General features: G+C 41.0%; 1 pseudogene; it reads right to left on the bottom strand.

Annotated features, from left to right (window-relative positions):
• Positions 1-66,708: 66,708 nt before the first annotated feature.
• On the bottom strand, positions 66,709-120,764 carry LOC122213111 (annotated as a pseudogene).
• Between the last annotated feature and the right edge of the window lie 23,415 nt (positions 120,765-144,179).

Genomic DNA, 144,179 nt, shown 5'->3' with positions numbered 1-144,179 from the left:
GGAAGGGGCAGAGAGAGAGAGAGAGAGGGAGACAGAGAATCCCAACCAGGCTCCAGAGAGCCTGATGCGGTGCTTGATCTCACAAACCATGAGATCGTGACCTGAGCCAAAATCAAGAGCTGAATGCTTGACCAACTGAGCTGCCCGGGTGCTCCAGTCTTCAGACTATTTTAAATTCTTGTCAAGGCTGCTATAATATGACTGTCCACAAACCAGATGGCATTTCCCAGTTCAGTTAAAAATCACTTCTAAATGTATAAAAGTCTGAAGGGCAGCTTCTCTGATGGACGGAAGGGTGATTGCCTGCATCTCTACCTATATTCTTTATTTAGTTCTCAACCCTGAGAAGGAGGTATCATTATCACCACTTTACAGATGAGGAAACTGACGCTCAGCAAATTGGAATGAATTGCTAAAGCCATGCAGGTGTGAACATAGCCCGATTGTATTTCTAATCCAAATATGTCCGACTCCAAAGTTTATACTTTTCCTGCAGTAATTGTTCACTACTTTTCTCAGCAACAGCCATGAATAGTTCCTTGCCTTTTGGGGTCCTTGTTACTTGTTCGAAGTGCTTTGTGAAGGAGGTAGGATAATCCTGAATACATCTGAGAGTCTCCACACACAAGCGATCGTTTCATACTAACACCAAGTACAGGTGAGAAAGCAACTCCGTAATAATTGTGTCTGCCACTTCCTATAAACAGCCCCTCTTTTCAAATTGGGATGTCTCACTCTCCATCTCAGCTCAAGGGGGTTGTTTTTAAAACACCCCGAGGAAAATCCTTTCAGTCATTTTGAGTTGAGCAAGTGTAAGACAGGAGACATTCCCCATTCCACAAAGAACTTGTCCAAGGTATCTTGTACTCATGGCACTGTGGAAATCCCAAACCTCACAACAGCTAGCTTAACATGGGCAGAGATTTTGCTGAAATACATCATGCTGTTAGAATTATTTTGTAGTTGTTTTGGAGAGGTTTTATTATTTTCTTTTGAGATTACAAGCATAGTAGTCACGGGCACCTTTTGAATTGATCAATAGGTGTGGGATATTTTGGAGTTTTCCAAGTTAGAGGAATTCCCTATTCAGGAGATTGTCAGAGATGACTGCGTATCCGAGAAAACTGCTTTCCCTGAAATGTAGGTCAAAGTATGCTACGTTACTTGAGAGGATTCCCACCCCATAATTTCTCATTGACATCCTCCATGAAGATGCAGGAAACTTTAAAGCTGAATCTGCTGGGGCGCCTGAGTGGCTCAGTCAGTGAAGTGTCTGACTCTTCATTTTGGCTCAGGTCATGATCTCATGATGGGTGAGATCAAGCCCTGAAATGGGCTTTGTGCTGATAGCGTGGAGCCTGCTTGGGACTTCTCTCTCTACCCCTCCCCTGTTCACTCTCTTGCACTCTCTCTCTCTCAAAATAAATAAACATTAAAAAAAAGCAGAATCTCCTGACTTCAGAATAACTGAAGAACATTCTAGAATGTGTCACCCATCCTGTTAGACTGAGGCCAGGGATCATCTATCCTTTATTCACTTCATTCCTAGAGTTTCCTGGCTGCATGACTGTCCATGACCAGTTCTCCATATGGTGACAGATTTGGCAGAAAGGCTGCTGGGCATGTTGATCCTAATGGTTACCTAGACTGCTTCCTTCCCAACAACCTTTCAGAGGTGGAATGGATTAGACCCTGGGAAGCATGCACATTGATACTGAGATCATCAAAAACACGACATGTATTTCTTTCAAAATGTGTGCGAGGTGATGCAGATACACACACACACACACACACACACACACACACACAAATATAAATAAATAGTCCTCAAAGTTAGAATAGTGAATAGATACAAACATTAACGTACTGTAGATTTCTTTCCCAACTCTGCAACTAACATGAGAGCTAAGTATAAGTGTGGAGTTCTATTCTTTCTTTATTTCAAAGCATCCCATTAAAGTGAAGAAAATGACTTTTTAAAATTTTAGGTTCCCAGGAGGGGCCTGGGTGGCTCAGTTGGTTAAGCATCTGACTTCAGCTCAGGTCACGATCTTGTGGTTCATGAGTTTGAACCCCGCATCAGGTTCTGTGCTGACAGCTCAGAGCCTGGAGCCTGCTTCAGATTCTGTGTGTCTCTCTCTTTCTGCCCCTTCCCCACTCACACTCTACCTCTCTCTCAAAAATAAATAAACATTAAAAAAAATTAAAAAAATTTTGGGTGCCCAGGACATTAGCAGTATGTGTATGCATGTGGCAATTGCTCAGTAAGTAATTGTTAAGTGAAGAAAGAACCACTGAAACAACTGTGTAATTCCTTGTCATTTGGCATTTTCTTCTGGTATTGCTGTCATGTGTAGGAAATGTTTACCATCTGCAGTTTTCTTAGTTCCCTTGGGAGCAGTTCATGCGACAAGCCCTGGAGTTAAGTACCTTGACAGATGATTCCTGGAGATGCCAGTAAAGGAGAGAGGAGTCAAAATAGGGCTGGCCTGGAAGAAAGCTAACAACGGATGCTTTCATAAATAGGTTACCACTGTGGCAACTAGAGCTCAGTGCCTTCAGGGACACTGGGGATACAATGTGGCCTCAGGGGCCTGGAATATTTATTCCTACTCCCTCCTACCCTTTACTAATTGAGGTCTGTTCCTGGAGGTGTTAACTCCCCTGCCCTATGGTCTGTCCCACCTGTAAGCCAGGCATGCTCCTGTGGCCAAAGACAGCTGTCGGGGAGTTGCAGGTTCTTGAGGTAGGATGGCCTCATATGTACTGGAATCCTGTGTGCAATGTATACCAGCAATATATACCATGATGGACAGACTCTGAAATGACCCCAATAGTCTCCCCCACCCCAATATTTATATTCTCATGTAATTCTCTTCCCTTGAGTGTGGGCTGGACCTAACGGTTTGATTCTAAGGAATAGAATATGGTGGAAGTGATATATTGTTACTTCCAGGGTATTAGATCACACACACACACACACACACACACACACACACACACGGTGTTGTGTTCACCCTTGTTTTCTCTCTGTCCTGGGAAAAGCTGGCAGTCTTGTTGTAAGCCGCCCTATGGAAAGGTCCATGAGATATGTCAAAGGACTGAGGCTCTCAGACCAACAGCCAGCAAGGGACTGGAGACCAACCAAGGGACTCAGTCCAACAGCCAACAAGGGACTGGAGCCTGCCAATCATGATGTGAAGTGAACTTGGAAGTGGATCCAGTCTTGAGATGACAGCAGCCCATCTGACAGCCTGATTGCAACCTATGAGGAACTCTGAGCCAAGCCCCCCAGTGAAGTCACACCCAGATCCCTGACCTAGAGAACCTGTGAGATAATAAATTTTTATTGGTCTAGGCTGCTTAGTTTGGCGGCAATTTGTTACACAGTAGTATATAAGTAATACAGCTGCACTATAAAGACCAAAAGCTTTTCTATAACTTTCTAATGGCAAAGTAAGAATTTCGGAAGAGGTATCAATTTGTTTTTACTACCAGGGTGCACTGCCTATAGCTTTCAAAAGAATTTCAGAGAAGGAATTTGGACAGGTCAGTAGAGTACTTGCCCAGCATTTTACATTTTAACAATTAATTCCAGTGGGTCTAACTTACCATCTAGAACAATGACTCACTTATTAGACACAGTAACTGAAGTTATAATCTGAGCAGATACATTTGAATTAAAATGTGTTACAGCCAAACAAGAATCAATTAACTTTACACAATTGATTCCTGACTCTTACATTTATTATGTTTGTCAAAGCTGTCAAGTGAAACTCTGGGCCCTGTAGCTCTTTTTCTTGAAATATCTAAAGCTAGGAAAATAGTCATTCAATGGCACGAAATCTGGGTGCATACAATATTAAAATATAGTTTGAGACCATACAGATATATAAATTTGAGGTCATATGGATTTGTCTCCTAACTTGGGACAGAGCCATTATATAATACCACATCTTCATTTCAACTTTGAACATTTTAGCTTGTTCTAAAAGGTAGTTAGTACGACAAATTCTTTTATTATGGAGTGTACCTGTCTAAAAACAATTATTTTAAATTTTTGAAGCTTATTTATTTTTGGGAGAGAGAGAGTAAGAGAGAGAGAGAGAGTATGAGCAGGGGAGAGGGCAGAGAAAGAGGGAGACACAGAATCCAAAGCAGGATCCAGCCTCTGAGCTGTCAGCCCAGAGCCCATTGTGGGACTCAAACCTATGAACCAGGAGATCATGACCTGAGCCGAAGTCAGATGCTTAACCAACTGAGACACCCAGGCACCCCTGGAATGTACCTGTTTTGATCACCCACTCTTCACCCTAGGGCTACGGGAATGAGCAAACACATGACACCCGACAGCAGACAGGTGAAGGTGACAGCCATTTACTAATCACATATATTCACAATCTGGGGAAAGAGGACACCACATGCTGCACGGCCACATGGGGGTTTTACTTTGTGCTTGGGAACAGAGTGAATAATCAGAGACTGTGAGAAGCAGGCGTTGTATTACCAAGACACTAGGGTGACCCCTGGTTCCAGTGGGAGGGTGTGGTTGGCTTATTTGAGTAATTCCATGGGCTGGCAGGAAACTGAAACCTACCACTTGGGATACACAAACTGTGTTTGGTCTATTGGATAACAAGGCTAGGAGAACTTTTCTAGAGAGAAGAGTCGGAAAGGGGACATACAGTTAGGCCATTCAAGAGCCTTCTGATTTTATGAGATGTCAAGGAATCAGAATTCAATCATCTTTTACAGTGCCAATAGCACATTCCCTTCGGTAGGGCCTTTTGATAGGATTTTAAAAATTCATTCAATGAATAATTATTGCATATCTACTATGCCTACCATGTGTAGATACTGGTCTGGGTGCCAAGAATGTAGCAGTAAACAAAATAAGACAAAACACCCAACCGTCCTTTAGCTTAAATCCCAGTGGACAAGTAGAGAGGCCATAAACAAATGAGGAATTAAATTCTTTTACCTGACAGATGATGGATTGTAAGTGCTACAGTAAAAACTGAAGCAGGGAAAGAAGGCAAGGGGTTCTGTGGGTGCAGGATGTAATTTGAAATACAGGGATCTGAGAAGTCTGCTTGAAGATGTCATTTAAATGAAGACCTGAAGGAGTTAAAAGATCAGAGTATTTCAGTTACAAGCAACAGAAAGTACAAAGGTCTTGGAGCAGAATCAAAACTGCAATGTTGTATTCCAGGTAGAGCAAGCAGGCCAAGGTGGCTGAGGGAAGTGAGTGGAGGAGAAGAATAGAAGACGCCTGAGATGTAAGGCAGGGGCCGATTGTGAGGGTTATGAAGAAGATAGTGGCTCCTACTCCAAATGAGATGGGGGCGTCAGGACACAGGAGTGGCATGGTCTGATGTACGTTTAAAGGATGACTTTAATCAGTTACATTTCTATACTCCAATAATGAAGCAGCAGAAAGAGAAATCAAGGGATCGATTCCACTTACAATTGCACGACAAACCATAAAATACCTAGGAATAAACCTAACCAAAGAGGTGGAAAATCTATACACTGAAAACTATAGAAAGCTTATGAAAGGAACTGAAGACACACACAAATGAAAAAACATTCCATGCTCATGGATTGGAAGAATAAATATTGTTAAAATGTCGATACTACCCAAAGCAATCTACATATTCAATGAAATCCTTATCAAAATAACACCAGCGTTCTTCACAGAGCTAGAAGAAACAATACTAAAATTTGCATGGAACCAGAAAAGACCCCGAATAGCCAAAGCAATCCTGAAAAAGAAAACCAAAGCTGGAGGCATCACAATTTCTGGACTTCAAGCTGTATTATAAACTGTAATCATCAAGACGATATGGTACTGGCACAAAAACAGACATATAGATTAAAGGAACAGCATAGAGAACCCAGAAATGGACCCACAAACATACAGCCATCTCATCTTTGACAAAGCAGGAAATAATATCCAGTGGAATAAAGACAGTCTCTTCAGCAAATGCTGTTAGGAAAACTGGACAGCGGCATGCAAAATAAACCTGGACCACTTTCTTGCACCATACACAAAAATAAACTCAAAATGGATGAAAGACCTAAACATAAGACAGGAAGTCATCAAAATCCTAGAGGAAAAGACAGGCAGAAATTTCTTTGATCTTGGCCACAGCAACTTCTTACCTGATATATCTCCAGAGGCAAGGGAAACAAAAGCAAAAATGAACTATTGGGACCTCATCAAGATAAAAACCTTCTGCACAGTGAAGGAAACAATCAGCAAAACTAAAAGGCAACTGAGGGAATGGGAAAAGATATTTGCAAATGACATATCAGATAAAGGGTTAGTACCCGAAATCTATACAGAACTTATCAAAATCAACACCCAAAAAACAAATAATCCAGAGAAGAAATGGGCAAAAGACATGAATAGACACTTTCCAAAGAAGGCATCTAGATAGCTAACAGACACATGAAAAAATGCTCAACATCACTCATCACCAGGGAAATACAAATCTAAACCACAATGAGGTACCACCTCACACCTGTCAGAATGGCTAATATTAACTACTCAGGCAACAACAGATGTTGGCGAGGATGCAGAGAAAGAGGATGTCTTTTGCAAACTGGTGTAGCCACTCTGGAAAACAGTCTGGAGGTTCCTCAAAAAATTAAAAAGAGAACCACCCTATGACCCAGCAATTGCACTACTAGGAATTTATCCAAAGGATATAGGAGTGCTGTTTTGAAGGGGCACATGCACCCCAATGTTTACAGTAGCACTACTGACAATAACCAAAGTATGGAAAGAGTCCAAATGTCCATCAACTGATGAATGGATACACACACACACACACACACACACACACACACACGTATACACACAATGGAATATTACTTGGTGATGAAAAACAATGAAATTTTGCCACTTACAACAACGTGGATGGAACTAGAGTGTATTATGCTGACCAAAACAAGTCAGCCAGAGAAAGACAAATATCATATGACTTCACTCATATATTGAATTTAAGATTCAAAACAGATGAACATAAGGGAAGGGAAGCAAAAATAATATAAAAACAGAGAGGGAGACAAACCATAAGAGACTCTTAAATACAGAGAACAAACTGAGGGTTACTGGAGGGGTGTTGGGTGGGGGATGGGCTAAACCGGCAAGGGGCTTTGCCCCTGGGAGGAGGGACACTTGTTGGGATGAGCACTGGCTGTTATATGTAAGTGACGAATCACTAAATTGTATTCCTGAAATCATTATTACTCTATATGTAAACTAACTTGGATGTAAATTAAAAAATAATAATAAATTTAAAAAAAATAATAAATAAATTTTAAAAAAATAAAGGAGGACTTTAGTTGCTGGGTTGAGAATAGATTAAGAAATGCAGGAGAAGGACGCCTGGGTGGCTTGGTCGGTTAAGCGTCCGACTTCCGCTCAGGTCATGATCTCACGGTCAGTGAGTTTGAGCCCCGCCTTTGGGCTCTGTGCTGACAGCTCAGAGCCTGGAGCCTGTTTCAGATTCTGTGTTTCCCTCTCTTTCTGCCCCTCCCCTGTTCATGCTCTGTCTCTCTCTGTCTCAAAGATAAATAAACGTTAAAAAAAAAAAAAAAAAAAAAGAAATGTAGGAGAGATAGAGGGAGGACCAGACAGGGGGCTACTCCAGAGCCCGAATGAGAGATAAGTTGGCTTAGTTCACTAGTGAGAAGTATAAAAATTAACAAAGGGAGACCTCACTAAAATAAAGTCGGGAGGCTGGAAGGAGGAGCTCTCAGGCCCAACCACTTCCTGTTAATTGAAAATCAAGCAGGAAGAAATGAACCTTAGTCAGGATATTACTTTAACTATTACTTTACTACTCCCAGCAGGGGGAAGAAAGGCTTTCCTTCTCCCCCCGCAATAGCCCAGCCAATGAGAGGCAGTCATAGCTCAGCCAATGAGAAGCCACCATACTTCCAACTCCCAGTTTACGCCAATGGAGTTTTTGTTTATAAGCGCTTCACAACTTCCTCCTTCCGTCTGCAAAACGGGGTGTTTTCTCTTTGTTCCAGGCACTCACTTGACTGTGGTTTTGCTGCAGCTGGCTTGCTCTGGATTACAATTCTGTTATTCTCTAGTAAACTCTTTTTTTTTGCTGGTAAAATAACTGGCAGTTTTATTTTTTAAGGTTAAAAGAAGTATGTGATTCTGGAAATACTTTAACGGTAAAACCAGTAGGATATACTTGAGATGAGAGAAATAAAGAATTGAGGGTGACCCCAAAGTTTCTGCCTGGAACCACTAGGGGGAAACTGCAGTTAGAAGAGCGAGGAGAGAGTTGCCATGAGGCTGGGATGGGGAGTTAGGAGATTGTGGAGGAATGTGTTAAATTTGAAATGCCTGTTAACCAATCACGTGGAGGTTTTAAGGCGACAGTTGTGTAGGAATCGAGATTGAGGGGAGAGGATCACATAAGACCTTGCGATTTGAAAGCCAGAGCTGGAGGGGGGCGCCCAGATGGCTCAGTTGGTTAGGCGCCTGACTTCGGCTGGGGTCATGATCTCACGGTTTGTGAGTTCGAGTGAGTTCGAGCTCCGCGTGGGGCTCTGTGATGACGGCTTGGAGCCTGAAACCTGCTTTGGATTCTGTGCATCCCTCTCTCTCCCCCTTCCACTCGTGCTCTGTCTCTCTTTCTCTCTCAAAAATAAAGAAACATTTAAAAAAATGAAAAGAGAAAACCAGAGCTGGAGCTCTGGGGCTTCCAATATTCATGAGGGAGAGTTGGAAGAACGAGGGCTTCTTCTTGATGGCCCATCTGAGCTTATATTTTCACCAAAATGTGTTCTCCCCTGAACAGCATTTCCTCGCGGGGGTGAGCAAAGGCCTGGATGGAAAGCCTGGCTGTTGAAGAATGGTTCTTAGAGAGGCCAATTAGCTGGTGCCTATGTTAGTTTTCTGTAGCCTGTGTCCAAGCAGACACTGATTTGCCCTGCACCCCCGCCCCACTTAACTTCAGGCATAGCAGAGGGAAAGGGACTTGCTTATTTGGGACTTGGGGACAAGAAGGAAGCCGCATCAGTCACTCAAGCCCCCACACTCCCACCCCTCTGCTCAGGACTGCTGCTTGGAAGCACCGGGTATTTTTCCACTGGAGAAGTGCTTAGTGGCTGTGGTGATAAAAACTCCTCCTTGAAGATGACTCAGCTGCTCTGGTCTTCTGCCAAAGTCTTGTTCAAGAGGGAGTTGAAGGAGGCTCCAGACGGGGAGGATGGAACACCTACAGCCGGCAAGAAACGTACAGTGGTGAGGACTTCCACCTCTTACCCTTCCTTTCCCCAGGTCACCAGTATAATAGTGGCTTGTGTTTCTCCGATGCACATTGGCTGCCAGACGCACAAAATACCATCTTAGAGATGAGAAAAGAAGGCATGGAGAAGTTAAGTGACACAACCCAGGCCATTCTGAGCCGGTGTTCTTGACCCCTACGTCTTTAGGCTTTCTAAGCAGACCCAGATTCTTCCTGATGCCTCCCCGTCAGGAGTCTTTATATCAGAAGCTGGGAGCGCTCTCTCTCTCATCTCGCTCTCTTCTTCTTCTTCTTCTTTTTTTTTTTTTTTTTTTCTTGCCTTCCTTTCTCCTTAAACCCTGTTAAGGAATAATAGAAGTTACTTACTAATGGCTCAGCTGCTAACTCTTTTGCAAGAAGGCAAGTTCCAGGGGGAAAAGGCACACATACTTCCGGGTAAAGTCCTTTCGCGTTGACTAAGCTACCTTTGATGTATAATACACTTCGAGCCCCAGACTTGCTTGTAGTTTAAACTCAAGACATCGTTAGCATGGCTTTGCTTCCTTTCCTGAAAGAGAAAAATGAGTGTATTATGTGGAAAATCCCTCTGGTTTGATACATAGTTCACCATGTTATCTCAGCTCCCGAATGTATATCGTTGTTGCCAGAAATACATTCTCCCAGGTAAGAGCATCTGCCGTTGGAAGTTGCAGAGAACAAGGAGGCCTCTTGGCTATGACTCCCCACCATCTCTGCCAGCATCAAGGCCCTGAGCTATACTGTTCCCATATCCAGAGTAAAGAATGATTTTTACCCCAAATGGGAACAATGTTTCTGTATTTATAAATCTGAGAAATTCAGACACATCTGCTCATATTTACACCAATTCTGTTGCGGCTGTAAAATTACATATGCTATTTTGATGAAACTTTATCTTAATTTCATTACCAGCCTGAGTAATCATGTGATAATTGCCTTATTTCCAAGTAACTGGGCAAAAATGATATTTAGGTTTTTTTTTTTTTTTAGTTTCTCTTTTTAGACTCACGACTTTAATAAAATATTCTGCTATTTTATCTTCCTCAATGGGAGCCAAAGTAATATATTATCAAGCTAGTCATTTTTCCATTTGAGGGGAAAATGGTTGACCATACCTGAAAGAGGGGATCACTGATGGTCTTGGTGATGATCCAGTTCAGGCGCAGAAAGCTACATTAAAGTGTATTTGAGGTGAGGAAAGATGCTGTAGAAGAAAAGAGCTCAGGATTTGGCTTCAAACAAACCTTGGTTAGAGAGGCAAATTAGCAGATGCCTATGCTGGTTTTTTTTTTTTTTTTGTAGGCTGTGTCCAAGTGGCCACTGACTTGGCCTTTGCTAACTAGTTAGTGTGTTACCTTAGGCAAATAGATCACATGACTTCTCTGAGCCTTATTCTTCTCATCTAGAGAATAGGTTTTGAAAAAGCTACTGACATTCTGTGAGTTTTTGTCTAGCACATAGGTGATGATAAATGATAGCTCTTAGCATTTTTATTACCTTCCAAACCTATGCATATCCTGTTGTATCCAAACTGCTTGAAGTATTGTTGTCAGAGATTTCACTTGGTTTATCTGACTAGGAAAATACTTTGTTTTCCTGATTGCACCACAGTTCCCTGATTGGAATAGGAAACCAGGGCCACCATATTGCCCAATACTACTCCAGGATACGCCGTTCACATTTTCGTCCAAATGAATGGCCTGTCTTAGAGTTAAACTTTGGAAAGCTTGGAGGAACTTACCCTAGAAGTCAACGACTTACATAGCTCTCAATATCCACCCTCTTGCCTTCCAGGTTGACCCTATCCTGATGGCAGGTTTTGGGACCACCTAGAATCATGATGTTATCACTCTATGGCTCCCAAGCAGCCACTATGTAGGAATCTCCATTTGCCACACCCCTCTCATGAAGCTGGGTGTCATTGGATATGACCTTGGTTCACATAAACCTAAGTCTGTTATAACCTATTGGAGATTTTCCTTCAGGCTATCTGTGTGATGACAAGTCCTATACCCTACAGTCTAACTGGCCATCTGTAACCCCAGTTCTGCCAAGCCTGCCCTACTTTTGAGGGCCAAATATCATAGAGAGGCTACATATGCCTAATACTTCTTTTAGTTTCAATTTAGGCAAAAACTTTGATCTGGGAATTGGGCACCTTGAGTTCTAGTCCTAGCTCTTCTATAAATCAAGCATGTGATTTTAGGCAGGTGTTGGAGACAGCCAAATGATCAAAAGAATTCTCATGTCTGTGTACAAACTCATTTGCAGTGTGACTTTGTATCCCATCCTATCAGGAGATGTCCTTTAATTCTCAATCCCCTAAAGCGATGCTTGGCTAAGTGACATGATCAGTCAATGAGACCCTAACAAATACAATGCAAGCAGTGCCTTTAAAAGTGTTTGCACATTGGGCCTTGCTCTGTCTTGCTGCTGAGATCCATGCTGCCATATGTGAGCAAGTTCAGACTAGCCAGCTGGGTGATGCTGTATTTAAGCCTATAGCCAGATTGTGAATGATGTACCACCAGATTAACAAGTCTTCCAAGTGCAAGAAATGTGAGTGAGATTATTCTAGATTATCCAGCCTCAATTACGCCAGACTAGAAAATCCGTCCAGTTAACTCACAAAATTATGAGCAAATACAGGATTGTTTTTTTAAGCCATTGATGTTGGGGAGGGTTTGTAAATAGCTGAAGCGAACAGGTAGTGTAACCCAGTTTCTTTCTCTGATTCTCTTTCCACATTATGAAAATGAAAGTATTGAATCAGATCAGTGCTGTTAAGTACAAAGCACAGGAGCCACCATTTTCCTAACCCAAGACCATATGAAATATTGTTGACTGATCACAGCACACTTTCTCGCTGGACCCAGAAATAGTGATAAAATATTTCTTATTCCAGCCCTCGAGTAGCTACCCCAGTCCCCACTGTGGGCAATGGGATCATACCCATTTGCCAGCTCTGTTCTAGGTTAGTAATTCTCAACCGTAAACAATCACCACAGTCCTCCAGGGAGAGGTATAGACCATCAGATTGTCTGCTCCAACTTTGTTGAAATCGCATTTAGTAGTTTGGGTCAGCCTGGAGAGCTAGAGGTTTCCAGGCAATTCTAATAATGAGACAGGTTTGGGAATAGTAGATGGAATGATTTTTTAGTTGTTCTCCAACCCAATCCTTTGGTTATTCTGACGAAAGCATTTTCCTTAATCTTAGATTTGACAGGGTAATAACAATACCTTCTATTCGTAAGTAATCCCATGCATACATATATGTGAGTCTTCAAGTGAATCACCTATACTGCTTTGAGTAAACCCAAGGTTCTCTTCTAAAATCCTTCTTTCAGTATGCAGTAAGCCAGAGGAGAAGACCCTCTTAGGCATTCAGAAGAAGGAGAAAGAGAGACTCCCAGATTCAGGATAAGGTAATTCAATTGGTTTATTCTCTAGAGGCATAAACCGTGGATCCTGCTCTGAAAGAGTAAGCTCCCAGTATTGTTAAGAAGACCATGAATTAGGGGTGCCCGAGTGGCTTAGTCAGTTCAGCGCCCAACTCTTAGTTTTGGCTTCAGTCATTTTCTCACGGTTGGTGAGATTGGCCCCGCATTGGGCTCTGCGCTGACAGCACGGAGCCAGCTTCGGATTCTCTCTCTTCCTCTCTGTCTGCCCCTTCCTTGCTTGCATGCATGCATTCTCTCTTCTCTCTCTCTCTCTCTCTCTCTCTCTCTCTCTCTCAAAATAAATAAATAAATAAAAAGGCCATGAATCTACACCTGAGCTTCCACACTGTGACCTAGCATGTGACTTACATGAAGTTACCTGCAAACCAAGGTCTCTAGGTTAGAATATTGAAAGATAACCATGAAGTGCCAATAATAATACTGATAGCTAATACTTATTAAGTGACTTCTATGTGCCAAGCAGTGTGCCAAGACTTTGTTTCTTCATCTCACTGGCTCCTCCGAGTAACCGCATAAATGGGTACTTTTTATTCCCATTTAATGGACAAAGAAAGTGAGTTCCGGAGGGAGAAGTAACTTACCTGGAGTCACTTAAGTAGTGGATGGCAGAGGCAGGTAGAATACACGTGGATCTGACTCCAAATCCCCACTCCACACTAGCGTGCCACACAGCCTAGGAAACATGGGAAACATAAACAAACTCCCGAAAGACATTCTTCTAAAACATGCCAACTATGACAGAATGTTAAATCACATTAAAACCGTGAAAGAAAATGAAGGGTTGACTCCTTCTCTTACATTTTCTCGTCAAAACTCACAATCCCATTATGTTTATTGCTCCCATTATTCCAGTTTCTTCTCAAAAAGAAGTTTTGATTGACAGCTTCTTGGAAGTCACTATAATTTAATATGCTTACCTTCTCTTTAATCATTTTACTTTGTTTCTTCTCTACTGTGTCTATACAAAGGGAGAAAAATACACTTTTCTTTTGCTTTTTCTGTATTATTCTATTTGGAAAATCTTGGAAGGCTTTCTGTGTTTTTCTTTACCTTTCCAAATTCTGCCATTTCCAGGAAGCAAGTCATATATTCAAGAGGATGAAAAGCAGGGGAGCTTGGCTGTAATTATTTGTTTTTCAAATGAGAATGGAGAAATCAGTGAAGATGGCAGAATATTCCTGTTCATTTGTGCAACAGACACATATTTATTGAGCACAAAGGGCTTGACCCCTTGATAGGTTTATTGGAACATCCCTTCTACTAGAGGAGAGAGTCCAAAGTTAGGTAATCATATTGAAAAATATACAGTTACATTGAGAATGGTGGAGGAGAGCTATAGGGTCTAACAAAAGCTTGTAACGGGGGAGTTGACATCATCAGGAAGGCCAGGGAAGCTTTTATGAGGAAGAGACACGAGATCTAAGTTAACTAGGAGAAGGAGAGGCTGGGGCAAGAAGTGCTGGGCAGAGAGAACAGCGGTTGCAAGAGCACTATGGGGAAAGGGATTTAAAAGACCATCGTGGTGAGAGCAGAAAATGAGTGTGCTGTGGCTGAAGAAGGAGACAGGAATACCACCATGCTGGGCATGCAGATTAAGATTTGGGATTCTATTTCCAGAGCAATGAACACATTGAAGGGTAATGATCAAGGGGATGGTCCACTCAGATTTGGATTATGAAAAGATCACCCTGGATGTAGGGATTAATAAAACACTTTCCTATAGAAAGACCTTTTTCATCATGGACTTTTGGCATAAAATAAGGAAGTCTTCAGCAATTTTCTTTTTAGCAGGCAGAGGTCATGGCGTAAGTGAAATGATCTCAGGACACTTAGTTTTCAACATCCTTGTTATTGAATTGAGCAGTGAAGTAATCTCCCCAAATGTTACATTACAGAGAAGACAAAGCACCCAGACACCCAAGTGATAAGAAGACCAGCCTGGATTCATTTCTCAATTTCTTGCCGTGATCATGTCCCTTTGGGAATTAGTGTGATCAGCAGTAGCAGCATCTCTACATTTAAATAGCTCTTCTAGAGTTTATAAAACCCTTCTACAAACATTACGGAAGATTAACAAGAATAATCCACACCCGTGAGAGCTAATCAAGTGCTCCAAACTATTGCAATTTACTCCTTGTCATATCTTGTAGATACATAGGGAACAATTATGTTCATTTTAGAGATGACAAAGCTGCAGTGCAGAGAGATGCACTTAATGATTGAACTCACAAGTTCAACTTGCAAGTGACGAGCCTGGGGCTTGACCCCAGGTCTGCTGGTTTCTACGGGGAAACTTTACCACTATACATTGTAGCAGTTTCCAGACTACCTGGACTTAATTCTTGCCTCCACCATTTACTCACTATGTGAGCATGGACAAGTTTTTAACTTTTCTGAGGTTCAGTTTCCTGATCGATAACTGTGGATAATAATAGAACAATGTGAAAGAGTCATATAGAATAAACTAATACACATAATACGCTTAGAACTGCCTCATCCATAGTAAAGGCTCAATCAATGTTTGGTATTATTATTACCATTGTGATTGTATATATTCCACTATAATGTGCTGTTTGGGGTGGGGCAGAGAATCTTTAAAAATAATAAAAAATATTTTTTTAAAGCAGCTAAAGTTGATTAGGCAGGTGTTCTTAGTGTTTAAAGTGTTAGGTAGGTATTACCTACTGTAACAGGAGAGTTGACCTCATCAGGAAAGTCAGGGGAGCTTTTTTTAATTTTATTTTTTTTTAATTTATATTCAAGTTAGTTCATATACAGTGTAATCTTGGCTTCAGGAGTAGAACCCAGTGATTCATCTCTTACATATGACACCCAGCGCTCATCCCATAAAGTGCCCTCCTTAACGCCTGTCACCCACTTAACCCATCCCCCCACTCCAGAAACCCTCAGTTTGTTCTCTGTGTTTAAGAGTCTTATAGTTTGCCTCCCTCTCTGTTGTTATCTTATTTTTCCTTCCCTTCCCCTATGTTCATCTGTTGAGTTTCTCGAATTCCAACATATGTGTGAAATCGTATATCCGGCTTTCTTTGAATGATCTATTTTGCTTAGCATAATACCCTCCAGTTCCATCCACATTGTTGCAGATGGCAAGATTTCATTCTTGTTCACTGCTGAGTAGTATTCCATTGTATATATAAACCACATCTTCTTTATCCAGGAACCAGTCAGTGGACATTTGGGCTCTTTCCATAATTTGTCTACTGTTGTTAGCGCTGCTGTAGAGGAAGAGACACGTGACATAAGTTAACTAGGAGAAGGACAGGCTGGTCAAGAGTGTGCTGAGTAGAGAGAACAGCCAGTACTAGCATGTTATTTTTTACTAATGAGGAAATTAAAGCATAGAGGTTAAAAGTAATTTATTCAGAGTCCCTAAGTGGAAATGTGGCAGGGCCAATATTTAGAGACAGGTAATTCTGACCTCCAAGACAGCAGGCCTGGAAACCTTGCTTGTTTGCCTGAAAGCACTGGGATTTATTGACAGACCCCTGAAATGAGAAGCTACAGGTGGCAAATGCAGCAAGACGACACCGGGAGCTGAGAGTTGAAGGAAAAGAAGCTCGTTGGAAATGGATTTTCCTCCTGACTAGTTGAGTCACCTGGCAGAGTTTTTCAAGCCTGAGAATGTTAAGGATGTACATGTCTGTAGAAGAAGAGGATGTTAATGAAACCATGAATTGTCTTTGTCAGTGAGAGGTTAGCGTTTTTAGATGAAATGTACTGCAAGGTAAAGCTTAGAAACTGTGGTCTATAAGGCTTCCCAGCCAAGAATAAAAAGAGAATATATTTCCAATTGAAGGAATTATCTAATGATTTAACATGAAATTGATTTTGTCCATTTTCAATGCATATTTTTCATGTCTTTCCTTCTTATAACCCTTTCTTGCTACTCATCTTGGTGTACTCTGTGCCCAGGATGGAAGGTTTAATTGCTATTACTCATTCAGTAAGACAGCTTTTATTCCCAAGTATAAGGTGTCCAGCAGTGCTAGTCCCAAACTATTAAATGGGTAGGTAATGTAAAATCTGTTTGAAGAGCAAGTAGCATATTCATTTGACTCAAGAACAAACATTTGAGCTCTCAGGCAGGCTCGTCTGTTCTCTTGGCAATGTGCAGCTGAGATGGTCTTGTGGAATTTCTATCCACCTCCCTTTATTTTAAGCTTATTTCCATTTTGCTCTGGATGTTGCCACTGAAGTGAAGATTCTGTTGCATGGGAATACGAACTGGGGCAGCCACTCTGGCAAATAGTCAGAAGGTTCCTCAAAAAATTAAAAATAGAACTACTCCAAAACCCAGCAATTGCACTACTAGGTATTTATCCAAGGGATACAGGTGTGCTATTTTGAAGGGGCACATGTACCCCAATGTTTATAACAGTACTGTCAACAATAGCCAAAGTATGGAAAGAGCCCAGATGTCCATCGATGGATGAATCGGTAAAGAAGATGTGGTATATATAGACAATGGAGTATTACTTGGCAATCAAAAAGAATGAAATTTTGCCATTCACAGCTACGTGGATGGAACTAGACAGTATTATGCCAAGTGAAATTAGTCAGAGAAAGACATCATATGACTTCACTCATCTGAGGACTTTAAGAGACAAAACAGATGAACATAAGGGAAGGGAAGCAAAAATAATATAAAAACAGGGAGGGGGACAAAACAGAAGAGACTCTTAAATATGGAGAACAAACAGAGGGTTCTGGAGGGGTTGTGGGAGGGGGATGGGCTAAATGGGTAAGGGGCATTAAGGAATCTACTCGTGAAATCATTGTTGCACTATGTGCTAACTAACTTGGATGTAAATTTAGAAACTAAATTAAATTAAAAAAAAAAAAAGATTCTGTTACAGACATGTGAACCTCTCTTTGTGGTAGGAAATGCCCAGAGCCTGTCCTGAGTAAAATAATTAGAATCAAAAGGAGAACAGCTGGCCCTGTTGAAAAAGAGTCTTTATGAATTTTTAATGCAGTTTGCCCATGTGGTCAAGGTTGATTTATTTTAAAGATATGTTGGGATCGGAAGACAAATAAATACCATGTGTTTTCCCATTTAGAGCTTTCATAAAGACAGTAAATACGCTGGCAATATGACTGTGGCCTACACATTTCCTTTATCTGGTGTTCATAATCATTTTGTTGCCTTTAAATGTTACCTTACTGTGAAGGATAAATAAGGAGTATACAAAATGAGGCATTTCATAAAGCACCCTAAATAATTCTAAATTATGCTGTTAATGTAGCAGGATAAGCTTGGCTTTTTCAGAGAGGTGCTATTATGCATGATCATGTCTGAATACATTTACCACCTATTCTGTAATAGGTAGCATGTAAGACCATCTCAGTCTCGCCTAAAATACCTGACACTTTTTATATAAAGATAAAACCGAAGACCCATGAGTATAACCAAACATGTGCATTGAGTTTTCTCCTGCTAGTAATTACAGTGAAGAAAAAAAAAAATTCTTAAATTGTTATGGTACTTTAATCCCTCTAAAAAGGGCTTGAACTGCCATGGTAAAGGGCATGGATTTTGAGGTGGTTAGATTGAGGTTAAGGGGGCAGTGAATGGCCATACAGACTCAGTCTTTTTCCATGTGACCTGTCAAACAAAGTGTCAAAGTCAAGTTTTAATCTCATTAGAATTCATTAACTGAGAAATATAATTCTATAGACAAGGCCCTTCTTGCAATCTAAGAAAAACCCTGGATATCTCTTATCTTATGCAGTAATTACCAGTTACTAAGTTGGGCTGTATGCATGTAAAAATAGGAAAGAGTGAATTTGAGTGAAGCTAAATATAGAAGCCAAGATCCACATTCTATTGTATTAGACGTCTACATGACTCAACCAATTCCATAGGTTGACAACCAGTCTAATTTTAAATCTAGAGACTTTATAGCAGTAAAAAGTATTTCCTAATTAGGTAAGAAATTTGCCTGTCATTCTCTACTCTTGGTATTTATCAGAAGAAAGTCATTTACATTTTGAACTCACCATTCAAATGGAAACTCAGAGATTTCCACTTTTGTTCCAAGTCCCATTTGACTTCCAAGAAATATGCTTAATTGTTTTAGCTGTGGTGCAATCACTAAACCATTGTGGGAACTGAGCTGGAATTCAGTAAGCAGAGTTTTAGCTACAATGACAAGACTTAAGTGTCACTCACACAGACGGAATCTCAAAGGCTTAATAAATGCTAGAACCTCACTTAATTACCATTTGTTCTTTCATGACAGTAAAAATTATTTTAAATTATGCAGATAAGTAATTCTTCATGGGGACTATGCAGGAAAAAATCTGGGTCTGTGATATTAAGTTATATTGACTTGAGACTTGGTGAAAATTAAAATTATAGAGCAAGTGGGTAAACTTTGCCCTACTACTTAGTACAAATGAAGTCTTGTTTGAGTATCTCTAGTCTTGTCTACTCTTCAATCATAGTACAATTGTGCAGTGCACAAACATTTCCTTCAGACCAATTGATTAGGTATTTATTTAGTGCCTGCAGTACACAAAGCCTTGCATTAAGCTCTAGTTCATAGGGCTATTTTGGTCTCACTGGAATTTAAACTTGTGCTGCCAGTCCATTTCTGAGGGTGGTGAGAGTAGTAAATAATAGTTCTTGCCTTATCCCAACAAAATTTCTCCTCTAAATTCTTGATACTTCAGCTTTACAAGTTCAGAAGTGTTTGTTTAAAAATTTTTTTTACCTTGTTGGAAACTAAAGTTCCGGCTTGTGTTTTAGTGAATGAGATGTTTGACTCCAAGTTCAATGAATATTCCCTTATATAAGACAGCCTCTTCTAAAGCTGTACAAATGGAACTGGTAATGAAGGCCAACACAATGGCTGAGCTAGGCATGAGACAAGTGAGTTTTGACAAGGAGTAATGATGTTATGAGAGAGGAGCCTAGGTGAAGCATTATATAGTACAGAGAGTAGGAGAATCAGAAAGAACCACAGGAGCCCTGGAAGTCTTAAGAGCTGGGATACTTCTTCCAGGAAAGTACAACAAAAAAGAAATGAGGGCAGCAAAGACTATTACTACCAACACTTTTGAATGCCTAATGTCCCAGGAATTGTACCAAGCACTTTACACACATTATCTTATTAAATCCTCAAAATAACAGCTGTTCTCTACCGCTCATTTTTCAGTTGAGAGAACTGAGCCATAGAGAAGTCGATACACTTATCCAAGGACACACACAGCAGGGAAATGGCAGATCCAGGATTCAACCCTAGGTTTGCCTCCAGAGTTCAAATTCTTTTTTTTTAAATTAATTTATTTATTTTCAGAGAGAGAGAGCACTGAAAGAGGAGACAGAGAGACAGAGAGAGGGAGAATCATAAGCAGGGTCTGCACCATCAGTGTGGAGCCTGGTGAAGGGCTTGAACTTACGAGCCGTGAGATCATGACCTGGGATGAAATCGAGAGTTGGACACTTAACTGACTGAGCCATCCAGGCGCCCCCAGAGCTCAAATTCTTAATTGCTACATTCCCGTTCCTCACAAATACAGATTTCACAAATCCAGGGATGCCACTGCTTGGATCATGACAGGAAAGAGGTGTGGAGTTAGTGTCCACTCAGTAAATGGCACCTCAGCTGGCCCAAGTCAGAAACCTAGGGGTAATCCTTAAGTGATTGCACCATCCTTTACCGCCAACCTCCAGTCCATTGTGTCAGTTCTACCTCGACAGCGTATCCCAAATCTGGCCACCATTCTCCAGCTCCACCGCATAGTCCTTGACCTCAGGAGTTGTCATCTATTACTGAGACTAAGACATTGGCCTCTAAATGGTCTCCTTGCTTCCGCTGTTAATTCCCTGCTTATTTTGCACTTAGTAGCCAGAGTCATTTTTAAAAAGTAAATCAGATTATGACAGCACCCTGTTTAGAATGTTTTTATGGCTTCCCACTACTTACAGAATGGAATCCAAAATCCTTTCCATAGTTTACAAGGTCCTTCAGCATCTTCTCTGTCTACTTCTTCATATGTACCTCCAATGACCCTTATCCCATCACACTTTGATCCAGTTATATTGGTCTTTCTGTTCCTTGAAGGTACCAAGATAGGCTCCACACTGGAGCTATTGCTCCTGTCTCTGCAGGGAGTGCTTTTCCTCCATATCTGCTCCAGATAGGCTCTTCCTCATCAGGTTCCAGGGTATCATTTCCTCCACGAATACCCCTTTAAACCTCCAGTTTCCTTGCCCCCATTCTCCTAGACAGCTTGTTTTTATTTCTTCATAACACCACTACGTGATAGTATGCCATTTGTTGTGCGTTTGTTATCTGCCCCTCCCAATCTCAAATACAATTTTTATGACAGCAGGATCCTAGTCTGTCTGTATTTTTCCCTCATTTTCCAGCACTAAGAACATTACCTGGAACATATTGGTTGCTCACAAAATGCTGAAGATTGTATGATTGAATGAATTAGCACAAAGTAAGGCTCAGAGAAATTAAGTGAGACTTAATCATGGTTGCTTGGCTAGTACAAGGTCAAGCCGGGCCAGCAAGCTAAGACCCAGAAGTTGCTGACATCTCTAAATGCTAGAGAGCTCAGAGCTCAAAAGGTCAGAGGAGAGCCAGTGTTTGAGTTAAGTCTTAAAGAGAGTAGGATTTTGATATGTAGACATACAGGCCAGGCAATCCAAGCAGAGGGTACAGCGTGGGCTAAGGCAGAGAGGTGGAGAGGTTCAGAGCAAACACGTTCCCCTACAAGAACAAAATATCACATTGGCTGAGATAAGCAAAGAAGAGAAAAGCGTTGACGTATCAGCCTCCCACTCTGCAGCCTTCAAGCTTGTGGAAGAGTTTTTGCAACTGACACTACAGTTAAGAGATTCTTAATTGCACCTTTTTAGCTTTTAGCTCATCTATCGCAATGCCTAGCCTACTTTGATTCTGCCTCCGTTATGAAGCTCTTGCAGAGATCAAGTGTAATTACAAGAAGTTGCTTTAGAATCATAACAGAGTGCCAGCAAAACTTGGTGGTAGGTGGGAAAGAGTGGGAGTCCAGAAATAATGGGTTCTTAACTCATCCTGGGACCTCAGGCAGGTGTTTCCACCCCTTTATATCTCCATTTACCCACCTGGTAAGATCTAGCTGTCCAGTAAATTTCTAAAAGTCCCTGGTTTGATGTAGAGAATTAGTTACCACTCACTGACTCCTCAAGTCATTCACTTATATATCCATCTATGTCTGTTTATTGGTTGTCTTTTTGATGGGGAACATACCAGTTTCTGGGGGCTGCCGTAACACGGCTGCCATAACTCTGGTGGCTTAACATAATAAGAATGTATTCTCTCACATTTCTGAAGGCCTGAAGTCCAAAATGAAGGTATTGATAGGGCTTCCTCCCTCCAGTGTTTCTGAAGGAGTATCTTTCCTTGCCTATTCCAGCTTCCAGTGGCCCCAGACATTCCTCAGCTGTGGTAGCTGAACTCGTCTCTGCCTCTGTCTCCACAAGGTTGCCTGCTTTGTATGTTTCTCTGTATCCTTCTTGGGTTCAAAATCTACTCCGACCATTCCTTCCATGTGTGACCTTGAACATGGCACTACATGTAATCATCTAGTAGGAGTGCCCAGATGATTAAATGAGATTATATACATATTTTACACTTTGGCATATGATTGGCCCACAGCCAGTGTTCCATAAATACCTCCTTGGAACTGCTCTCCTCTTTAGTAAGGCATTTCCAATGATGGGGTGTTCTGTCCATCCGGAAAACAAATTTGTGTCCACCCCAAACCACTACAGAGGAGAGTGGAGGTAGTTAACTGGGAAATTAAAACCCCCAGAAATGTGACCATAGAAAACATGGGCCTGAAATAGGCAGACTGAGTCTCTGCATTGATCGTATTGTCCGATAAATGTTCGGTTGCCACCTTAATGACATCCAAAAAGAGGCTGGATTTAAGGTTTATTCAATATCTTCTTTACTTTCCAATGGGCAGTTTCAGGTGCAGCCAGCATTCTTGGCAAGATGTAGTTAATATCGTCGATTTCTTGGTGTAGGAAATCTATTATGCTTAAAACAAACCATCATTATCATTCCTTGAAATCTTGACAGTAGGAACAAAAATCCCATTGGTAGAGATTTTTGCCCTTAAATGCCCATGGTTTATACACCTTAAAGAAGGCATGCCCCGATTGCATGGCCTGAGGCTTTTTGCCATCTGTGCTGGAGTGGGGTGTAGGCTTGGCCTCTGCTTGCTTCTCCAGTCTCACCATCCACCCATCCACCCATCCACCCATCCATCCATCCATCCATCCATCCATCCATCCACCCATCCATCCATCCATCCACCCATCCATCCATCCATCCATCCATCCATCCACTCAGTAGATATCCTGGCACAACAGGGATCCTCTACCATAACACTCTACTATACACTGAGGACACCTCCAGTAACTCATCAGGGTTATCAGATACAGAGTGTTCTAAGACTTTCGAGTTCTGCCACAGGATCCAAGGAATCTAACCATGGCCTCTTTAGGATATTATAGGACGAGTTATGATCTCTCATGATACAGGGACCACCTGTCAGAAACGGTCTGTGTCTTCTGGAAAATTGCATGGAGAGGAGGGAGAGTGGGGTGGTATCGTGGAGAGTAGGCTGGTGGAGGTTGTCATTCTGGCACTTGTCACTTCTTTTCCCTGCTCTCTCAGGTTTGGTCTGTGTCCCTGTCCATGTTGTATGCCCTAAGATCCTGCCATCTGAGCAAATGACTTCACCTATATTACTCCATGAATCTGGAGACCAAGGTTAGAGCAAGGACCTGGTACTTGTCCATTCCCTTTATTTGATTAAAGCCCCCGTAATGAAAGCAGCACCTATGTCTGTCTTGTTTGTCATTATGGCTACCTCCTGAGATAACAGTTTTAGGAAATGTTTGTGAAAGAAATAGAAGGGAGAAAGGAAGAGAAGAAAGAAGAAAACGAAGGAAGAGGGGAAGGAAGGAAGGCAGGAAGGAAGGAAGGGAAGATAGATCAAAGAAAGGAAAGAAGAAAGAAAGGAAGAGGAAAAGGAAGGAAAAAGGGGATAATATAGCAAATACTTGTGCTGAGCTTTATTCCCTATCCAACTGTGATTTCTAACTTTGTGCCCTGTTGATATGATACTATCTTTATCATATAGCTGGCACTTTCTCGTGGTTGGAGATCCCTCCTAGCCACCGCCTGCCATGGTCTAACCCTGGTAGGGCCTCTCTATTCAGACTTACAGACTTGACTCCTAGTTACCTCCTTCTCTCGCTTTTCCCAGTTCAAACTCCCAAGAGATAGACAATCACAGGGGCTCATTTTATTTTTTCTATTGCTGAATTCTGCTATCTCACAGGTTATTAGTTGTTATGGCTTGACTAACTGTATGCCAGATGCTCACTCTTAGGCCAATCAGCTGTGATTAAATGTACTAGGCAATTTTCAGGAAATTTATTTTATAAATATTTTCCAGAGAAAAATGCAAATCTTCCAAGATGAGCCCATTTGATGGCATACCACTTTTTTTTTTAAGCAGTAGCTCATTACCATACCGGCCAATATATTAAACAAAGACATACTTCTGAGACCAAAATCATCTTATTAAAATGACAGGGAAAGCCAATAAAATGCATCATCCATATAGCTTAGGAGACTAGGCCTGACTCATTCCAAGAAAACTGTCCCAAGGGGAGTGCCTATAAAATCCTTCTGTGTTTCTCCCCTTTCCACTCCACATTATGTCCATGTCAGTGAATTATTTTCACACAATTAAAGCACCCATATAGGAAATATTTACAAATGTAAATGTGCTCACTCCCATCTGAAGACACCCCTTATTTGCTTCGTTATTTCACAGAGTGCAATTCACATCACTTCCCTTGCTCCAGCCATTGGCACTGTGGAGAGAAGCAGGCACGAAATAAATTGTCACTTCCAAAGACATCACTGTCCTTTGCTTGAATAATAAAAAGACCTAATGTGTTGGGACAAAAGAGAAAGAGAATTTTTTCGAATTTTTAGATGTTGAGATATGTGATTAAGTGGAGAATCTGTGGCAATTGAGGGATCAGCAAAGCTGAAACAGCAATGTTTATGGTCCTCTTATAATGATACCAGAGTCTGTACTCAGCATACCGCTGCTTTCAACTCTCCAAGCCTCCCATAAGCTTACAAATGATCTTTCGTTTATTTTAAATCAATCAAGTATCCCTAGAGGAATTTTCCAGAAACCCAAATATAATTACATAAACACACAGGCTTCCTAACTATGCATGTGTTATTCCAACAGAAAAATAGAAGTGCAATACAGAAGGAGTGAAGGTTTATAAAATGCATTTTAATGTCTTATGAATAAGAGCTGGATACAGATACCTTAGCCAAAAATATAAAAATACAAAAGGAATAAGTACAGACGATATGATTAGACCCTTACTGTGGTTGGAATTATCCCCAAAGTCTCCTCTCCTCATTTAAATGAAGTTTACTCTGTTTCATAGTCTTCTTTGCAGTAACATACTTAGTCAAATCCTAGAAAATTGCTAACTTCATCAGCAGTAGGCAATGCGAGGGCCTGAGGATATAGCTGGTCTTTTATTTATTCATTAGATCTATATAACATCTATTTTCCAAAGAGCTCCAGGCCCTGTAGAGAATGTTTAACTGATGTTAGACCAGAGTTTCATGGAAATGAGAACAGAGCTGTGTCTAAGGAGAAGCGGCAGCAGAGGAGGAAGAAGGAAGTGTAAGAGGAAATGGAGATATTTATGGCGGGGAAAAGACATGAGAAGTCTTTAAAATGCCAAAATAAAAATGCAAAGTCCCCAGTGCTGGCTCTCTCTAGTTAGTCCAGTTAGCGATATGATGACAGATGTTCCATTTCTATGAAGGAGAACTCTTGAATCTCTTTCTTAGAATTACACACACAGGGCAAGCTTCCAGCAGGGTCATTTTCAGCAGAGGTGTTAAATTCACAAGCTATATGCTGGTAAAATTTAATATTCAAATCCAGTAATATTTATGTTAACACATTTTAGTATGTCTAATGAAGTTCCCTCCCACTTCTCCTGGGTCTGATGTGCCTTAAGTTTTTCATATTGCATGCCATTTGGAAAATATTGAAAATCAGAAAGAAGAATGGATAGAACGTGGCAGCATCGATATTTATAAGACTGTAATAGTATGTAGTTAACTGGAAACTCTGCTGTAACATGCCCCCCCACTCTTCCATGGCCACACAGAGGTGGGAGCTCCTGGAGTGAGAGTTCTTGGCACATAATTGTTGTTGGACTCCTTCTATGACACGTAATCTCTACACAGCTCATTGAATAGTGGATCCAGCCAGGTTCATGCCAATTTCAACACTAGCAGTAAACAGAAGGTAAGGGAGTGGGTTATGATGAGATCATGGGAAATAGGTGGTTTCAGATTTTTTTCATTTTATGGGAATAACAGGAGACTGAATAGTTCGCATTTTTTACACCCCCATCGGTATGAAACATGACTTGTTAAGGCACTGATGATCACTTGCTTTAAAAATTAAGCGCTAACCTTCCCACAAATTACATGTAAATAATTAAGTCTAGTGCTGATGAAGAGGAATTAGAAGGCATAGAGCCCAGAATTTTTACTTTAACACTGAGACACTTGAGAGTGGAAGATAAAACAGATGGGAGGCTCCCTAGTCCCAGACAAGTACTTCTTCCAGAATGACCTTGTGGACTCATGGAGACACAGGTGCTTTCCTCGAGGACCAGCATTTGGGGTCAATTTAGTTTAGAACAATTCAGTTTTTGTTGGAATGCTATGTTGTACTTGGAGCAGAGGTATGTCCCCGGCTCACCTTGTGTGGAATCCCGTGAGTGGTGTCCCATTATAATAAAAATACGTTTTCATATTTTCTGTACATATTTTTTAAAGTTTATTTATTTTGAGAGAAACAGAAGACAGTGCAAGTGGGGGAGGGGCAGAGACAGAGAATTCCAAGCAGGTTCCTCACTGCCAGCGCAGACTCTGATGTGGGGCCTGGACTCATGAACCGTGAGATCTTGACCTGAGCTGAAACCAAGAGTCGGGTGCTTCACAGACTGAGCCACCCAGGGGCCCCTCTATACATATTTTTGCAGCTTCAAACCGGCTCTTTCATCAGAACACTATAAGAAACCACTGAAATAAGACTCTTTGCCAGCCATGAGGATTTTTTCCCGCGAATGAGTGAAAAAATTTGCATGACAAATTTTTGTTCCCATTCTTTTAGAAAACAATTTATCTTCAGTAGCTCTCTGGAGAAAATGCACATTTTACTTCAAATATCAGTAAATGAACTCCAAATCAGGAGAATTAATTAGTAATGGCTTATTTGTTGTCATTTAATAAACATGTTTCCAATTTATTATCTACATACCCAAAATAAATGTTTAAAGAATGTTGGTGGCAAGTGGAACACAGGTAACTGAAAGTGGGAAAATTTAGCTCTTGCTTATTCTTTAAAAGAGAACTTTGGGGCGCCTGGGTGGCTCAGTCAGTTGGGCGTCCGACTTCGGCCCAGGTTATGATCTTACGGTTTGTGGGTTGGAGCCCCACATCAGGCTCTGTGCTGACAGCTCAGAGCCTGGAGCCTGCTTCGGATTCTGTGTCTCCCTCTCTCTCTCCCCCTTCCCTACTCACGCTCTGTCTCTCTCTGTCTCTCAAAAATAAATAAACATTGAAAAAAAAATTTTTTAATTAAAAAAAAAAGAGAGAACTTAGTACAGTTCTTATAACTCAGAGTTTATTAGAAGGCCGGATTGGGCTGGAAGTGGCAGCCCTATTACCTAAAGTCTGACATTGAGGCTCTCTGTCCTAGGTGTTTGAATCTTGAGGACATGGCAGAAGGAGCAGAGGAAGGGCCAGTGGGACTTCCCCCAGCAAAGGCCCTGTGGCCGCCTGCCCCTTCCCTAGTAATAATGTGTCTGGGGTCACCACTTTTCGAAGTTGCCTTGGAGCCTCTATCATGCGCCTGCACCTTCTCTAGGTTATGGTTCCAGAGTACGCTTTCTCTTGCCTAAGATAAGAAAGAGGTCCAGGGTTGTTCTGTCGCTTAAAACTGAGAAAACTCTAATCAAAAGCTTGTGAAATGGTTACCTGACGCTTTGTTGGTTCCCAAATAAGATGTCTGAAAGAGGGGTACTTTTCTTTTGTCGGTTCCCTAACGTGCTTCTCAGGGGCATGTTTTACCTGGGGTTGTGAGAGTCAGAAGAAAAGAGGAGCTTGTTTATTTACTGCCCAGCGCGCCTCTGGAGAGTGGTCCGTGAAGGAGAGAAGAAAACTTTGGGCGTCCTTTGCCTTGCCAGCCATCCCTCTTCTTGGTGATTCCGGGCAAGCCTGCCGCTTTCAGTCCAAACTACTCAGGAAACTGTAGCAAATGATCAATAATTGAAGAGTTCAAAACTTACTTCTTGTTTTTAAATATAATTTGCTGTCAAGTTGGCTAACATACAGTGTATACAGCGTGCTCTTGGTTTCGGGGGTAGATTCCCATGATTCATCGCTTACGTACAACAGTCAGTGCTCATCCCAACAAGTGCCCTCCTCAATGCCCATCACCTGTTTTCCCCTCTCCCGCACCCTCCCCCCGATCAACCCTCGGTAAAACTTCTCAAAGGCACATACTCAGCAGCGTCCAAATCCAGGTTGTGATGGATAGTTTTAAAACTAAGGAATGGAGGTTCCTGATGCCCATCAAATTTTTAAAAGGGAGAAAGAAGTGACAAAATGGCAGGACTTAAATATAAGTGTGATGCTTCTCTATTTCTTGACAGTTAAAATGGTATCACTTTACGTTCTTGTGATGTGTGGGGAAAAACACCATAATGTCAAATTATATAAGAAATATTTAAATCTAGTAAAATGGTTGGTGTGTCTCTGGAGGATTTCAAGACATTTTACACACTTGTTTTAAAAAAGCAATCCGGAGAGTGTTTTCAGATCTCGCAGTGATGCAAGTGTTTCAACAGGTAATGGATTCTATTTTTAATTTTGAAAGCTTTTATTTTTCCCTGTGGTTTCTTTTTTAATATGTTGGTGGATACTTTTTTCTTACCCAGATTTCCTCCTGGACTTTACTGTCTCTCTGAGCTGAGTCAAATTCAAAGGTGAACACTATTTTCATATTCCTGGCTTGTTCTTCCTTGCCTCTTACCTGCAGTTGATCTCAATAGAGGCTTAATTCGCCATTTAGAAGTCAACATGCTAAGATTTCTAATTAATGGTGCCCTGCCTATCAAGTTAATGTCCTTGCAAATTATCTCCTTCTAGAGATTATTACAATTTGCAAATGCACATCCATTATATATTACATAGGGAGCTTAGCAGACACTGATTTTAAACATACTGCAGAGGTGTGTTTTACCACAAGACGGTAAGCTTCCTAAGTCAGAATGTAAGCTGAAAGATGTGTGCCGTCAAAATTACCATCTTGATAAGCCCTTAAATGGCACTGCATTAGAGATCAACATGCTGTTGTCTGTCACTCTTGCACAGCCATTAAGATCACCGCCCCCCCCCCTTTTTTTGAGCACTAGGTCCTTGGCATTTAGGGGACATGTATAATAAAAAAATATACTTTTAAGCTCTAGAATCACATTAACCATGGCAAGGTACCTGCACTGTGAGGTAAGCCTGGAAATAGTAGATTCCCATCAGATCCCAAGCTCAATCCAAGGAGGACACTGATGGAGTACGGCTTACATTTCCTGCATTATTTACATTGTCCTCTCTCTGTCATCTCCCTTCTACTCACTCTACCTTTCCTTCTCTTTGTCAGGCCTATACAAATGGATTTAAGAAAGTTATATGGGCATAGAATATGATACCACAGTAATATCCTTTTAAGCACCAATATACTGATAGTTTCATGGCCTAATTTTCACCCTTAGATGTTTCTATTTTTTATATTTGTATTGTTTCTTTCATTAATAAAATCCATACTCTAAATTCAAATTTCCTGGCAAGAGCCTACATGTCAACGTTTCAAGAGAAAACAAAGAACTTTACTTGAAATCACCTGGGATGACACCTAATAGATTGTCCAAGATTTGAGTTCTGGTGGGTATTCACTCATGAGAACCCCACAGTTACTTGAGAAAATGATTTTCGAGACTAGTAAGTCACCTGTATCTGGAAGTGTTTCCGTCATTTTTTTTTTTTTGTCCCAGACATCAGCAAGACCCTAACATTCTTGTAGGTCCTCAGAAAACATCTGTTGGATGAAGAAGAAGGTGAGGGAGGGGCACCTGGGTGGCTCAGTCAGTTAAGCATCTGACTTCAGCTCAGGTCATGACCTCTTGGTTTGTGAGTTCGATCCCCATACCGGCTCTCTGCTGTCAGCGTGAAGCCTGCTTCAGATTCTCTGTCTCCTTCTCTCTCTGTCCCTTCCCTACTCGTGTTCTCTCTCTCAAAAATAAATAAACATTAAAAAAAAAAGAAAGGGAGGGGGAATGGGAAGGAAAGAAGAGGTGATAAAGGAAGAAGAAAGGAGAGGGAGTGAAGAAGAGAGGAAGGAAAGAAGGGAAGACAGGAGGGAAAGGGAGAAGGAGAGGAGGGAAAATAATTAATAGACTGGAAGAGCGTGAGTTTAAGAGCTGGCCCCCCATCTTTGGAACTCGATGACTTAGGCAAGTTGCATTTCCTGTTCCATTAATTCCCAGTGTCCTAGGCTCAGTGCGTAGACGATAGTAAAATGTCTGGCACACAGAGATTCAGTAAATAGAAGCTGAATCTGGGCTGCTGGGCATTTATTACTGGGCCACAGTTTTAAAACATCACATAACTGCTATATTCATGAAGAGTAAATATAAAAATGCTTATGTCTGGAGACTAAAGAGCTGGCCAGTAAACAGGTGCATTGCTCTGAACCATCTGCCCGCAAAGACCATCACAAAGCAGGCAAAATTCTGAAAGACCTTCCAAAGACTCTGCTCTCACAAGCAAAAAGCACATAATCAGAAAAACACTGATGTAATAAGACCTGCTGAATCATTACTGGTAACGGCTGCCACTTCCGGCTGTGTGCCATGCCTTTAGTACAGGCACTAGTCAGCCTCACATCACTCGGTTCTGGAAGTGTTCCTAGTCTCATTTTTCACAGAACGGAGTGGAATTCAGAGAAGTCGAGTAACTTTCCTAAGATCACACAGGTCCTTAGGTGCCTGGGTTCAGTTTCCGTCTCACTTCTCCTGACTGTTCCACACCTAGGCTTTGGTCTCCCACACCTCCTCATGCTTGTTATTCCAAGTCAGCAGATTAACTTGACAGAAAATGGCCAGAGTCATGAGACTCTCTCTGTTGGAGTAAGAACACTAGTAAAAAAAGTTGAGTGTAGATATAGATATTGAAAGAGAGAGATCATTAGAATACAAAGTAAATTCACTACCACATGTCCTTGGGTGTGGGGTGGGAGGGATGATTTGTGTTTTAAACAGTATGAAGTCCTGACGACTAATAGTAAAAGGCCCTGCACACATGGGTCCTGGAATATGTATTGTGTGCCAGGCACTGTTTTCAATACTCTTATAGACAGTAATTCATTTCATCCTTATTTATAGGGACTCTTTGGGGCACTTACTGAAGACCAGAGGAGTCATAACCTATGCTGTTACTATACAGATTACTTTTTTAAAGTTTGGGGGTGATGGGCCTGTGAGTAAGAGACGGAGTTGGCATCCAGACGAAAGCAATCTGGGTCCAATGGTTTTGTTCTCACCAACGTCACGGGTTGGTCTGATGTTTGTTTATCCCACGCTAGGTTTGCCTGGAAGGAGTGGTAGGGGGATGGGAGAGCATGGTGCAGGCAGGACAGCTTAGAACACGAGCCAGGAATTACTGACAATGCTAAGATAGGAGTCAGAAAATATGAAACCTGCCCTCCTCCCTTCTCTAAGCCTTGGTTCCATCATTGGCAGAGTATGGCTGATAACACTCAGATACACCACTTCAGGGAGGATGATTGTCCAAATTCAAAACGTGGTGAGACACACAAAATCTGATGGTGAAAGCACAGGTGCCCAAATCAGACTGCCTAGGTTTGAGTCCAGCTCTACAATTTCATAGCTGTGTTACTTGGCGTAAGTTACTTAACTTCTCTGTGCCTCGGTTTCTTTGTCTGTAAAATGGAGGTAATAATAGTACCTGCCCCATAAGGTTGTTGTAGCATTATTCACTTAGTGACTGGGGAATAGGAAGCACACAGCAAGATGGCTTATCATTATTATGCATGGTGATGGTTTTATATATTTAGGAATGGGGCATAATCATTATTTCATCTGTAAGTTAAATTTAGATGAATAATGTAGGCAGTCCCTATTGTTACTCTAAGCTGTGTTGTTCTTTCCAAAAACACTCCTGAATTTGAGAGAACTGAGAGAAATAGGATGAGGAAACATGTAGTATGTGAAAGTCTTGCAAAGGAAGGGTCTTTCTTCTGCTCTGTGACTTGTTGCCTGAAAGAAAACACCTTCAGGAATATACTTTGCTGTTTGCTGTCTAGTCTTTTGAAAGCCAAATGTACATCTTGTCCAGTTTATATTAACATGTCTGCAGTGTTCATCTTGGTACAATGAAGTGACGGCAGCCTCTGGGCCTCCAAATGTACTGAGCTATTAGGAAGTCATTAGTGTAAGAGCAGTAGAGCATTATGGGGAAAGGGGCAGTGGGGGCGGGGCGGAGAAGAAGGCTATATAATCATTCCTTCTTTATTTAGAAACAGCACCCCAAATTTCTTCAATAAATCAGCCCTTCCCCACTCACAGTCAATATTACTTACCACTTCCTCCTTGACCAAGGGGCAGGATTGACCTGGGCTGGCTAATAAGTATGTTCTATCCCCCTGGTGACAGACATGGCTTCAAGGGAAGGCACTTGAGCCAGCTGTTAGCCTCTTGAGAATCAGCGCTGGGACATTTGTTGACAGAATTAGCAAAGAGAAGTTCTTATTTCTGCTGAGGTCACTAGTTGGATGAAACAGAGATTGGAGAGACTGGCAGGCATCATGCCACTGTTTTATGGACAACCTTACCAAAAATGGAGCCAGGCAAGAAGGAGGTGGAAGTTGGAGACAGAAAAAGTGAAATGGCATGAGATGCACCCCTGTATCAAACCATACCTGAGCCAGACCTACCTCCAGACTTCTCAGTTACAGGATCAGTAAATTCTTTCCTCCCCACCAGCCCCCTCTTTTCCTGCCTTTGTTTCCCTCCCTCTCTCAGTCTGGATGGGGCTCTTGTCACAATGATGTGCATTCTCAATTTCACTTCACATTTGGCCCCATCCTTCTCCAAATTATAGAAAGGTTGCATCTCTCTGTAGGCTCTGCAGTTCTATTCACAAAATAGAAGCATAGGACTTCAGAACGACTGAAAGCCTAGCCGACAGCTCAGACAGAATCTCATTCTCCAGGGGGATCAGTTCTCCAAATTAATAAAACTATCCATGTCTACATGGTGGAACACAAACTCATTTTCCCAGGTTTATAAACCTCCAGATAGATACCCAACTCTATTAAAATACTGATGGCTCTTATGAAGCTGGGCTGAAAAGGGGAAAAACAGATGCCTCCTTATGTAATAAACTCATGTGGTCCTGGCGTCCCATTCATCATACTGGAGGTAGCACAAGGAACATTCAGGGTGTCAGAGAAATAAGGGGAACAGTGAGGGATCCTTTTCAAATCCGTGTTCAAACAAAAATAGAAAAACAATAAGGCAAGTCTTCATTGTGTCTTTCTCGCCTTTCAGAGAGAGGATACAAAGCAAATTAGATTTGAAAAATGGTATAATTATCCTACCTTCACTGAGGAGAAAGGAAACTACACGTAGCTTCCTAGGAGTCAGTGTCCCGTTGAGTATTTCTAATGAAATAACCATGGTTTTTGGGTAATATGCCTTATTGCAAGTGGACTTTTATGCAAGCCCAGTGCTATTACTATATAGATTACTTTTAAAGTTCGGGGGTAATTGGCACACAGTTAGAAACTTTTTTTAAAAAGGAAAGGAGAAAGATTTTCCTTGGAAAATGATTGAATTTCGGGTTCCCTCTTTGGCTTCCTATCAGACATTAATTTCACTTGCTCTTTCAGTATATATTTATGGAACATCTCCCGCTTGCCATTCACAGTTCTGGGTGCTGGAGTACAGCAGAGGCCAGTGCAGTCAAGACGAGTGTCCCCATGAAATTCACTTTCTAGTTGGAGGCACATCCAAAACAGGTAAGCCTATATATAGTCGCGACTGGAAGTGTAAGGTAACTGGAGAGAGTAAGTGCTTTGATAAATATGGTGTAAAGGCAGCATCATTGGTGGGGGGTGGCATCTTTGGATAGGTGATTTAGTGAGGCCTCGATGAGGAAGTGAGAGAGGAGAGGGCCAGGCCGAGGAACCACAGGTGTAAGTTTCCAGATTTAGCAAACAAAAATACAGGACACGCCCAGTAAAATTTGAATTCCAGGTAAACAGCAACTGATTTTTTTTTAATCCTCCTGATAGTGAAAGAGCTTTTTAAATCTAGCAACCGCCCCAAAGCATAAATACTCAGAAGTAAGCCCAGGCTCTGTGTAATCAAGGATTGGAGTTTGGGGGTGGGAGGAAGTGAAGGGATGTGAGGTTGAAAATGGAGGCAATCAAGGTAGAAGGCTAGGGTTTGGGTCCTCATGGGATGGAAAGCCACTGAGGGGTTTTATGCGATGAGTGGCCTCACACGACTTGCAGTTTTAAGTGATGGCCCGGTGGGCTGCAGGATGAAGATCACGGTGTGGGGGAACGCAGAGGCAGGAGACTGTGGCTCTGGTCCAGCTGTGAGATGGCGGGCTCTCACTTTCATGTGAGAGCAAAAGACCAGAGGGGTGAACTGCCTCCGTCAGGGGTTGCAGTTGCAAGTGCTGGAAAGTGACTGGCTATCTTTAGCACCAAAGAGAGTTGCGGGGGTGGGAGAGGCATGTATGTGAAGGCTGAAGAAACAACTCTGTGGATGCTAAAGAACTGAAGAAACGTGGGCAACAGGAACCAGCCCAGGCCATGCTGTGAAAATGCAGGAGCCAGCCCCATGCCTCGGCCTTTCAAACCTGCATCCTCTGCCTTGCCACCTCCCTGTGAGTATGTCTGCACTGTTCCTACATCTCCATATCATTCCCTTAAGATTCTCGGGCCCTGCAGCCCCTGGCTGGCTCAGTTGGTTAATCAGCTGACTTTGGCTCAGGTCATGATCTTGCGGTTTGTGGGTTCAAGCCCCGCGTCGGGCTCTGTGCTGACAGCTCGGTGCCTGGAGCCTGCTTCGGATTCTGTGTCTCCCTCTCTCTCTGCGCCTCCCCTGCTCATGCTCTGTCTCTCTCTGTCTCTCAACAATAAATAAATGTTTAAAAAAAAAAAAGATTCTTGGGCCCTGGCAGGATCATCTGAATGGCCAGTCCCAGTCACGGGCTCATGCCCAGGCTGCCAGGGACAGGGAGAGGGACTCTGCCTCCTTTGAGTTCTATAATCAGAGGCTGGGGGATCTGCTTCCCACCATGATTTAGGCTAATAATTCACTCCAAGTAGGAACGATGCTCAAACTGGGCAGTTCAAAAATGGCCAAAATCCATGGATGTTTTGCTGTTGAAGATCAAGAAAATATCAAAACATCATAATTCCTAGAACTGTCTATAATTTATTTAAAAACAAAGATCAGAAAAATTTAGATGAATATTGTTAACAAATCTAAATTCAGCACTTATGTCCAAAAGTTCCTCCAGTGTGACTAGAGAAGGGAAAAAACAAGACTTCTTAGTAGCATGGATTTAAAAAAAAAAAAGGATGGGGATTTTAATGGCTGGTAGGAATACTCTGAGTCAACAGTGAGCTGTGGCTGCCAAAACAGCATAAATCCCCATGGAAATAAAACCAAAGGGGATTAAGAACCTAGGACAGAAAACATATTTAAAGCTCTTGTCCGATTCACGATAGATTCAGGTATTTTTCCAGAGTTTATTTTCATGGCTGAAATGAATGATCTTAATGTTATGACCATTACCAAGTCCCCAGTCATTCTGCAATCATGACACTAAAGAATGAAGTTGAAACCTTGTGAGGATTAACATTTTAGGCAGAAAGATCTGGATGGGGCAAGTGGCTTAACCTAAGTGTTAGGCTAAAAGAAGTTGACAGTAGACTCAAACTGATATAGTTATTGTAAGATTTACAAGAGATAATACATGGAAGTTAGTGCCTAGTGCCTGGCACGTGTAAGTGTTCAATAAATGTCAGTTATCACTTTCCCAAAGAATGTTTCGTAGCCTCCAAGAGTAGCCATTGTGTCTCAGAATGGGACACACATAGGCCAACTGATAGACATTCATGAGTTGAAATATCTGCTTACACTCATCTTGAGGAAAAGGAGACTTGAAAACAAACACATACACAAAGCAAAGAACCTGCATGAACCAATGCAACGCATTTCTCATCTCAGTAGAGGGTCTTTTTTGCATTGACTCAAAATCCCCATTTCTGTGATTTGAACCACAATGGGCAGAAACTCCACAAGCATTCATACTGAGTGTAGGCACTGTGTGGATGTCCTGCAGTGGCATTGACCATGGCTCTGACTCACGCGTCACGTATTTCCACCCAGACTTCATACCTGACCTTTCCAGCCAGCTACCTACAAATCTAAAACCAAATAATCATAAATAAAATTTACAATCCTCTCTTACGTGTTCTACTAACACCCCATTTTATGGGGGTGTTAAAGGACAAGGTGGAAAAATGATAGCTAAAATTTTATGCAACAAGAAATATTTTACAGAGGGGAGCTTCACCCTGTTACATCAAACTAGAATATTGATAGCATAATTTATCATATTTATTGACTGTCATCTGTATCATTTATATATTCTGCTTGATACTTTATAAAAATATTTCAAACCAATCCTTAACATTTTTAAGAGTTGGACAATGCTTGTCTTATTCGTCTCGCATTTCAATTTTTCATAAAAGAGAAAAATTAATCAGTAGACCAACTGGAGAGGAAGGCAGGAGACAAGTTTTTTGAGCTTGGGAGCGGCGGGAATTCACAGGGAATATAAAAACAACGTGCATTAAATTCTAGGCCAGATCTCCATAAAGTATATACATTTTCCTGAAAAAAGAAAGGAATTTTAATAAGCCACAAGCAAGGGCATGCTTGACTTGGCTATATTTTCTGTGGCCTATCATGTAAACCATCTTTAATATCGAGTTTCTTTTTATCTCCTACATTCAGCCAGGGCGTATACTCTTCTCTGCAGGGCACTTTGATGGAGTCAATAAATTGAATTTCCAGCATTAGTAAAGAGCAGTCAGAAATCATATCTAGGAAAGACTATATTCATTCCCATTCAGCTCTAAATCAGAGATTCATCAGGAAGGAGCTGTTTTGTTCTCTTTTATTTAATACTGTTTCCAGTGAGAGGTAAGGCATTTTCATGAGTTCAGTTTATCCCTGAACCACAGATTCCCTCCGTTGTTTTGGTCATTGGCTTCTTAATGATGACCTTTTTGTCCTGACTACAATGATTTCTCTCATAATGGATTCAATTACTCATTCATCCGTTCAGTGCAGATTTCAGAGTAAAATTGTGATAGAGGGGCACCTGGGTGGCTCAGTCATTTGAGCATCTGACTTCAGCTCAGGTCGCTATCACAGCTTATGAGTTCAAGCCCCACATCGGGCTCTGTGCTGACAGCCCAGTGCCTGGAACCTGCTTCAGATTCTGTGCCTCCCTCTCTCTCTGTCCCTCCCCTGCTTGCATTCTGTCTCTCAAAAATAAATAAACATTTAAAAAATAATTCTAAAAAAAGGTTGTGATAGAGACTATGCTGTATTGCTGGAGAGGTTCTCTAGTGGTTCTTAAACAGTGAATTTTTTTTAATTAAAAATTGTAGTTATGATTTCATCCCTGCTTGACCTGAATATTCTCGTTGCTTTAAACAAGAGTAGCTCCATGGACTGGGGTCCTGAAGTTATGTTTCTAGTGTAAACTCTTACATTACTTTCCCCTAGGACCTTAGATAAATCAAGCGGTCTATCTAGACTTGAATACCTTCATCTCTAAAATAAATAAGTGGGATAAAATGTTCTCTAAATGCTCTTATCCTTTAAAACATCAAATCAGTTTGTTTTTGTGATACAAATTCCTTATATTTATAGGACTTGTCCAAGACCTCCCAGCCTAGGGGAGTGAAAAGGAGAAATTAAAATATAAGCCTCCTCATATTCTCTGCCAAGCCAGAGGCAATATCCTGATAGGGAACTGATTAAAAACAACCTACTGACATAAGCTTTTAGTGAGGAAGGTGTTCTGTTCCCTTGTTTGGTTTGTTGAGTTAGGTTGAACTAATTGACACTATATAAATATTGAGAGATTTTATAAAACATATGGGTTCATGGCTTCTCTTGCAAAATAAGAAAATCTAGCAGTACTGACTTACATTCTCCTGTGTCAGTAATTGACTGGAGATAATTAGGAGTTATCCCCTCAAGTGATTGACTTACTCAAGTTTGCTGCAGTCCTCACTCTTGTCTCATATACAGGCTTTTCCTCCTTTATGTTACTTGCCTTGTCTATAAGGTAATGTGTCTACAAACCATATACAAAACCATAAATGTATACGTGAGTTTGTGTGTGGCATGAATGTGTGGGAGTGAAGAGGAAAGGAATATACTTTTCATATAGGATTCACAACCATATCTAAAATAAGAGAACAGGGCAAAAATCATTGATAGATTTAATCCCCATCTCAAAAGCAATTAGTGTTTTCGACTTAACATCTACTTAACATCATTCACTTTAGCAGAACAGAAATGGAAATGCCACTCAGAACTTAGTTATCGCTTCAATTACTCACCAACATTAGCTTTGTGGATATTTCCCCTTTGTTTTGTCCAATCCAGTAGACAATAGGTGTAAAAATACTTAGAGATAAAATGTGCAGTGCAAGCGTAGAAAGCTTGATTGTGAGAAATGATAGACTTCTCATTGTTAGAGACGGTTTTCTTTAGTGCCCATCGTTTTGTGAAAGGATCACACAGTGAAGGTGGATCACGTTCAGTCTCCTGCAACACTTTGAACTCAGAGTATCTTGCTACCAGCTCAGGTTGGTTAATTAAAGAAGGAAATAAGGGAAATGTTCTCATCTCATTGTTGTCTGTATTTCGTTCTTTTTAAGTGTGAGGCATTTTCTTTATAGTTTTACTTAGTATTTCACTCCTGGTTGATTGCAGTATAATTTAGTTTTTATCTCTTTCAGTCTTCTATTTTTCTTTTTCTCAACGGCAGATAAAGTAGTTAATTAAATGTTTATATTACAGATAGAGAATTCGTATAAGAGAAGAAATCACTTTCTTCTCATTTGAAAATTCACATGTTCCCTCTGGACATGTTTCTTCATTGTTCACATTAAAAAGTAATCATTAATTGCACCTTATTCTTCTTTCCTTACATTGTTTGGCTTCTTGCAGAAAAAAAAAAAATATTTCCCCATCACCACTCCTAATATCCCAGTAATGTTTAGTCTTTCCTGTCCTTGAGTTGCCTGAAGGAATTAAGATAAATTGATTAAAATATTATCCTTAACAGACTTTTAAAAAAAATCAGTTAATAGTCTTACAACAATGTGTTTGAAGCAAAGAATCTAAAAAAGGCATAAATTGAGCAGATCTCTTTTCCAATCAAGAAAATTTTTCCTTTAAGGCAGAGAAATACCCTTCCATCCATGTGAAGATCAGTCATTTGAATTCAGTGCAACCTTTCCCAAGATTATGATGTCTACTCCGGTGCTGAGAATTTCTACAAATGTTATGCCAGGTCTTAAAATATCCCTGGTCTTTCCTCTGACAGCTTGTTGTTCTGTACCATTTACTGCTTTCAAACAGTATTTTTTTAAAGAGATGGCAGTTTTTCTGAGGAAACATGACAGTATATATAAGACTTTCTCCCCCTTATCCATAGATAAGAAAAGTATCATTTGGAGATTGAGTTTCTTTCCTCTAGCATCTGAAAGATGAGTTGCTCACAATTTGCAATTATGTGGCTCAAGACAAAAATTTCACAGATATAGCAGTTAAAGCTGACTGGAGAAAAGTCATCGGTGACATTTCATGAGAAGATGCAGAATTCAACATGAAAGCAATATAAGGACACTGGGAAAAATTTTAGAAAGCACCACTATTTCTTTTCAACCTTTGTGGGATAATCCTTTCCTGTATATCAGTTTGTTTGTTCTTCCCTTCATTATCATAAGGAAGAATTTTTTTTCTGGAGCAGATCAGGATTTGCTATCAATGGGGGGGAAAAATGTGTTCTCAAGCTTTTGGTTCGTATGGATTCCTGTCCATCATTCTGGTCTTTAAATTCAGGGGATGCATCTTCTCAAGATAGAAGTAGAAAGAAAAGAAGGCAAATTATCAAAACAATAACAACAAAGTTCATCAAGATAATCAATATAAATAAAATGCATTAGAAAAATAAACAAATAAACAAAATCAATCTGATTTCCAGAATACTAAGTATCTAGAGTTTTGCTTGATGCAAAGGACCTATGTTCAGGCCTAATTTTTATAATATTGTTTCTAGTTATTTAATGACATTAACTTTTTTCTCCTGTATTCAACAAGTTAGATTTTATAAGTGAATTTTTTTAAAGTATGCTTTTTAATATAATTTTGACTATCCCCATTGATTCTATTTCCAAAACCATCAAGTGTTTATCTTTTTTTTTTTTTTTTTAAGTGGCAATGATGGCAAGGTCAGTATGACTGCAAAATATATTCCTTTAACCTCTTCCTTTTGTGATTCTCCAGCTAATTCGTCTTTTTTTCTTCATTTAAAAAATTCAGCTTTATTGAAGTTACTGAATTGAAGTTATTGAATATCTTACAATTACAAAATTGTAAGATATTTAGTGCACATTATGGTGACTGGAGATATATATATATATATATATATATATATATATATACACATACACATAGCCTAAGATTCCCTCCCCCATCTAATTAACATATCCTTCATCTTACATATTTATTTATTTATTTTATTTTTGCGTGAGAACATTTATGTTCTACTCTCATAGCTGATTTCAATGATATAATACAGGGTTACCAGCAAGTCACATGTGTTTTGTTTTTTTTTTTAATATTTATTTATTTTTGAGAGAGAGAAAAACACAGTGTGAGCTGGGGAGGGGCAGAGCAAGAGGGAGACACAGAATCTGAAGCAGGCTCCAGGCTCTGAGTTATCAGCACAGAGCTCGAGGCAGGCCCAAACTTACGAACATTCATGACCTGAACTGAAGTTGGACCCTTAACCGGCTGAGCCACCCAGGGGTCCCAAGTCACCATGTTTTATATTAGGTCCTCAGAGCCTGTTGATCTTAACTGAAAGTTTGTACCTTTGGCCAATTTCTCCCTGTCTCTACCCCTGCCTGTCCAGCCCCTGGCAATTACTTTTCTACTCTCTGTTCCTGTAGTTTGACTTTTTTTTTTCTTTTCAGATTCCGCTTATAAGTAATACCAGGTTTATTTCACAAGACCCATGCATATTGGCACAAATGTGGAATTTTCTTCTTTCTTATGGGTGAATAATCTTTCTCTGTATATATTACTTCTTCTTTATCCATTCATCTGTAAATGTTTATGATCTTAATGGGGACATATTTAGTTTTTTCTTTTTTGATTCAGAAGATAATATTTGGAAATAATCTTTGGAATTTGATTGATACAGACCATCAACCCATATAGCTGAGAACAGACTCTATTTTGGTCTGTGTATGAATCAGATACACTGACTAATAGACAAGCTTCCAGCTCTGTTAGTACCAACTTTTCTGATCCCTCTGAGTTCCTCTATATCTGTCTGCCTTCCTTCTAATTTTCCTTCCTTCTTTTTCTTTTCCTTTCTTTGTTTAACCAATGCTTATTGAGCACCTATTGTGGACCAAGATGTGAACAAAATAAAATGTTTACATCCCTGGAGCTTACTGTCCACTATAGAGGGAGACATAAAATAAGTAAGGTTTTTAAAAATTTATTTTAGAGAGAGAGCGCAGATAGGCGAGAGAGGCAGAGAGACAGAGAGAAAGAATCTTCAGCAGGCTCTACACTCAGTGTGGAGGCCGACCCAGGGCTGGATCCTATGACCCTGGGATCATGACCTGAGCCAAAATCAAGAGTCAGACAGATGCTCAACTGACTAAACCACCCAGGCATGCCATAAATAATATTTTTATGATGACAGGTTAAAAATGTGATTTTTTTTAATTTTATATATTTTTTTTAGTTTTTATTTCTTTATTTGAGAGAAAGAGAGAGAAGGAGCAGCGGTGGGGCGGAGAGGGAGACAGAGGATTGGAAGAGAGCTCTGTGCTGACAGCAGAGAGCCCAGTGCAGGGCTCAAACTCATGAACCACGAGATCATGAACTGAGCTGAAGTCAGATGCTTAACTGTCTGAGCCATCCAGGCACCCCAATGTGATTTTTTTTTTTAAAGTTGGAGCTCAATGTTAATGAATGATAGGGGCTGCTAGTCAAATAACTTATGGAAGACTTCATCTTGTTCATGAAAACAAGCAAGAGAAAAATAGGTATTGATATCATGGTATTAAAAAATATGAAGAAAAAACTTCATCTAAAACTGTACAAATTTTATAATATAAATCATTAATTATATATTACATAAAATTATATATAATTATATATTATATGGATTACATAAAATTATATAAAATGTCAAGATGAGGGAGAACATATTGTAAACAGTGTAGAAAAGTACCTCAAAGCATCTTTTCCATGAATATCAATCCAGACAAAATTATAAATGGTATATGTTCAACAGTTCATCTACCAAACATAGCAGCCTATTTTGCCTCAGGCAGTGTTCAAGGCCCCAGAAATACAGCAAACTAAACTAAGCTCTTTGCTTTGATGCATGGTTACTACATGCAGCTGCTCATGCTGTGCACTGCACAATTCTCAGGGACACATTCACATAGACAATGATGTGCACCCACTGGGGTTGTGCATCACAGCAGCTATGCTCTAATTATAGCATACATTCTAGTAAGCGGGGGGACAAAGCCTAAACAAACAATATCACTGTAAGTGCTCTGAGGAAAAAAATAAAATAAGGGGAAAGAAAATATTTAGGAAAGTTATTTGAGATTTTGTGGTCTGAGCACGCATCCCTTATAGGGTAATACTCAAGAGGAAATCATGAGGCTATCCGAAGGTAGAGGCAGCACTCCGGGGAGAAGGTGCAGATATTCTTGGGGAGAGGGTATATTGAAGGACTGTCCAAGAGTCCAGTGTGGCTCAACCAGAGTGAGGAGAAACAAGGTGGAGGAGAGACAGAGGGAGACATAACAGGAAGCTGCGTCATTCAAGTCCTTGAGGCCAGTGTAATAACTTTGGTTTTTACTTTGAGAAAGTTAGAAAGCCATTCTTAGTCTTTGACCAAAGGAGTGATTTGATCCGATTCATTATTTATCACAGTCATTTTGGCTTCTGTTTTAACAAAACCTTCAGAGGGGCCAAGGGCAGAAACCAGGAGACCATGGCAATAGGAACCCTACGACACATGATCATAGCTTGGGGCACAGGACAAGAGGAGGGATGGTAAGCAGGTGGACTCTCATGTAATTTGAAGGGACAGTAGGATTTGCTAGTGGATTACAGGTGGGACATTAAAAAAGGGAGAGGGGTCAAAAATGCCTTAAGATTTTTATCCTGAGCAACTGAAAGAATGGAATATCATTCGCTGAGAGAAGGAGAGGAAATCACGAGTTCTGATTTCCATGTGTTCTGATTGAGATGCCTGTTAGAAATGCAGGTGGACACACGTCAAGGAAGCAGCTGGACGCGTGAATATGGAATTCAGAGGAGATGTTGGTATTGGAGATAGAATTTGGAAGTTCTTGATAGGTAGTTAATATAAAGCTTTGAAGCTAATCCAGATCTTCTAGAGTAACTGTTCCCACTCCCTGGCTATACCGTTGGGATCACCTTGGGAGTTTTCAGAAAATACTGAGGACTGAGCCACAACCTGACTAATTAAATCAAAACCTCTGGCATGACAACAAGTCATGAATATTTTTAAAAAGCTTTCCAAGTGATTCTTGGGATTAAGAACCATTGACCTAAGAAGTCAGAAGAGATGAAGGGACATGTAGGAACTACTCCTTGGAAGACTCAAGAGCTCATAAGTCAGGAAGATGAAGAGAAGGAAGCAAAGAGAACAGTGACGTTGGTGAGTAAGATGTAGACCAGTGGTTGGAAAACTTTATTTGTAAAGCAAGTGGGGTGGGGGGTGGGCAGATAGCAAGTGTTTTTGGCTTTTGGGCCACAAACACTCAGGTGCTGTTACAAAAGTCTGCTGTTACAGCCTGAAAGAAGCCTTAGTGCATAAAAGAATGAACGTGGCTGTGTTCCAATAAAATCTTATTTACAAAAGCAGCTGGTGGGGCCACACGTAACCCATGGACTGTAGTTTGCCAACCTCTCATGTAGAGCCTCACACGATTAGTCTTGGTGGTCTCCTGGTCAGGCCACGATAGTGGGCCGATGAGGTGAGAATCAGCAAGGAACCCATGAGTTGTGTGTGTCCTGTCTTCAGCGACATTTATGAAAATATCAAAGCCATTGGAGGGCCGGTCGCTGGAGCACGTAGAGTTCCTTGAATAGTTAATTTTTTTTTTTTTTTTATTGAATCACTTGTGCTTAATAGAAAGCTCATAGGTCCAGGTCAGTAATAGGTGTGGGTTTTTATAATTTCACCACTGCCTTTTTAAAGTAGTGTATAAGAAAATGAGAAAATGTACAATCTAAAGCAAATCCATTTAACACCTTGGTTAGTGTATTCCCTTTAATGTTGAGTGTGGTGCTGTTCCAACGGGGGTGAGGGTGCATCATTCTCTCAAGAGCTCCTGTTTGGTGTTACCCTGGAGAAGTTTTATTATTCTTCTCACTGCACTGGTTAAAATGAGGCACAATGTACTTCCTCTTTACGGGCTGCCCCACACACAAAGGGTAAAAGTATATTATGAATGTTAAAACTAGAAACGCCTTGGAAAATTATGAGGCACCTGCTGAAAATACAACTTCCCATACAAGGAAAAAAAATCACAAAAACAGTTCTATGGAGACCCACACTTTTGTTTTCACTGGGCAAGCATCAAGATCATAATGATAATTGTAGCAATTTACAGTTTCATAGGACTGTAATTCACATACCCCAAAGAGTAGCCCCACTCCATCTGGGGCCCCCCTCTTGCAACTAAAAATCTCTGGACTTAACATAATAAACAGTACAGGATGACTTTGAAAAGTACGAAGAAGAGGGCGGGCTGCCCAAGGACCTTGGGAATTGAAGAATAACATATCACTGAGTTCCTTGGACTCCCTTGTTGGCTTCCCTACATCCATATATCAGAGCCTTCAGCTCTGAACTACCAAATATTACAGACAAAAAACTCCAATAAAAGCCTATTCTCCTAACCAAAGGACCAGGAAAAGAGCAGACTAGCAACAGAAAACCTTTGGGTAATGACCACCCTATGCTAACCAAACACCAACAGAGCAAATGCACCCTCTCCAAAGTCACCCCCTTTCAGGGTTTAAAGCAAAGTCAGACAGAGAGCTGAATACCCATCTAAGCAGCAAGCAGCACTCTGATTCACTGGGCCCAAGTTGATGTCCATGGGGCCAAGGAGGAAGCTGATTTTCTGTCCCTTTCCTGGCCTGGTAGAAGCAGGCAGCTCTCAAATTCCCCTGTCAGTGGGTCACATCACCCCATGCAAGGACCTTGGTTCTCACTGCTATCATCACCATGGATTAGTTTTGCCTGGTTTCGAGCTTCGTATAAATGGAACTGTACAGTGAGTGTTCTTTGTGTATGGCTTCTTTTATGTAACAAAACATTAATTTTTTTTAATGTTTATTCATTTTTGAGAGACAGACACAGAGTGTGAATGGGGGAGGGGCAGGGAGAGGAGACACAGAATCTGAAGCGGGCTCCAGGCTCTGAGCTGTCAGCACAGAGCCTTGATGTGGGGCTCAAACTCACGAACCGTGAGATCATGACCTGAGCCAAAGTTGGATGCTTAACCGACTGAGCCACCCAAGCACCCCAACAAAACATTTTTAAGACTTATTCAAGTAGTTGTATGTATCAATAGTTAGCTCCTTTTTTATTAGTGAATAGTGTTCTATCATGTGGATAGACACAATTTGCTTATTCATTCTTCTGTTGACGGATATTTGCGTTGTTTCCTGTTTGGAGCTGTTATTAACAGCTACTATGAACTTTCTTGTACAATCTTTGTATGGGCATAACTGATTTTGATGTGATCATATGGATGACATTCCAGATAAATAGCAATCTCCTGGTGCATTCATCTACTTAAGCCATGTCTTCTAGCTAAATTAACCAGATAATTATTAAATTTTAACTCCATGCTTTTAAAATCAACCTCAGTAGGGAGAAAGAGAATGGGGGAATTGGGTGGTATGAACACAGTGTGATTAAAAGACATTTCAGTTCAGGGGCGCCTGAGTGGCTCAGTCAGTTGAGCATCTGGCTCTTGACTTCAGCTCAGGTCACAATCTCGAAGTTTGTGGGATCAAGCTCCACGTTGGGCTTTGTGCTGACCATGCAGAACCTGCTTGGGATTCTCTGTCCCCCTTTCTCTGCCCCTCTCGCACACTCATGCTCTCTCTCTCTTTCTCAAAATAAATAAATAAACTTAATAGAATACACTTCAGTTCAGAATGACTATATATAGATTTATATTTCATTTATTCAACCCACTTATTGAATCCAATTAAGTAGCAACACTTGGGATGCATTGAGTGCCATCTTTGCTGCTGACGCCCTCACAGCCAAGTCACTTGATAGCATAAAAGTTTTAAAAGATTTAATTTGAAGGAGTTGGGGGATTAGGGGGACATCTTACCGAATGCTTCGTCTTCACATATTATTTTTTCACGAACCTTTTCTAAAACTGGAAGTGATGAAATTTCATACTGCACAAGGAAACTGGTAAGCTTTTAAGATCAACAAACCTAAGGGAATGATAAGAATTTAAATGGTCTCCATTCCTTTTTTTTTTTTTTTAAGTGGTCTCCATTCTTGAGAAAGTGCAAGGTGATGTTATGTGATGGGTAGAATGTCAATTCATCATTTATGGGCAATTCCTAAGATATTCCATTCTTCCCTCCATGAAAGAAACAGAGAAAGAGAGTAATAGGCAAGTCATTTTCCCAACAGATCCGATGACATAGAGAATCTATTCTTCCTAACGATTTAGAAGCCTACCGCGCCTTACCATAATATAACCAATGCCACCCATTGCAGTTAGATGAGAAAATGGGAAAGCAAGATTTTTTTTAAATAATTTTTTTTAAAGTTTTTTATTTATTTTTGAGACAGAGAGAGACAGAGCATGAGTAGGGGAGGGGCAGAGAGAGAGGGAGACACAGAATCTGAAACAGGCTCCAGGCTCTGAGCTGTCAGCCCAGATCCTGATGCGGGGCTTGAACTCACAGACTGTGAGATCATGACCTGAGCTGAAGTCGGATGCTTAACCGACTGAGCCACCCAGGAGCCCCGAAAGCAAGATGTTTTGATTTGTGAATGCCAGTTTATACTTGCAAAACTATATTTCCAAGTAGAAATTGGGATGCCTAGAACCTGTGACCAAGAGAGGGGGAAAGGCTATTAAATAACGTATCAGGAAAGTGAACCCCTTTAATAGCATGATCCCAATTTCTATCTTCATCCATAATTTTTAGTTTCATCCCTGCACCCCTCCCTTTCCTAGGGTCCCATTAAGCTTCAGTATGGCTAATGCCCTAGATTCAGAGTTTACCTGGCATTTCTCTGAAAGCCTTGGTAAACACTCATCTATAATGGTGATGTAGGTCCTGCAGAAGAGACAAAGGGCCTCCTGTTAGATGCTGCTAAGTGCTCATCATTATTATTAAGAGAGACATGGTTCAGCTCTAAGAGTCCTACAGAAAGGAACCTAAGCACATCAGGCAGCATTTGTAAAGCGTTTACACTGATTAGGCTGATTCTCAAGGGAACATTAAAGGCGGAACTTGAATTATCTGTTTCTGAGGAAGTCTGTGGACTCAAGTCCCCAGTTGCTTTCTTCTGACCTTCACGATATGCTTTTCTATTGATATTATGAATCTCCATGTGGTAAGTTCACTTGAAGCACAATAAAGTCTTGATCAACTAAATTAAAAATTGACGTTGCTTCCCTCTCCTGCATTCTGCAAATTGCCTTTTGCCCATTAACCCAGTAATGGTTTCCCTTTCAGTTTCCATGCCTTTGCAGGTTTTGGTATCTCTCTGAGCCCTCTCTGCATTCTACTTGTATGTTCTGCATCTGGACTGTCACCTTCACGGTGGTTTTTGCTTATTTGTTTGGTAGGAAGAAAATTCTCCAATTGTCTCAGCGGAGAAGGTATCCCGTATCAGATAGGTGTATGGATGCCATTCCTTCGCGTGTAAAGCCCTTAGGTACCACTGTGCCACAACATCTTAGAATACCCATGACAATCATTTGAAATCACATAAACATTTTTAATCTTCCCATTGAGGAATTACATGGTAGTGAGTCCTCTGGACACTCATGTTGGTCATAGGTGCTATAACTGATTCTTCCTTTGTTTTTTTTTTTTTCTTTTGTTGTTGTTTTCAAGTTTATTTTGAGAGAGACAGAGGCCACGTGAGTGGGAGAGGGGCAGAGACAGGAAAAAAGAGAGAATCTCAAGCAGGCTCCACGCTGCCAGCTGTATAGAGACTGATGCGGGGCTCGAACTCACAAAACCATGAGATCATGACCTAAGCTGAACCAAGAGTTGGGTGCTTAACTGACTGAGCCACACATGTACCCCACTTGTTCTCCCTTCGAAATCTCGTGTACCAATGATGTTTCCAGTTACTACAATATGATATCTGTTAAACCTCTTTTCTAAGTCAAATGTTGTTTAAAGGTTATTATGCAACCATTCCAGCCTGAAGGAATCTCATTCTTCCTTCTTCTTTATAATCTCTAACAATGGATAGACTGGTGCAAACTTGAACCTGAATCTAGAATGCAGAGAACCCCAAATATTACTGTCCTTTCCCCCCCTAAAGGTAAGCTTGAGACTGGGACCGGCACAGTTCCTGAAGATTAGCTCATGACCATGTGTTTGTTTGATTCCAGGTTTTCTGACCAAGCCTGAACTGGTAACTGGCCCTGTTTTACCTATTGATTCTGTCAGATAGAAATTTTATTTCTACCGGGTCTCAATTACTACTGAGCAATTTACAAAATGAATATGATACATGGCACCATGAGGTTTACATTCTGGTGAAAGAAAAAGATGAGAAAGAAAAAGAATAAATCTATAATATACCACTGGAGAGTGGTATGTGCTATGAGAAAAATAAACAGGGTGACCTGGTGGAAGGTACAGTCCCCTACTGTAGATACAGTCAGAGATGATCATGGGCTGTTTCAAGAAGTAAGTATAAGGGAAAACACTGTACAAATAGGCATTTCATTGTTATTTTATTGACGTCATCTGATTTTAGGGCACGTACCAAACACAGTTATTAGGAAACGGATGGCACACTTAAGCGATGGTACTGAAGAGAGTTTAATGAGGGATTACAAAGCTGTGGGTAGGATTAAAAGAAATTGAAGAGGGCTAGTGATGGTCCTTCTACCACGTTTAGGCATGGAGGCCCAAGGAGAGGGAGGAGTTTTTGGAAGTTGGAATGTGTTGTTATAGTTGTAAGAGAGATGCTCAGCAGAGGCTGTGGTTTAAAAACAACAACACAAACAAACAAACAAACAAACAAAACCCAGCTGGATCATGTCTCATCAGAAATACCCCCAAATCATTCTCTTCCTGTTTTCTAACCTCTCCCATTGCCCCATAATTAGTGGAACCCAATCAGAAGCCAAGGGGCGGGGGATCCTGAATGCTGTATGCACAGGGACCAGCCTCCCAAGGTGCAAAGCCCAGTGAAGAAGGGTGGAAATGTGTACAGAGGGCCAAAGGAAAATAGCCATTATGAGATATAAAGAGCTGGGTTGATGTTGCTGCTGCTGATGATCTGCCATTGTTGAAACATCAATTAAGGGAAATAGTCACATAAAGGATGCAGGAAATCAATACACAACTAATGTCCCACCATAAAACTGTCCTAGGCAGGCAGGAGTTTCATGACGTAGGACCACCAAGACTGTCTGCCTTACAAAAAGATACAATAGTCTTTGTAACTCAACAACCAGCAAATGAAGTGTCATCCTATAGCAAATCCTGTTATAATGAGATCGTACTCCGCAATATTTTTAAAAAATCAAGGCATCTTGACACTTATAACAAGAGGACACCAACTATTTCAGTGACTGTGACATTCAAGATGACCAGCTTTTGGTAGTTTAAGCTCTGGTTTGTCCTGAATAAAACCAAAATTGCCTTTTGGCTGGTCTTGCATAAATTTGGATTTCAGGTAATAAGTGACAAGATGAATTTTCCTTTCTAATCAAGTCACTTGTCATCCTTCCATCCACCTTCCATTACTTGTGCTGTCTTTAGTGTTCAAGATCTATCTCTATTTATATACCAAATTATGGAAAACTATATAAGGGATAGAACGAAATTTTCTTTTCTGGGTGTTTTTCCATATCCTCTCAATTTCAAAGTCATACATGTATGGCTTATTTCACTTCAAACCAACTCCACATATTAGCAAACATTTATTGAATGTCTATTCTGTTTAGACAAAAACCGCATATGCTAAAATTACCTATGAATTCTCCTTACTCACCCAATGTGTACCACACTGTATTGTGACTTTTGTGTTTACAGCCCTATAGCAGTTTACCTATATTCTCTTTACTCAATATTACTCCATGACTAACAATAAGCACTTGATTTTTTTTTCCCTTGAGGATATTGATATTATTATGTCAAGACCTATTTGCCTGGCCACTCCAGCAGGTTTACTTACATCCACCGATTGTTTAAAATAACAAGTGTAGTGGTGACATTGCACACTAGCCTGCAAGTTGGGTTTGCCTGTGTTATGACTCCACTGTGCTGCACCAGGCACCAGGGAGACAGCTGAGATGATCCTAGTGCACTTGCCAAATTCAAGGGCATCCTTGAATGTGGGAGGAAGCCTCATGGGGGAGAAGCGTAATGAAAGCACAAGGGAGAAGGCAGCGAATGTCTTAAGTAGAGCAGAGGAAGGGGTTAAATCTGAGGGCTCTTTGAAGGGCTAATGGGAGCAGAAGGCATTTGAGCAGGGACTGAAGAGAGAGGATTTCAAGGGGACTAGGATTTCAGAGGTATTCAGGGCAAGTGAAGATGTTGGAAGTTGCTACAGCAAGGGTAGAGAAGCAAGCCTGCTGCAGTGGCAAGAGTAAGGCCAAGAGAGTAAAGCAAAGATGGATGTGAAGCCCCGCTCTGCCTCTGTGTGACCTTGGGCATTTCACTCATGAGATGCCATGGCCTCATTCTTTGAACTGGGAAAATAGCACTGTGTCATAGGAGGGTTGTGAGGCTTAGATGAGCTGAGGTGTTCATTGAATACTAATACCCTTCCTCCGTACTTCACTTTTGTTCTGAAATCACCTCCAAAGAAGGCAAAAGAAGAATTTGAGTACTGATTCTCAAAATACATAGTAGGAATTAATATGTACATTGAGTGTTTAATATATGCCAGATGCTGAGTTAAACATTCTGTAGGCATCCTCTCTCTGAGTTGTGTTCTCTCATCCTGCCCATTTTGCAGATGAGGAAGTGGGCTTCAAGAGGGGAGATAAATGCCCCAAGACTAGCAGGCGGTAGAGCATGAATTTTCAGCCAGGTGGTATGGCTCCAAGGCATGTGTTCTTAAATGCTGCACTAAAGTAGGCCCTGTTGAAGTTCACTCATTAATTCAGCACAAACTCGCTGAACATATAGTATGTGTCAGGACTGCCACCAAAACAAAGAGACAAAGTCTTCATGAGGCTCTGGTCTGTAGAGGAAGAAGCCCAATAAACAAGTGAATTGTATAATAATTGGAAGATGGTAAGTGCCACAGAGCAAGAAAAAGCATGACCATCGGTAGGGAGTACGGTGGGAGGTGACAGTGTTTAAACATGGTGGTCCTTCGAGGAGGGCACTTGTTGGGATGAGCACTGGGTGTTGTGTGGAAGCCAATTTGACGATAAGTTATATTGAAACAAACATGGCGGTCTTAGGAAGAGCTACAGAGCAAAGGTGGCATTGAGCAAAGACTTGAAGGAAGTAAAGCAGGGCCCTTAAGGGTTATCTGGGGGTCAACAAATGAAAGTGCCTTGGGGTCGGAGCAAGGCGTGTTACAGAAACAGCAAGGAGGTCAATGTAGCTGGGGTGGACCGAGTGAGGAAGGGAGCAGCTGGCCACAGCTTGTAAGGCCCTGCGGCCCTGTAAGGACTTTGGCTTTTCTAAGAATGAGCTGGGAGCCATGGGTGCATTTGAGGCAGATAAATGGCTTCGTATATTATAACAGTATCCATGTGCCCATGTTTTTGAGGCAGGTGGATGAGCATACAGGCTGCGACAGCCACCCAGGCAAAATGAAGATGGTGTCAATGGCAGAGCAGTAGCAGGAGTGACAGGTGGTCACATCCAGACACACCGTGAAGGTGGAGCTGACAGGGTTTGCTGAGGCATTAAAATTAGGGTATGAGAGAAAAGTGGAGGCTACGAGGAAGCCCGGGCTTCGTTAGCTTCCATAACCAGATGGTTCGATGGCTCCCCGCTCACCACATTTTCTCTCCCACTAACCAGCGCACTACACGAGGAAGAGGATACCACTCTTCTAGGTCTTTCACATTTGGGGTAATAACCCGGTGACTGTGAAAATAAGGCTCAGAGGAACACAGGTGTGCCTGTGCAGAGTGTCCATAGTGCCCATGAAGTTGGGGGTCTTTGCTGCTATTGGCTCAAATACAACAATAGGCTCCTTTTCCAGGCTCCCTAACACACACAAAACTGTTTAGTCTGAGAGGGAATGGGAGTCCCTGGCAGAACGTGGAATATCTATCTCGGGAGTTCTGCTACCTGTTTTGCTCTAATGACTAATTTTTTTTTTTTTTTTTAAGCTGCAGAAAATATAAAGGCATACCAATTCACCACAAGTTTCCCTCTGCATCTGGGAAAAAGCTATTTCCTTGCTCCTAATTTCTCCTTTTCCCTCTCTGCCCAAATACATGTATTTTGTCCTTGAGGAGAAGCCTGGGGTTTTGAATACATGAACATGTGATCCTTAGCAACCACCACAAATCAAACAGGAGTGATGCCATGTTTGGACCAGATATGATTTCATAGAGATCATCAAGTGAGAGTATCTATCTATCTATCTATCTATCGAGACAGAGAGAGAGAGAGAGAGAGAGAGAGAGTCTGGTTCTCCCATTTACCTGCTGTGTGACCTAGGCCACATTAAAGAGAAACTAGGAAAGCTCTTTCGCTTAACTCTGTCATGGGGACATTGACAACACCAACCTCTTAGGGTTTTTATGAAGCGTGAAGTAAAGCATAGAAGTCCCTAACTTAGGGCCTGCCACATAGAAAGGCCTCAATAAATATTGTCTGCTGTTTTATTATGAGTCTGATTATATGTGTAATAAGCTTAATTAAGTGCTTGCAATAAAGTAGATGCCCAATAAATGTTAACCCATGTCCCTTCTCTCTCAGTAAAATCGGGTTCCAAGTCTTCCCAAACTGGAGCAGATTATAATGATACATGGAGGGAGGTGCCCAGTGGTACCAGACAGCTCAAGAAGTTTCAGGGCTGAGTGGCAGTGAGGATGATGAGCAGTGGACGTGTTCCGGGGCATAAGATGAGCACCGCCTGGTGACTGATCAGAACTGAAAGGTGAGTGCACATACCTTCTCCTCTTTCCGCCCAAGAGCCAAGCGCTTCTGCACATTGCAGCAGCTGTTGCCGTCATAATCTGCCTAGTAAACAGCAATGAAACCCTCAATGGCATGTAATAAAAGTTAATTTTTGCTTGTGACTGTACTCAGCTGTCAGGTAGCCCTGCTGGACTGGGCCAGGCCAGGAGAACCTCAGCTAGGCTTGCTCATGCATATGCAGGAAGGGCCTTCTGGGGCCTGGCCAGTCAGGGCTGGCTGGGTGTTGACGGGAACGATGACATGCTAGGGCCCCCATCTCCTCATCCCGCAGACTGGACTTGTTTGCCAGGTGCAGTAGGGTTCCCAAGAGAGAAAAGAGAAGCACACAGGCCCCTCGAGGCCTCGGCACAGAGCTGGCACACTGTCTCTTGTATCACTTTCTATTTGCCAGAGTTCGTTGTTGACAAGCACTGGCCACGCAATGGGCATGAAGACAAGGGAGAGGAGGTATGAAGAACTAAGGACAACTCTGCATTCAATTTGCCACATGCATTAACTTATGTAAGTCAGTGCCTGCATGGAGGAGAAAGGGTGTCCACACTCCAGTCCCCTATTACGCATATCTGGGTCATCTGTTGCAAATTTCCGGAAGATTGACTGTTGACCATAAGAGTTACTTACGTCCTTTCTAAGGATTGAAAAATTAAGTTTCCAGCTACTTGAATGCAGCGTCCCTGTCTCACCTCCACCGTCATCTCCGAGAACCCCACCCTGCAGAGGTAAACTTAAAAAGTTGTATGTAGGTGACATTGTTGTAAATTGATCCTGTTTCCTCAGAGACCTGTTTTTTGTGTTCTCGTCACTGCTGATTGATCGTGGCAGGATCTGTGAGTCTCGGCTATCTTGTAACTCTCAGCTCCCAGATCTCGCCGGTCCAAGCCTCTCTGACAAGCTGATTTATAATGACTTGTAAATAAACACTTCCATTTATTGGAGGTGTTTATTTGTAAAGCAACTCAGTGTCACGTCCTTGCTGAAGTCATTTGTCTGCCTTGGAAAGGAAGATTTAAAAAAAAAAAAAATGGAGACATCCTTGGGTATACTCGTAGGTAGAATCAGGATTGAGAGTCTGAGCAGTGTTTCCACTGAGATTTCACCTAGAATCACAAGTGTCATTCTTAAACCTACAGACTACACTCAGTGATTAAGTGACTGACTGAACAGTCCCTTAAGTGAGTGTGCAGAAACTACCCTCCAAGTAGACCAGCAAGTTTACTCCTTATAAACTATAATTTTAGGGCTTATGGAAAATACATCCATCCATCTGCTCAGTGATCACACAAATTTACAGCACACAAAGGCTCTGATTACATAAGGCTTAAATTGCAAATATCTTTGTTGGGTCTACCACGGGAACTTGCATTCATAGTAATGATACACTATGATGAGATAGGAAAATGATAGATAGACTGATATTTATTTACTTATTTGTTTATTCATCAGCTATACTCTGAGTATGTACTGTGCGATCAGGTTTTTTTTCCCTCTTTGTTTTTTCTTTTGTAAATTCTTCCTTTCTTCCTTGTTGCCTTTCTTCCTTTCTTCTTTCCTTTTCATTTTTTTTTTCTTTTCAGTCCAAAGTGTCATTATGATGTTAGGTCCAAAGCTCAATACAGAACTCTCCTCAGAAAAGACAAAGCAAAGGTGGCCTCCTTGTGAACGCCTTAGGTCTAAGGTTCTAAAGGGCTTTTATTCTGATGCTCTGACATCATGGGACTTTGCTCACTCAGAAGAGATTGTCCCTGCCAAAGTTAGCTAATTCCTTCAGAAAGCAAACAACTTCTTCAAGAGTGTACCTTTCATATGCAAACCAACCAATGCAGAGTCCATATTCCACACTCACCTCCTTTGTCTAGCTTATACTCTAGCCCAATATCCACTAGCCCTAATCACCCCAGAGCTAGAAGCTGGAGGACTAAGTCAGCCTCTTTGCTGCAGAATCCACTGAAATTACTCTAATTGGCCAATCCTAAAGCTGTTTACGTGCCTCACAAGTTCCTTCCTACAGAAACCACAATGGGGGCTCTTGCCATGTTTCCCCCTGGCTCCCTCTACCTCCTGACTAATGCTGCTGTTTCCCCATGTAGCCCTTCACGGAGTGATGTGCTTCCTACTTCTAGGTAACTGTGAGTACCACAAATTCTTCCTTCATGACCATCATTTCCATGGTTGCATGTGTTACCATATTTGATTAAAACAAATCCCAGATGTCTTTTTGAAACACCTGAACACTTGGAATCAAATGGTTGGTGAGAAATGTTCTCTTGTCCATTTCCCAGACCTCTTTCCCAGGCCCACCAGTGAATGAGGTCTGACCACTACTATACAAAAAAAAAGTGAATCCAAAGGATACCTACCAGGGACAAGAAAAGTAGCCAAGCATTTTCCCCAAGAATATATGCAGATGGCCAACAGATGCATGAAAAGATGTTCCATGTCATTAATCATCAGGGAATGCAAATCAAAACCCCGATGAGAGATCACCTCACACCTGTTAGAATGGCTAAACTTGAAAAGATAAGAAACAACAAATGTTGGTGAGGATGTGGAGAAAAAAGAACCCTGATGCACTGTTGGTGGGAAGGTAAACTGCGGCAGCCATGGAAAACTGTATGGAGGTTGCTCAAAAAATTTAAAATAGAAATATCACATGATCCAGTAGTTTCACTATTGGATATTTACCAAGAGAAAAAGAAAACACTAACTCAAAAAGGTATATGCACCTCTATGTTTATTGCAGCATTATTTACAACAGCCAATGTGTGGAAACAGCCCAAGTGTCCATCATTAAACAAATGGCTAAGGGAGATGTGGGGTAAATATACAATGGAATATTACGCAGCCATAATAAAGGATAAGATTGTGCCATTTGAGACCGCATGGATGGACCTAGAGAATATTAGGCTTAGTGAAATAAGTCAGACTGAGAAAAACAAATACCTTATGATTTCATTCATAAATAAAATCTAAAAAAAATGAATAAACAAACAAAAAGCAGAATCAGAACTGCGAATACCAAGATCCGACTGATGGTTCCCGGGGCGGGGGGGGGGGGGGGGCGGGGGGCGGTGGCAGGCTGGACAAAATGGGTGAAGGGAAGAGGGAGATACAGGCCTCCAGTTAGAGAATGAGTGAGACACAGGAATAAAAGGCACAGCATAAGGAATACAGTCAATGATACTGTAATAAGGAGGGAACAGGGCAGATGGCAGCTATACTTGTGGTGAACAGAGCATACAATGCCTAAACTTGCCAAATCACTAAGTTGTACACCTGTTAAAAAAGAGAGAGAGAGAGAGAAAGTGAGACATCCTTAGTGCCTAGCCCCTGAGCTGCCGAAGCTTCCTGACACAGGAGAGGAAGAGAGAGCCCACGCCTCCATGTCAGACGTGAAGCAGACATGAGCTGAGTGTCAGTTCACATTCTCTCTCCACTAAAATGCTCAGAGACAGAAAGTTGAACAAGACAGGTCCCTGTCCTGAAGAGGGTCACCTGCTGGTGTGGGGGGAGATAACTGCTGTAAACATGTAAACAGCTGTTAGTGAAGCTTTGGGGACAGGTGGAATTTGCATGAGGCCTTGAAGGATATGTAGAAGTTTACTAGAAGGTGGTCAGGTTGGGGATCTTAAATAGAGGAATGTTATTTTCTTTGCAAAAATAAAAAGGGTGAGAAAGGGTATGTAGAGTTTGTCTTCAGAATCTCCACAGTGTTTCTGTGGTTTTGCATTTTTCCTTAGTTAGTATTTTCTCCATCAGCCACTCTACCTAGTCAGCAAATCCCAGGAGCAGAATCATGGAGTTGCAGCTTGTCACTCTCAGGAGAGAAATCATCCCAGGGGATTGTGAGTTTGTAGGCACAGACCCGGGGCCTCCTCCTCTTTAGAGCCCAGTCTCTGTCTCCAGAGGCTGGGGGTGGGGGTAGGCAAGGTAGGGGGAGAAGGCAGGGTGGTTTGCATGTGTCTGGCCCTTTAGGAGCCCCTTGAAATAATACCAAGGAGAGAGAAATGAGCTGGTGAGTTGAATTTTTAGCAGCAGATTTACACTCTATCAATACTGCACTTTATTCCTCAGCAAACTATTAGGTACCCAACTCAAAAGCATTGGGAAATGAGGGTGAAGCCAGGGGGTGGCACTCCCAAGGGGCCATCCATTAAGCACAGGGATCATATTTTTCCAGTGACCCAGACCTTTGACATTCACTGAGGCCCACCAGTTCCCAGACTCCAAAGGTTTGCAAAATGTAGCCTTCTAAAAAAACGTAAGGCGCTCCATTACTTTCAAATTGCTCTACTTTGTCCAGACCCAAACTGTATTCATTTCCAAAGGAAATGACTCTTGAGAATCTGAAGAGCCTCAATTATTGTAAATCACTCTGCAAGACAAGCACAAAATTAATCAGGGCTCCTGTGTTTGGCGTCAGTCAGGCATGCAGCAGAGAATGCCATAAATAAAAACACCAAGTTCGACTGTTGCCCAAAACCTCAGGGAAGTCTGTTTTCAATAGGGTAAAATAAAGCCATACCGCATACTCACCACACGCTACTGTGTGAGGGGACAAACCAGAAAATGTCTCAAATATATAAGTAAATAAAGCCCCGATTAGCCAGAAGTAGCTCCTTTACTACTAACCCACCAGCAGAGATACTGATTTTCTTAAAATGTTAAAATAATGTATCTTTATTTCCTATTGGCTATTTCATATATATATATATGAAATATATATATATATATATAAAAATATATCTTTATATATATATATATATATAAATATATCTTTATTTCACTATTGGCTCAGCAGTGTTTCCAGCTAGACAATATTCAGGGTTTAAGGCCTTTTCATAGCCATGACTGCCATAGGGGTCCTTTGATCCTTTTGCAATTTGCTAGCCATTGTTTCCTCGTTTGATGTTGGGGAATCTGAGGTTGTTCTAAGTGAAGAAATCTCAGAGATCTCCTTTGCAGAGGAGAAACACACACACACACACACACACACACACACACACACACACGATAAATCATCATCCTGAGCCTTTACCAAGTATCCAAGTATCCATACCCGGATAAAAGCGTTACATGGCAACTCTTGAATTGTCACACTGAGAGAAGGACTTTTTGTTTCCCCCATTTTATACATGAGAAACCTAGAGAGGCTAAATGAGCTGTTCAGGATGACGTGGTCGTAAGGGGAGGAGCAGGGACTCAGGCCAGGTTCCACTGGCCTGCAGACCTCTCTCCTACGGCCTAACTCCAGCAGGTAGAAGGACTGGGTTACAATGAGCGGTGAGGCAGGATGAGGACCTAGGCTTCCCAACACCCTTTAGTTTCCCTTTTTCATAAGGTTGGCTAATAGGGTCACAGGACAAGAACGTAAGTCCTTTACTTTGAGTTCACCCCAGATTATGAGCTTCTTGGAGAAGACACTACATTCCTTCCAGTTGTATACCCAATGCCTACTATAGTCAGGCCTTAGGTTATTGATCAATTAGTTTTTGTTGAATGAGAGAATAAGGGAATTCAACCAAAAGTTATGTTCCCTTTGGCAGTTTTCAAATTTCAGGGGAACAACACATTGCTGCCAATTTCTAGAGATAAAAGTTGCAGATACACTTTGGTTTCCAGAAACATCTATGTATTCACTTCAAAAGCAGAGTCATTCCAAACTGTCATCACTGGTCCACCCACCCTAACATGTACATTAGACATCAAGTGGGCAAAGGAGCTCAGGGTAATTATAGGGCTGTCCTGACAAGATGCTTGAATGTAGATGAGATTCACCTCCATTAGTGACACCTTCCTGGCCCTTGTCTCAGACACAATTCACTTGAGAGAAAGAGGGGAGAGCTATAGCCAAAAATACTAAAATGGCAAAATGTGTTCGAAGATGTTTCTTATCTCCCAAGGAAAACTACATGTAAAAAATACTTAGATGTTGGGGTGCATGGGTGGCTCAGTCAGTTGAGCTCCTGACTCTTGATTTTGGCTCAGGTCACGGTTGTGGGATTGAGCCCCATATCAGGCTCTGTGCTAAGCATGGAGCCTGCTTAAGATTCTTTCTCTCTCCCTCTGCCCCTTCCTCACTTATGCTCTCTCTTTCTCAAAACAAAAAACAAAAACAAACAAAAACAAACAAATAAAAACTTAGATGCAAAATTGATTGTTCGACAGATAGCTTTCAAAAAATTCTCTGTAATTTCACATACTGTCCATTTTGTTTCTTTTTGAAATCCTAGTCACCCAATCCTCAAACATATGTTTTATCAGACTAGTTAGGTATCATTTCCCTTACTTGGATTTGTAGATATACTTATATAGTAGGGCTATTTTTTGGAAAAAGGTGATCGGGGTGGGGGAGTTAAGAACAGGACAACTGAAATCAGACTGTTGAGGTTCAAATCTCTGCCCTGCCTCCTACCAACTGAGGGACCTAGGCAAATTATTTCATCTTTTGTGCCTCATTTCCCTTAATTGTAGATGAGGCAATAATAAGAGTACCAAAGCACCCAGTCCCGTAGGGATGCTTTAAGAATTAAATGAAAGGGAGAGCTTATAGAACAGTGCCTACCTAGCTCGTGGTGAATACATAAGAAAGGTTAAATATCATTACTGATTTTCTGTTATTATCAATTTACCTTATTTCTTTAGATCTCATTCGGAATAGTGTGAGTTGAGAGCGGTCTACCACTCAAAAGTTTGCTTTGATAGTAAAGCTGTCACCTTATTTGCCAGTTGATGTCTTAAAGTTGCAAGTTCCATTTCCACAGCCCAGGTAAGATGCTATCGCCCCATGCTCCACGTACACGCACCTGAGTTGTTTGGGATTAAACTGAAGACAGCAAGCAAAAATCACCTTCCCTACATATAGAAATAACAAAAGTGACCAATTATGATAGCCTACTGGAACGTTATATAATTTCTAATCTTCACCACCTGAAAAAGCAGACATTAGTATACTATTTTGTAAATGAAAACCTTGAAGCTCCAAGAGGTTCAGTAATCTATACAGCTACAAAGTGACTGGGATGGGTTTTGAATCCTGTGATTTCTGACCAAAGATGACATTATATTGTATATACATTTTTTTCCTTAGACAGAGGTTCTTAGCCCTGACAACACATTAGAATCAACTGGGAAGCCTTTAAAACTAACACCCAGGACCCATTCAGAACATCTCAATCGCAGCCTCAGGGGGTGGAGGGAAAACTCAAGCACCTGCAATTTACAAAGATTTCCAGGTGGTTCTATGTGCAGTTGGGACTGAGGACCATTTATCTAAACTCTGCTAATTTCAGAAATGTGTAAAATAAAGATTAACTTAAAGGAGCAGCTTTTGAATTATTTATTTCATTAATTAGCTTAAATGAAAGACTTGTTTTGCATCATTTATTCAATGAATTCATTTCCCTTCAGACCCTTTAGGATTCCCTAAAGAATCCTACATCACTTTCTTTGTTTCTAGATGAGCTATACAATCGTTTCTGGTGATTTTTCATTCAAAAAGTATTTTTGAAAGCCCCCTTTGTGTTTTACTGTCAGTTATGAGAGACAAAGAAAAATGAGCCAAGGACTTTGTGATCATTATTGCCACAAATACCTAGGGAACATTCTGTTGATACTGAACATTGTAAAAACTTTTGGATATGTAGTAGCAAACAATGAACATGTAATTCCTGTCCTCCTGGAACTTACAGTCTAGAACAGAGACAGGAGCTCGACATGTAAATCAGTAAATAAACATATAATTACAGCTTATGGTTAATGTTACAAAGAAAACAAACTGACAAGGTCCCTTTTAGATTGAGTAGTCAAGGATAGTTTCTAGGAAACAGCTTCAAAATCATGAGGCTCTTAGTTGTCTGGTGTATTCGTAATAGCTAATGAGTACACCCAGGATACACTTTTGATGTCTGACTTCTTTCTCTAGTATAATGATTTTAAGATGCATCCATATTGCCAAGCATATTAATAGTTCATTTCTTATTATCACTAAGTAGAACTTGAGTGTATGAATATACCCTTGGTATTTTTTATGCACATGAGATTTTAGGTATCACTGAGTTAGACTGTTAGTTCCTTAAGGACAGGGCAATGACTAATACATTTATTGTCCTTTCCAAAACTTGACTGATGATATTGGAGTTAGCAGGTATTCAATACACATTAGCTGATTGGATGAATTTTTATGCTCACAGATAATACCCATTGTTCTCTTTCCAACGTCCTTACCCACGACATACATAGACTCTTTTTTTTTTTCAACTTAAGTAGATATGAATTTCAGCTAGTAAAAGACAGGAGCAATTGAATATTTCCATAGAAGGCAAATGACTCATTTGGGGTGAAGGCAAGGAATCCCATCAACGGATTATACCTGTTAATCAAGACTCTTTAAAATCAAGTGTGTCTAACACAAGAAGCTGTTGCCCCATTTCTTTTTTTTTTTTCTTAATTTTTTTAATGTTTATTTTTGAGAGAGACAGAGCATGAGCGGGGGAGGAACAGAGAGAGAGAGAGAGACAGACAGACGGACAGAATATGAAGCAGGCTCCAGGCTCTGAGCTGCCAGCACAGAGCCTGATGCGGGGTTTGAATCCACAAATCATGAGATCATGACCTGAGCTGAAGTTGGATGCTTAACCAACTGAGCCACCCAGGCGCTCCTATTGCCCCATTTCTAAACGTGCCCATGGTTGGTTCTTACACTTTAACAGTAATGTTAATTACACAAAATTCAGATGCATAGAGAGTTGAGGCTACTACTATAAGACCTTAGGAAAACCTGGCTTACCTTTATTTATGTCTGCCTCCATTGTAGCCTGAGTCATGGCATCAAGAATCTAGTAGGTGCTTAATAAATGCTTCTGCAATTGAACTGAATGTAGACAAATTGCTTCAATAGCAAATATGAACATTTAAAATGTGCTTATCCATAATGATTAGCTTGAGAAATGCTAAAAGAAACCTTTACCCAGCCTGCAATTTTTTTTCCAGCCTGCATTTTAATGCAGGGCACATTTCTCAGCTGAGATTGATGTTCTCCTTAATATCTCCCATGAAAGCAGACTAACATTTAAAACAGTTAGTATGCCAGAAGTGGTCTCAGAAATGTCAGTGTGGTGTGTGATTACAAGCTGGTCTAAAGGAAGAAAACAAGCTCCCTTTAATAAACTGAGCTTTACTCAGGCTGCAGAAACCTATTAAGATGAAGGGAAACTGACTTGACGAAACTGAAAGGCTCAGGCATATTATTACCTATTAAAAGTCATTCATTAATTATGGGAAAAAGCCATCAAGAGGAATTCCATTCTGATAAAAGGGAGTTAAAAGATGTTGCACGTTGAGGCTCTGGAATCAGAATGAAGTCTGCCATGTCCTAGCTGAGACCTGGGGCAATGCACCTAACCTCTCTGACCTTTGATTTCCTGACTTCTAAAAAAGATGCTAATACTCACCACCTCACTGGACTGTGCTCTGGATTGTAGAATGCATTGTATGATGCCTTGCTAGGCTACTTGTGGACAGAGGTCCAGCTTGTCAGTATCATTGGAGAGCCCGTTAGAAATGCAGAATCTTGGGAATGCAAGCTGGTGCAGCCACTCTGGAAAACAGTCTGGAGGTTCCTCAAAAAACTAAAAATAGAACTACCCTACAACTCACCAATTGCACTACTAGGCATTTATCCAAGGGATACAGGTGTGTTGCTTCGAAGGGACACATGCACCCCAGTGTTTATAGCAGCACTTTCAACAACAGCCAAAGTATGGAAAGAGCCCAAATGTCCATTGATGGATGAATCGATAAAGAAGATGTGGTATATATATATACAATGGAGTATTACTCAGCAATCAAAAAGAATGAAATCTTGCCATTTGCAACTATGTGGATGGAACTGAAGGGTATTATGCTAAGTGAAATTAGTCAGAGAAAGACAAAAATCATATGACTTCACTAATATGAGGACTTTAAGAGACAAAACAGATGAACATGAGGGAAGGGAAACAAAAATAATATAAAAACAGGGAGGGGGACAAAACAGAAGAGACTCATAAATATGGAGAACAAACTGAGGGTTACGGGAGGGATTGTGGGAGGGGGGAATGGGCTAAATGGGTAAGGGGCACTAAGGAATCTACTCCTGAAATCATTGTTGTACTATATGGTAACTAATTTGGATGTAAATTTAAAAAATAAAAAAATTAAATTAAAAAAAAGAGTGTATTGTAACCCCCCCAAAAAAATAAGGAAATAAAGTCTTTGAAATGCAGAATCTTAAGCCCCACCCCCAACCTACCGAATCAGAAACTACCTTTTAGCAAGATCCCCATGTGACCTGCACCCCATCACTGTTTGAAACTTGGATCTTAAGCATATTACACATGCTAGGCATACAGTAAATGCTCGATAAATATCCACTGCTATTATTCTGTGGAAAATTTTAGACATATGAATAATATTGAGTTCCATCCTCTCCCACACAATGGGTGCACTTCTTTACCATACTGTGCATGTCTTTCGTCTTCTGAAAATTCCTTCATCATTGCAACGATCAACAGTGTTTTCCTATACAGTATTCAGTGTGAACTCTGACTTCCTTAGGTTTGATGATCAGTTATAAGACTAGAATTGAAGAGCAGACATTTATCACTGGGCCAGATCTCATTGTGGACTGTAAACTCACAGCTTCATCCAAGCTGGCAGGCTGACATTAAAACGAAATTATTAATTGACTTTTTTTTCCCTCCCCACAGCCATAAACAAATATATCAGTTTTAAATGGATTCTTCACACTGTGGCAGCTTGATCACCACTTTCCATACCCACAATTGATAGAAAAAGATGAAAGATAAGGGAACAAAGGGTGAAAATGTAACAGGTGATCATGTTTAGTTTCCTTGAGCATATTTTAACAGAGCTTGGAGACAGTATTTGTTGGGCTGGGGATAACAGTGCTTTCTTCGTGGATTTTTTTCTGCTTTGCATCAGAACCTGTATGTGCTGTCTGAAAACCTCTAAGGGAAGTAAGCAGTTCAGCCTGTGGCTTTGAGAATTCTCCATCTCCCCTGAGTAGGAGCTGGGAGTGTAGCAAAGGCAATATATTCCTTAGGACCTTCAAATGGAAAGTACCAATTTCCAATGCTCGGAAATTCTTCAGAGCAGCATGCTGGCCCCAAAGCAAATGGACTGAAGGTGGTGTCAGGCTGTAAAAAGTTAATTTACTAGAGTCTCTTCTAAGAACAGCCGAGTCATTTCGAATTCTAATGCAACATACCTGCCCTTCTTCCACAATCGTAGCTGAACTGACATGGAAGCAATGGGAAACATTTACAATAGGAGCTTTAAAAAAAAGGCAGTTTGTCCTGTTTGTGTGCTGACCTGAGTTGTTATCCCTCTCTGCCTTCATTGAAAATGCCTTCTGGTCTCCTAAGAATTGCACCAGCCTGCTGCCTGGAGATCAGGACTCCCTGCACATCCCTGAACATTGTTTGCACGCTGTCATATTGAGAAAGTACAATTTGTATTCGGCAACTGCTCCCTATACACACACACACACACACACACACATGCACACCCACACACTCCCTTCCACACACACACACACACACACACACACACACACACACATGCACACCCACACACTCCCTTCTTGGGTCCATTTGCCCCACCTTTAACAGATTTACCTTCATGGGGCCCTCAAATTGTCCCCAGCCCTTCTTCTACCAGAGATGATGAATCTAATAAAATAATTAACATTGCCGTGTCTGTGTGTGATAACACCTCTATTTTTAAAAATGTATTAGAAATGTTGAAGGCATATAGAACAGGCACAAAGAATAGGGGCTTTTCTATGAAACATATTCCAAAGGCTTCCTGTCTCATGGAGAACAAAACGCTGGCTTCCCAGCCTTTCGTGAGACACTTCCCCCACCTGCCAACCATTCTCCCCCTTCTCACTGCCCCCTCCCGCTCCTCTTGTTTCCCCGTGTTCACTCCCAGAGCATTAGCACTTAGAGCTTTCTCTGCTTTCGACACTCTTCTCCTAAATATCTATTTGACTCCCTTCCCTGAGTTCTTCAGGTCTCTGCTAATCAGAGAAGCCTTTCCTCACAACCCCTGCATGAAGGAGCCATCTCTGGCCCACCCCAATCTCTACCTTTCATAATCCCATTAACCTGCTTTGTTTTCCTCCATAACACTGACCACATAAAGCATATATTTAGTTGTATATTATTACCCGGTTGCCATAACTAAAATGTTAGTTCCGTGAAGTCAAGGATTTTGTCTGTTTGGGTATTGTCGTTTTTTTGTTCTTTGTTTTGTTTTTTTTTGTTTTTTTTTGTTTTGTTTTTTTTCCTGCAGAGCCTAGAAAAAAAAACCTGAGACAAGGCAGGGCTCAACAAATAACTAACGAATGATTGATGTCAGCTTTATCAGCGCACACGTTCCAGCTTAAGAAAGTTATAAATAATATGACATAAACATAATAAAAATTATGTACGTATGTATGTTGAGTTCACCCAGGTATCCTTCCTGTTTTCAGCCCCCTTTCTCTCTCCTAGGAGTAATCACTATCTTGAATGCGGGGCTTATCATTTTCATGCATTTCTTTATCTTACATATGTATGTGTTTTTAGGCAATACATAGCATTGGGTAGCTGTATACTGTACTGTGGCATGGCATTCCATAGCACAGCATGGCATAGTGTAGTATTATAGTGTAGTAAAGTATGATATAATTTAGTACAGTGACGCTTAAACAACATGGGTTTGAACTGTTTGAACTGCTCAGGTCCACTTATACTTGGATTTTTTTTCTGCAAAAAGCTTTATTGTTTCCATTTGGTCCACAGCTAGAGAGAGCGCTCCAGTGTGGTTAAAAAGCTGCCTAGTGGCTACAGGAAGACACTCAGGCAGCAGCCCCGACACCAGGGTCATGCCAGAGGGGACCCTCCAGGGCTGCCAAGCTCCTGAGGCTGTTACTCATGCTTCAAGGTGAGCCTTTCGAAGAGCTACTTGCCCAACCCAGCCGGGAGCCCAGCCGGCAGAGGTGAGTCAGGTGGTCGCCATCTCCTTGATGAGTTTCACTTCCTCATCCAGAAAGCACTTCTCCCAGAAGCTACAGAACCCGGGGCATGCAGCTCCCAAAGCGCCTGTTTCAGGTTCTCTAGGATCATGGCAACTTTCTTGGCCTCAAGGTTTTACCCCACTCATCTTGAAACAGCTTCTGCAAGTCCTCGAAGAGGGCACTGGTTTCTTCAAAAGATGCTGGGTGCCCTTAAGGTTCTCCTCAGCCAACTCTTGGAATGAGTGTCCCATGCCCTCCAGAGCCACATCCTCGAGGTGAAAAGAGAAGCCCAGAGAAAGGTAAGTGTAGGAGGCCCACAGGTTGACCAAGTGGTTGGCCACAGCTTCCACCTCTGGAATAATTCTGAGAAATCTGGAAGCTCCTGGTTGATGAGCAGTAAGGAGTTAAGCTCAGAAGATGGTGCTGGCTGGTCTCGAAGTCAGGGGATGGCTAAGAAGAAGGAAAAGAGGTTGGAGGGTGGTGGGAGGCACCCCTGAGGCACCTCAGGGAAGGGACATCCCTGAGTCTGTTCTGTGCATACACTTTGAAGCAAGAGACAGATCCAGAGATCACTGGGCACATTGCCTATAGGTGGAGTTTTTATGGTGCAGTACTGTAAATGTATTTTCTCTTCCCTATGATTTTCTTAATACATTTTTTTCCCTAGTTTACCTTATTGTAACAATACGGTATGTAATATATAGAACATACAAAATACGGAACCTCATGGACTGTTATTAGTAAGGCATTTATTTGATCAACAGTAGTAGGCTATTAGTAGTGAAGTTTTGGGGAAGTCAGAAGTGTTAAGTGGATTCTCATCTGGGTGGTGGCAGTCAGTGCCCCAACCCCTGTGTTGTTCAAGGGGCAACTGTATGATCATATAGAAAAGAAGAGTATTTCTCAAACTTTGCTTCATATCAGAATTACCAGAGCAGCTTTAAAAAATCCTAATGGCCAGATCCCACATGGGTTTCATCTGAAAATCCATACAGGTGAGCCCCTTGCATTGTTTGTTTAAAGCTCCCAGGTACTTTCAATTGCAGCCAGGCTGTAGGACCAGGGGCATTGCCCTGAATAAAGTGCTGTGGTCGGGAGTCAGGCTGCCAGGATTGGAACACGGCCTCCAAGTCTCTCCAGAGTTTTTAAAGTTCCTGGACACCACAGTTAGTCACTCGAGGGAGGAAGAGCATACAGCATCCCTTCTTAAAGATACCAGAATCAAATGCCGTTCCTTCAACTAACCTCTCTGACACCATTTTCCTGAGATATTTAACTCTCAGTTATTTTAATAGGGCCTTCCATCTAAGTCATGGGAAATCTCCAAAAACACAATGAATTCCTTGTTTCAGAACACTCATTATGTGTCTGAATTTGAATAACTTTATTTTTTTTTTATTTTTTATTTCTGACAGAGACAGAGCACGAGTGGGGGAGGGGCAGAGAGAGAGGGAGACACAGAATCCGAAGCAGGCTCCAGGCTCGGAGCTGTCAGCACAGAGCCCAATGCAGGGCTCGAACTCACAAACTGTGAGTTCATGGCATGAGCTAAGGTTGGACGCTTTACCGACTGAGCCACCCAGGCACCCCTGTATAACTTTATTGAAGTACAACATATATCAGGAAGAGTACTCTCATCATAATTGTACAGCTAGATGACTGTTCACAAACTGAACACACCCACATGACAAGGACCCTGATCAAGAAACCCACCAGGGTCTACTGTCTAAAGGGCCACTACTCACCTGACACCTAACAGTGGATTAGTTTGGCCTATTTGGCCTTCACATGCATAAAATTATATATACTCTTTCATCCGGTTCTTTCATTTGACATATTACAAAACACATTACTTCTTAATCTCTGTTAGATTTAAAAAGAGAGTTATAAAAGGGAAAACCATGCAGAAAAGTAACCAAAAGACACTAATTATAAATAATATATTTGATTCACTACCTAGAAAAATCAGAGAATCAGTGAAAAGTGTTCTATAATTTATTTTTTAGAAGACAGTTACCCATTTTTCTTCAAAGAATAAAGAAACTTTTAGATTACCTATTTTACCAACTCATTCGTAGACCTGTCAGTGTGCTTTTGCATAATGTATATTACTTAGAAAACAATGTGAATATAGATCATTTTTAAAGGCTTTGCTAGAAAGGCAAACAGGACCCACTCTTTGTGTCCTATTAACAGATTACAATGATCCATAATCCAAAATTCATTTTTATTTCATCTGGGGTCGTATGCTTCAAGAGATAAATGTGAACTCATGGTGATCATTTTTTTTATTATATGAAATTTATTGTCAAATTAGTTTCCATACAACATCCAGTGCTCATCCCAAAAGATGCCCTCTTCAATGCCCATCACCTCCCACCCCCCATCATGGTGATCATTTTAAGCTAGTAACAATCTCATTCTGAAAATACCTCTTGATTGATTTACTTAACGAAATTTTCAGTGCTGCAAATAGAATGTTGAGCAAAAAGAAACTTGGTTCCTGCCCTGATGGATCTTTAAGTCTGGTGAATGTCAGGTGTTAATCACAGAGCCCTGCAAGTCAACTGAAACGTGACATTCAGAGCTGAAGGAGGCAGGCACAGCCCTATGAAGATGTATCAAAAGGGGGAACTGACATGACTGCGAGAGTCACAGACCGTTTCCCCACAGATGTGATTGTGGGGCTGATGTTAAAAATACAGTAACAGAGGGAGTCTGGGTGGCTCAGTCGGTTAAGTGGCTGACTTCAGCTCAGGTCATGATCTCATGGTTTGTGAGTATGAGCCTGGCATCCAGCTCTCTGTTGTCAGCACAGAACCCACTTCAGATCCTCTATCTCCCTCTCTTTCTGCCCCTCCCCTGCTTGCTCACTCTCTCTCTCTCTCTCTCTCTCTCTCTTTCTCTCACAAAAATAAACAAACATTGAAAAAAAAGAACACATACACAAACACGCACACACAATAACAGAGACTCCTGGGTGGCTCAGTGGATTAAGCGTCTGACTCGATCTCAGCTCTGGTCTTGATCTCAGGGTCTCGAATTCAGGGTCATGAGTTCAAGCTCTGCACTGGGTGTGAAGCGTACTGAAAAAAACAGCACAGTAACAAAAGAATGATGCTAGCATGTAAAACACCCTTGAAATTTTACAAACTGCATCCACAGAAACTGAGTGCAACACTTCGAGGCTGTTTGCCCAGAATACTCTCCATCATTCCTGCTAGTAGCCATACACACACACACACACACACACACACACACACACACGCTGCTATTTAGCTCTTATGCAACCTCAGATGTCAGATGAAATTTCTCTTTCTTAAGGAGGAAGTCCCTGGATGTTCTTCATGCACCTAAAGTAGGTCAAGGTCCCCAGTTTTATACTTTTACATTACTCACCAAATTTTTCTAGTATTTATGATAGATTTCCTCCTCCTTTTTTTGTAACAAAAATAACACGAGATGATCTATAACGTACTCATCACATGATGCCTTGGACCTCATGAATATGCAATAGACAGTAGCTCCCTAGTGTATTTAATGTGTATCAACTCTGCAAAAACCCTCCAACCTCTATGAGGCAGGAGCCACATGTCACGTTTTCCCCAGTAACCCCAACACTTGACGTGGTACTTGGCACTAGGAGGCCAGAACAGCACTGCACAGTGTTCAGCAGGAAGGGACTGCACTCGAGACCACCACGGTTTGAATTCAGTGCCAGAAGGATGACCTTGGGCAGTTAGTTTAAATTATTTTGCCTGCATGTCCCTTCAGGAACTAGACCCTGTCCTAAAACTTACCTCATAGGGTTGTGAGTATTTATCAATTGAAGGAACAGTGCCTGGTTCATAGTAAGGGATCCGTGCATTAACTGTTAGTATTATTAGGTAAACTACCACCTTTCCACTCTGCCTCTTTAATGCTACACTAACAGAGTGATAGAATCTGAGAAAAGGAGAACTGGATCCTACAACCCAGTTCACACAGGGCCACTTCATGCATCTTGGGTCCTCCTTAGTTGAGTTAAGTGAACTTGGGCAGAACTGGTTTGGAAAAGACCTATATTGAGAGCCCCATTGAAAGAACTTACATTTTTAAATACTTCACTCGTCTTTCCCTCTTCCCAATTTACCAACTGGGTTTCTTTCCAATGTACATATGACTTCATGCCCTTTAATTTCAGAGGAATTCCAGTATTTTATACCTGAAAGGGAGCGGAGACATCACCATCTCCAACGTCAGTGACTTTTATAAGAAGAAACGGAGACCAGACACAAAAAGTGAGTGGAACAAGGTCACACAGACTATAGCAGATGAGGGACGAACAGGCATATACCTTGACTCTGACAGGCATACCACCTAGTGGTATGTTCTTTCTAACATACCACATGGTTTCCTAAGTGCTTTGGTTAATATTGTTAATATTTTTAGAACAAACAAGAGGAACTTGGTCCCATGTAATGGAAAAATGTAGTAATAACTTTTTGGTATTTTCCTAAATGAAAATAGTAGCATGGATAATAAATATGCAAAGCAATAGTAATTTATACACATTAAATACATTAAGGCTAATCATTATTGCATACTATCATGTGTCATTGTATGAAGCACAAAGTATGCATTAAGTCATGTTTTCCTTAAAAAGATAGGGGATGGGGCGCCTGGGTGGCTCAGTCGGTTAAGCGGCTGACTTCGGCTCAGGTCGTGATCTCGCGGTCCGTGAGTTCGAGCCCCGCGTCGGGCTCTGTGCTGACAGCTCAGAGCCTGGAGCCTGTTTCAGATTCTGTGTCTCCCTCTCTCTGACCCTCCGCCGTTCATGCTCTGTCTCTGTCTCAAAAATAAATAAACATTAAAAAAAAATTTTTTTTAAAAGATAGGGGAGTAAGGGCACCTGGGTGGCTCAGCCAGTTGAGCCTCTGGCTTGATTTCAGCTCACGTCATGGTCTCAGGGTTGTGAGATCAAGCCCTGAGTCCAACTCCATGCTAGGCTGGACTCTGCCCCTCCCCTCCTCGTCTCTCTCTGCCTCCCTCTTTCTCTCTGTCCTTCCCTCCCTCCCTAAAAAAATAGGAAAAGATGAACATCACTAGTAAAGTCTCACTCAGCCAAGAGAGGTTAAACAACATGCCCAAGGTCACACAGCATGTCAGAGCGAAGATTTAAACGATATGAGTTTACCTGGAGCAGTGCTATCCAACAGAAATAGAATGCAAGCCATACAATTTTTAATTTTCAAGTAACTGTATTTAAAAAGAGGTAAAATTAATTTTAGCAGCATTTTCTACTCAGCTCAACATATCCAAAATATTATCATTTCAATGTATAATCAATGTAATGTTTATTAATGAGATATTTAACATTCCTTTTAATTCTACTAAGTTTTGAAATCTAACACGATTTTACACTTAGAGCGCATCTCCGTCGGAATGCTGAATTTTCAGCAGAAATACCTAATCTGTACTTAGATCTCATGCAATGTAGAGTTGAAAAAGAAGACGCACATACCCAAATGGTTCTAAGCGTACTTAAAAGTTTCCTGTAACTGGACGGGGTATCTATCTTTTAATTTAAATTTAATGTAATAGTAAATAAAATAAAAAATGTAACTCTGCAATCCCAGCAGCCACAGCTCAAGGAGTCAGCGGACTACACGTGGCTTGCACCTAGAGCACTGGTGGGCCCAGCTCCTGAGCCAAAGCCCTAACCACTACACTCTGTGTCCTTTATCACGACTCTGACCTTGTCAGAGTGCTGCAAGGCCAGGTCTGTAGACGCCAGGAGAATGAGGATTGAGCTCCACGTTCTGATTCACGCAGGTCACTTGGGGCGTCTTGGCTCCTCCCCAGCTGAGTTAACTGAGGCGTGGGGTAGACCCATAAATTTCATCAGGACTCATGTGAAAAGGGCCTCAGTGAAAAATCCGGTGAAGTCATTAAGAATAGTCTCAGCAGATACCATATGATCGCACTCATACGTGTAATTTAAGAAACAAGACAAATGAACAAAGAAAGAGGGGACAAAATAAAAATCAGACTCTCCCCTGTAGAGAACAAACTGCTGATTACCAGAGAGGAGTTGAGTGGGGGGATGGGTGAGATAGGATACGGGGATTAAGAGCACACTTGCATTGGAGCACCTGGGTGGCTCAGTTCGTTAAGTGTCTAACTTCTGCTCAGGTCATGATCTCATGGTTCGAGCCCCTACATTGGGCTCCCTGCTGTCAGCACAGAGCCTGCTTCGGATCCTCTGTCTCCCTCTCTCTCTGCGCTTCCCTCACTTGTGCACCTGCACTCTCTCTCAAAAATTAATAAACGTTAAAAAAGCACACTTATATTGCTGAGCGCTGAGTAATGTATAGCATTGTTAAGTCACTATATTACACACCTGAAATTAATATAACACTCTGTGTTAACTATACTGGTATTTAAAAAAAAAGAATGGAGTCTCAGTAGCAGCAAAGAATATAATATTAGAATGAACAAAGCTATAAAGACACCTGGGACTTCTGAAGCAAATGACAGTACTTACTAGACAAGAGAAACAGTGATTACCTCTGAGGTTAAGGGAGCCAATAGATCACCTCTCCCCTTTACATTTGAGAGCATGTTTAATTGTTAGAAATTTTACGTCTTGGAAATTTTACGTCTTAGAAATTCATTCCAGTGTAAAAATTCTAACATGGTGGGCAGAAGGTCTGGAAATGTACATATTCCTCAGAAACACTTAACTTACCACATGGGTCATCCTGGATTTCAGACAATTGCTTCCTTAAATAATAATTTGTCAGTCACTTTTTTCCGTTTAATAAATATTTATTGAGAAGGAACCATGCATTAAATAGTTTACACATATTACTATCTCACAGGAACCATTAGGACAACCTATAGGGAACAAGCTGCTATTATCCCCAATTTACAGCTAATGGAATTGAGACTTTCTCTAGGTCCAAGCTGTGCTATGCTGATGCATGCAAAGCACACAGGCTAAAAAAAAATCTGAAGAAATTGGGTATCTCCAGAGGGAAGATGCTGAGTATAAGAGGGGTCAGAACTTGTGCTAAGCTCACGAGTTTGAATTTATCTTGAAGAAAATAAGAAACTACTGGGGGATTTTTAAAGAGGAGACTCACATGATATTTTTGGTATTTTATAGCATATCCATTAAAATCTTTTTGTTGAAGGCAGAAGAAACCCCAGTGCAAACTGGAAACATAAAGAAATATTTATTAGTTCATGTCATTGAAAAGCCCAGCAGGCTTCAGGTAAACTTTGATCCAGGTGCTTAAGATATGTTACTAGGTTTTAGCTTCTGTTTCTGTTTCTTCTCGTTTCTCCTTGTAGAAAATTGTTTTTGGCAGTCTCACTCCCTGTGCTCCAAACACATGCATCAACACTTTTCAGAATATAGAATTCCTCGTTTGTGTCCAGTGGGGCAGAGAGTGCTTGTTCTTCTTGGAGCTTACCAAAAAAAATGCCTCTAGTTGAATCTCTGATTGGGCTGATTAGGTAATGTGTACCCATTTATGAACTAAAAGCACAGGCAAGGGGAACAGTCTTCAGTGGGCAGAGGCCTGGGTCACAAGATCTACCCCTGGAGCTGGGGTGGAATCTGCTTCATTCAGAAGCTCTTGGCTGAGACTGGAGGAGGAGTCCCCAAGAAAGTTCAACATCCCAGCCTAATGAATCATTTTTGCGCCTTTTTTATTTTAATGTTTAGTTTTGACAGAGACACTGCAAGAAGGGAAGGGGCAGAGAGAGAGAAGATCCAAAGCCAGCTCTGTGCTGACAGCAGAGAACCTGATGCGGGGCTCAAACCCACAAACTGTGACACCATGACCTGAACCAAAGTTGGCTGCTTGACAAACTGAGCCAGCCAGGTGCTCACCCCGAGCCACTTTTGCTCTTAGGGAAACCTAAAGATGTTGGCCATTCTGTGCTCCCTGATAACATCAAGTGAGAAGTCAGTCTTTGCCTCTGGATGCCTAATGCCAGGGTCAAATTTTGATATGACTTAATTTCTTCTTTTTTTGTGACAACAGTTACATTCTAAAGAAAAGATAAATTTGTGAGGTGATAAGTGTGTTACTTAACTAGATGGGGGAAATCCTTTCGTAGTATATACATGTATCAAATCACAACAAGGTACACTTAGATATCTAAAAATTGAATAGGTCAGTTATGCCTCAATAAAGCTTAATGAAAAAACTTTTTTTCAGAAGTAGTAAGTGTCCTACATGATACTATGGTTGGTGAGACATTGGTCCAATAAAGGGCAGAAGTAGGGCTCATGTACTACAAAGCAAAGGGAGAATAAGCTGGATGTGCTTGTTATTTATTTATTTATTTATTTATTTATTTATTTATTTATTAAAAAAATTTTTTTTTCAACGTTTATTTATTTTTGAGACAGAGAGAGACAGAGCATGAACGGGGGAGGGTCAGAGAGAGGGAGACACGGAATCTGAAATAGGCTCCAGGCTCTGAGCTGTCAGCACAGAGCCCGACGCGGGGCTCGAACTCACGGACCGTGAGATCATGACCTGAGCCGAAGTCGGCCGCTTAACCGACTGAGCCACCCAGGCGCCCCTGTGCTTGTCATTTATACTGGTCAGAAGAAGGAATTCATCAGTCTTCCCTCAAAATGGTAGCCATGGCCAAAGAAGACATCCCATCGTTTTCCATTATCATAATTTGTTGGCCCTTGTCTCCAGTGACAGTAATAATCTCTGTGGTGGGAACTCACTGCAAAATTTACCATTCTCAGCTCTTATAAGGAGCAGTAAATTTCAGCAGGGAAAAAAAGATTATTTGTGTAAAACAAAACCAGCAAACATCTCCAACTAGCTCTAAAAGAAAAACAGAAATGAAAGTTTGCGTTTCAGGTTGCAAATTACATGCTTTATTTTCTATGATTGATTTTTACCAGTTAATTAGGATTCCTTATTAAATCAAACACTTCCCCCCAAGGGAAGCTGTAAATCTTTATTTACCTTTTTATCTTTCTTGACAAATAAATTGCATTTTTGTGGTATTATTTCTGCTTTTACAACCTAACCTTTTTCATAACAAATGCTTATGGAAACCAGTTGTTAATTAAACACCAAAATGTAATCATGAAAGAATGATTTCCAGTTGGTTCCAAATTCCCTTGAATTGAAATGTTTAAAAGAAAAAAATGAAGCTAAAATGAACTTTTTAACAGTTTTGGTATTATATTTCAGTTTCTGCCCTCATGCAAAGTAAAATAGAAGAATCAAGACACAAGGGCAAAATAACAGATTGCACCAAATTTTATTGTACCTTGATGTTTGGAACATCTGCTTGCTGAGGCTATAAAATCCATATTTAAGTCCCACCATACTAAAACATTAGCTTGGTGAGGACAGGATAGTTCTGCTTATTTTTTGCCCATCATAGAGGTTTAAGAAATTTGTTGAGTGAATAAATTTAAGATGAGGAATCTGATACTCTAAGGGTCAGCTGAGTATGAAAGTCTTAGAGCTACAAGAAGATCAAAATTACAACACAGTTCTGTTAATTTGCCCCAAGCCAATGTTCTAATTTCTAGGTAGGATGATAATAATAAAATACAATATCCCTGGATATAATGCTGTATCTTCAGCATCATTTCCCCTTTTGCTTTCCCATCGGCTCCCAAGTTTCATTGGAGATCCATAGGGTCTTTAAAATCTGACTCCATTCCCAACTCCAGGAGCACATGACCTAAGTTAAGGACCTTCTGGCTGCAGTGATTTGTTCAGGGTAGCATGACCCTGAACAATCCAATCAGATGACTCTGATGAACTTCAACAATAGATGTTCTTGCATATAATTTCTTGTTTCTTAAAGTTTATTTATTTTGAGAGAGACAGAGACAGAATGAATGGGAGAGGAACAGAGAGAGAGAGAGAAAGAGAGAATGAGAAAGAATCCCAAGCAGGCTCCACGCTGCGGGCACAGAGCCTGATGTAGGGCTCAGACTCATGAAACCATGAGATCAGGCCCTGAGCGGAAACCAAGAGTTAGAGACTTAACTGACTGAGCCATGCAGCTCCCCCCCACCCCCAACCTGTTTTCTTTCTGTAGACAGAATGGAATGTCAGTTGAGGCCTAGACCACTTTCAGGAATGTGCAGAATAAGCCCCATAGCAGATGCAGCTTCCTTTGTCATTATGTGGGGAGCTAGTCATGAAAATGTAGATTCACCAGGACATAACTACAAGAATTAAGGGAAATGAGAGCCAGAGTCCCTTGTAAATCTCTAGATCAAACCACACCTGAAAGTTTGACTTACCATAGAACGCTCTGCTATATGAAACAACACAGCTCACTTTGAGTTGAATTTTTTGAGAGAAAAGGAGTTATGACCAACCCAATGACATTTGTAGAGTCCCTATCATGTGCAAGTATGGTTATAATCACTTAACATACATTATTAATATTTACAACATCTTTATGAGGTAGTAACTGTATTATTCCATTTTACAAATGAAGAAACTGAGGTTCCCAAAGGTTAAATGGTGTGCCCAAGATCACAGAGCTATTAAGTGGTAGCATCTGGCTTTAGAGCCCACCCAATTAATCACTGTTGTGTAATCCCTAAAACCATATTGCCTGGTTCAGACACTCTAACAGAATAGGCCCTTTCCCACTCAGGGCCTTTTAATTTGTATTTCCCTCTGCATAAGAAGGTGGTTCTGTCATTTATGCCTCTGGTCTATTAGCCCCTCTGAAATGGCCTCCCCTGACCAGGTTATCTAAAAAAAGGACCTCTCAGTGTTGACCAAGAAAGAATTCACTGAAAATTTAAGCAAACAGGCATTTATTTGGGGCAATTATAATTTCAATTTGGAAGATACCTATTTAGGTAGAAACCTAAACTGTGTTCGAAGGAAGACAAAGTGAGAGCAGGGTTAAATAGGCAAAAGGCTACAAATGTAGTTCTTATGTGGGTCCTCTGTGCAAAACGAATTGAAACCAGGTTAACTGGAATTGATTAGGTCACTACGCAAATGAGGTATCGAAATTTGTTACACTGCACGGGCTCCTTTGGAAGTGATGAATGCAGATGATTCAGGAGTCCTGGTGAGGAGGAACTTTAGTGCAGACTGAGGGCTTGCAGATGGCTGAAAAGTTTTTTAAAAGTTCATGGCTTCTGCAAAGAGGATGTCCATCAATTCCTCCTCTCATATGGCCTCTGGACCCTATTTTAAAAAGAGGCTCTCTTTAAAAAGAGACCCTATTTTTAAAAGAGCTAGGTTTGCTTGCTCCATATTGAAATCTTCTTGTACATTTTCCCCTTTTGATTGAGTTTTGTTTGTTTGTTTTGTTGTTTTTTGTTTGTTTTTTCCTTTTGTTTTTTGACAAGAAGCTTCAATGATGAATCCTTTCTGTTTGGTTCCATTGTGTTGCTAGAATGGTTAGTACCTGCTCTGGGTCCATCATGTCCCTTGTAATGGGGAGTCTCATGTTCTTATATATATTTATGTCTGTCATGTGGGAGTCCTAGGGCCACATTTGAGTAACAAAGAGGCCTTTTAGGGAGAAGGACTTTAGGCTACATCAAGTAAAGTTTCATTTCCTGTTGTCAAAAAGTACGTTGGGTGAATATTTTCAAGTCCTTGAACAACCATTATTTTGGCATTTTGAGTAGCAGAACAACATCAGAAAATCCACATTATAAACAACTTAAACATAAAAATTAAGATCCAGATTAGCTTAATGACTAATAGTATAACTTGTAAATCTGAATGCAAAAGAACCCCAAGTCCTGAAGAGAACCAACTAAAAATACCAGAAAGTACAAAGTTACACCATCCTGAGGGAAAATTTGAAGGTCCCTTAGGGACTTGGCCAATTTAAGTAGCTTAGTAGTTTCTAATTCTATCTGTTGTGAAGTATTTATCCATATGCAGCAAAAGGTACAGACTCCTTGCCCAGCTAAAAGATTATCAGGGGCTATCTTATTACCAAGAACAGCTTTGGCCAGAAACTCGAAGAATCTTTGTTGGGCAGCTACTGCTTTAACAGTGGATTGTGCAACAATTTCAAGAATGAAGAGGTTCTTGATTTTAGCCTCATTTACTTTATCCCTAACCAGGAAAGTAGGAACTTGCCAAAGGAATGGATCCTGAATTATGAAAGCCTCCTGGTAGGTCCTCTCTCTAACTTGATTATGTAAATTCAGGGCAGTTAACCTATAAGATAGTTTGCTCTGCTTATGAAAGTGAGGGTCACAGTTAGTTTCTCCTAACCTGAAATAAAAGGTTGTTTTGTGTTGAATAAAAGTGGTAAGAGTAAACATCCTCATCTTGTTCCTGATCTTAGAGGGAAGGCTCTCAGTTTTTCACCATTGAATATGATGTGGGCAGTGGGTTTTCATATATGGCTTTTATTATGTTGAGGTTTGTTTCCTCTAAACCCACTTTGTTGAGGGTTTTTATCATGAATCTGTGTTGAATTTTGTCAGCTGCTTTTTCTGCATCTGTTGAGTTGATCATATGATTTTTATCCTTTGTTTCGTTGATGTAATATATCATGTTGATTGGCAAATATTGAACCATCCTTCATCTCTGGAATAAATCCCACATAACTGTGGTGAATGATCTTTTAAATGAATTGTTGTATGAGGTTTGCTAATATTTTGTTGAAGATTTTTGCATCTTTATTTATCAGTGATGACCATAGGTTTTTTTGTTTTGTTTTTGTTTTTGTTTTTTTTTTTTTTGGTCCTGTCTTTGGTTTTGGTATCAGGGTAATGCTGACCTCATAGAATGTATTGGAGGCTTTCCTTCCTCTTCTATTTTTTTGGAATAGTTTGAAGAGAATAGGTATTAACTCTTCTTTAAATGTGTGGTAGGGGGCACCAGGGTGGCTCAGTCAGTTAAGCATCCAATTCTTGATTTGGGCTTAGGTAATGATCTCAGAGTTGTGAGATCGAGGCCTGCGTCGGGAGTGGAGCCTGTCTGGGATTCTCTCTCTCCCTCTCTACCCCTCCTGTTCATGCTCGCTCTCTGTCTCAATCAATCAATCAATCAATATCTTAGGCAGAATTCACCCGTGAATCTATCTGGTCCTAGGCTTTTATTTTTTGATTACTAATACAATTTCATTACTTGTAACCATACTGGAAGTCCTAGCCACAGCAATCAGACAAGAAAAAGAAGAGGCATCCATCTTGTTAAAGAAGTTACATTCCTATTATTTGTGGATAACATAATACTATATATATAGAAAACCCTAAAGACTCCACCATTATTACTAGAATTTATTATTACTAGAAGTAATAAATGAATTTAGTAAAGTTGTAGGATACAAAATTAATACCAGAAATCAGTAGCATTTCTATACACTAATAATGAAGTAGCAGAAAGGAAATTAAGAGAACACCATTTGCTATTGCACCAAAAAGAATAAAATACCTAGGAATCAACTTAACCAAAGAGGTAAAAAACCTGTGCTCTGAAAACTATGAGACATCGATGAAAGAAATTAAAGATGACACAAATGGAAAGATATCCATGCTCATGGATTGGAAGAACAAATGCTGCTAAAATGTCCATATTACCAAAAGCAAATCTACAGATTCATCACAGTCCTTATGAAAACACTAGCAGTGTTTTCCACAGAACTAGAACAAATAACTCTATTGTATGGACCACAAAAGACCCAGAATAGCCAAAGTAACCTTGAGAAAGAAAAACAAAGCTGGAAGTGTCACAATTCCAGATTTCAAGATATACTATAAAACTGTAGTCATTAAAACAGCATGGCACACGCACAAAAATAGCCACACAGATCAATAGAACAGAATGGAGAGCACAGAAATAATAAGGTCAATTAATCTATGACAAAGGAGGGAAGAATGTAGAATGGGAAAAAGTCTTTTCAGTAAATGGTGCTGGGAAAACTAGACAGGCACACGTAAAAGAATAAAACTTGACCACTTTTTAACACCACACACAAAAATAAACATAAAATGGATTAGACCTAGATGTGAGATCTGAAACCATAAAAATCCTAGAAGAGAACACAAGAAGTTATTTCTCTGATATTGGCCAAAACGAAATTTTTCTAGATATGTCTCCTAAGGCATGGGAAACAAGAGCAAAAACAAACTATTGGGACTACATAAAAATAAAAAGCTTTTGTACAGCAAAGAAAACCATCAACAAAACAAAAAGGTAACTTACTGAATGGGAGAAGATATTTGCAAATGATATATCTGATAAGGGGTTAACATCCAAAATACATAAAGAACTTACACAACTCAACACCCAAAAAACAGTCCAATTTTAAAATGGGTAGAGGATCTGAATAGACATTTTTCCCAAAAAAAGACATACAGATGGCCAACAGACACGTGAAAAAATGTTCAAAATCACTAATCATCAGGGAAATACAAATTGCCACAATGAGATATCACCTCACACCTGTCAGAATGACTAAAATAAAAGACAAGAAATAACAAGTGTTGGCAAGGTTGTAGAGAAAAAGGAACCCTCATGCACTGTCAGTTGAAATGTAAAGTGGTATAGCCACTGTGGAAAACAGTATGAAGATTCCATAAAAAGTTAAGAAATACCATAGGATTTCTTAATCTCACTATTAGCTATTTACCCAAAGAAAATGAAAACACTAATTTGAAAAGATATATAGACTCCTGTGTTTATTATAGCATTATTTACAATAGCCAAGATATGAAAGCAACTTAAGTGTCCATTGGTAGATAATAGATAAGGGAGATGTGATGTGTGTGTACACACACACACACACACACACACACACACACACACACACATATAATGGAATATTATGCCACCAGAGGAAAGGATGAGATTGTGCCACTTGAGACATGGATGGACCTAGATGGTATTAGGCTAAGTAAAATAAGTCAGACCGAGAAAGACAAATACCATATGATTCCACTCATATGTGAAATCTAAAGGAAAAAAAAAAGAATTAACAAAAAGCAGAATCAGACCTATAAATACAGAAAACAATCTGGTAATTGCCAGAAGGGAGAGAGGTGGTGGGATGGGCAAAATGAGTGAAGGGGAGTGGGAGATACAGACTTTCAGTTATGGAATGAATAAATCCTGGGTATAAAAGTCACACCACTTAAGAAATACAGCAAGTGATATTGTAATAACAATGTAACAGGACAGGTGGTAGCTATACTTACGGTGAACATGACATAATGTGTACATTTGTCAAATCACCATGCTGTACACTTGGAACTAATGTAACATGATGTGTCAACTATACTCAACAAAATGTTCTAAATTCCAAAGGTTACCCCTCTTAGCAGTGGTTTGGGAGTTACAGATGAAGGTGTTATCTTTCCAGGTCAATGCCAGAGTAAAGGAAAGGAAAATAAGGAGAATGATTTTATGTTTAAAGTATTAGGTCTTGATCTGTCATCTTGGGTAGAAGCAGTCCACCTCAATGTCAACTACATCTCTTCCTTGTCAAGTTGATTTGGAGGTCTCCAAAATCTGTACAGGACCAGGTGTCACATGGAGCCTTCTTTAGCTGTGTGTATCCAAGGTTTAATGCCTTCTAGTTTTGCAGCACAGTCAGTGATTAGGAGCACTTGGTAAGGTCCTTTCTAATGGACCTCAAGTGCTGCCATCCTCTGATGACATTTCCAGAATGCCCAATCACCAGGCACTAAACTGTGTCCAACAGGATCCTTTAAATTGGGATGCAGGAAGCCTTTTTCTTTTTTTCTTTTTTAACCTGATGATAAGCTTGAGTATAAGACACTAGAAATTTATAGTGGCTGGTCATACAGGAGACAACAAGAGGTCAGCAGAAGGTTGACTCTAATAGAATTACAAAAAGTTTGCAAAGTTTATGTTAAGGCTCATATGATTTGCTCATGCTCATATGGTAGGTGCCTTGATCACTGGGGATCATGTAAGGTATACCCCAAGTGGGAAACACATTTTCTCACACTTACATTGCTACTGTGAGGGCATCAGCCTTGCAGCAGATGAAGGTTTCAACCCATGTAGAAGACCTATATACAGTAATGTCCAATAAAGTACAATAATACATATTGATAACCTATACTAAGTGGCAACTGAATAAAGTCCAGCTGCAGGACTGATCAAAAGGAGGAGGGCTGAGGTCTTTAGGAACAAAAAAAGCTTTTCCAGGGTTATGAACCTGGTAAGTCAGAAATTGCTGGTAGACTGTGCAATATTGTAGGAGTCTCCCCACCAATGTCTATTCATAATTTAAGTCATCTTAAATGCCTTATGGTGGATGAAGGCATGCAAAAAAAAAAAAATGAGGTTTTCCAGGGAGCCAGGAAGAACCAAGTTTCCCATTGTTCCAACTATAAGTTTAATTTACAGCCATTGTTCACCTACCTTAATTTCTCTGATTCAGGAGCAGACTTGCCATGTTACAAAGACATCAGAATGGCAGAAGTCCGGCAATGAGGGGCCCTTTTTTTCTTTTTCGCAAGAGCAGAATGGACTTTATCCACATGCCACGATCTTTATAGGTTGTCTTACTGCTGCCTTTGCATAAGAGTCAGTTAGATAACATATCAAAGTTTCTTTCCAAAGATTCCTTTTCCATAATCTTTCTACAATATTTTTTACAATCAGATTTGTTCTAACTTTTCCCTTTTTAAATAACCAGCCTCACTTGAGGACAAAATTACTTTCTTTTCCCTCAACAAAAACCTATTTCCATTCCTCATATTTTCTAACCAAGAACACACATCCTACTTTCCTGGCATAAGAAAATATTTCCCTTATTATTTCCAGTGGCTTTAGTTACATATATTAATTAGAATTTTTAACCCTCAAAAACCCAAACCAAGTAAAACTAGTAAGCAATTGTGAACTGTTACACCAGCATTCTTTAGATTAACAAACTTATGAACACATTTCATAATTTCTAGAAACGTGCTTTTTTATGATACAGTCTTCTAGTATTGCACAAAAGCGTGTTTACTAAGAGATCCAGATTTATCTTTAGTTCCTCTGTAATTAGAAAGCTAAAATTAGATAAGCCAATGGTCACTAATTAATGTTTCAGCATTTTGTCTTATTTGGAAATGATCTACATGTTTAATGAATTAACTCATCACTTAAACCAACTCAGTAAAACTTTAAGATTTTAGATCACCAAAGAGATTTGGGAAGCTATTTAAAGTTTTCCTAAAAATTTTATTTGCATCAGTTCAATTTACTTGTTTTTAACAGTTATGCTTAGGTTACTCATTAAAACTTCATGAGACATCAAAGCCAGTCATCAAGATATTTTTAAAAAACACTCTGTGACAGATATCATCAATTTATTTGAATTTTAAGTAAACAGAGGCAGAATAAAAGTTTTAAATTTAGTGCTGATAACTCTAAAAACATGGTTAGTATAATTATACTAATAATTGAATATTTTCATAGATCACATAAACTTGAAACTTATTTGGGTTGGTATTAGGTTTTTGACAATTTTTGTGAATATTAAATCTATTCAAGTGCTTGATTTTTTAAGCCAATTAAACAAAGCTCTTCCACAAATTAATTTCAGCGGTGTCATTCAGAGGTAGAAAACACCACATACTTACAGCATATATGAACATACAGATAAGCAGAAACAGGAATCTTAGTTATTGCTTTAAATTTTTTAGCCATGAGAGAAGTATGTTAATGCAAAACTCACTTATTTATTAAAAAAAATAGAACAGTTGGAGCCAAACTTTTAATGTTTTTTGGCAGGTGCAATAAATTAAAGTTATTTGCTCAGATGGCTAAGGATTTTTCTACTGTTATTTGTGGAGAAGACACTTAAGATTTGCCTTTATCCTTGAAAAGTAACCTTATGGAAACTGTGGGCTAGATTTTGGGCAAGGGTACTTCTATAGCCATTTATATTTTTAAAAATTCCTCTTTTTCCTTTTTTTTTTTTTTAACTCTTGAGAACTAGGGATGATCTAGATAAGAGTTCTCAGAGAGGTTATAATATTATAGAGCTTCCAAGCCTTCTGAGATAACACAAATAGGGGAAGTGTGGGGATTGATGCAAAGGACAGGCAGAAGGACTGAATTGTTTATGGGGTCCCATTTCTAGTTTTGTAAGGATTTATGACATAAGGACACTTGATCCCAATTCCTCAAAGAATTAAATTATAACTTGAATGATACGATGGGTTGAGTCACCCATCCAACTATATTATCCTCAATTGGAGCCTTTCCTTCCAGCTACATAGTCCTAATCTTACTTGAGGGAAGAAGGCATCAAAAGAGCTCCTATCAGGTTATGAAAATCACCTTCCAATCCAACCAACTTTTGACTACACAGCTACCTAAAAAATTCTTGCCAGTTTTCAGCCAGGACAAATAGTAAATATTTCTGGCAGTGTTAAATAACCACCCCTTGGATGTAAGACAGGTCCCCAAAGAAGGAGCAAAAGGTACTACCTTCCTGAGGTCCAGAGCCACTCCTAAAGGTAACCAAAAGAAAGAACTGAACTGTCTGTCCCAGGTAGGCAGACAAAACCAGATGAGTAGGAGGACTATAGCTACTTGATGGTCAGCTCAAAATAGTCCACATGCCAAAGTGGCACATTTGGGGGAAACTTGCTCTGAACCCCTTCAGCACTGCCTTAGAAACTTCAAAGAAGTTGTGTAATCCAGAAGCTAAGTTGAATTTTTTTAATGTGCTGTTCCATTATTTCCAAAAATATATCTTTCTTTTGAAAGAAGGAAATGGGGAAAGAGAGGCTGGTTTAAAGCGATGGTATTGCTCCCATGTCATTCATGAAGCCCCACAGCCTCCTTCATTAGGTTTAACTTTAAAAGGAGCCTGGGGACTATGCAAGAGAACAGTGGTCTTTGGAAGTATCTTTCCTGTGTCCGCAGCAGTGCTGGGGGGTTAGAGTCGGTGGCTCTGGACACATTAAGTGATGACAACCAGAAAAGAATTTACCAAAAAATTTAAGCAAATAAGCATTTATTTGGGCAAATAGAATTGTAATTTGAGGGTCACAAATTTAAGTAGAAACCTAAATTGTGTTCCACAGAAGACAAAGAGGGGGCAAAGTTATATAGGCAAAGACTACAAATGTAGTTATCATTCAGGTCTTCTATGCAAAACATGAACTAGAACTAAATTAACTGTGATTGGTTGAGCTAATATGCAAATGAGGGATTGAAATTTGTTCAATTGCATTGGCTCCTTTGGAAGTGATGAATGCAGATGATTCAGGAGTCATGGTGAGGAGAAAGTTAACTGCAGGCTGAGGGCTTGCAGCTGGCTGAAGGCTTTTTTTAAAAGTTCATGATTTCTGCAGTGAGCATGTGCATAAATTTCTCTTCCCATATGGCCTTCTGACCCTACTTGAAAAAGAGACTGTCCTGGCTATGCTTGCTTGCTCCATTTTGAAATCTCCTTTTTTACACTGGAAACTTTGTCTCCCATCACTCAGTTTCTTTCATTATATTCTTCTCATTCTGTATTCCCCAATAGAAAGTAAATTCCATGAAGGCAGAAATTTTAAACTTTGTTCTCTTCTGTATTCTAGAGCTTGACATGATGCAGGCACTCAAAAACACTTGCTATTTTTTGAATGAATAAATACCTCAATTAATTAGAAATTGTTACAGTTATTCAGACCATAATCTCCTATTACTGTATGTAAATGAAATAAAAAGGGATACGGAGAAAGAGAGAGAAATACTTCAGAGCCCTTGGAGACTGTGCTTATGATAGAATTATTTGGCTGGGGTATGTAAGCAGTTTGATGAGTCAGCAGGTCTGCATTCATCTACGAACAGCCAGGTCATCATTTTAAATGTCCTTTGTACCTAGTCATATGCATGGCTACACAGATGGCTTTTTAAGGGAAGAGGGGAAGGAGTTGATTCCAAGTTCTGTGTGATTCATGGGCACGAGGAGACCAAGTGGAAGGAAAATGGAATGAAAATAAGTGCTAAATAACATCATTTCTTGGCCACGTCAGTGTAAATTCAGGGGACCTCCCTAGTATGCCCCTTCTCTAAACCCACATCTGCTTGAGCATTCTTGGCAAAACTCTCAGCCTCAAGCTGTGCCCTGCAACACATTCCTTTAGCCCATCCAATTTCAGAACCGCTGTGATGGACAGTTCCATGTGCATTGCCCATGTCCCATTTCAAGAGCGAAAGTGGGGAAGTCTGTCCACTTTTCTGCCAAGTGAACAGGCTCTAAAATGTGGGGTAATTAGTGTCCCGGAGACAGTCCTCAACCAATGAGGGATAGAAGTCAGTGAATAACTGTCTTAGTCTTTCATTCTTAGGTTGACAATTTCTCCAAATTTTCCACAGAGGGACCTCAGTGGGGTTGCGCTCTGGTTGCCCAAGTACAAATGAGTTTAATAATGCACTGTAACAGTGCACAAATAATTGACTTCCCCCTTTCCTGTCTCACTCTTTTTTTCTTTTTCACTGTGCTTTCTGGTATCTCCTCCTAAATAAACTATTTGCACCCAGGTCCTTGTTTCAGGATTTGCTTTTAAGGGAAACAGCAAATTATAGAAAGATTCTCCCAGTGTTAATGCAAATAGGAGCCTTCTCTGGTAGAAAATTTATACAAAGGAGAAATATGTTTCTTATAGATGCCTCTCAACAAGCATCACTTGTATTTCAGCCCACCTCCCCACCTCCCCAGGTCCGGTGATCTTGTACACCTCAAAAGTACACAACTGTACATTGTCTTCCTACCCTAGCCTCCTTCTACATTTCCTCATATGTAGCAGAAACATTTCTAAGGTTTGCCAACCTTAGAATTTATCAAATTCCAATGTGACCTTGTCCCCAAGGTCTATTATATGTGAGTGCATATACACCTTTTCTTATAATTACAGTGATGATAGTAAAGGTTATGTGTGTTTAGGTTTTGTTGCCAAATTATACCATCTGTTACCTCACAAGTTCTACACATGTGAATATTATTCCCATTGTATAGATGAGAAAATTGAGACTTGGGATAATTAACTTCCCCAGTGCAAAAACTAGCTAGCTTTGATCAGTGAGCTCTTAGTTCTGATTTTACTAGCTATTATAAACCCTATGTTTAAACCCAGGTCTCCTGATTCCAAATCGTAAAACCTTTCCATCAGCCTAGGCAGCCTCAGCAAGAAGTCTAGATATAGAAAACTAGATATTTTTGGAACCTGAATATTCTTTCTTTTACTCCTCTCAGTTCTGTAAATTTCCTACTGATTTGAACAGTAATTTAGAGGGACAAGTATCGGGCATGTATAACTCAATATATATACTCTTTCACTGAATTGATAAATGGTTAAAAGGATGAGTAAGGAGGAAATAGAATTGCTTCCTTATTGATTCCCTACTATTACAAGTTAAACCCCAAATAATTGACTATGACCAGATCTACCACTATCCTACAGAGACTCAAACACATAAAGAAATGGTGAGTTTGAAGTCAGACCAGGCCTAGAACCTTGCCACTTACTCACTCAGACTTTGAGCAACTTACCTCACAGTGTTGTTTATAGGATTGAATGTCCCAGTGCCATGAGCAATTTCAGGAACATAGTAGGCTTTCAATAATGAGATGTTTTAATTAATTAATACATATAATTATATACAAGTAATTATATATTTATATATGTAATGTATATAAATTACACAATATAAAATTATAATTAATACAGTATATGATTAATAATATTGTTAATATATGTAACATAAATAATACACAATATAAAATTAGAATTAATTAATATATAATTAATATGTTAATTAATTATAATTTGTGTGTATATATTGATGCCTGCCCTACGCCGGCCACTGTGCAAGCCACAGTGGGGAGCCAATGAAAGCCAATTCCTGCCTTCAGTGAACCCACAGCCTTTGGGAACTGGGTTTGTAAATTGGAAGGTAGATTTGAAGTGCTCTCAAGTTCTGAATGTCCCTGGCCATCTGTTACAGTAAATGGGCCCCTCATTGCCTCATCACTATCTAGTGAATTCCAGGAAAATCACTCAGCCACTGCTTTGTTTAGGGTTGCATGTGAATCATACTCTGTGCTGGCTTTCTGCATCCCTTTCTCATTTTAGATCACTCTGTCAAAGCCAACTGATGCTGGAAAGTACTGGAGCACAGAGTCAAATGGCTAGAGAATTCCCCACACTTCTTAGCTGCAGATTCTCAGAAGAGAGGTATGTGCCAAGTGGACAGAGTCATAAGTCCTGAGTTTTAACTAGTTCCTGACCCATGGCTAACTTAGCAAGTATGACTGTCAGTTCAGGAGCTTACCTGTGCAAAACAAACAAAAACCCAACAAAACCCACCAAACCAACATTGAAAAAAACTTCTACTTCTTTATCTCTTGTATTATTATTTTTTTTAATGTTTATTTTTGAGACAGAGAGAGACAGAGCATGAACGGGGGAGGGTCAGAGAGAGAGGGAGACACAGAATCTGAAACAGGCTCCAGGCTCTGAGCAGTCAGCCCAGAGCCCGACGCGGGGCTCGAACTCACGGAGTGCGAGATCGTGACCTGAGCCAAAGTCGGACGCTTAACCGACTGAGCCACCCAGGCGCCCCTTCTTTATCTCTTTTAAAGCCACTCAATTCCAATTCAGAGTCCACATCTCCTGGCTGACTGGTGGTGGATGGGCTATTAGAGAGACTCCTTTCTGAAGATAACAGACATCCTAAAGGCTGTGTAGCATCACAACTTCAGGAAAGCTTCTCTGCTCATCAACTTTAACCTATCGTGGTTACCACTGAGAGTCCACAGTGCCTCCAGCTCGCACCATCCCTTAGTTCTGGTGGGACTCCTGCCTCAGGGCCATACTTGGAGACTGGAACCCTTGGGAAGGCTGGAGTTTCTGGTATCTCCAGGGACCCTAAGCATTTAGTCCCATTGGCAGTCTAGATATCAACCAAGGGCACTTCCAGGACAGCCTCATTCTCTGCTGCTAAGGACACACACACATACACAGACACACACACACCCTTCTGTGTGTGTGGCAAGAGGCAAGAGAGCTTGCCATCTGCATGAGTGAGGGAAGAGAAAAGAAAAAAAATACATGGGAAAAACATGCAAATTAAGATGTCTGTAAATGAGTCTACCACAGGTTTGTGCTACTTACGTCCTTCTTTTAAAGTTTATTTATTTTGAGAGAGAGAGAGAGAAATCATGAGCAGGGGAGGGGCAGAGAGAGAGGGGAGAACAGAGGATATGAAGCAGGCTCTGTGTCGACAGCAGAGTCCGATGCCAGGCTCAAACATACCATGAGATCATGACCTGAGCCGAAGTCGGATGCTTGACTGACTGAGCCACCCAGGTGTCCCTGTGCAACTTGAGTCTTAATGCAGCAAGCTTGCTAGTCACGTAAGGTTTTGACTAGCTAAATGTGTGAAATCATATATCAAAGGATGAGAACCATCTCGTAAAAGCATGTGTTTATAGATAATTAGAAGTTAGACATAAAAGAAAATGCTGCAATTATGCTTGTATTTGAGCAAAATTGATTATGATGAGATGTGAGAAAGACCTCAGACTTCAAGCAAGCCATCCAACACTTTCCCCTAGAGAACCTGAATTGGCATCCAATAACAGAGAGGAAAAGATACAGTTACCATAGCCATCATTCACTGGGCATTTACTATATTCCAGGAATGCTATATTATCATTGTATTGTATTTAAACTTCATGACAAGATGAAATATGAACTCCATGAGGGGAAGTTACTTTGTTTCATTCATTGCTGAGCCCCTCACCCCCACACACAAATAGCGCCTGGCACATGGTAGATGTTCCACACATATTTGTTAAAAGAATGAGAAGATTAAATTATTTCCATCTTATAGACTAAAAAACCAAGGTTTGGGGAGGGGAAATAACATAGTAAATAAAATAGGATTTGGACCTAGATGAGTTTAGTGCCAAAGATGCTACTCTTTCTAATCTAAAAAGATCGTAAAGAAAAATATTTTTTAAAAAACTATCTGCCAACAAATCTGATACCTTAGGTGGAATAGAGGAATCCCTAGAAAGACACAAACTTCTGAAACTCACTCTATAAGAGATGTAAAATATGAATACACCCATAATAAGTAAAGAGATTGAGTTAGTAATTTTAAACTTGTACGAAGAAAGAGCACACAGGAAGAGGACTGTATGGGTGAATCCTTCTAAATATCTTAAGGAAAATGAGTAACATTTCTTCACAAACTCCACCAAAGAACAGAAAAGGAAGAAGCACTCTCCAACTCAGTCTGTGAGACCAGTACAGCCCTGTACAGACCTGTACAGCCCTGACACTAAATTCAGACAAAGACATCACAAGAAAAGAAAATTACAAACCAATACTTCTTATGAAGACAGACATAAAAATCATCAACAAAACACTAGCAGACTGAATCCAGTAACATTAAAAAAAATGATTCACCATGATAAAGTAAGATTTATCTCAGAAATTGAAGGTTGTTTTAACATCCAAAAGTCAGTGTGAAAACACCATATCAAAAGAATAAAAAACAGAAGCCACATGATTATCTCAGTAGCTAAAGAAAAAACATTTTAGAAATCTAATGCCCTTGGGGCACCTTGTTGGCTCAGTCGGTTACGCTTAGTCGGTTACGCTTAGTCGGTTGACTTCCTCAACCTGATAAAACCCACAGCTAACATTATACTTAATAGTAAAAGACTACATGCTTCCCTCTAAGATCATGAATGAGACAAAAGCATCGTTTCTCACCACTTCTACTCAACATCATCTAGAGATTCTAGCCAGTCCAATTGGATAAGAAAATGAAATAAAAAGTATTTATATTGGAAAGGAGTAACTGGGGCACCTGGGGGGCTCAGTGGGTTAAGCGTCCAACTTCGGCTCACGTCGTGATCTCAGTTTGTGAGTTTGATCCCTGCATCCAGCTCTGTGCTGACAGCTCAGAGCCTGGACCCTGCTTCAGATTCTGTCTCCATCTCTCTCTGCCCCTCCCCTGCTCACACTTTCTCTCTCTCTCTCTCTCTCTCTCTCTCTGTCTCTCTATCTCTCTCTCAAATATAAATAAACATTAAAATAATAATAAAATGAATAACTAAGACTGTCTCTGTTGGCCAATGGCATTATCTTTAGAGATAATTCTAAGAAAACCACTACAAAATGATAAGAAAAAATAAGCTCATCAAGTTTGCAATGTACAGGGTTAATATGCAAAATTCAATTCTATTTCTATTTACTAGCATTATCGACTGAATGTTTGTGCTCCCTCCAGATCCATATGTTGAAGCCCAAACCCTCAATATGATTATATTTGGGTTTGGAGATAATTAGATTTAGATAAAGTCAAGAGGGTAAGGGCCTCATGATGGACTTAGTGCCTTTATAAGAAGAAACCAGAGAGTGACTCGCTGTCTCTCCCCAGACTTTCTTTCCCTCTTCCTCTTCCTCTCCCATGTGAGGACATAGCAAGAAAGCAGGCATCCACAAGCCAGGAAGGATCCTCATCAGAGCCTGACCATGATCATGCTAACAACCTAATCTCTAACTTCCCAGCTTCCAGAACTCTGAGAAATAAATGTGTGTTATTTAAGCCACCCAGTCTGTGGTATTTTGTTATAGCAATGCTAGCTGAGACAACCAGCAAGGAATAATAAAAAATGAAATTAGGAAAACAATTCCTATTAAAACAGCATCCAAATGAATAAAATACCCAGCAATAACCTTAACAAAGCAGGGCAAAATAGAGTCTCTGACAACTACAGAATATTATTCTGTAAAGACATTAGAGGAGGCCCAAATAAATAGAAAGATATCTCCACTTCATGAATCAGGAAACAATATTGTTCAGATGGCAATACTCCCCAAATTGATCTATAAATTCCACACAATCCCTATCAAAATCTCAGCTGTCTTCTTTGCAGAGGTTGACAAGCTGATGGTAAAATTTATGTGAAAATTTAAGGAACCCAGAACAGGCAAAGCAATCTTAAAAATGAATGAAGTTGGGAGACTCACACTTTCCAATTTCAAAACTTAGTACAAAGCTACAGTAATAAGATAGTGTGGTACTGGCATGGGATAGACACACAGGTGGGATAGAATTAAGAATACAGAGATAAACCCTTACATGTATAGTCAATTCATTTTTGACAGGGATGCTGAGACAATTCAATGGCAGACAAGAATTGTCTTTTCAAGAAATTGTGCTGGGAGAAGTGGATATCCACATGCAAAAGAATAAAGTTGGACCCCCTTCCCATCCCATCCATAATATTTAACTCAAAACGGGTCATAGACCAAAAAGTAGGAGATAAAACTGTAAGCCTCATATAAGACAATATAGGAGTAAATGTTGGTTACCTTGGTTTTGACAAAGATTTCTTGGATGGAATAATAAATACTGAGGACTCACCGTGGCCCTAAGTGGTGAAGCAGGACTGAAAATATTTCCTCCCAATAAGCATGGACCATGTTGATGTTTCTTAGCCTCCATTTTACATTGTGCTGCTCACGGTTCAGCCCCAGCTCTTCTTGGGACTCTTCCCTTCCTTGTGCCAGGCTAGGAATCCTGCCCCCCAACACCCGCGCGTGCGCGCGTGCACGCGCACACACACACACACACACACACACACACACACACACATATCATTGTTGTATGCTGTATGCCCAACTCCATGAAATCCAAAATAGTTATTAAGACAGCCTCCCCCTGCAAGTTCCAGGAAAAGGAAAACTGAGGTGACGTTGTATGATCTGAATTGCAGATTATTGTGGTGTCTAAATACAGACCGTCCATGCAGACACCTCCTGGCAGTCCAAGAGGATGTAACTAAGACTATGGAAATCTGAATATCAGGACTTGGATGGCAAGCACAACAGATTTTAAGTACCTATCTACCCCACATCCCAGGTGGTCTACGGTGATGTGTAATAAATTGAGCCTCCACAAGATCAGTTATATAGTCCCATAACACCAAACAGCGGTGAAGGCAGAGCGGGTTCCAGAAGATCTAAAAGGCCGTGAAGCCTGAGAATCACATCAAATTTAAATCCTGTAACCCTGGTGATTCACCCTGGAGAATCGTCACAGCCTGTGCTGGGGGCAGAGTACTGAAGGAGGGGGAGGCCGAGAATGTTCAGTGGTGGGGCACCACCAGCTCTCTCTTCAGTGAAGGGCTCGTTCCCAGCTGCCAGCAATGCTGGCAGCAGACCACCTTTGGCTGTCCGCTCTTTGCAGCATGGCCTTGGCCACAGGGATCACTTGTCTGTTCTGGGTCCAATATGAAAGAGATGGTTAGGAGTACAATGGCCTGGTCATCTCAGCCCTGCTGGGAACACCTCAGGAGGGCCTGTCTAGCTGCAGAGCCCCTTGGACAGTTGGCAGAAGCTGTTACTGGGCCTGCATCTCAGCGTGGTTTCTCTCTCTGCTCAATCCTGCTTTGTTCCCCTCCCTTCCACAGGTGTCGGTCCCAAGGATGCTCCTTAGATAAAACCTCCCACATGGTAAACTCTGTCTCAGCAACTATGTCCTGAGAATCCAATCCTTGACGCTCAGTCAAAATTCTTGTCCCTGAAACATGAGCCCTGATCACTCTTGTATCAATTTTTATATCATCTATTGACTATCATCTCTAATGGCTACTATAACCCCAGGTATGGCATTTTACCAAGGAAAACTATATGCTTGGCTTGGAAAAGAGTGAAGAATTAGAACTTCAATTTATTCGTTTCATTAGCTTGTCAGCTTCCTCCCTTTTGTGCCTAGAGCATTGTAGGGGAGGAAAAAGTTTGCATCAACCCTCTGAGGGTCCCTGGCTGGGCCTGACAAAGAGGTTGGCAGGCCAACAGCATACAAATTTATTTCAAATAAGTTTTAGAAGACACAGGAGGCTTCAAAAGGAGAAGTTCTGAAGAAACATTTAAACCTGAGTATTTTTTGTGCTAGGTTTGATAAAAAGTTGTGAAGAAATACGATAGGTCAGAGACTAAAATAAAAGACTAGGCCTTCTAGTTCTGGATCTTCTTGGCGTCCCTTCATCTTTGGAGGTATGGACGCTCCTTTCCTCTGCATGCAGGGAGGGCCCCCCTCACACAAGTGCTTTATGACCTACTAAGGATGGGAGGGGAAATGACCTTCCTGCTTCTCCCCTTTTCTTAAACTCCTTCAGCTCAAACTATTCAATATGCCAAGGTGCCATATTTTGGGGCAGCGTGTCCTGAACCCCATCAAGCACCAAGGTAGCTTTCTTCTTTCTCTTCCCAATCACTATAGCATGAAGCATTCTCTGTCATTCTCTTGCCCACAAGTGATCAAATTCACTTCAGCAGTCTCAACCCTTGGTTCGTATGCAAATTTCTGGACAGTTCGGTTTGTATGTCTAGATTCATCCAGAATAGGGCCCTGCACACTTAGTAAGCACCACATTTGTGCAAACTTCAGGCATGGCAGGCAGAAATAGCTAAGCCATCCAGAGGTTCACAGTGCCCTGTGTGTACCGTCAGGCCTTACCCTCAGTGCCCTCTGGCTGTTTCCAATGGACAGTAGCTGCCTCTTCTTAGATATGCCCGAAAATTAACATACATCACTCCAGGAGCCCTTCAACCAATGATTGAGGGGTGAGAACTGGTATAGAAAATCTCCAGCACTTGCAGCTTTCCGTGGGATAATTCTGATGAGTTTCACCTCATTTCCCAGAGTTCCACAGCAGGATGACACTTCAGGAGCACTGGGAGGCAGGTGGATGTTACCTTCTGAGCAACAACACACCCAGAATTCACTGCCTTCTCTTCATTCACTGCCTTCTCTTCTTGTTTATCCACTGCCTTCTCTTCTTGTTTATCCACTGCCTTACTGGTTTCCTGAACTCCCCCCTCCCCCACCACCCAATAAACTACTTACACTCAGATCTTCGCTTTGAGATCTGCTTCTTAGGAAACAAAATTAAGGGCTACGTCATTCCTGACCATGAAGAATTATAATCTAGTAAAGATTCAGTACATACACAAAATAACATAAACATGAACATGCATGCAGCTTTCCAATGACCCAAAGAGAACTTTTTGGTTCTTCCAACCTTCCTTTGAAAGTGAATAAATAATGAAAATTCACCTCAGCTGATTTTAGCATAGTGGCTGTCTGTGGTTACCATAGGGAGTTGTTAGTTAATCCCATCAAAGGCTGTCTCCCTTGCTGAGAGAGTAAGGCCATCCTGTGTCCTCTCCTCCCTTTCTCACCAGGGGCCATGTCAACATTAGCTCCTCACTGATGGCAGATTAAGCAACTAGTGAAACACAGAAAAGGCTCATTTTAGGAACCAAGAGCACTGTTCCTGCTTTGGTCTCGGAATCAAAACAATGGTTTCGATGACAGGAGCCATGATTGAATTGTGAAATCTTTCTTTTAAAGTTTGAGGAAAAGTCCCCTTCAGCTACAGTTCTTTCTGAACAGCCAGGAAGGAAACACACACACACACACACACACCCAGCAGATATAGGGTTTGCAGTCCATAAAGTCCCTGTCATAACTACTTTGGCTCTGCCATTGCAGTGCATAGCCATAGATAATACATAAGCAAATGGACAATGGGCTGTGTTCCAATAAAACTTTATTTATAAAACTGATAGCCATATTTGACCTACTAGTAGGCTGTAGTTTGCTGACTGCTGCCCTAGGACCTTGCTATTCAAAGAGGGGTCTGTGGACCAGCAGCATAGGCATCACCCAGACTATAAATGCAGAATCTGAGCCCCATCCCAGACCTACTAAATTAGAATCTGAATTATGAAAATAAGGGCCCCAGTGATTCATATGCACAGTAACATTTGTGAAGTACTGTTTTAGGAGATTTGGATTGTGTTGACTGTGAACCAGAATAATTGTATGGGTTTTAAAATAAACTTTTAGGGGCTCCTGGGTGGCTCAGTCGGTTGGGCGTCTGACTTCGGCTCAGGTCATGATCTCGCGGTCCGTGAGTTTGAGCCCCGCGTGGGGCTCTGTGCTGACAGCTCAGAGCCTGGAGCCTGTTTCGGATTCTGTGTCTCCCTCTCTCTCTGACCTTCCCCCATTCATGCTCTGTCTCTCTGTCTCAAAAATAAATATATGTTAAAAAAATTTTTTTTAATAAAATAAACTTTTATTTCCATTTTACACTGCTTGAGCGTGATGATAGCAGAAATTTGCTTGGTTTCATGTGACTAGGTCTACAGCGGTCACTCCTCCTTATTGGTGGAGAGAGGAGGATCAGTTCAAAGCCTACAAAATTGGGACAGACCATGAAGTCTGGACAATCTAACTTAGCACAACTCACAAGTAATCACAGCACTCCATAGAACCACGAAGTTCCCCATGCCTTCTTTTCCTTTTCTCCCACAAAGTGGCAGCAGCTTTGACTGAGCTGGACCAGTCAGCCCTGAATCTGATTGCTCACATGTGTGTACAAATAATTTAGGTGTCTTTGCCATCACAGGTCATTAAATGCCCACAACATGCTGTTCCCAAAAATGTCAGCCTCAGGGACTTGGGGAAAAAAAAATCCTCACTCCAAGGGCTAAAACGCATGCTCGTTAAAGTCATGAATTATTTGATTTCTGTCAAAGATGAATCCACAATGGAAAGGACAGAGGAGGGTGAGTGTGTATTTGAGAGGACTGCCCCAGTCAGAAAATAGTAGGCAACCTCTGTGCCTTACTGACCACATGAGTGGGAGCAAGGTGCTTGACTCCTCAGAACCACGGTGTTCTTGTCTGGGAAAAGGAAGCTCCTAGTTTCTCAGTACCTATAAACATTTTAGTGGCTCATAACCTTTGACTCAATGATTATACCTGTAGGACTACGCTCTATAAAATTTTCACGTAAGCATGCGAAAGTTTATGCCAGTGTGTATTCATCCAGCGCTATCTTAATAGTAAATCAGGAAGCCACTTAAACGTTCAGCGGTATGAGAATGGCTAAATAAATTGTAGGACCACTAACTGTTCTAACGTGAGGCAGTTAAAAAAAAAAGGTGGAACCATTTGCACCGAAGCGGAAATGTATCTTTGCTATACTATAGAGGAAAAGAATAAGATACAGATCATATTTCATTGATTCCAAGGTAGGCATTTTTCAGCTTTCGCATTATTATAAGTAGAGTCTTATAGTTGATGGTGTCTTACAATTGCTATGGATCAGGCAACAGTCTTGGTTGTATACATAAAATAATGACAGATCCTATACTCAGTGGCATCTTAGATTGAATGCAACATGCCGAATGAATCACACACATATGTGAATGAATGTGTTGATATATGTTTCTCTTATACCGTGCATAGCTATACTTAAAAACATATATAGGTGTATATTTCAAAGCATTGAAAAAATGCCTAGAAATATGCACGTCAGATGCACAATAGCCAGTTTTAAGGAAAAAACTTAAGTAAATAGGGCTAGGGAGTGAGATGCAAGAGGCAGTTTTGCCTTCCAGGTTTTTATACTTTTTACACTTTTTGCATTGTATTGACAACAAACATGTTTTACTTTTTAAATCAGAAAATAGTATGGGGTGTCTGGCTGGCTCAGTCAGTAAAGCATGCAACTCCGGGTCTTGCAGTCCTAAGTTTGAGCCATATGCTGGGCATAGAGGTTACTTAAAATCTTTTAAAAAATCAAAAAGTAGTATGATAGTAATGTCTTTATTCTTGTCTCACAAGACTGGAGTGAAAGACGTTACCATACAAAAGTAATTGCTATAGAGCGCGCGGCGGTTCTCCTCTCCTTTGTCAGCTACAGAGACTAGGGGGAAGAGACAGAAATTGGAGACATTTAGGGCTGCCACCTTTTCTATTTTGCCTGGAGTGCAACATTTATTCTGTGAGAAAATGAGATGGGATGGCCCATGGCAACAGGAGAAGCCAATCTTTGGCTCATTGGGATATCACTTCTGATCAGGAATGTGTCATGAGGCGTTCATTCAAGAGGCAAATCAGCAGGGAAATGTCAAAACATCAGCAAATTGTGAGTAAATAGACTCAGACGCTTTGGTGCAAACTTGCTAAGAACAGAGGCTGTGGTTTCCATATGCCCCTACAGACTTTCTGGTAGAAGCCCTCATGAATATTAACCACTTATACATTTCAGGGTGAATGACGGTAGCACAGCCAAGCATGTGAGCCTTGTTCTTGAAGAAGGACCTGGTCCTTGGGTAGGAAGGAGTGAGGGGAGAAGAGTCCAGTTCAGTACTTCAGAGGCTTTCTCTGGGAGCCAGGGAAGTAATACCTGGAACAGGGCAGTTTTTTGCAAAGAGGAAAAGTTCCATCACATATGATGAAACACATGAGGGTGCTTTGCAACTAGGTAGCATCCTATTCCTTCTTATTTTGTAGGTGGATATGTACATTTCGTGTCAGTGTCTACATGTTTGGCCCAGCTGGTGGAACTCAGTACCTTCCCTCCTTTTTGTGCTTCATTGTAATCAAAGCTCAGCCAGCTACAGTAGGCAGGAAGCATGTTTTCTTTCATGGGCAAAATTGACAGAGCAAACTTGCCTCTTTGAAAGTATGAGACTCTTTCAGGTTTATTCTTGAGGATCTGCAGAGAAAGTTATCCTTAAGTGATCTACCCATACAGAAGTTCTCCTGGGAAGCTGGAGCAAAAGGCAGGGAGCACAAGTGGGTAGAGGTTGTGAAACAAACCTGACATGTGTTGGTAATGGTTGAAGTGGGCGATGGAGGCATACAAGCTCAAGATGCTTGTCACTCTACCGTTGTCTAAGTTTGAATTTTCCATATTCCAAGGTTAAGTAAAAGAAAAAGAACTGGAGCGAAGGAGTGCTGAATCTCTCTACCAGCAGGGAGAGGCTACCGTGCCAGGATCATTTCTGTTAGTATATTCTCATTTTCTTTACCTAGAAATGGACACAATACCAACTCACTGGGTTGTGATAATTAAGGCAAGAGATGAATGTAAAATTCCTAGCGTTGTCCCTCAAAGTGTGCTACTATTACTAAAATAAAATAAGATTAAAGTACCTTTGAAATACCAGTGTGTTGACAGCGATTTTATTTCAATGGTGGAAATAGTTTTACTTGCTTTCTTTTCATTGTATTTTCCCCACTTTCTATATTGAACAAATCTATCGCTACAATTAGGAAAAATGGAATAATCTTTATTCGAATTAACTTTTATTTGACTCCTCTCTTACCCATATGTGAAGGGGTTTGAAAAACCTGGACTACTAACCATTCAAAAACATTCTTAACATTATAACTTCAGTTCCTCCCTGTCTGAAGCTGAAAGCCTTTTTGATGCAAGAACTTTGGTTTGAAGTTCCTTAATGAATGATAAAGAAAAAAGCTGAATTACAACACACCCATCTCTTCTACCTCCTGGTTCCAAAAAATGTTTAAATTAGCTTCTGGCTATTTCTGTGTAAAGTTAGTTTGTGATTTTATTGACAAGTGATGGGTTACAGTAATTCACCCTACAGTTCCCCCAGGGATAAACATGAAACATTCTACTACTGTCAAAGAAGCTAGATCCCTGTTGGTTTTTTTTTTTTCTTTTTCTTTCTTTCTTTCTTTCTTTCTTTCTTTCTTTCTTTCTTTCTTTCTTTTTTCTTTCTCTCTTTCTTTCTTTCTTTCTTTTTTCTAAAAAACATGTATCTTGTGCCTGTTGCTGCTGCTTTTATTTGGAGCATCAAATAAATAGAAGACACTGACTTCCAAGAGTTTTTGACATTGATGGTGTTATGCAATGGTCTTTTATACTATATCAGTTGTCAGTTGTCACAGTGATATGACATAACTAGGCAAAACTGACACAGCCATATAACTTTCTTGGGAGTAGAATATTTCATGTCTTTCCTGGGGTAATTGCAGGCTCCGTCACTGTAACCCTCAAACTATCTGTAAGTGGAGGAAATTCAGATAGAAAACTCAGCACCTGCGATGGTAAGCACTGAGTGAGCTCCTGGGTCTGCAGGCTGCGGTTGATGGGGCTGGGCGTGGCTGATCTGAGCCTGACTCACTTTGACTCACAGGGCTCAGCTGACTATGCCCTACTGCAGGGTAGCCTCGTCTGAAACCAAGCTGCCAGGGGCTGTGCTCCACGTGGTTTTCATCCTATAGCACACCATCCTACACATGTTCTCCTGCTGAGGGAGCAAGCACAAGCAAAAGTGCCCAAGTGCTTTTTTGTTTCCTCATTGTTTTTTTCAAAATAGGTCTTAAATCCCTCCCCTGTTTTTTCCCAGGTGTCTTTTTTTTTTTTTTTTTAAGATCTTGTTGTGTCATGTCTGCTAATATCCCTAGGGCTAATGCAAGTAACTAAGCCCAGATTCAAAAATGAGAAAGTAGGAGCTCCTGGGTGGCTCAGTTGGTTAAGCATCCAACTTCAGCTTGGGTCGTGATCTCATGGCGCATGAATTTGAGCCCTGCATTGGGGTCTCTGCTGTCAATGCAGAGCCCGCTTTGGATCCTCTGTCGCCACTCTCTCTCTCTCTCTGTCACCCCTCCCCTCTTTCTCAAAATTAAATAAACGTTAAAAAAATGAGGAAGTAGATTGTGCCTTCTTTACTGAAAGGAATTGCGAAGTCACCTGATGAAAGTTGGGGCTACAGGAGAGCGTAAAGAATGGGGGTCATTAATGCCAAGTAGCCAAAGCAGTCTTGAAAAAGAAAACCAAAGCAGGAGGCCTCACGATCCCAGACTTCAAGCTATACTACAAAGCTGTAATCATCAAGACAGTATGGTACTGGCACAAGAACAGTCAGTCAGATCAATGGAACAGAATAGAGAACCCAGAAATGAACCCACAAACATATGGCCAACTAATCTTTGACAAGGCAAGAAAGAATATCCAATGGAATAAAGACAGTCTCTTCAGCAACCAGTGCTGGGAAAACTGGACAACAGCATGCAGAAAAATGAACCTGGACCACTTTCTTACACCATACCAAAAATAAACCCAAAATGGATGAAAGACCTAAAAGTAAGACAGGAAGCCATCAAAATCCTCAAGGAGAAAGCAGGCAAAAACCTCTTTGGTCTTGCCTGCAGCAACTTCTTACTCAACACATCTCCAGAGGCAAGCAAAACAGAAGCAAAAATGAACTATTGGGACCTCATCAAAATAAAAAGATATTTGCAAACGACATATCAGATAAAGGGTTAGTATCCAAAATCTATAAAGAACTTATCAAACTCAACACCCAAAAAACAATCTGGTGAAGAAATGGGCAAAAGACATGAATAGACACTTCTCCAAGGAAGACATCCAGATGGCCAACCAACACATGAAAAAATGCTCAACATCACTCATCATCAGGGAAATACAAATCAAAACCACAATGAGATACCACCTCACACCTGTCAGAATGGCTAACATTAACAACTCAGGCAATGACAGATGTTGGTGAGGATGCAGAGAAAGATCTCTTTTGCACTGCTGGTGGGAATGCAAACTGGTGCAGCCACTCTGGAAAAGGAGGTTCCTCAAAAAGCTAAAAATAGAACTACCCTATGACCCAGCAATGCCACTACTAGGCATTTATCCATGGGATACAGGTGTGCTGTTTTGAAGGGACACATGCACCCCCATGTTTATAGCAGCACTATCAACAACAGCCAAAGTATGGAAAGAGCCTAAATGTCCATTGATGGATGAATCATTACAGAAGATGTGGTATATATATACAATGGAGTATTACTCGGCAATCAAAAAGAATGAAATCTTGCCATTTGTAACTACATGGATGGAACTGGAGGGTATTATGCTAAGTGAAATTAGTCAGAGAAAGACAAAAATCATATGACTTCATTCATATGAGGACTCTAAGAGACAAAACAGATGAAAATAAGGGAAGGGAAACAAAAATAATATAAAAACAGGGAGGGGGACAAAACAGAAGAGACTCATAAATATGGAGAACAAACTGAGGGTTTCTGGAGGGGTTGTGGGAGCAGGGATGGGCTAAATGGGTAAGGGGCATTAAGGAATCTACTCCTGAAATCATTGTTTCACTCTATGCTAAATAATTTGGATGTAAATTTTTAAAAATAAAAAAGAAATAAAAAAGTAAAAGAATGGGGGTCATTAATGTAATCAATGTGCCATATAAAGTTACATAACAAGAGCTAGCAGTTCTCTGTGACGTTATATGTTTTGCAGTGCACTGTTATATATCTTCATATATATAATTACATCCCTAAGGATGGAAGAGGATTAATTCTTTCAGTAAGGTAGCTATGAGTTGTTTTGATGCTGACATTTATTTTTACCTCTAGCCTCTTGTCCCCTAATTTGTACACATATGCTATGATAATTTGAAGTTAAATTTCAGGGATCAGTGAATAAAATTGCTTTTTTTTTCCTTTTTTGCACATGCAGTTGTGGTTTCCTGATATACCCTTGTGGTTGCCAGATAAACACCCATTTATCTTTCAAAACCCACCTATTGTATCACCTCCTCCAGGAAGCCTCTCTGGCCTCTCCAGATAAAATTAATCATTCCCTCCTCTGATTTACCTTTGTGCCTTGCCTTATCTGTTTAAGCTGTCATCTGCCTCTGTAGAGTCTGAGCCCACTGAGTGGAATAAGGAGAATAGGCTCTGGGATCAGGCTACCAGAGTTCACATCCCAGGTACTACTTCCCTCATGTGGGGCCTTGGACAGGTTATTCAGCTTGGGCTCTATGTGCCTCCCATCTGTACTGTGGGAGTAATAATTGCATTGGCTTAAGAGGGACACTAAGAGAATTAAATGGGCATTAAATATTTGGTAAAAGACCTGAAATAATGTTCTAAATAAAATTAGCTATTAGTGTTTATCATCTTATTACCCATAATGCTAGTTAGATGACCTTATACCACCTTGGAGTCAATTTGTAACACTGGGTCTGGACCACCAAGGTACCCTTAGATCCTTAAGTCCTTACGGGGTCCTTGGTTGAGGTCAAAAATATGAGTGATTTTGCAATCAGGATCTGAAGGAGAAGGAGGTAGGAAATTAATAGCTGAGCGATGGAACAAACCTCCAAAGATCACCCCATTCTGACCCTAACATGTAATTCTGTGATAATAAAGAAAATAAAAAGAGGATCAAAATGTACCCAATTAATATTCATCTTTACATGGAAACCAATTTGACAATAAATTTCATGTTAAAAAAATAGTCATCTTTACAGATCTCATTTCTAAGTATTGTCTTTCTGTTCCTCTGAGCAGAAGTTTCACTTAAGTCATTCAGTAAGCTTTGTTCTCCAAAAACCAAACAGTAAGGTGATGTGGGGACGATGGGAAGTAAAATGAAATGGCACAACCCATCCCTGAGGCTAGAAGAGGCAATGAAACGGAGTTACATAAGCTTCCTCTAAGTCCTCAATTTGAATGATGCATTTACTTTGAGACATCTCATCTTCAAAATAGGTGAGCTGAGGATTAGAGGAATGGAACAGATGGCATCTTGATAAATTAATACTCTGAAAACGAGGGAGGAGACACACATTGTCTACAACATTCAGAAAGTATTTCTACTAGAATAAAGTATATACTGTATTTTGGTGTATCTGAAGATTAGATGTTTATGTCATCGTCATTATTTAGCACATTTGGGGAAAGAAAGAATTTTGATAAATACAAAGGTTATACTTGAGCATTTATTCACTTGCTACAGTGCTACCAACTAGTAAACTCCAAAGGCGAACTTGGTATATAAATAGTAAGTAAATGGTAAATAAAGAGAAATTGTCTTTTGCTAAGTGAAATAAGTCAGACAGAAAAAGGCAAGTACCATATGATTTCACTTATATGTGGAATCTAAAAAACAAAGCAAACAAATGAACCAGAAATAGACTTACAAATACAGAAAGCGAACTGGGGGGTTGCCAAAGGGTAGGGGTGTGGGGGGTGGTCAAAAGGATAGAGTTACAAACTTCCAGTTATAAAATAAATAAGTCATGGGGATGAAAAATACAGTATAGGGAACATAGTCAATAATAGTGTAATAACATTGTATGGTGACAGACGGTAGCTACACTTACCATGGTGAGCATTGTGTAATGTACAGAATTGTTGAATCACTATGTTGCATACCTGAAACTAATATAATATTGTATGTCAACTATACTTCAAAAATTTTTTAATGTTTTATTTATTTATTTTTGAGAGAGAGAGAGAGAGAGAATGAGAGCAGGGGAGAAGCAGAGAGAAAGGGAGACACAGAATCCGAAGCAGGCTCCAGGCTCTGAGCTATCAGCACAGAGCCCAATGTGGGGCTGGAACTTACAAACTGTGAAATCATGACCTGAGCCAAAGTCGTATGCTTTACCAACTGAGCCACCCAGGCACCCCTACTTCAATTAAAGAGAGAGAGAGAGAGAGAGAGACACAAAGAGAAAGAAAGAAAGAAAGAAAGAAAGAAAGAAAGAGAGTTATCTTTGTAGAATCATGTAATTGGGATTTTAGTAGGCAAAATGTACACATAATAAAAATAAAAGACAAATAGTACACAAAGATATACTATGAACTGTCTCCCTCTCAGCTCTAATTCTCCATTCCTCAAAGGAAACACCATTATCACTTTCTTACATATCCTTTCTTTTCTTGTATATGCATATATATTACAGCTTGAGAGAATTAAAGATCTTTGTTTCTAATTTATACCCTTATTTTGCATACACTTATTAAGGCTAAAACTAAACCCTTGCAGTGGACAGGCTTTACATGACTTGGGCAAAATTGTTAAGTCAATCAGGATTAGTTTGGTTTCAAGTGACCAAAAGAAAGGTGGTTTAAGCAAAGAAGAAAAAAAAAAGAAAAGAAAAGAAATCATGGGAATACATCCAGGGGATAGAGATCTGACAGCCTCAAACACAGCTTGAGGTCTTGACCATTCATATTCTCTCTCCCTCTCTCCCTCCCCCTTTCTCCCTCTCCCCCTCCTACTTGCTGTTCCACTCTGTTTCCCAGTTTCCCTCCATTTTTGGAGTCTGTGGAGTGACAAAATCATGGTCAGCAGCTCTAGCCCCACATCCCACCTGGCTTAAAATCTAGCAAAATGAAAAAGAGTGCTTCTCTTCCCCAGCTATTCAAGGAAAGCCTGAAGCTAACTTCTTACTGGTCTATATTGTCTCATACCCATCCCTGAGCCAATCACTGTGCCAAAAGCAATGTCCTTTTGCCCCCAGAACACATGCTTCCCTCTCCCTCACTCCTCCCACGAAACATGTGATCACAGCATGTGATCTAAAAGTGAGGGAAGCTGTATAGCTCAGAGGAAAACTGGGGTGCCATTACCAACAGAAGGGTGAACCGATGGCAGGCAGAGGAAAATCGCAGAAGTTCATAGCCCTTACCCAATTAAGGAAAAGATGGAAATAGTTACCTCTTGCTTCATAGTAGAAAATTGTCAAAGATTAGGGAAACTATATTGTTTATCCTCAAATCTTATTTTTTATTACAGGATAAACCTCAGTTGGACAAATTCAAGATATAAGTTATCTATCTAAAAGCCAGTCCAATGTTCCTACTTCCTACTATACTGATGAATTCAATGGTCCAATAATTCAGGTTTTGTTTGCTTTCCCACTCTTTTCAGAATCATTCCCATCAAGCACACATGGTAATAGCTTTATATTTTCCTTCCTTTCAGTAACCCCATTACTAGAATGCTTCTTAGCCATTAAAACTAGCGGTTGATTTTTTTGTCACTCAAATAACATGAACTTACGTACATATTAAGGCCTATCTGAACTATAAATGGTAAAAGAATATCATTGACTTCTATCAAATTAGGAAAATAACAAGTAAGACTCAAATAGAAGAAGTAAACCAATTGGTAACACAAGACAAAATATGTCTTTTTTAATGCACAGTTCATGGGATTAAAAAAAACTATTCACTAACATTGGAAATACGTTGCTTTTAACCTCAAGACTACAGTACATTCAGGCAGGAATAGAGATCACCTAGTCTAGTGATGTGGATGTGTGATAGGGCCGACCTTTGGGAAGGGAATTCACTCAGGTGCTGGCTTCAAATGCAAATTGTTTGGCATGGCCTTGATCTAATGAGCAAATGGTCTGTAGGTGGGATCTGAGAATTGTATATTAATTAGCTCAGTTGGTGATGCTTATGTGGCTTTAACTTGGGAAAAAAAATGTGGGTGGCTCAGTTGGTTAAGTGTCTGACTTCAGGTCACGATCTCACGATTCTTACGGTTCATGAGTTCAAGCTCTGATGCAGGGCTCAAATTTAAAAAATTAAAAATACGTGCAGACTTGCCATCCAGGATGTCAAGCAAATTAAAAATGTTTAAGTGTCTGTATCTTGACAGCTAATGGGTTCAAGCCCCACATTGGGCTCTGTGCTGACAGCTCAGAGCCTGGAGCCTGCTTCAGATTCTGTGTCTCCCTCTCTCTACCCACTCCCCTGCTTGTGCGCTCGCGCTCTCTCTCTCTCAAAAATAAACATTAAAAAATATTTATTTAAAAAATGTGGATTGTCTAACCTCCTCATTTTATAAACAGGGCTTTTGAGGTGCAGAATAGGGAAGTGATTTGCCCATAAATGGCAGAGCTGGGGCTAAACCCATGTGTCCTGAATGCGGTACTCTTACCTCCTTCCTTGCTTTTCACCTTTCTGTGCATCCATTTCCATGGGGTTGTTGAGAATGAATCTGGCTGACCATATTGTCCATGCTGGTGTGAAATTCTATTAGAAAGATGTCTGGTATGAAAATTACCATAACAATGAGCTTTAACTGTTTCTTACAGGATTCTTTTCCTGACTCTACAAAGCATCTGTCTGGTTAAAGGCTCAGTCGATTCTTAAACACAAGTGTTCCGGATGAGAAAAAAGTTTCCCTTGGTCAAAGGACCATGTATTCAGAAGATGCAAATCAACCGATAGGACTCATTCAAGATACCTGACATTGTACCTGAAATGGGTCCACATCACATTGCAATGGATTCTTTTTGTGTTCTCTATAAGAAAAGTGAGGAGAGACTGACAACATGATTCCACTGAAACCTTTTAGATTACATTTTTCCTGATCACCTTAGGTCTTACTTCACCACACGTACAATTATATCTGGATAACATATTTGAAGAGATGTTTCAAATTGGAATTAAGAGACATCCACAACCTTTCCATTTCCAGTGGGTGAGATTTTCTCTTCCTTACTCTCACTGTGACTGATTCAACTTTGTCTTTTCTGTATCCAGCACAGTGCCTGGTACATAATATGATGGCGTTATGTAGAAGTTATACGCCGCAGCGGTTGAGAGAAAGGGCCACGAAGGTGCCGGTAAATATTTAACAATGGGCTCTCCGAGAGAAAGAAGTCCCGATCTGTAGCATTTGCTGATCTCCATGGTGTAAATAGTTCACTATGGCCAATTTCAAGCTACTAACGTGACTGAATGCAGATTTGTGAAAAATATATGCCATGGCGCATTGTTACATAATATTTCCACTAGAAAGGTTCAATAGAAATCGCTTTAAGAATGAAGATAAAGTAGAATATAGTAAAATAATTAGAAAGCAGAGCTGAGTGTTGATTACCTTTGTTTTAATATCATTTATTTGATTGAAGGTTTATCTAACTTAATCTTTAATAATGGCTGAATTTAACAACCAGTGCTCAAAAGTCCTGAATGTGGAACATTTTGCTCTTTGTGAGCTGATTTGATCTGACTTCAGTTGCCACTGGAAGGGGCTCTTGGGCCTGAGTCATAACTTCTTCAATTATTAGCTCTGAGATTTTGAGCAAGTCGGCTTGATCTTCTAGTGCCTCACTTTCCTTACCTTTATAATGGAATAATAGTGGTAAGTATCTTACAGGCTGTTTGCAAAGAATAAATGAGAAAGTACATGTAAAATTAGAGAAATGTTGTAAGAGCCCAACAAATGTTGGCTCTTGGTGATAATAATACTCAACAAATATTGACTCAGTGGCAGATGGTGGATAGATGGATGGACACATGGATGGACAGATGCTTTTCAAGTGAGAGGGAGAAAAGCTTTTTTTTTTTGATGCTTGTTTATTTATTTTGAGAAAGAGAGAGAAGACGACCGGGGGAGGGGCAGAGAGAGAGGGAGAGAGAATCCCAAGAAGACTCCATGCTATCAGCACAGAGCCCGATGTGGGGCTTGAACTCACAAACCATGAGATCATGACCTGAGCCAAAACCAAGAGTCAGATGCTTAACCAACTGAGCCACTCAGGCGCCCTGGGAAAAGCTTTTTTAATGTAAAAAATATTTAAAAAGTTCATCCATAAAGTGTCTCTAAGGAGGATATGAAATCCTCCAGTTTGTCATGGTGGATGAATCAACTCTTCTTTCCATGGTGCTGCATGATACGCTAAGAGTCCTACATGACTTGCCATTAGTAGCATCAGCAGTCACTGAAAAAAGCAGGAAGAGAAGTACCCTTTCTTCACTCCTACCATCCCTGGGGAGCACAAACGTTAAATCCCCTTTCAGACATCATTGCTGCGTGTCCGTGGCCCCTTCTCTTCCGGAAAGAGCTGAGTCTCTCTTTTTCTGAATCACATGTCTACTAATATCAAGGCGTGGGGTTTTCCCTCCAGACACTGCCTGCTCTTCTAAGACCACCCAAGGAAACATCTCTTTCCTGCTCACAGTGGATTGATCCCAGTATACTTAACAGTGCCCCGTGGGACTGTTTCTCACTCACATGGAGAGTCTGACATATTGGGGACAGTGGTTCCTCTCAAGACTGAGCAGAGCCCTTCTCCTTTGGAATTGTGTCTTCCTCCTTGCTCCAGTTAGGCTTTGGTTCATCTTCCCAGGCCGAGAGAGAGGAGAAGAGTCTCCTGACAGCTGTGGATCCTGCATCTTCTGTGCAATAATGTCTCAGAGAAAAACTAGAAGCGGAAGCCCAGTTGCCACCAAACTCAGCTTTCCACATCATTCAAGTGCCCCAAATGGTGGCCCACATGTAATGAAGGTAGGTGACCTGCAAACAGGCCTTTGACAAAAGTCTGCATCTATGTGTCAAGATGAGAACGTTGGTCTTGTAACTCGAAGCCTAGAACCTTTTTCACTGAATCATGCTACCTTTTGGGAGGTCTGGCAGGGAGCTCTTGACGTGTAAGTAACACCCTTATTTTTGCTTCTTTCAAAAGATAGACATTGAGAGTGTCAATGTCTTGATAATACTTGACTAAAAGCACAAATCTATCTAGTTCATCTATCCTAAACACTTTAAAATGAAGAGGAGATAGTTTTGAGTATCTATAACGAAACTGGTAACTAAAAAGTTAGAGTTACAAAAGTTAGAGTAACTAAAAAGTTACAGTTTGATGAAAAGTTGCATCAAAGGACAATGACAGAGAATGAATGGAGCCTTGGAATATAAAAATGTCTTTAACTTGGTAAAGGTTACCTATCAAAAGTGTGGAGCAAGCCCCATACTTAATGGTGATGCATTCCTCTGAAGATCAAGGAAAACCTAAGGATATTCATTCTAGCTTCTATTTTCCTGGAGGTTTCAGTGAATGCAGTAAGACAAGAAATAGAAATTAAATCTGTAAGGATTAGAAAGGAAGAAATGAAATTTTAAATGACAAAAATTTGAAAAGCTCCAAAGAGGTTTCAAATCATTAGAAGTAATGAGAGAGTTTAAGAAGGGTGGTTGGATATGAAATCAATATGCAAAAATAAATCTACACACCAACATCCGATATTTAGAAAATTCATTTTAAAATTTCCATTTATTACATTTTTTATAATGCTAGTGAGTAAAGCTAAAAGAATTACTACCATGTTAATGAACAGAAAGAAGATTCTATGTTATAAAGTGGTCAGTTCTCTCCAAAATTGTGAATTAAGTGCTATTCCAATCTAAACTCCTGTAGAAATCTACAGGAGTTGTGGTTTTCGGGGTTTTATTTTTTTTGGTTTTTTTGGAAAAAGTAGAAACTGATTCTAAAGTTTATGTAAAAGGGAACAGGGAAAAGCCATGACACTTTTTTTTAATTAAAAAATTTTTTTCAACATTTATTCATTTTTGAGAGTGAGAGAGACAGCATGAACAGGGGAGAGGGGCAGAGAGAGAGGGAGACACAGAATCTGAAGCAAGCTCCAGGCTCCGAGCTGTCAGCACAGAGCCCGACGCGGGGCTTGAACTCATGGAGTGCGAGATCATGACCTGAGCTGAAGTCGGATGCTTAACTGACTGAGCCACCCAAGCGCCTTAAAGCCATGACACTTTTAAAGAAAAACAAGTTTGGGAGAGTGACATGCTTTCTAGATATCAAGGCATCATATAAATCTCTAGTAATTAAGACAGTGCGGTATTGTTTCATTTGTAGACAAATAGAAAACATAACAGAATAATAACAAAGCCAAATAAACTCAGAGACTGTTGCGGGTTGAATTTGGTCTTCCGAAAAAGATACATTCAAGTCCAAAACCCCTGGAACTTATGAATGTGACCCATTTGGACATAGGGTCTCTGCAGATGTAAGCAAGTTAAAATAAACTGGACCTTAATCCAGTTGCTGGTGTTGTTATAAGGAGCAGAGACACAGAGAGAGAGGAAGACGGCCGTATGCCAAGGAATGCACATAAGCACTTGTTGTGTACCTGGCGAAGCACTTTTCATGGTGTATACACTGGGAAACACACGGTGTGCACACGTTTAAGGAATGAAGTGAAAGAGTGAAGGAAGGTAGGCCTGAAGCTGCCGGTGGAAGGAGTAGGTCACCAGAACCTGGAAAGAAGAGAGTCAACAATTGAGAGGGCTCCTTAGAGGTCTTCCTTAGAGGCCACCCAGAAGTGGGGGGCAGCTGGAGAAATCTCACACTCCTCTGCCCTGAGGTCTCCTGCTGGTGTTTCCACCAGTCAAGCAGAACTCAGTGGATGAGAGAGTCCACAGATGTAGTCCATCTTGGTTAGTCTTCCAGGTACAGAATTTGGTAGAATAAGGGTAAAAAGAGGATTTGAGGGGCAGTGGTTTTGTCTTGCACACAAGACATTATATAATCTTTGCAAAAGCCGTAAGGGACCCATGCTACCCTTATCCCATTTTACACAAGCAAACTGGAGTTTGGAGAGGTTAAGTCGCATGCTGACAGTTGGCATGTAGTAGAGTTGGGGTCTAAGCCTAGACAGTGTCAATCATGAGCCAGGTAGCTCACCGCCAAAGTGAAATTCATGGCTCCATCATAGGTACAGACTAAGTCTCAGAGCAGGTGAAAAGCTGGGCCAGTGTCAGCAGAAAGGGCTGGCATTTCCCAGTTCTGTCTGGCTCCAAATGCCATCTTCCACTGTGACACCACATGAGCACCCATGACGTAGCGACCCACGAGAGGCACACGCTTGGGGTTTTCCTTTTAATTACACAGTGGAGAAGTGGCGACACCACAACTGGTTTTTACCTCAAGTGACGGAGTAGCCATCCTCAGAAATGAACAGCCTCCACCATGACATGGGAGCAAGCAAGGAGTATCCGATATTTGCCAGCCTGCATTTTGCATGAGGGTGTCTGTCACTAGAGATGTTCTGAGGGTTTATGTTGTTAGAGATGCTGGGATCTCTGCAATTCATTTTGATTTTGTTTAAAGCCATAAAATAAAGTGATTGGGTGAAATTCTTTTCTGTTAAAACAAAACAGAAGAGTGTGAGGCCTTGCAGCTTTGATCATGGGCACTTTTAAGGTACACGATCACTTTCATTCAGCTAAATGCTATTGACTCAAACCTGGACTCTCTGATTACAGTTTGTTTGGTTTTGATTATTCTTGTTTATGCACATCTTGTTTAGTTTATACTAAACTATTAGACAGGAAAGAGATAGGGAGTATGAGAAAAATAAGACACTAATGATCATGAAAATGATAATCTACAATTTCCCTTCAAACTGATACCTTATAGACTCATATAGTGACTTACCAGAACAGGTAAACCACACATGTCAGGATTTCCATATTATTTTCGCTTCCATTGCTCAATAGAAGAACTTCAGTGGTGATTATAGTTCATTTGGCTTTTGATCTATTGGGGATAATAATAACCATCCATATGATGGGTTATTTGCAGAGAAATGTTACAAGTAGAAGCCCTGAAATTTTTTTATTAACTCGTCATTTGGAAACAAAGCAGAAAAACATTAAAAATAAACCAGTTAACTTTAAGTGAAAAATCTAAGCAGTCCAAACAATCAAGTCATGAAGCCATTTTAAAAAATCTATTCTTGATGCTGTAACACCTGTTAAATCCCAGTCTCTATTTAAATAAGCATTCAATCCTCAATCCTTAAACTAAATAAGATACGATGTCCTTTTAAACTCTATTTTTGTTCCAGAATTATCTCCAAGTAGATTAACTAGTGCCTACCCTTTTTTAAAGGAGTTGGCATTTATTTTCACAGATAAAGTGATTACAGTTGATCATTTTAAATGTTATTTTATTATACAGTATAGACCTAAATATTTGTTAAAATAAAATCACTTCTTTATGACATACCATGAACGAAATAATGGAGTTGCGTAACAAACTGACAAGGAGATTCATGAGGCATTGCCATGTATAGTAGACATTTATCACTTTTGTCCATGCAGCAGGAAACGTCTTTTTTCCAGCAACATTGCCTGGAGCCTGTTTCGGAAGCTACCCTCTCCCAGCCACAGTCCCATATAGGTTAGGTGAAAATGACCTGCCTTGCTGATGGGTACCTGGTCTCAGATCAAGAAAATCAGAATGTGGAACACCCTGGCCAGTGGTTCATTTAGAACGACTATGTCCCAAACTGTGCCAATAAACTTTACTGGAACCAGTAGAATAAAGAAGCTGCCTTTCGGATGGAGCCACTGAAATAGAAAGACCAAAGACCAGAATATTCCCAGCAATGTGCAAGAATACCATATGCCTAAGAAGAAAACAGCAAAGAAAAGCAGAGTCAAACGACCGATAGTGACAGGTTCCCAGTGACATGTTTGAGCTCCTGGTTCCAGCCATTTCATAACTCAGTTGGATTTCACTTTTAGACTTCTCAGTTATATTAAGCAATAACTTGATAGATGACCTTGAATACATCACTTTATTTCTCTGGTCTTCGCTGTCTTCATCTATAAAATAAAGGCATTAGATCAGATGCCTGCCTAACATCTCTTTTAGATTTTACAGATTTGTGATCTTGTGATTGACCATGCATTAGTGACTCCGTAGAATTTTTAAATGGACCCAATTTCAATTGACAAAATAAATGGTGCTGGCCATCCTACTTCTTAATAGATAAAAAAGGTGAATTATACAGTACTTACAATTATAGAGGCCATGAGAAGTCATCTAATCCTTCTCCTGAGTCTCCTATCTAAATTGAGAATATACAAGGATGCTTTTATACTCAGTATCTTCATTTTGATGGAGCTCCAGGGCAAATGTCTGAGCTAACTTAATCAAAGATTTGTTCACAACCTCTATTATGATCCTGAGTATCCCTGCCCCCATTCTGATGAAGAACCCTGGAAATTACCCGTGGTAGTTTCACTTGCACTTAGTGAAAATCTTTTTGTACAATTTCGCAAATGCAAAGAAAAAAAGCCGTTTTATATAATTCCTCCAAGTTTAATAATTCTTTGATAGACAGCATCCATATCCCCTGCTAATTATTTCCCCATAAGGCAGGGTATTATACTTCCCAGAAGATGTTTTACAGGTAGGAAAGCTTTTGAAATTATATAATATTTTGACCTTTGAGATAAGAGATTTGTTGTGAAACTAGTCCTTTTTATTACTAGGTGTCATTCAAAATAAAATAATACGTTTAGACATGTTGTAGCAATTTACTTGCTATTACTCAAATCTTACCCTCTAATTAGAAGGAGAAATATGAAGCTTCATCAGTGCATAATTTAACAAACTCAATGTCATGAAATTACCATATTTTATTCTTGCCTAGCACCAAAATTTGTGGGCCCGGAGGAAAATGTTCACTTCTAAAATGCAAGATATGACTTATAACAAAAGAGTGCTTGAGAGCTGATACTACGGGTTCAGGCTAATCAAAGCCTTTGGACAAGTTCCAAAAGGCAGATTTAAAATATGAGTCAATCTCCAAATCCCATCTGCTTTGGGATGCAGCGGAAAAAGAAATGCAGTCATTTGGGGAGAGCGAAAACTATGAAAATCAGGGCTTTTTAAGCCACTGATGGAAATGATAATGGAGCAGTGGGATTGCCAGAAAGAATTCTCAAAGGAATTAGAATTTTGCCTCCAGGTAGAAGAGCCCCCGCCCCTGAAAATGGCAGAGGTCTCCCTACACTGGGATCAAGTTTCACTTTGTTCCTTCTTCTCTCTCTTCACCCTCTATTTTTATGCCCATAGCAGGGTAGGTTAGAGGCTTCACCCAATAACCTTAAAGTTACAGTAGTGTAACAAAATCAAGGTTATCTCTTATTCATATCACAATCCCGGGTGTTCTTGTTCTGCTGGGTCTTTCCATCTTGTGGCTCCGCCCTCCTCGGAGGCCCTCAGATCCTCTCTCTTCAGCTGGCAGTTGGGAAGAGGACATAGGGAAAGCGCATTCACATCTTCACTACTTTGGCCAGAACTCGGTCATGTGTCTACATGCAGGTGTGAAGGAGGCAGAGAAATATAGTGTAACTGTGTGCCAGGAGGAAAAAGGAAAAGGTTTTAGTGGACATATAGTTTCTGCTACATCTTTCTCTCCTTCCATCCATCACTCTCTCATCTTTGCAAAAGCAATATTTGCATAATAGTTAAGAACGCAGAGTTAAGCACACTTTAGAGTCAGTCTACTGGGATTCAAGTGCAAGTTCTGCTCCTAGTAGCTGTGTAATTTGGGGAAATGATATAAGCTTTCTGTGTTTACTTTTCTGCAAAACAGGAATAATACAAGTAACTGACTCATAACATCATTATGAATATCAAATAAATTAATGGCTAAGTAAAGAAAATTCTAAGTAGAATATGCCTGGGACTCCATTACTTCTCACTTCTATATCAGTCAGACTCCTAGGTTGCAAGGAAATAATCTTGCTGACTTGAGTAAAATAAAATTTATGAAGGGACCAGGAATACTGCAAAAACAGGCTTCGAAAACAAGTCCACAACAAGCAACCTCTGGAGGGCCAGCCATCAGGAACCAGAACAGTTCTTCCAGCAGGAACAGGTCCATTCATGGATCCCCAGGCCACTACTGCTGCTGAGGTGATGATTTCCTCCAAATGCCACCACACCACACCCTACAGCCCTTACTCAAATTCCAAGTGCTACAGGAGACTGCTCAATTGCCTACCCCTGAACTTTCCAGAATGGCAAGAAAGAGAATTTGGACCCATTTGCTTTCTGGTTCCCAAGAATGCACACAGTGGCACATTTCTAAGAGGATAAAAAGTTTTGATAGTCATGGCACCTTGCCATGGTTGACTGCTGAACAATAAAAAAAAAAAAAGATATCCATTGTGTGATCTATCCCCCCAGCCAGCCAGCCAGCCACTCACCCACCCACTCATCCACCTACCCATTGATCCATCCATCTCTCAATCTATTCAGTTAGCCATCTATCCACCCATGCAAAGATACATACATATCTGACAAACACACATCACCACATTTCTCTCACGTTTTTTATATCCAAATACCCATAAAAAATGAGTCTTTCAGAGGAAGCTTTTATGGACCTAATTCACCCCAAAGCTTATGTCTCCCTGAGCAGTAGATGAAAAATATTGCAGCCTGAAAAGAATTGACTTGAAAGAATTAGGGCCCCTGCCTAAATGCCTCACATAGTATAAAAGAGTGACTCCAGCCCCAGGGTGAATGGAGTCTTATGTTTCATAAGGCAAGATAGTTATTATAATAACAGGGCAAAATGGCCGTGGTCAAATCTTAAATCCAGGATGCATCTAAAGCAAGAATGTCACTTTCAAATTCAAATCCAAAATGTACATTAAAGGCAAAGAATGTGTATGAATTCTGTTTAAAAGTCTCTTTACAGAAATGGATTAGGGTTGTCATTGATACCAAGCTTCTCTTCTACCTGAGATCTATTCATGCTTTGAGCAGAGTTTAAGGCTTGCTTCTGGAGCTAATAACCTCATTTAATCTGTAATTTCTATGTGAGAATTGGCGCACTCAAAATAAAAGAACAAATTACTAGATTATTTTTTCAATGAAATTCTAAATCAGCCTTTGGGATTTCCAACTATGAAAGCCCCCACACAATGCTCTGTATTTTCTTGAAGTTAATAGTCTTGGCATTTTAATGCATGTTTTTGAGGAATTAAAATTCAGTCACCAAAATGTACTGTAATGCAGTTATAATAGACACCTTCTTGTGTCTGCCTCCCACTCTTTAACAGTTGGGTACAAGGCACCATGCTAAGATATTTACACAGATCAGTTCATTTAATCTTCCCAATAGCCTGTGATGTAGGCTTTATTGTTTCCATTTTATATATGGGGAAATTGAGACTTGCAACATCAAAGAGCTTTTCCAACTTCACATATATAGAGATGGTGAGAGTAGAAATCAGATTCAGGAGTCCAGTTCTAGAACCCATGTTCAACCGCTAGCCTTGCACATCCATTTACCTGTATCTCTCATTCAGGTTGGCTCATGCTTGGTATATGTGACCCTGCCATCTTGGTTACTATTATTATGGTTAGATACCTTATCCAAGAAGGACTAACAGAGGTTGTTCTGGAAACACAGAATTGAGATTTTAGATACCACTGTTTAGTCTATGTTAACTTCAAAACAATGAAAGAAATATAATCTGAGAAGTATTGGATGGACATATTCTCCATATGATGTGGGACTGAGTAGCAGGAAAAGTGGATGGCAGAGGGAAGAAGAATTAAAAGTACATGCCAAGAGAAGTTTTGCATATTTTTCAAACCATTTTTGAATTTGTTTAAATAACGTTTGGTGAAACAGGGATTTAATGGCAACCTCAATAGTAACAGCAATGTTGGAGACATACATCCCCTCCCACTTCTTTATAAATACAATTATTTCAGTACTTAAGAAAACCTGTAGAATCTGAAAAATAAGACAATACTACTGGAATATGTACCTGTTACTTGCTTCGCCACTGTGCTTGTAATTGACCTTTTTTCGCACTTTATTTCACTCGTGTTAGCAGTCCCAAAGGCATCTTATTTGCAGGTTTTTCTGAATAAAGCACTGGTACTTAACATTGTCTATTCTTAGGGTCCCCTCTTAAAACTAAAGTGCCTTTTGCTTTGTTATAGAACTTTGTAAATATCCTCCTAATCTTTATAAATTATGTTTAAATATTATAAAGATATAAATATATATTGTTATTTATATATTGTTAATTAAATGGATACTATTTATTAATTTATTATTACTATTTTTTTAATGTTTATTTATTTTTGAGAGAGACAGAGCATGAGTGGGGGGGGGGGGTGGTGCAGAGAGAGAGGGAGACACAGAATCCTTCAGGCTCCAGGCTCTGAGCTGTCAGCACAGAGCCCGATGCAGAGCTCAAACTCACCTGTGAGATCATAACTTGAGCCAAAGTCGAGCCACCCAGCACCCCTATTATTACAACTGTTAATGTCAACCAAATACTACTCCTGTTCTTTTTGGCTTTCTGGAAGTTCAAACCCTGATAAGTCCAGTGGCATCTCTTCCCTTGAGCTCAGAGATTTGCTTCTGCATCCATGTATTTCCCAGTGTATTTAAGATAGCTAGAATTGTTTGCTGTTGCTTGCAACCCCAAGTGTCCTAATCTTGCGAGAAATGAGGGAGGAACCCAGCATTCATTGAATGTTTTCTACCTGCTAGAACATTTACATAAGTTTACTCATTTAATTCTCCTGACATCCCCGGGAGTATCAAGTTCAAAGCACTGAAGTGATTTGAAACAGTCAAGGTTTCACCTCCAGTTTCCTGCCTTCCAGAGCCCAAGCTATTTTTCCTCCATCATGCTATAACTCACCTCAGGATTAGGAGGAAAAATGCTGAAATATGTCTCAATTTTTTTCAATGTTTATTTATTTTTGAGAGAGAGAGAGAGAGAGGGATACAGAGCATGAATGGGGGAGGGGCAGAGAGCAGAAATATGTCTCAAAAGCAGAACTTTGACTTCTGTGAATTTAGAGGGTACAAATACCAGGTGATGACAAGTGGCTGGCTTCTAAAATATATCATCACCCCTCTGCAGCAATGAATAGGAAGTGCCTATTTCTTTCTGATCCTGGGTACCCAGGGATCATAAAAGGTGACATGGTGACTGCCATAACTCGTGCAAAGCAGAGCAAAGAACAAGGCCCATCCCTTTGAAAAATGTAGGTAATGAACAAGAAATGAACAAAGAATGAGGAGAGGAGACAGCGTATGCGGAACCCCTGTGTATGTATATTCGCACAGTTCTATGGGCATTTGCCTTACTTTAACTCTTTGGCCACAAGGAAGAGACTCAGACTACATTAAGAAGGGAAGGTTCTCGGTCAGGGAGACAGAGACCTCAAAATAGAAACCCAAGTGTGAATGAGCCTGAGAGGAGGAAGAGGGAGAGTCAGAGCACCTTGCCATCTCAGCGGCGGACTTGTACAGGTGCTCCCACCCATGCTCCCTCCAGAAGCTGACCCCACTACTTTTTGTCCCATCTTTGTGGACTTTTGCCTCTCCTCTCTCCATCAAGCTTCCTTGCCCAATGCTCCCTGTTTCTCTTTACCTCACAGTTTGTTTCTCAGGGTTTCTGCTTTCTTGTGACTTCCCCATGCTCACATCTAGCTTCTTCTATATACTTGGATTCATTGTGACCCCATTCCTCTGCATAGGCTCTTTCAGCTTCACCTGGGGCCATTAGCAACCTGGGGAGGCGGGGGCTCCATGCTTCCCAATCCAATGTTTGGTGATTGGTGCCAAACATTATGATGCCTGAGCTCGTCTTTACTGCCGGAGAAGTGTGTTTGTCTGCTTGTGGGTTCTTTTGCCACCCCCTGTCACACGGAGCCTCCCAGAGTGGATTGGTTGCTGTGCTCATTCCTAGTCCAAACCAATTAGTGGGGGGGGAGGGGAGGGAGGGAGGGAAGGTTGAGGTGAGTGGTAGAGGACGCACAGTAGAGACATCACCATTGCCTAAGGCCTTCCTCTTGTCAGTGGTGGGAACAGATGTGGCAGCCACCAGGATGGATGTGCTTAGTCTGGGTTTTGCCCGAAGTCTCTGTGTGCTAATAAAATAATAACTAATAGGTGCCAGACTCTACCATTGGCTTCGCACCATGCTAAAGGCTTTATGTGCGCAATCTCGCGTACTGCGAATAGCGACTTTATGAGGTAGGCCCCCATTTTGAAGCTCTCTCCCCCTTGTAGCGGTGAAGCAGTTGAGGCACAGACTGCTTGCACTCTTAACTCTTACAGAGTTTAGGCGCTATTAGGTATCATTCAGCAAGCGAAGCAGGGCAAAGTCACTGCCTGTCCTTGGTATTTCTGATCCCTCACAAAAGGAATATTTTCAAGCCCCTAAACAAACAAACAAACAGCCAAGAATAGAGGGTGTTCTAGAGTAAAATTGGCATGGCAGTGCCCTCAGCACTGTATTCAGGATCCAAATAAAGTTCTTGACCCTGAGGATAGTCTGGAGAAAGGTCTTCTTTCCACAAGGAGGTTGGAAAAATGGGCTCAGCAAAGTCATAGAGGTAGAGGTGGACAAGGACACTAAGATCTCTCTCTTCCAACCTGGATCCTTGGTTATAAAAGGCGAAGAAGAAAGGCCAATTCTGATTGGCCTGATCCCACCTGACCTAAAGATGTGATCAATTCTCAGATTATCGCAGAATCTGTCCTGCCTTGGAACTCGCACTTGCCTTATTTTGTAGCTAATGCCAGGATGTACTCTCCACAAAATAGGAAAGGAAGAAGTCACGGTGGGCCCAGGGTCCGGGCCCCTCTCTGCCGGCTTCAGCTGCGGCAGCACCAGGGGCCGCCGCAGCCGCCGGAAACGTAGCATTAGCGATGTGGGCAGATGGCCGAAGCCAAAAGCTGACGCGCTTCTAGATCTCTCTTGAGTCCCTGAGGCCGTGGCTGAGGCATTCTCTTCCTTCAGGAGCTCCGGTCTCTCTTTTGTCTTTGGAGGGCCCGCTCAGGAGCTCCGAGGAGCCCACAGATCTCCGCGGCCTGGTCAAACACCATTCTGTCTGGGTGGGTCCACTGACCCAACAGAGGGAAAGGAAGACAAACACCGCCAGGAAGCAAGCTGCCAAACGAACTGAAAGAAACGGCCGAGCGAGGCCGCCGCGGTCAGTGGGCATTTGGCTAGCTCTTCCTGGAGCAAACCGAAGAGGTAAGGACCTGGCCTCGCTCTCACGCCTCAGCAAACGCCTCCTGTGGTGAATGGTGAGGTCCCCTGTCCTCTTGAACACAGTCTGGGGATGACTTTTGGCTGCACCAAGGCCGCCTTGATAAGGAATATGCAACTATTCTCAAAATCCGTCCCCCATCCTCCTGGCTTCACCTGCCAGCGAATACTTCCTACTCTATTGTCGTCCACGCAACTCTCCTACCAGGGAAGTGCCCGAGAGGCTTTTTCTTTTTTCTCTCTCTCAAACTTCAGAGGATTTTTTAAATGTATTTGTGTGCATATGTTTTTAAGGGACAAATTCCCTGCAGGAGCAGGATCACGCGCCACATCGTGTCTACGTCGAATGCTTTTCTATCTGGCATAGAATCAGAAAATGCAAACGCTTAAATTTGGAGCCACGGTGCGTGTGCGTGAGTGTGTGTTTTGTTAAGACCGGATTCTCCTTCTGAGCTATGGTATGTCTTTTAGAAAGGAGCCGTGGAGATCCAGTAAATTTTGTTGGTTTTGTTTGGTTTTTCATAGGGCAGTGGTATGCGCTTTGGAGGAAAATTATTTCTAATCTTTATTTATTTTGAGAGAGAGAGAGAGAGAGTGTGTGTGTGTGAGCAGGTGAGGAGCAGGAAGACAGGGGAGAGAGAATCCCCAAGGAGACTCCTTACTGTCAGCACGAAGCCCGATGTGGGGTTAGAACTCAGGAACTGTGAGATCATGACTTGAGCCCAAATCAAGAGCTGGATGGTTAACTGACTGCGCCACCCAGGTGCCCCCCAACTTTTTAATTAGAAAAATAGACACCTACATATATTTCTTCGCTTAGTTCAGGGGTTCTCAGCCTCAGCACGCTGACGTTTGGGGCTGGATCACTCTTTGCCGCGAGGGAGTGTCCTGTGCATTGAAGGATATTCAACAGCCTCTGGACTCTATCCACTACATGTCAGTTCAGCTTCCCCCATCCCTGATGTCCCTTCAACCCTGTGACAATCAAAAAATATCACCAGACATCGCCAAATGTTCCCAAGGAGGCAAAGCCCCCTGGTTGAGGACCACCGACCCAAAACAAAGCCACAGCGGGTACTCAGTGTGCAAGTTTAACTGTGAACAAGTAAAAGAGTGTTTCCCACTGCTCTTGAGAAAAAGATGTGATATCTAAACTTGGCCTTTTTGGCTACCACGGTCTGGCCCAGCTTGCCTGTCCATTAGATCTCAGACCCTGTATTCCCTGCTCTCCTTGCTCCAGCCACGCTCCCTTCTGCCACGGATTTAACACAAGCTGATGCCCCTGTGTGCGATGGCCTTCGCTTACCTCGTGGGCACAGTAAGCCCTGTTTATCCTTCGGGGCTCACTCAAGTGGCGCTTTCTCAAAGAAATGACAGTAAGGGGTGCCTGGGTGGCTCAGTTGGTTAAGCGTCCGACTTCGGCTCAGGTCACAATCTCGCAGTCCGTGAGTTCGAGCCCCACGTCGGGCTCTGGGCTGATGGCTCAGAGCCTGGAGCCTGCTTCTGATTCTGTGTCTCCCTCTCTCTCTGCCCCTCCCCCGTTCATGCTCTGTCTCTCTCTGTCTCAAAAATAAATAAAATGTTAAAAAAAAATTTTTTTAAATAGATAAAAATAAATAAATAAAAGAAATGACAGTAAGATCCTCCCTTAACGGATTTCACCCTTGATTGCAGCCACTCTCCCTACTTCATGTCTCTCCGTATCCCTTGTCTTGCTGGACGTTCCCCTTTGTGGATTTTGGAGAAATATCTCTGGCCCCCTAGGCTGGAAGCCCCATGAAGGCAGGGACCAGGACCAAGAGCACAATGCTCTTTGATCCTTGTTTTCACTCCACTGTTACCAGCAGCCCTCACAGTTCCTGGGCCACCTGGAGGTATAAAGTACTTGGATAAATGAATATATCATTAAATTACTCAAAGAACTGTTTCCTGAAAGACTACATCAAATATCCTACTTCCTCATTCCTTTTGGTTAAGAGATTTGAGTTCAAATACATGGTAAAGAGATTTGAATTCAAATAGATGCTGACATTGGAGCACCTGGGTGGCTCACTAGGTTGAGAATCTGACTTCAGCCCAGGTCATGGTCTCGTGGTTCGTGAGTTTGAGCCCCATTTCGCGTTGAGCTCCCTGCTGTCAGTCTGTCCTGTCCGCACAGAGCCCGCTTCGGATCTCTATCCCCTTCCCTCTGCCCTTCCCCCACTTGTGCTAGAAAAAAAATTCAAATAGACGCTGGTATCAAAAAGATGTCCTTTCATTTGAATATCTTGGCTTAGGTTAGTCCATTGAATTGATCCCTCAAAGATGCAGAAAATAGCAAGAATCTGCTCAATGATAATTTGCCAAATCAGAAGGCACCGGAGCGGTGGTTCTCAAACGTCAGTGCATCAGCATCACCAGGAGGGCTTGTGGAAACGGGTCAGATGATGAGGCCCCACCTCCAGAGTTTCCATGACCAGACCTGGGGTGGGGCCTGAGAATGTGCACTTCTAGCAAGTTCTCAGATGATGATGGTAGTGCTGGTCAGAGCATGGCGTTTTGAGAACCACTGTCCCAGAACAAACAGATCCAGGGAAAGCCTGTGGGAATCTGAGCTTCATGTAGTGGCAACTTTTCTAAAAAACAAACAAACAAACAACTATTCTAATCATCATTTTATTGGACGTTGAAGTTCAGAATGGTGGGATGATTAGTCATGACCACATAGCCAGCTGGTAAGCTTAGGAGTCAGGAAACGGATCCTTTTCCGATTGCAAAGCCTGGGCTCTTGACTCCCATTGCCCCTGTGTCTCTAAGTTGCCTAATGGTAAAAAATGTTCAAGGCAGTCTAGCAGGTGAGTCTCCTGATACAGCAGGTTTGGGAAACACTGTGCTGGCTTTATTCCCTGCCTCCCACTCAAGAGACTCAGCTCTGTGCCTGGGACTTCCCCGGCCCATCTTCTTCCGGAGCCACCCCCAGGCTGTTCCCTCTCCCAACTGTGTCACAATCCAACCTACTTGGTATTTCTTCAGCTGGGATCGCTCCAGAGATAAGCAACAGTGTGCGGGAGTTATGCAAAGTTACAAGGTAAAAAGAGCCTTTAAAATTTTTTTAGCATCAATTTGTATTCCTTGGTGAGCAATTGAAGACATTAAAAACAGAGCTGTTATATCCTTGTAAGAGTAATTGTGTGGTGTGTGTGTGTGTGTGTGTGTGTGTGTACACTTGAGGGGAGCTAATTATTCCCTATCACACAGTCCTCCTTTCCTACTGTGGGGGTAATTTGGTGACAAATTTGAAATGACTTCTGGCGCTCAGTAAATAAAAAGATTTTAAGAAGCATCCAGGGGAACAGCGAGTATACCCAAGGAGAATTGATTCTCTCTCAGGGGTTTGAAGGCCACTTTCATTCCTGAAAGGCAGGTAAAAAGGTGAGCCAAACATAATACCTAACTTCAAAAAGCTACAATCCAGTGGGGCTTGATTTGCCAGATAAAATACAGGACATCCAGTAAAAGTTGGAATGGCAGAATAGTATATCCCATGTAATACTGAGATAAGGTTTTACTAAAAAAGATTTATTGTTTATCTGAAATTCAAATTTAACTAGACATCTTACTTCTCCCCAACCCCTGAATCCCACGGTGCGATTCAACGTAGGGCAAGAATGCGAGTACCCATGCAATTATAATACAATCCCAAGACTGGTTGGACAGTGAGCATTACTTCAATGAAATTATGAAAGAAATGTTTTCAGAGGAAAGAGAAGGCACATCTGGTTGAGAAACTAAGGGAAGATGATGCAGAAGGCAGGACTGGAGGTGAGCCCTAAAGGATGAGCAAGATTGGGAAGAAGCCATATGTGGAACCATGTTCCAAGCAGGAGGAACAAGTGAGGAGATAGAAAAGTATTTAGCACATTTAGTTCCCAGAGTGTAGAGTTTGTGTCAAGGAAATAAGGCTGAAGAGGGGTGATGAAGCTAGAGCACAGGAGCCACAGTTGGCTAAGGCGTTTAAGATGAATCCGTTCCATAGCTACTAGGAAATCTCTGATGATCTCATAGGGTCTGGGCTTCAAAGCCAGTTAATCTGACAGATGTCTGCAGAATGGACAAGAAAGGGAAGATCAGAAGGCTATTCCAATGATCCATGTCACTTTTTTTAGTTCTGTGGGCCACAGCTTTTTAACAGGTTGTGAAATCAATTTAAGTGGTTGTGGCCAGTGCTGTTAAAGCATGAAACAGAAAAAAATTAAGAAATATCAGTGTATATTAGCATTTAAGTGTTGCTTTAATAAGTACTTGTTTGAGGAGAGGGGTGCCTGATGGGTCACGATGTTTAAAATGTGCTTCTTACAGAGTCACAGTCCAGAACGTTTGAAGACTGTTGTTCTATACAGAGGATGGGTCCATTAGTGTCTTTGCCTTCTGCACACTGCCTTCTCAGGAATCACTTCTCTCCCAATGACTTTGGCAGGGGCGTTTCAACATACAATTCGATCCCTAGCTCAGACCACGGTGAACATCTCGGCCAAGAGGAAACAGCATGTGGACTGGAGCTGAGCCAGTCATCCCAGCCTGAGGACAGGTATTAAGAGACATAGTCTTCATTTACTGGGGACTGTGGGCTGCGGCCATAAGGGTACGTCATCTGGTAGCTATTGGCCACAATGGGTCAATGGCAAATGAATCAGTAAGTCAGGAGGGTCAGAAGTAAGTATGAGAGGGACCATCCAGTCCCCAAGAAATGGAGAGAAATGGAACCCGTTGAAGTCACTGATGGACAAAGCATGTAAGTTCGTGTTCTCCATTTCCACTTCTAGTCCCTCTATGGCCAGACTATTACTTCTGAGCCTTGGAGGTCTGTGAGATTGCCTGTTGTATCTGTGTATTTCGTTTGCAGTAAATTTCCCTTTTTCTCAAGTAAGCTGGAGCAGGTTCAGTTCCTTTTTACGAACTGCTCTCTGGCTCAAGCAAACAGTTTGGGCAGGGATGATGTTGATAAATAAATATTGATTTTGCAAGTAGGGAAGGAGGTATACAAAATTCCTAAGAGGACCTGACAGCTGATGTATTATATTAATTATAATATATAAAAACTTAGGCTTAATCATTATAATATAAAACATACAAGTATATGATAAATCATTTATTATTATTGTTGTTGTTGTTGTTGTTATTTGGGGGCCTCTGTGTGCCCAGAAGCAGTAGGATAGATAGATAATTCACTGGTTGTGGTCACCATAAGTGTGAATCCTCACCAGCACTCTACAAGTTCTATACTTTTTGCAAATATAAACACTGAGTCTCCAAGAGATTGAAGCAATAGTCTTGGGTCACCTTACTAGTAAATGAAACCAGGGATTTGCCCACTCATTGTCCTCTATTCCTGGTGCTTTATGTCTCTTGATGAGGCCAGCAGAGGATGCAGCAAAAATGTTAAGCCCTCATTAAAGTGTTGGGACTATGAAAGCAGTCCAGATTCTAGTTGTGTGGCTTTTTCCTTCCTTCAACGTACATTCTGACAACAATCAATCGTACACTAAGAGACTATATCCATACAACCCCCAATGAAGGTGGAAATGACTGTTATATAGGTAATTTGATCAACAGTCAGCCCACAAAATTCAAATTTACAAATATATACATGCGTGCGTGTGTGTGTGTGTGTGTGTGTGTGTGTGTGTGTGTGTGTGTATTGCTTAGAAGTGATTTGTCTTCTCTGATCGCTGGTTTCAGTTCCACACTGACTCCATGTTGAAGATCGACAGGGCCCTGGTGCCTAATGGCTCCACCCTTTTGCCTAGGGTTAGCATTGGGCCCATCCCTCCACCCTTTCCCCTGCTGATGGCAATTAAGAGACACTCAGGGCTGCTGTGTACTATCTTCCTGCTCCAAACCTTTAACAGCCCTATTTCCTTCAAGATATAATCCACATTGCTAGTATGATAGTCAGGTCCCTCCAGAGCTGAAAATTGACCTGAAATGTAAGAGCTCCAAGCTTCCTTTTCACCGTTCACTCACACCTGCGTGCATGTATGTGCTTATGTAAGTATTTGTGCAGAGAATGTCTATTGTTTTCCTACCATGTGCCATCCCCATTCTAGCCATTAGGCATTCAAGGACTAATGATGATGGTAGCTTATGTCTATTAACTGCCTAACAGCCTAAACACAAGCTAAGCAATTTATTCGCACTAACCACATTCATGTGGATCATAAGTATGGATGGTGGGTGTTATTATCATCTATCTTACAGCTGATGAAACCAAAACTTAAAGGAGGTATCAACCTTCCTAAGCACCATACAGCTAATAAATGGCAGAGTCAAGATTTAAACCCGGATCTTACCCCAGCATCTAAGTATTGGGCCATTGTTCCACTGCATCTCCAGAGTAAGATCTACACAGTTCCTGTCCACAAGCATCTCACTCTCCAGAAGGAGAAATAGATGTGTAATTATCACTGAATGCAAATGGAGAGTATCATGATGGAAATATGGAAAAAATGGGGCCAATCTCATCAGATTGGTTTATTGGTTCCTCTCCGAGGACCAGCAGCAAATTTCTACCCTCTGCCTTTGCTCATGGAGTTTCCCCTGTCGAGAATCCCCACCTATCTTCTCTCAATTTGTCAAATCACACTGCTACTTTAAGGCATTTGTGCTTCCTCTTTTTATCCCTCTTCCGGGGCAGATGTGGCTAATCAGACATGAAGCTTGTTCCTGCCCAACCTGGACTGTCTTGAGAATTCTTCACAACGTAGCCTTCAGAACATGTTATTAATTAATGAGAGTTAGTGCATACAATAAGTATATTTGGTCTCTCAAAGCTAATCTACCTTGATTCATTTTATAAATGAGGAGGTTGAAGTTTGATGAGCTGGAATGACTGGCCCGAGGTCATATGGTGAGTCAGAGACAGACCTGGGTCTGGAAGCCAGGCATCCTTCCTCCTGCCCCATGTGCTCCCCGCTCTTAGCTGACCGTGTGGACTCTTGCCAATCACGAAAAACACCGATAAATGAAGTCCAAGTATGCAGAGAGAATGAAGGCAAGTAAAATGCCAATTACTCAGTCCCAACAGACTGGGTACCTACTTACAAGCTGCGTTGGGCTACACCTACAGAAAGTGTCTTTAATTAGAGACAGATTCTGATGAAAGGTTGGCAGTATCTCTGAAACTCTTGTTTGTATTTAAATGCACAGAACACTATGCATTTATGTCATTTGCATGCCATATTTGAATTGAAGAATATTCAATATTTATTCTTTGTCGCTTGCTGAGTAACATGCTGCTCAACTTTTCTATTTACTAACACAACTCGTTTGTTTAGTTCATGGCTGCATTTCCAGTTGGATGTTTGAAGTATAACTTACAGCATACTCTTTGGTATTTCACAAAAATTTAAACTTAAAAACGAAGGCATAGAAGTTATACAGCTATGAGATAAAGTACAGGCCTACTCATGGGCATTTAATTCCATCATGTAGTAGGAAGGACCCTTAGAACCAAGAACATTGGAGTTAGCAACAAAATTCTGTTCTTACTACCTGTATGACCCTTGAGCAGGTTAATTCACGTCTCTGATCCTGGTTCTTCATTTCTCTTTGGAGATGCAAGATTGTTCTAAGATGAGAAGGTCTATATTGCCTCTGATATCTCTCTTTTCTTGCTAAAAATAGTATCTTTTTCTCTACTTTATGCTAAGGTAATGATAACCAATAGTAAGCATTTATTACATTTCAGGCCATATTCATATGGTCACTGTACATGTGTTTGTTTAGACTTCCTCACTGTGTAAGTGCCTATGTCCCAAGGGCGAGCACTGAGAGAGAGAGAGAGAGAGAGAGAGAGAGAGAGAGAAAGAAAGAAAGAAAGAGAGCGCACCAGGGAAGGTGACCTGGCCTGGGCATCACATAGTATCACTCTGTCACACTCTGTTGCTTGGGGCAGTCACAAACCCACCCAGGTACAAGGGTAGAGAAATAGGCTTCATGTTGGACAGACAGTGACAAAGTTCTGGAAAAACACGTGGGACTAGAAAAAACTGCTGGGACCATTTTGGGGAAATACAATCTTCTCACAAAGTATACATGCCACAAGGACAAGAAATTAGGCATGTTTTGCTACCTGTTTGATTCCCTTGTCTTAGAGAGAACTGACCCCCAGAAGTACACAGTGAATTTTTGTTGAAAGAATGAACGAATGCCAGTTTGTAAGACCTGTGCCTTGTCTAATGCCTTTTTAAATGAACGAACAAGGGAGCTGAGACTCACTGAAGGGAATAGAACTGTGAAAACAAAGCTGGGACAGAACCTGAGATTCCTGCTTCCGGTCTCACATTCTTTCCACACCCCAAAACCTGCCTCTCTTGGAGGAAGTTGCTGGGGAAATCTGAGAGCAAAAACCACATTGTGATTCAGTGTCTGGCGATAATGACCAATTTTGGAGCTCCTGGAGAGTTCCTGGAAGTAACAGCCATTCTCCCCACAAAATATCAGTACTATAAATTGCTACTTGTTAAAAAACTTGTGGGAGTGCACCATATTCATAGAAATAGCTGGAGAGTGAGAGAACAATTATCACAGAATTGATCACCCACAGCTCAGTCCAATGAGATTCAGATTGTCCTGTGTTGTGAGGTGCCAGTGAACCAAATGCTGTGATATTTTGTTAGGACCATTGATTGCCTTCGGAATAAGACTGCAAGCAATTTGAGCCAAAAAACAATCTTGTATGGGAGTCCTGCTGGAATTTTATGCAGCTCCTGTGCCACGTATGTTTAGAAAGTCGCTGCCAGGCTGGTGGCAATGTTTTCGTGCTCTGGTTTCAGAAGACTGCACAGTGTTTATGTCATCCAATTAAACCAGTTTATTAGCGGGTTAATATTAGATGATACTGTTAAATATCATCTAGAGCTGAAAGGGAATAAAGCAAAAGTCAGAGTAAAGTCTGCAACAGCTCCCACTTAGAATACTGATAAGATGAAAGGTAAATACGACAAAAACTTCTAAGCAACAGTAGGCCACATCACCTTTGTCACAGGGTTCCCGAGCTCATATCACCCCCTCCGTTACTAACTGACCTCATGCTCCCTGTCCCACGTTTTCTGTAATGGAGATAACCAGAGCGTATATCCATGACATGATTTTAAGATCGTGGAAGTTAACAAATATGAAACACTTAGGACAGTGCTTGGGACCTGACAATTCCTATACTAAATGTTAGCTGTGATTATTATTATGCAAGGGATTCATCCCATCTAAGCAAGGGATCACCTCCCAACAAAGAATTGAGGGCATTACCAGCCACCTAGTAGCAGGTGTTAGAGCTGAGATACAGATTCCAAAGTCTGCCTTCCACCTCTGTGCCTAACATCCTCCACTAAGAAGATTCTTTCTCCCTTCCTGGGTGCTGCATTTGCAATTAACATACCTTGAAAAAGCTACCCATAATCTGGTCTGTTTGACCATTTTCCTATAGACCCTGGCAGATGGGGAGGAGCAAATGGTGAACTTCCAAGAAAAAATGTCTGAGGCTCACTGAGCTGAAACGCTTCCCTGAAATGAGGGTGTGGGGGACAAGATGCGAGGAAGCACCCCCATGGACACCCAACCCTGGAAGAATTAACGCTTGGTTTGGATGCAGGGGTGCCTGGGTTGGGCGTCCAACTTTGGCTCAGGTCATGGTCTCATAGTTTGTGGGTTCGAGCCCCACATCGGGCTCTGTGCTGACAGTTCAGAGCCTAGAGCCTGCTTCGGATTCTGTGTCTCCCTCTCTCTCTACCCCTCCCTGGCTCGCTCTGTCTCTCTCTCTTTCAAAAATAAATAGCCATTGAAAAAAAATTTTTTTTAAACCTTGGTTTGGATGCATGGGCCATCTGCCTCTCCTTAAAAAAAAGGAAAAGGCTTATTACTCCTGTTTGCTCCAGTAGTGACTGGGTTAATGATCTCCTCTCTATTTGCCCCATAATCTCCATCTGGGGGAACAAAGGGCCACTTGCCAGGACGTCTTTGCTAAATACTTTTGCATATAGGATAGCTGTTGAGAGTCTAGGTGTCACTTCTTGCCTCTTCTTACAGAATCACTTCCAGGGTGAGGGAGGGAGGGACATCAAGACTTGACGCTGACTGAGCCTAAGTCTGAGCTGTCAGATCCGTGTTACCCAACATTTTATTGAGCTCTCTTACCTGCTAAATATTTCATTGTATTCTCCTAACGACCTTACTATTACTGTACCCGTTTCATAGATGAAGAAACAGTGGCTCAAAGAAGAGAAGTCATTTGGCTAAAGTCGTGTAGGAGGAGCAGAGTGGAGATTCGGACTGAGGTCTACTGTCTTTAAAGCTCTGAGTGAAACTGCCATAATCCAGAATTCCTACAGTGGTCTGCAGTGCTTTGGATGCTCTGGCCCCCACCTTCCCCTCTGCCCTCTTCTCTTTCCTTCATGCCATTCCAGCCACACTGGCTTCCTCGTTATTCCTTGGAGATATACCATTTGTCTAGCTCTTCTCCCCTCTTAGAACATTTGTCCCTCCAGTACTCGACATAACCCCTCAATCTCGAGTTTTTATTCACGTCTCATCGTTCCAGTGAAAGTTATTTGGACCTGTTCAAAGCTACAAGCTCTGCCCCCATCCTCCACCCACTCTGAGCTCCTTAGCTCAACTATTTTCTCTTTTCCAAACACGTAACTTTCTTACATACTATATTATTGACTTATTTTCAGGTTTCCTGTTTCCCGTTTTCTCCCACTAAAATGTAAGTCCAATGCAGCGTGGGGGTCCTTATTTGGTTCACTGATGTATACCAAGCGCCAAAAACAGGCACATACCAGGTGCTCCATAAATACTTCCCAAATGGGAATGAATAGCCCTCCATAGATGTGTGTTTGCCTTTCTTCAACCTTCCTCTCTTCTCTCTTCTTATCCTTAGAAGTTTCACATGCCTGAATTATGTCCTACAAAAATCTTGCTAATACCTCTGAGTATGTATTTGAAACATTCTATTCACATCTCTGTGTCGTATTTTTCCTTGACAATCCCTCAGGTTATCTTCTTTCCCTCCCTCTTTCCTTCCTTCCTTCCTTCCTTCCTTCCTTCCTTCCTTCCGTTGTTCCAAGATTTCATGAGCCACCTACCCTATGCCTGGCATTCTGCCACCTCCTGGGGATGAGATGTTGAAAACTTCACAGTCTGACCTCTAGGACATCACTGGCTGTCTTAGGTCAGACTCACCAGAAGGAGACCCCAAGACTGGGATTCATTTGCCGGTAACTTATTCAGTGCTCTTAGGACAAAACAGTGAAGGAGTAGGGGAATCAGCAGAGGGGATGGGGTAAAAGCCAATCACAGGCGCTATCTCAGGCAAAATCTCAGTCTCACACTGGCCCTGCCAGTCTGAACTCTAAATTGTCTCTCAGCATTTACCCTACTGGAGGCTGGAGAGCTAGGCTTTCATACCCCACAGCAGGCAGTCCTGAGCTAAAAGGTGCCCTGGGGGTGACATAACCCCTCAAGGACTTCTGCGTCTTCACCGGAAGCAGCTCATGTGGTTCCCAGCCAAAGACAGACAGGGGAGGGGCCCAGGAAAAAGGGATTGGGGGGGGCCCCTGGGGGACCCCTCCCCCGCTCGCATTCTGTCTCTCTCTCTCATAAATCAATAAACATTAAAAAAAAAAAAGAACATTCCATGATCTTGCCCCAAAATATATTTTATTTCACCTTCTTTGGTGGTCAACATCTGTTAGACTGCATAGAATTTTCCCCAGTTTTGTGTCACCTATGGATTTGTACAGTAACATGTCATTGTCAAAAGTGTCGACAGAATCCCTACTAAAGACACGTATCTATACGTGGACTTCTTGGGACGGATGCACTTAAACTGCACTCCCGGAACCATGTGTTTAATCTATACCACTTACCTGTGTGATGCTCTGTCCATTTTTTTCTTTCCTTTTCTTCTGAATTTCATGACAAATTTTGTCACATTCATTTGACACATTCCAGACACGCTTTATCTGGAACAGTCCCCTGACTCCCGACTGGTGGCTTGCATAGAATTTCTTGAGATTTTCCCCTTTTAATCTACGCTGCAAATCATCTCCAAATTAATCTTCTTGAAGTTTAATCTTTTAGTAATTTATTCCTGACACCACCTATCATGTCTGTCTCTTTTCCTAGTCAATTCAATTAGACAATACTGACATGTCTTTAAAGGTAATATTTTCATTTCAACACAAGTAGGCAACTGTTATGATGTTTTTGCCCAAATGTCTTAAAAATGCACTGTTGGACAAGAAAAACAAGTCTCTCCCAAACTGTTTATTTACCCAGTCATTCTCTTTTTATTATAAGCTATCTAGACAATTAAGAGAATGGTGATCCCAGGAGCAAATTACATCATCTCGCAGGTGGAGATCCTTCTATGGCACGTGGTGGGAAAATAGGTAAGTGCAGCTGGTTTCAAAATAAGACATTTAGGCTAAGATAACTGTCTCTCTTGGAAAGCGAAACAACCCGCCTAGGGTAGTAGTAAGACCTTACAAAATAACTAATAACCATTTCCCAGAGCACAGTATTTCTCATACTAACACCTACCATGCAGTGAATACTATTTATAAGGCAGTCCCTATGCTAAAGGTTCTACATCTATCCATTTATTAAGTCTTCACCTGTCTAGGAAGTAGCTACCGTTGTAATCTCAATTTCAGAGATGAGAAATCTGAAGCCCAGAAATGTTGAGAAATTTACTCAAGGTGATTCAATTAGCAAGGGAATGAGATTCAACCTGAAGCTGCCTGATACTGTTGCCTGCTACCTTAATCCCTGGCCATGCTGACCCTATATATTTTTCCTAAATGGCAGAGGGTTAGAAAGATAAATTAATTCTTAATTTCCTGGACTGCTCCCATTTAAAAAAAAAAAACGGGGCGGGGGGGATGGGGCGCCTGGGTGGCTCAGTCGGTTGAGTGGTCGACTTCGGCTCAGGTCGTGATCTTGCGGTCTGTGGGTTCGAGTCCCGTGTAGGGCTCTGTGCTGGCAGCTCAGAGCCTGGAGCCTGCTTCTGATTGTGTCTCCCTCCCTCTCTGCCCCTCCCCTGCTTGCTGTCTGTCTCTGTCTCTGTCTCTCTCAAATAATAAACATTAAAAAAAATTAAAAATAAATAATTAAATGAACTAAAAAGGGGGAATAAAAGATAGGGTTTTGCATCTTTTCCATAAAATCTATATTATATCAGCTATTAGTGCCACAGTATTGCAGAGTGAACAACCCCAAACTTCTTTGGTATACAGGAATTGACGTTTATTTGTGCTTATGAGTCTGTGGGTCAGCTGGGTGGGTAGGCTGCGTCGGGCTGAGCTCAGCTGATCTAAACTGCGTTCACTCCCGTCTGTGGTCTGCTGGTGAGTCAGCTAGGGGCTGTCTAGTCTGGGATGGTCTTTCCTCCATGCGATCTCACCCCCTCTGGCCGGCCAGACTGAACTGTTTCTCAAGGCATGGGAGGAGTCCAAGAGAGGCAACGGAAGCTGCCTTGCACAGTTCCACTTAACAGCAAAGTCTCTTGAGAAGCCTCAACTCAGAAACTTAGTCTGCCGTATACTATTGGCCAAAGCAAGCTACAGGAAAGCCCGCATTCCCAGGTAGGAAACGTGACTCCCGCTCTTGGTAAGAGACGCTGCCAGGTCACAATGAAAGGCAATAGGGACAAGGAGGCTGTCAATAGCGGTCACAATGCAATCACGCCCCATAAATACTTTTTTTTTTTCTTTTCCCTATGTCCTCTTCGTGGCACGGAAGGCCTTCAAGACTCTGTTTTCACCATGTTAATCTTTCTTTTTTTGAAGTTCATTTATTTAGATAAAGAGAGAGCACAAGTGGCGGAGGGATAGAGAGAATCCCCAGCAAGTTCCACACTGTCAGTGCAGAGCCCCGCACAATGCTCGATCCCACAACCTGAGCCGAGATCATAACCTGAGCCGAAATCAAGAGTCGGATGATTAACCTCCTGAGCCACGCAGGTGTCCCTTCGTGTCCTAATCTGATGTTATTTGCCTTTACACTCCAGCCTGAGCCTTCTGCCCTGGCTGGCTCAGCCTCTGGCCTTTGCCTCTGGAGCTCCTAATCTCAGCTCCCAGGAGCAGTGCCCTTCTCTTCCTTCCCACCCATTAGAGCCCCACCCACCCATCCAGGCTTGTCTTGAGACAAGACAAGCTCTTGTCCTATAGCTCTCTCCTATAGCCATCCCAGACTTCTCCTGAGCCCTCCCTACCCTGAATACTAACATAACACTGGGTAAAATACTGAGTATTTTCTGTTGAGTATGTTTCTGAATCTACGAGTTAAATAAATGTTAGATGCTTTCTGGAAATTTGTTTTTATTTTTATTTTTTTTCGAGACAGACAGAGAGAGAGAGAGAGAGGGGCAAAGAGAGAGGGAGAGAGAGAATCTTAAACAGACTCCATGTTCAGCATGGAGCCCGATGCAGGGCTCGATCTCATGACCTGAGATCATAACCTGAACTGAAATCGAGAGTCAGACTCTTAAGAGACTGAGCCACCCAGGTGCCCCACTATCTGGAAAACTTTTTAAGGTACACTGGCCATCGGTAGAAAACTATTCCAGAGAAGGAAGAGCACAGAAGGAAGCTGTATATAATACTTAGGCAAAGTGTCACAGTCAGACCAACCTGGGTTGGAATCCCTACTCGCCCACTTATAGGCTATGTGACTTTGGACTAGTTACTCAAACTCTCTGAACCTAAGATGTGTAATCTGTTAAATAAAATACTACATCTTGGAGTTTCCTTGGGGATTTAAGAAGATAATGTGCATAAAGCACTCAGCCCAGTGCTGAGTATAATGTGTTCAGTAAATGTTAGCTACAGCTATAATTACCACAACTAATAATATCCCCATATGTTAATACTGTATTCATTTTCTACCTATCCTCTACCACCTTTGGCTGCAGGGGGTAAGTAAAATTCACCACACCATTCATTAGCCTCTTTATTTTGACTCTCCTCGTGAGTTACACTAGAAAGAACCTTCGCTTATATGATTAAAGTGTTACTTAAAATGTCAAGATTTACTAGCTGGAAATGGGGGAAGTCAAACCAGTTTTTGTGGTTATATGTAGTCATCCTGTCTTGTTGAATCACATTTAGTTGGGTTCTAAATGACAGTTTAACCTTAGCTGTTTGGCAGCACTAATCATGATGATCGATCGCCTCCTGAGACTTGAGTCTTCCATGGTGCTCCTAATATGAGCAGCATCTTTCTGGAATAATCTGCTTCTCTCCAAAACATTGCCACCTTCAGATAACTAGACGTACATCAGTGTTCTGAACCAAAACAGTTTTGTTAAATGTTTACAACGTGCTACATGGTTGGCTCAAATGCGGGAAAGAACAAAATAGTCGAGTACACAGAGTTTCTCATCAACTAGAACACGATTGTATGCTCATCAGGGCCAGGGGCCATGACATTATCAACAAATATATGCTCAACAATAGCAAAGTGCCTGGCAGGCAGTAGACCATCCATCAATAGCTGTGGGATGATTGAATGAATGAATGAATGAATGAATAAGAGTATAATAAAACTGAGAGTATAAAAAACTAAAGTTTCTAATGAGAACAATATTTCAGGTCTTCAGCCACTCTGAATCCATTAAGGATCTAGGCAGGATATTAATTAATTTACTAAAATCCCCAGTTTATCAGTCTAGTGGCTCACTCAAGAAAAGGAAATCAGATTAGATGACAAATAATTACCTTAACAATCTTCCTCTAGGGATTTCCCCTCTTTTAATCTATACTACAAATTGTCTTCAAGTTAATCTTCCTGAAGTTTAATCTTTTATTAATTTATTTCTAATACCACCAAGCACTTCTTTCTCTTTACTACTTCTTCAACTCATTCGTCAAGTATTTCAATTAGACAATAATATCTTCTATGTGAGGGCAATATTTCCATTTCAATGGGAATAGACAACTGTTGGGATTCCTACGCCCACCATAGAAATATCTTCCACGTAGTGTTTGACAAGAAAGACAACAAACTTGTCCTCACAAACTCTATGTTTACCCTTTTGCTCTCTTTTTATGACAAGCTAATCAAACACTGAGGAGAATGGATCCCAGGAGCGAATAGCATCATCATCCCGCAGGTGGAAATTCTCCTGTGGCATGTTGGGGGGAAAGTAGGCGCACCTGTTTTGAAAATGGAACATTTAGACTAAGGTAACGGATTCTCATGGAAAGATCAACTTTCACACAACCCTCTTAGAGAAGCTATTCTATTAAGTCCTTATGAAAGAAGTAGTAACCATTTCCCAGAGCATATTTATAGTAAGGGTAATAACCCCGGCCATTTAGCGAATACTTATTTATATGTCAGCCGCTATGCTCAAGTTTCTACACCTATCCCTTTAAGTCTTCACCTGTCTACGAAGTAGTGACTGTTGTAATCTCAGTTTCACAGGTGAGGAATCTGAGCTCAGAAATGTTGAGTAATTGGCCCAAGCTGACCCACGTGGCAAGGAGCAGAGTAGGATTCAAACAGGAACTGCTCGACACTATCGTCTGCATTGTTAATTCCTGGCTATGTTGACCGAATGCATTTTCTGTAATTGGAAGAGGGTGAGAAAGAGAAGTAACATGAGTATTTCAACGTTTCTTCTTTGATGCATTCTGTAAGCATGGAAACCCATTGCACTAGACACTGTTAATCATGCTGATCACAGATTGATGATTGTTGACAAAGGAGAAAAGGAGTAAATGCAAAAATGTTTAGCACTGAACATGAATTATGTACTGTGCTAAGTGTTTTCCATAGTTATTTCTTAAATTAACACACTAGCACTGCCCTTCATACAGAGCCTGTCACAGAATAATTACCACTAAATATATGCTGAATCAAACAGCTGAACTAATAATTCAAAGTAGGAAGCATCGGGTGACAGATCTGAAGGGGGGGGGGTGGCCAAAAGAGTCCTCTCTTTGTTACTTTCCACGAAATTCGTAGTGAGTCAATTTCCTGAACGGCAAGGCTGTGAGAATATTCTTCACGAACGTGGACTGTTGGATGGAAAAGCAATAGTGCAAAAATGTCCATTTATTTTTTAGACTGTAGTTGTAGCTCATGATTATGTCTATATATCACCGGAAATAACATCCAAAAGTGTGTTAGTTAAAATACGAAGTGTGAGTGAGATCTGTGGCAGGGTCCAGAGTAAAATTATACGGCTCATTTGTCAAGTCAGGTGGTTCCAGAGTACAGAGAAGATGGCTGGAGCGGTCCTGTGGACAGGAAGTAATGAAGGGAGCCCTATTCAAGGGAGAGAATCCAAACATGGGGACCATGTCTAACCCAGCGGCAGTGGATACAAACTTGAGGAAAGTTTGCACAGACTAGAGAAGATCTCCTGACTATTCCCCTCAAAATTAACTGCAAAATTCTCCTATCTACCTACCAGTATAGCAGCCCCAGCCCCTTTCCAGATGTCCATATGAGGCCAATGAATGCAAATACTTCACCCACAGTCATGCTACCCTCTTACCTTTACCCCCCCTTTTTTTATTCTTCAGGTATTTGAGGGTAATGAAGGAGAAGGGAAATGAGAAGCAGCTATCTCTATTTTTAGACTGTTTCATTCCTGGCTGAACCTGGGATGATAGCCAATAGCTACAAAAGGAACAACTCAGAAAACATGAAAGGCCTTGAAAATCACATCCAGGAAAGAAGCTGTCTCCCCATTTTACAGATGAAGAAATGGAGGTTCAGAGAAGGTAATTACCTTGCTTGAGGCCACACAGTGGGTGGCAGGGCTGGAATTTGAGCTCAGGTCTCTTTGCCTCCAAAATACATACTCTTATTTAATGTACAGAGAATGTAACAGAAAGCTTTCCAAAAATAAGTGTTCAATTTAGAATTCGAAGCAGGTCTTATGGAGAGGTGGTGACAAAAGTCAAACAGCAAGAGGGATTAGCACTTGCATTGCTGGAGCTCATGTAACAGATTGGGGCGTGGAGCTTGTGGGGTGGCACCAAATGGATGGTTTAAAGAATCTTGTTAAAGGGGGGCACCTGGGTGGCTCAGTCGGTTAAGCGTCCGACTTCGGCTCAGGTCATGATCTCGCGGTCCGTGAGTTCCAGCCCCGCGTAGGGCTGTGTGCTGACAGCTCAGAGCCTGGAGCCTGTTTCGGATTCTGTGTCTCCCTCTCTCTGACCCTCCCCCGTTCATGCTTTGTCTCTCTCTGTCTCAAAAATAAATAAACGTTAAGAATCTTGTTAAAGGAAACTACTGTCTATGTGTAGATCACTGAAAGTAGGCGGTGGGGAAACCTATCTCACATAATATGCCATGGTGGTATGAAACTATTTGAATATTTTGAAATTGGAGGCTTAAATTATTTGTAAAACTAATTAAAGCAGAATTAAGATGATATGCCTAGCAGAAGGAAAATATTCCCAGCCGGAAACATCCCCCTTTTGGTGGTCATGACCTCCTGCAGTCAAACGATTACTACAAAGAAGACAAAACCAGAAACATTATTTTCCAAGTCATGAGAGTCCTAAGACATGTTTTGTCCTCCAAAGAACCACCAAAAAAGCACAAAGCACAAAAGAAGACAAGGGTGTGTTAACTCAGGTCCACTTCAAAGAAGGAAACTTTGATAAAATTCTGGGTAGATTACATTTTTTTTTTAAATAAAGGGAGACTAGGAAATTTTCATAGGATGCAGGCAATTTGGAACCATAACAAGAGACGTGAGAGGTATAATGACCAAATGCAATGTAGATCCCTAAAGTGGATCCTGGAACATTAAAAAGAGGACATTAGTGGAAAAACGAGTGACATCCAAATGGAGTCTGGAGTTTAGTTGATGGTAATACACCAATGTTGGTTTCTCAGTTTGGACAAACGTACTGTGGTAATAATATCCAGGGAGGAAACTGAGTGAGGGGACAGGGACAGGAATGCCCTGTCGTCATCTTTGCAGCTTCATTATTGCAAAAATTAAAAAAGTTAGTTTCAAATACCCTTGATAGCCCCCTGCAATATTTTTATAATGATTTTCCAATTCAGTGTTCTCTTCCTCTGACACCATAGCAGCCTGTATTCTGTGACCAATGCTGGGGTTACAAGAGAAGAGGAAGAACTAGCAGGCAAATGTGACCTTGGTTCCCAATCAAGGGGCTTTGCCCAGAGAGGGCAGTCCCGCCAGTTTTTCTTTTATTGGCGGCACTTGGTATCTTGGGATCTATAACACGTGCTCATGAACATGGGAAATATTCCAGTTTGTAATCCTGATTGTCTTGACATTTAAGGATATTGATCAGTCCATAACTGTTGTGCCTGCTTTCAAGAATCAATGATCATAAAAACGCTTATATTACATAAATGTATACATCTCATAGGGTGAAAGGCTGAGCTTTCTAGGAAAAAGGCAAAGTAGTCAGAAAATTGCTATGGTGTCTGTTTAATTTAGAGGTCATAGTGGAAAAAAAATTATTGGTCAAATTCAAACTCTCTTCACAAGAGGGGAGGAAAGACACAAAAAGTTTTCATAGCTGGGAAAAATCTAAAATGCATTTAGGATATTGATGCTGTTTTCTGAAAATTTTATCATTTAATATCAACTAGTTACTAGATTCCTACTATGTGCTAATCACATTCATATATATCTATTATATATATATAACTCCATATTATACATATATATATATAATTCCTTTTACTTAAAGAGTGATTAACACTTTTTAGAAAAATGTCTATAATAAACTGTCCAACAGAGGCAACCTATTTGCTCAAATGTATGCGATACTCCAAAATGTGAGATAAAAAACCTATAATGCAAACCGATTTCAGCATAAACTGAGGGAAGTGTGTACATTCTAACATGTGATAGACATCCAAATGGACTTTTGATTTAAAAACATTTTTAAGTTTATTTATTTTGAGAGAGACAGAGACAGCATGAGTGGGAGAGGAGCAGTGAGAGAGGGAGAAAGAGAATCCTAAGCAGGTTCTGTGCTGCCAGCAGAGTCCAATGTGGGGCTTGAACACACGAAGCTGTGAGATCATGACCTGAGCCAAAACTAAGAGTCGGATGCTTAACCGACTAAGCCACCCAGGCGCCCCTGGACTTTTGATTTTGAATGTAATGTGATAGAGAATATTCCATGTTTTCTTCCATAATGTATCTGGGATAAAGAGGGTACATGCTCTTCATCGTTATGTGTATGACTATAACTCTCACTACAAATCTATGAAAAATATAATTTAAAGACTAAATTGCCCAAGCCAAAGAATTGAGTCAGTATAATATTTTCTCAGTTTGAAATATTAAATAAATGAAATATATTTTTTAAAAAAAGAAAGAAGATGGGGTGCCTGGGTGGCTCAGTCGGTTGAGCGTCCGACTTTGGCTCAGGTCATGATCTCCCAGTTTGTGAGTTCGAGCCCCACGTCAGGCTCTGCGCTGACAGCTCAGAGCCTGGAGCCTACTTCGGATTCTGTGTCTCCTCCTCTCTCTGTCCCTCCTATGCTCATGATCTATCTTTCTCTGTCTCTCAATAATAAGTAAACGTTAAGAAAAAACATTCTTGGGGCACCTGGGTGGCTCAGTCGGTTGAGTGTCTGACTTCGGCTCAGGTCATGATCTCACAGTCTGTGAGTTCGAGCCCCGCATCGGGCTCTGTGCTGATGGCTCGGAGCCTGGAGCCTGCTTCCGATTCTGTGTCTCCCTCTCTCTCTGCCCCTTCCCTGCTCATGCTCTGTCTCTCTCTGTCTCAAAAAAAAAAAAAAAAAACATTTAAAAAGAAAAAACATTCTTTTAAAAGAAAGAAGAAAAGAAAGCAAGAAAGATGGAGAATTGGAGAGAAAGGAGAGTGGAAGGAGGGGAAGGAGAGAAGAACAGATCTGTTAAAAACAGACACTGCCAGGGACTTAATTTAATACATAAGCATTTCTTCTTTCACTCAAAATGCTTATAACATTGTTCCTTTTCCAGGAATGCTGAGTTTGAGAAACACTCCAATTATAGGATGCTTCCCAAGAGGGAAGAAAAAAATAATAGATTTGTCTATATGGTCCTTGTTAAATAGTAACCATTCAATTGGTCTCATTGAAAATGCCATCAAAATGGCACCTGTGTGGCTCAGTGGGTTAAGCATTGACTTTGGTTCAGGTCATGATCTCATGGTTCTTGAGTCTGAGCCCCACGTCGGGCTCTGTGCTGATGGCTCAGAGCCTGAAGCCTGCTTCAGATCCTGTGTCTCCCTCTCTCTGTGTCCCTCCCTCACTCGTGCTCTCTCTCTCTCAAAAGTAAATAAACATTAAAAATTTTTAAAAAAGAAAAGAAAAAGCCATCATGAAGGCAAGCTTTAGCAGATAACAGCCTTTTCCCTCCCTTTTCCTGGGGTTAGTTTTAATCATAAGATGTCATTTTTGAAAACCAAAATGACATCAGCACCTCCCGTGCTAGCCTCCCAGATAACTCTGGCAGAGAAGCAACATGCAGGCCCCATCTTTACTCTAAAGCACTCCTTCCCCTTTATTACTGAACTTATTTTCTTGGATTGCTTTTTCCAGGTATAAGTGTAATATGCACATATAATAGCAAGTTAAACAAACGTTTCTTTTTTATTTATTTTATTTTTTAAATTTACATCCAAGTTAGTTAGCATACAGTGCAACAATGATTTCAGGAGTAGATTCCTTAATCTACTCCCGTTTAGCCCATCCCCCCTCCCACAACCCCTCCAGTAATCCTCTGTTTGTTCTCCATATTTAAGAGTCTCTTATGTTTTGTCCCCCTCCTTGTTTTTATATTATTTTTGCTTCCCTTCCCTTATGTTCATCTGTTCTGTGTCTTAAAGTCCTCATATAGGTGGAATCATATGATATTTGTCTTTCTCTGACTAATTTTGCTTAGTATAATACCCTCTAGTTCCATCCACATAGTTGCAAATGGCAAGATTTCATTCTTTTTGATTGCTGAGTAATACTCCATTGTGTATGTATATACACCACATTTTCTTCATCGACTCACCCATCAATGGACACTTGGGCTCTTTCCATACTTTGGCTATTGTTGATAGTGCTCCCATAAACATGGGGTGCATGTATCCCTTGGATAAATACTGAGTAGCGCAATTGCTGGGTCGTAGGGTAGTTCTATTTTTAATTTTCTGAGGAACCTCCATACTGGTTGCCAGAGTGGCTGCACCAGTTTGCATTCCCGCCAGCAGTGCGGAAGAGATCCTCTTTCTCCACATCCTCGACAACATCTGTTGTTGTTGCCTGAGTTGTTAATGTTAGCCATTCTGACAGGTGTGAGGTGGTATCTCATTGTGGTTTTGATTTGCATTTCCCTGATGATGAGTGATGTTGAGCATTTTTTCATGTGTCAGTTGGCCATGTGGATGTCTTCTTTGGAGAAGTGTCTATTCATGTCTTCTGCCCATTTCTTCACTGGATTATTTGTTTTTTGGGTGTTGAGTTTGATAAGTTCTTTATAGATTTTGGATACTAACCCTTTATCTGATATGTCATTTGCAAATATCTTCTCCCATTTCCTTGGTTTCCTTTTAGTTTTTCTGATTGTTTCCATTGCTGTGCAGAAACTTTTTATTTTGATGAGGTCCCAGTAGTTCATTTTTGCTTTTGTTTCCCTTGCCTCTGGAGACGTGTTGAGTAAGAAGTTGCTGGGCCGAGGTCAAAGAGATTTTTGCCTGCTTTCTCCTCGAGGATTTTGATGACTTACTGTCTTACATTTATGTCTTTCATCCATTTTGAGTTTATTTTTGTGTATGGTGTAAGAAAGTGGTCCAGGTTCATTCTTCTGCATGTTGCTGCCCAGTTTTCCCAGCACCACTTGCGGAAGAGACTCTCTTTATTCCATTGGATGTTCTTTCCTTCTTTGTCAAAGATGAGTTGGCCATATGTTTGTGGGTCCATTTCTGGGGTCACTATTCTGTTCCATTGATCTGAGTGTCTGTTCTCGTGCCAGTACCATACAGTCTTGATGATTACAGTTTTGTAGTATAGCTTGAAGTCTGGGATTGTGATGCCTCCTGT

The sequence above is a fragment of the Panthera leo genome, chromosome A2, assembly GCF_018350215.1.
Source record: "Panthera leo isolate Ple1 chromosome A2, P.leo_Ple1_pat1.1, whole genome shotgun sequence".
NCBI lineage: Eukaryota > Metazoa > Chordata > Mammalia > Carnivora > Felidae > Panthera > Panthera leo.
This window is presented reverse-complemented; position numbering and strand designations above follow the sequence as displayed.